Source organism: Melospiza georgiana, chromosome 5 (assembly GCF_028018845.1).
Source record: "Melospiza georgiana isolate bMelGeo1 chromosome 5, bMelGeo1.pri, whole genome shotgun sequence".
Taxonomy (NCBI): domain Eukaryota; kingdom Metazoa; phylum Chordata; class Aves; order Passeriformes; family Passerellidae; genus Melospiza; species Melospiza georgiana.
Window position 1 is genome coordinate 60,781,908 of NC_080434.1, and position 144,179 is coordinate 60,926,086.

At 37.5% G+C, this 144,179-nt stretch overlaps 1 protein-coding gene across 6 annotated transcripts; it reads right to left on the reverse strand.

Moving 5' to 3' along the window:
• Positions 1–313: 313 nt before the first annotated feature.
• On the reverse strand, positions 314–80,646 carry LCORL (ligand dependent nuclear receptor corepressor like). Of its 6 annotated transcripts, none has more exons than XM_058023749.1 (8): positions 80,455–80,646; positions 56,838–56,903; positions 50,014–50,093; positions 49,673–49,802; positions 40,379–40,633; positions 31,475–31,565; positions 1,621–1,760; positions 314–1,196 (listed from the first exon to the last, which is right to left on the reverse strand). In XM_058023749.1, the coding sequence occupies exons 1-8, from the start codon at positions 80,600–80,602 to the stop codon at positions 1,156–1,158; spliced, it is 951 nt and encodes a 316-aa protein (XP_057879732.1). In that variant the 5' UTR covers positions 80,603–80,646; the 3' UTR covers positions 314–1,155. The 6 variants fall into 6 exon arrangements, with proteins under 6 accessions (XP_057879732.1, XP_057879731.1, XP_057879728.1 ...); XM_058023745.1 differs by lacking the exon at positions 314–1,196 and adding an exon at positions 17,433–22,309 and having other exon boundaries at positions 1,666–1,760; XM_058023747.1 differs by lacking the exons at positions 314–1,196; positions 1,621–1,760 and adding exons at positions 22,199–22,309; positions 29,233–30,064.
• Between the last annotated feature and the right edge of the window lie 63,533 nt (positions 80,647–144,179).

A 144,179-nucleotide genomic window follows, 5' to 3' on the forward strand; every position in this document is an offset into this window, starting at 1 on the left:
ATAATAATTAATAATAATAATAATAATTTGTTAACAAAAACCAGGCTTCTGCTTGGAGCTGAGGGAGAGCTGTCCAAAGCAGCGGGGTGCTGGTGTTTATGGGTGTTTGGAATCAGAACCTCCGTGTGGCGTCTCCTCGCCCGGGCACACAAACACAGCTCCTGTGTCCTGCCTGACCCTTGTGCCTGGGGGCTCCACTGAAGGCAGCTTCAGTTCCTCTCCCCTGCAAAGTGCAATTCTTCTTTTGGCTTTCTTGCCCCACTGAGTCCACGTGCATGTAACAGTTGAGATACATAAAGACCTGCTAAACAGCTCAAAACATGATGAATGTTTATTGTTTAAATCACATTCTTTTAATCATGTCCAATGCTTCAGTGACTCAATACTCTTTTGGGATCTTGTGCCACCAGAATTCATAACAATCTCTTTATTTCAGTGACTGGATTGCACCTGCAAACCAACAAACCTCTGTAAAGAGGAAATATGCAGCTTCATTTTTGTAAGGTGAATCCTTAAAACCTTTGTTTTATAAAATACAGTGTCTTCCAAGGAAATTTCCTTCTGGGAAATTAGTTTTTGTCAAGTAAAGGACAGACAACTCATCATGAATTAAGAAACCTCTACTCTAGCTACTGAATGTATGACTCCAGAAAAAGAGAAGTATATTATATGGTTTTATTCTAACACTTTTTTTATAGCTGTATCAATAATAAAGTTTTGATGAACAAAGTACATGAACCTTGCTAAGATCATTTAAGCATGGAATGTCTACAATGTAGTCAGCTACAACCATTTACTACTTCTTTGAGTAGAGATAAAATTTCGATTTTACATTGAATTTCCAAAGTACACGGAAAAAATGAAATAGGAAGAGCATTTACATCCATTTTAATTGGTGGCAGGCATAAATTCATAAAAACAAACGGGGAAGAAAGACCATTTAGCAGAAACCTCAAAAAGTGCAGTTACAGATTTGTTGAATGACAATCTTTCACGAGATTCTCCAGCAGGCTTGGTCTTTCTTTTAGACATTAGGGTCATTAAACACTGTCACACAGAAGTTCTCAAGGTCAGTGAAGATGAAAGCATACTGCAGAAACAAACTGGTGCTTCCATACATTTCATCCATTGGTGAAGGAGATCTCCTCAGGTCATTTAGCTTTGTACTGCTTTGCTTCGAGGTAGTCGGTCTCCACCTGTTACAGATTTGTTTGAATTATTACCATAAACCTTTACATGGTGACCTATGCCACAAATTACATAATATATTAACTTTCGTGCACAAAAATAAAATTGGGAAACCAGAGTTAAATTTAAAGAACATAGAAAAATCACAATACTATTAAAGGGGAACATCCGATTCTGATATAAATTTGAACTGCAAGAATTTCATGATGGTCAGATGTGAAACTTCATATTTAGAAAAGAAAAGTACATCAAACTGAATAATGCTAATAGTATATAAAGCCAAATCACACAAGATCATTTCAAGATCAATGTAATAAATGCTTATTATTTAGCAGAAAAAAAAAATCAGGAACAATGTACAAAATAATAGTGCAAGAACAGCTGCAATCTATTTGTTCTCATCAGTTTTGAGATTTTGGTTAAAAACTTTACAGCTGGCGAGAGATGCTGCTGAAAAACTCAGATTCCACTCAGTGGGCTGATTAAGGCACATCTTTATGGACTTCAAATGTTCATTTTCTGTGTTCATGTCTATTGAATTCTGCGGCTCCGAGACTTTCACTTGTAGCGTGCTGTGAGAAAAGAAGGGGTGGTAGGAGAGGGAAAAAAATAAGAAAAAGTTTAGTACACTTTCCTCTTGCCCTGCAAACAAGCTGATAAGAGGCAAGATGAGGCGCTGGCAGATCCTGTGTTCTGCTGGATTTTTGTTGTTGCTTTAGTGCACGATGTTCCAGAAACACCGAGATTAGAACCCTGCTGTGCTGTGCTGTGCTGTGCTGTGCTGTGCTGTGCTGTGCTGTGCTGTGCTGTGCAGCAGACTGGGCTGGGCTGTGTGGGGAGGCCTGAGCCCTTCCATTGGCAGTGTCAGTGCCAGGGCAGTCTCCTGCTCGTGCTGCTCCTTTGCAGGAGGTGCAGGAACAGCTGCTCTTGCTCCAATCATCTCCAGCTGACTGCTGTAAAGGCACAGAGCAGGAACTGGGCAAGAGTTTGGGGCTTGTTTTTATTGCTGACTGTAAATTTAGTGCAGCCATGGAAGGACTCATATAGATGGTATTTTGTTTTAAATTTAGGGGAAGAAGTAACACAGGAAGGGAAAGAAACCCAGTCCTTTGTGGGGGTCACTAAGCAGACTAGGACAGAAGTGTGGATTGAATTATCAAACAGTTTGGGTTGGAAGACACCTTTCAAGGTCATCTGCTCCAACCCCCCTGCAATGACAGGGACATCTTCAACTAGATCAGGTTGCTCAGAGCCCCATCCAGCCTGATCCTGAATGTTTCCAGGGATAGACATACAGCATCTATCTGGACAACCTGTTTCAGTGTTTCACCATCCTCATCATCAAAAATGTCTTCCTTAATATATAAAGCACTCAGAAGTGATTTAAGATATAAAACATACTCAGAAACAATTTCAATCCTCATGTCAAACCTCTTCATCCCCTTTATTTTACTGCCTACCTCCTGCAGTGATTTGTCACTCTGTGTGTGATACAGTGTTTCTCACCATCCTTTTCAAAGTTTTTGACAACTTCTAGAATGACAAAGTTGAAAATATTTCTGAGGTACTAAAAATAATGTTCTAAGTCTTGTAATTAAGGGTAGGAGGTAATCACCATGCTAAAACCTATCTGAACACAGTTTCCATCCAAGGGGTATTTAAGCAGCAGAAACAGCTTTTACTTGCATTGCAGGCAAAGGGGTTCATTACAGAACTCATTCTGAAGGATGGAATGCGCTGCAGTGTAGTGCTTACATGCACAGAGTGGCTCAGGCCAGTCAGTCAGTGTAGAACTACAGCCTAAAACACTGGCTTGTGCTACTGAAATACCAATGACTGACTTTGATTAAAACATTTCCTATGTCACAGCAAAAGGGAAAGACCTTAGACAACAGCTAGAATGACAATTCACTGTTGTTTGTCACAGATATCAGACACGGTTTTAATATTTCATATTTTAATATCTGCACCCCTCAAGGCTGTGTGCCTTGCTGACATGGCAGCAAAACAGAAATTTCACATTTCCTAACACTTGTTCCCAACTCTCCAACTAGTGCGCTGCCCCCATGCTCTGCATGTCCTTGTGTCATTATTCAGCCTCTGTCTTTTGTCTTATTTTGCCTTGTGCCCTTTTCCTCTGGTTGCTCTGATCTTTTCCTTCCTGCAGGAAAAGGAGTGCAGGTGTAGATGATGGACAGGACTTCAGTCAGCAAGGTTACTTTCTTGAGTTTACAACCTCTTCAGACTTGGATCTTTGCCCTCAGGAAGCGAAAGGCTTTTCTTATGACATGGGATTAAGTGCAGATGGAAGATGGTGTTAAGGATTCAGTTAGCAGCTTTCCTCACCCCTACTGACTTTGTGCTTTTCAGGCAGGGCCATGTAGCAAAACAGAACTTCTAACTTCCCAACAGCTAAATGAAGGATAGGGCAGGAATGTTTTGGTTTGGTTTTTTTTTTTTTTTTAAGAGTTGGGGTGGTTTGGGTTTTTTTGTTTTTTTTTTTTTTTTTTTTTTTTTTTTTTTTTTGTTTTTTTTTTTTTTTGGTGGTGCAGGTATATACCTACAAAATACTTTAAATCCCAGCATTTCTACTGTCATTAAAGCAGTGTAGACAGATAAACTGTGTTGAATGCTGGGCAAGGGCCAGACAGAAAAAGCCAAAGGTTTTTTGTTCATTGTATGACCTGGCACCTTCCGTCTGTAGATCAACTGGGAATTGCACCAAGCTGCCAAGGGCCATTTTCCAAACTACACTGCTGGTGCTAGCAGTGTATCCTAGATTTGGTGCCATCATTCCTTCTCATTTGCTTGGACTATAAATGAAAATGCTGAGTGCTAGTATAGCACCAAACAGCCCTTTCCAAGGACTCTGCTCTGTCAGGAACTGTCCAACTCTTCATATTTTAGGTTTGTACAGGTTTCTGTACAAAGTGCAATGGGCAGGACTGAAGTTGCAAAGCTAGAACTGGAGTATGTGTTGATAATTTTCAAGTGGTGATCTATTTACCTCTCACAGAACTCTAGGAAACTCAATACTTTGCTTTTTAAATAAATGCATAAAAACAGGAATAGAAAAATGTTAATTTTTTCCCCAGTTCCTCAGTATGGGTAACATCAACACAAAAAGTGAAAGTACTTTAGAAAATTTTACTTTAATAAAAAGTAAGTGGAAAATAATATGGTTAGAGATCTGCTTTAATATATTTGTTAACCAAGAAGAACCTAGTCTTTCATCTTGCTTTTCATTCCTTTACTTGTAGTGATTTCTTTTCCAGCTGTTGATGTAACAAGGTAAAAAAACTGTGTATTTAAATATTTTTAAATCAGAGAATGTAATTAAAGGGACAAAGTCAAGCCCCAGAAGCCATGGGGCCTATTTCAGGAGAGCCTGGAAGAGTATCCCCACTTTACAGCCCCTGGAGCTCTGCACTACCAGCACTCACTCCAGCAAGGAGATGGAGTTTCCTTTAATTCCCTAAACACCAGGCATATACTGACCTTACACAACGGTCTCTAAAAAGGTCAGAATTCCCAGTTCTGATGCCATGTGTTTACCATGCCTGCAATCATCATCAGTTTTGTTTTTATTCACCTGGGACTCAGTTAATCAGTTTCCATGCATGTGATTTGTGGAAGTCAGCTACAGGTGTTTCTGTGACATGGAACATCACAAACTCCAGCCATGGCACATCCAATAGCTCTCTTTTCACTGGGGAATTTGAAGACAGGACAACAGTGCGGAAATCCCAGTGAAAAAAGTGAAAACCATCTTTATTTTTTTCACAATTTGTACAACAAATTAGTGAGATATCCTGAAAACTCACCATTTTTTCTTCATCTTAAATTAAGCTACCCTTTCCTAGCCCTTTTCTCTAAATAGTCTTGAAGTGCTGGTAACATATTTACTGCTTAATTGAAAAGATTTTATATTTCACCATGTATAATACCTGATACATATAATTCTTGTCTCTTCTTAGAAAGTAAACAGAAAAAAAAGGCACATGGAAATGTGACTATACTTTTTGATCTGAAACAAGGGCAATCTGAAAAAATGCCTTGAGGAGGCAAATTCAGCAGCCCCTCAGCAGGTGCTCTGCCATGGTTGAGTGCAAGGGGCCTGCTCAGTCTCAGAGGCTGGAGCTTCCCCAGAGCCACGTGAAGCCCAGGGGTGGCACTGAGGCCATGGCACAGCACACTGAGCACGGTGACAGGAGCAGGACACGCTGCTGGCTCCTGGGAACGGCCTCCCCTGCTCCAGGCTGCCTTTGGAAGCTGCTGCACGCCAAACCAGCAGGGCTGGAACAGTCAGCGAGGGCTTCAGGGTGCTTTTATGTGTGCTGGAACTCCCAGCTCCCCCACCACCATTACTGAATTTACCATCTTGGAACAGTGCTGCAGAAGGGGTGGATTGCCTGTGTTGTTCTAACAAATTACCCCTGCGTGACTCTGACTCAGCAGCCACATCAGAGTCACACCGACGGACTCTCAGGTGCACTCTGGTCTCCTTGGCTAAGCAGAGAACCCTGTGTATGGTTAAGTTTCCAGACCTGCTGGAAGGATCCCTAAAGGGATCATCTCTCCCCACAAAAATCTCCTCCTATCATTAAATAAAAAGGAATAAATAGAAAGGTTTGAATTCAACCCTCTACTAAAGTAAGCAGTGAGAGGCCTCCCCATGCTCCTAAGCGCTAAAGAAAAACTTGTTCTTTTCCACACTTCCTGTTAAAACTGCCTCAATACAACTTTTTTTTTTTTTTTTTTAATTCAAATTTCTTTCTTTAGTTTTACCCAAATCATCATTATACTGTTATAAATACTGTTTTTTAATGGCAGGATGGGAGAGCAACACCAGAAAATTTGAGGCTGCCAAGTACAAAAGGAAAATAATATTCTTTCAACTGCTTATTTTCTCTGCAGTTTGGAGCCACATTCTTCTGGAAAAACAGGATATTTGACACCTGTTGTTGTTGTATGAAAATGATAAAAAATATCTGGCTAGCTCAACTCCATATATTTGCTGAGTTAATCTGTCACAACATGTTGAAAAAAAAGTAGAAAAAAGAAAAAGTAGGAATGGGTAAAAATATCTCTTATCTGTTAGGTCAGTCCTCAGCATTTCCCAGAGACTGCCATCAATGCTGTGTGCTTGTGTGCTGTAAAACAGCTATGAAAGCATCACTGCAGGGCTGTGTTTCTCTAAGTCTTTTGCAACACCTACAGATAAAAACATCTCCTTCCCCACTATTTAGGAGCAAGGTCAAACTGGCTCTTACCCTCCTGTCTGACAGAAATTCTGCAAAGTGCACTTGTTAAACACTGCCAGCAGAGATTGCAGACTGGCAGCTTGGAAAGCATAAGAGCATCTGTGACACACAGCACTGACTCGGGGCTTTTACAGAAAGGTTTCAAAAACACTGAGTCGAAACAGTAAAACTTCAGCAGAATTAAAAAAAAATGTTCTCTGTACAAACCCTGCTCAAACAATTTCTCAAAAAAGGAACTGGTGGAATACACTAGATTAAAATCTACAATGAATGCAGCAGCCTCAATATGACTTCCAGCAGAGACTGATTTGGTAATGTAATATATATTGAAAAGACAGCAAATCAAGCATGCACAGTCTGACTGATTGTGTCTAAAATTTAAACTCATTTTTTCCACAATGCCAAAACCCAGCAGCAAAGAAATCTACAAAGAAAATTTTAATGTCTCATTTACCAACAGGACTCTCATTGCAGTATGAAATAACATATTTCAGATGAGAGGATGGAATCTCATTTGGGAATCAGAGAGAGAAAAAAATGCGCTGGAAATCAATCAAAGCAAGATGGGGAGATAAGCAATATTCAGAGAGTCTTAAAAGTCAGATATAAGGGCTGAGTGCTAAGACAAACAAAACAGCACAGAACACCAAGACATGAGGTGAACTGAAAGGAGACAAAAGAACAGAGTGAGAAGTCAGAACCAGCCATAATCCCAGACTGAAATTATAGTGGAAAATTTATCTTGCTCTTCAGACTAACTCAGAGTTGAGTCTTGGTTTGAGAAGGAAAAAAACGAAAAAAAAAAAAGGAAACATGAGTGAAATACATACAAAATATATGTGAAAGACAGCAAGAAGAGGCAAGTAGGATTTTGTGAGCACTCTTGGCCTGTCAGTGAAAGAGCATCACTAACTGGTAGCTTTTTTCTGAATTTCTATATTGAGATACCAACACACTGTTCAAGCTTTAACTTTCACAGAGCAAAATTACACAGCAGCACCGATCATTGGTACTTCATCTTCAAAGACCAAGCACAACAGTAGCACTGAACAGCAGGTGGTTACATTTTCAGGTAAACATTTGGCAAGTGGAATGGATGGCAACAGTTTGAGAGTGCAGGTAGAGAAATAACACAACTTGCTCCCAAAAACCAGTCAGCCTCAGAAAATTACACACATCAGATCATAGACAACACAAAAGGTTTAAATTGCAATTTCATTCAAGAATTCAGGAACTAAAGCTCTTTTTAGAAATAAATTAATCAGGCTTGCACAGCCATGGAAGTACAGAGCTCCATTCTAATGGCTCCCCAAAATACAAGGTAGACTTGAATATATGTTGTCTAAATAGCAACAACATTCCTTTCCCAATTATTTAAAGCAGCCTGACTGAGAAGGTTTTGTAGAACAGTGATCTTTTTGACAGGAACCACCATGTTTTGTGGTGTTACAGACTCTAGCAGTCCACAGAAGACAAGAACAAGGAAGTAGAATATTAATGTAAGCTGTCATGAAGAACTCATTAAATTTTAGGGTGTAATTTACTAGTGATGATAGTACATAACCAGTTAAAGAGAAAAAAAATAATCCTATGATCTCAAACTGTTCATAGCATACTGTCTTAAAAGATCTTGGTACCAAAAAGCAGCTAAGATTCTAACAGTTGAAAGGCAGCATTATTAATGCGATGATGAACATAATGAACTCTTAGCTTCTAAGCACCACCCCAAAACAAGCCTCCTTCTGATCACCAATCCCCTGAAAGAAAACTAATTTCTAGTTATGACTAGAAGCTAGCAGCATGTAAATAAATAAAACCCCTCAACACCTGTTGTGAAGATGAGCACTGTTGTATTTGACTTACAAATATACTATAACAAAAGAAAAGCTTTTATTTTTTTCTATCTGATCCTAATTAAGAAAGGTTTGGAAGGAGGCTGGGGGTTCAGAACAGTGTGTGCTGCTGGTTCAGGCTGCTCTGAGGAAGCACAATGTCCCCATCTCAGTGCTGGGATGAATGCAGCTGTGGAAGTCCTGCCACTTGAGCTCAAACCTTTAATCCATAACAGTTTTTTACATTATAAATGCAATTATGTTATGGAGAGAGATCATCTCAGAAACATGATGAGACAGTCCCTGGGTGGTTTAAAACCCACCAGACTTCTGAATTCAGGAAGGTCAAACAGCAATTTGCAAATAAGTAATTTCCTTTTCTGAGATTTCTACTACTTAAATGTAATTTAAAACCAGCTGTAAGTAGTAAACTGATAAATAGGAAATGTCAGCAACAAATACGATACACAAGAGAATTTATTCAAGCACACATCACAAGAACTTTAAACTAGAAAGACAGGTAACAACAACAACCAAATTTAAAGAACTGATACCTCAAGTATAGCTCTTAAATATTTACTTGTGGTGTAAATATATTTCTTACATTTTAAAAAGAAATTCTTATTATTGAATGTTTTGAAAATTATGCTAATTGCCCCAATAAAAACACTAAGCCTAACTTTAAGTAGTTTTTTTCCCCCTAAAATTTACCCTGCATTCAAAATGAAAGACTTTACACATAGGCAAAAGAGCACAATTCAACTGAGAATAAGAATTTATTTTTCAAGAAAAATATTTTAAGTCATTCTTACAGCTTTTAGACAAGATTTTTTCTGGTAGGTTTCCATTTCATGTACAGGGAAATAATCCATTGTTTGGAGCAAGATTTCAATAGTTTGAAATAAGACAGCTTTGAGGGCAGGCCTGGGTCAGTAAAATATCAGGTATAATCTCTGAGTATATGTGAAATTCACACCTTAGGTAACAGGAACCTGTGACAAGATCCATCTGAAAAGACTGACTTCCCTGAACATCTTAATTTTCATGTATGCATGCAGTTTAATATGAAATGTGAAAGCCACATTATTCTAATTCCTAGCAGAATCATAACTTAGAAATATTCTACCCTGAGCTACAAAATGAAAACAAAGAGTAAGACCTGCTTGGAAAAACCTGATTGTATCACATTACTCACTGATGGCTTGACAGTTGATATAAAACATCCCAAACCAAGCAGAAATTCAGACTTATGCTTTTAAAAGTTTTTTAAGTCCTAAGTTAATTTTAAGGCCATTTCTACTGGTATACATGAAGTAAGAAAAGTAGGTCTAAAGTTGATTTAACTGAAGGAAGAGCTGCAATCAAGTTAAGATACCTGCCCCACTTACAGATAAACCATGATGAAAGAGAGAAGCAGATTCTTCTTATGGATGCCCAGAAGTGACAGAAAGAAGCAAGGGCAGTGAGTGGGGGATGGAGAGTGAAAGAAAGTGTGAAACTCCTGCCTAAATTTAATTTGTGGTAAGGAACCAATACAGCTGAAAGCAGACATAAGTCAGGTGAATTTCTGCTGTTGAAATGACAAATCAAACAGTAAAACCTGGACAGACTGAAATCAAAGAATAGAATACAGAAAAGGGCACATTGCCTCCATAAATCATGAAGTTTCTCACTAAAGGTTTACAACCTCTTGACACAGCAAGAGATAACATTATCTGTGCTCCAAAGAAATGGAAGAATAATCTAAACAGCCTTTACTGATGACTAGAACATGAGAAGAATCAGCATAAAAAAATGGTCCCCTTTCAGTTTTGAAAAAATGCAAAGAAACAAAAATTGCTTGACCTGTCCCACAAGGACAGAACGTGAAACTTGCCATGAATAGGGCAGCAGAAATGAATTTGTCTAGAGTTATAAAGCATCCAGAGCTGATGGCCCAAAAGCATGGAGATAGGAAGATGAAATTATTTAAATATCTTGATCTTGGAAAAGACATATCTCTACACTGTAGGAAAAAATTAAATTACCTGGTCTTCAATATGAAAAAACGGATTAAAAATCTGGTATGGCTTTTTACAAAAGAATTTCTGTATCTAGGTTTGAAGAAATCTATGACAAAAACTGACTGATATTTTGTTCATGGTATTAAAAATCTCTTGGCAGGTGTATGGACCAGACAGAATGGACCAGCCAAAGTACACAATGAGAAACATGCAGTAAAAAATCAAAACAGGAATAAAACTGGGCTGCACTCATCTTCTGGAGAAAATCCTTTGGCACTCACAAACACACAGCTTGGCATAAAATGAAAGCTGATGCATGATCTGAGGATCAGTTTGGTGCTAAAGGAGAGGAAAGCATGAAAGCAGTATGCAGAGAAATGTGGAATACCCAGAGTGCAATGGCCTGGCTGTGGCTCAGACACGGGTCTGAATGAACAAGAGGAGCAACAGCAAAGTTGTGCCATGAACAGCAGCTCAGCAGGACAGGACAGGCACTGCTGGGACAAAGGCACAGGCAGCCATCCTGGAGCACAGAGGAAGCACAGGTCAATGCTGTACTGCAACACCACAAACAAGTGGCGTGAGACACAGAAAGGAGCAGTTCAGCCAACACAGGAAGAGACAGCCAATGGCAAAGGTGCAATTTTCTCTACAGGACCAGAGCTGATGTGCAATGATTTGACATCTCAATTGAGCTCATCACACTCCTTGAAAAAGTATGTACATCTTCCTACAAAAAGGTACAAAATTGCAGGGAAAACATAGACAATCTGATTTATTAAGTGAGTAATTAATAAAAAAAGTTCATGAAGAATCATACACTGAGAATGAAATATAAAGTGAGCATTTAGATGAGAAAACAAGTCAGTTTGCTGAAAGCTGGCAATCCAACAATGGGAAAAAAGAAATAACAGATGAAGGAGATACGGTTTTCAAGATGCATGCATTTCATATCTCATGCATTGAAAGGAGACAATGGAGGAAGATGTGTCTCAAGAACAGCATTATTTTATAAAGTTACAATGCAACCAATCAAAACATTGAGTCCTCACCTGGTTAGGACTGTGGCATATGTATTAATTATTACTCAGTGACAATAATTTCAATCTTCTATTTGACTAGCGGTGAAATAAGATTTACTTTTCTAGCTTTTTATAAAGCTCTACTAAAAAAAACCCTTGTGAGCAACAGAGGAAAACATTCTAAATAACTTCCCAATTGGCATCTAAATCAAGGTTCTACTTGCAGATTTTCAAAGAAGTGATTTTCTCTTAAAGTCATACCTTAGAAAGGTTCACAGGTAGCACATATCCCTATATAAATATATTCAGGCACAGGTCTATATATCACACATTTCTATATAATTGTATTTGGTAAAACCCATAATTCTGATTTCCAAATGTTTTCCTCTGATTTCTTTCAAAATACCTAACAATAAAAATCCTTAAATAACTATGAAGTAAACATGGCTAATGAGGACTCCATAAACTTTTTTTTTTATTGAGATCACACACCCAGAAGCACCATCACATTTGAGATGACACTGAGTACAGGAAGCAGGACACTGCCCCAAGTGCCACCAAGGGCAAACCCACCAAGCTGAAATGCTGTAGTGGGGTGTGCACAGCAATATTGGCAAAATGCTGATCTTAAAATATTAGACTTCTTGTAGACAGCAATTTCCTTTCAGATACATCCATCTAATTACTTGCTGATCATTGTAAAAATATCTGTCTTAATTAGAACCTGAAGGTTGCCAAGAGCTTTCAGAAACGCACAGCATTCTCAGTGACACCCAAGATTCAAGGACATTTTACAGAACCTTTCTTTTCCATGCTGACCACAGGAAATATTGGAGAAACAAAGCCTTTTGATAAGGAAATACTGTCCTTAAAATATGGCAAAATTACTATTTCTATTAAATTAATATCCAGTTACCAAATAACAAAAACATTTCTATTAGTCTCAAAGGTTGTTGAAACAATATCTTTAAGGCACAGCTATTTTAGCAAAATTCAATGACACTGCAAGCAAAAGAATGAACAGTGAATAAAAGTGGCATCATATTTGGCTTACAAGTCTGAAAATTATTTCAAACCATCAAGGGTCTGACTAAAACTATCCTTTTAGAAGTGAAAGATGAATTAGAAAGGGAAAATCTACCCAAGAATACATGCAAACAACAACCCAGTCATGTCACACCATTTAAAATTTCCTCCCTTGACTCTGGAACCAGAATCTGCACTTTTTGAATGTAATTAACTGAAGATTCCATGTAAGACACTTTCCAAAGATGTGGTGAAAATAGAAAAGCAGCACTAGCTTTAGCATATCAACAATAGAGAAATGCCAAGAGGCACAGTACAGAGGTTTCTATGAATTACAGCATCTCTCTTGAACTATTTTCAACACCAAAATATGGAATTGTCTCAGCAAAATTAATGTGCTCTGGTCATGGTCAGACTACATGAATACTTAATTTACAGGTTACCTCTTCACAGGCTCTGTTAATTGACTTCCCTCCTTTTCTATCTAACAGCAACAGAAGCTCTGCTTTAAGGCCATGAACTCTCAACAGAAGAGAGGATTTTAAAAAGGATATGTACTTGTCAGATTTTCAAAAGCACTGTGCAGGCCTTGGAAAAATGCTATTTTCTCTTCTAGTAAAAGGCTTTCAAAGGAAGACAGAAGATTGTCTATATTTATTTAGTATTACAAGTTCCCTAAAGAAAGCTGAAAAATCTAGCCATTTCCTCAGGACCAAGGACAAATAGGAAAATATGACTATGAGTTTCTCAGTTTTTGAAGAGGTAAAATTAAAAACAGACAGCAAAGCCATACTGAATAAAATGATGAAAAAATCACCCCAGCTTAGGTATAAAACTGGGTATATAAATTCTACACAAAGGCCTAATGATCTAAACTACAGAACAATAAGCTACAGAAAACTACATATCGTAGCAGGTAAAGAAATTTGAAGACCCCAGAGCTAAGTTCTTTAAAAAAGTCCATTATTCAAAGAAACAAGAATAAAAATCCTTAGCTCAGAACCCTCAAAAGAAGATGAGTAAAAGCATACTCTAAGACAATATGCAAATCAAAAATAAAACTGAACAGCACCCAAAACCTACACATCCCACATTGGATCACCTGATGTGAGAAAAAGAAAAGGAAAGAAGAATATGTAATTTGGCAAGTAGAATCCCAGAGTGTGAAACAAAATGGAGCATTAGAATGTGGCATGGGAGTTGCTGCTGTTCCATCATGGGGAATGAGGCAGAGACCATTAAGTTCATTAAATGAGTAAGGATTTACTACACATGTACAGTCATCTACATATCAAGTTACCTTTCTGCTTTTACACTTGTGCATTAAAACCGGCCCACTTACTGTGAACAGTCATGCAATTCATATTCTTCTTATATTTCTATTAGTGCTCTTACTTTGGTTTATGTCTGCCTGTGAAAAGGTAACTTCTTGTCTGAACAGCTACAGGCATGAAAATTTCTATCTGCTTACTCTGCATCACAGGTAAAATTTATTTTAGAGCAAGTAACCCTCTGATGAAAAGATTTTGTGAAAAGAGCCTTCTTAAAATCAACACATTTAATGACTTTTACTTAATGTCTCCTCTGCACTTTTCCTAACCCAATATTTTAAATTTGTCACTGATTAGGGGTGTAGAATGTGGTCCTTGATGAAAGCTGACCAGCCTGCTAAAACCAATCTTGTCTGCCACCAGGTCATTCACAGTAGAAGGGAAGTGATCCCCATTTGTAGCTTTATTATTACTGGATTGCACTACCATGACACAAATAAGCAACAATACTGGAATATTAAATCCATTCTAACACAGATGTGTAAAAAAGAATTCACAAAAATTTCCCTTCCATTTTTTTGCAAACTTATAGTAATGGAAGTTAAGTTTAAGAAAATGCTTGTCTGTGATGTTAACACAGATGTTATTCTATGTGCAGAATGAAGAGACCAATTAGACTCACAACACCAAAGTTTTCATAGCTATGATTCTTCACTCTTGCAGCCAACTTTGAAATTACCACAAAAAATTAGCAAATTCTCTTTTCAAGAACTGCACAAACTTGATTTCATTAAGGTAAAATATAAAAACCACATCCAAACTTAATACAAAATTAAAATTGAAAAGTCATATTCTCTCCTGAAAAATCCAATAGATCTGTTCTAAAACTCCACACCACTTGAAGAAAAGTGAAAATATAAAGGTGAAAATTTTATTAAAAGTTCATGTTAGATGAAAATATCCTAACTTTGAGTGATAGAAATCTATTTTGAAAATGCAAACTGCCACCCTGATATGAAGGCCAAGAGCACAGATCTGTGATGTCAGCTCTCCCTGCTACCATAGAAGATTCACAGTCTCTTTTCCATCTGTATGAAGTCCACACCCTTTGAAGCAGATTTTTAAAACATTTAGTACATTGTAAGATTGTAAAATGGAGTATTTTACATATCCCAGTTTTATTGTTGGATTAATAGTTTTTTTGTATTTTAGCTTGGCTTTCTTGACACCTTTTGCCCAAGTCCAAAGCATGTTAATGTGACCTTCAATGTTACAAGTGAAGTACTCTTGTGAAAAGAAAACAAGTGCTTTCCTAAAAACGAGCTTATGTAATTTTCTTTGTACAATGGAGAATAATAGCATTTCAGTGTTGCTAAAGAAATTAAAATTGCCAGAAGATGGATTTATAGTAAAAGGGAACTGCCCCTCAACACATCAAATGCATTGTGGAAGCAACAGTTCAGAAGTATAAAGAAACATCAAATGGACCCATGTGTCTACCAGCCACCTTATCTTGAATACAACAGGCAATGAGAAAAAGCAATTAACTCTTTTCTGTTGCTGCAATGAGTGCATGGCTAGCTCTGGTTGTTGGACACTACCTTGAGCTGTAAGAATTCAATTGTTTATTCCTGCTTGCACATGCTAATAAAAAAACCAAGAGTACATAAAAAGTTTGGTAACAACATTCTGCCCACCTGCCGCAATGGTTCACAATAAAACAGCACCACATCTCTCTCTTTAAGAACATTTGGTAAGACCCCATGTTTAAGAAAAACTTCAAATACTGACCATAAATGTGTCTATAGCAACATTTCAAGCATGACAACAGAACAATGATATAGTTTATGATACCACATAAACAAAAATACAATCCAAAGAACACATGAACGAAACATGATGTTTTCATGTGCATTTAACTCCCAGATGCAGGAATGACATTTGAAGTCACATGCATGCCCAGCTAGAAATCATGTTGCTTCTTTTTAGGGAGTAGCTATGTTAGACTAAAAATATTTGTATGATTTCCTTGGCTGGTGCAGAAAGTACACAATGTTGAGTCAACACAGCAAAACAAGACATCCTTCCAATATCAGACAATCCTCTGACAGTGCAATAGTACCCCTAAGAAAGATCTGGGGTTACAAGTGTGGAGACAATTCCAGAATCATCATTCTTTGTCTTTTAACATTTCCTTTTTCAATTAATTTCCTATCATAGTTTTTCTGAAGACAATGACTGATATGAGAAACCATGAGTAAAAGGGAAAACAACAAAAACTGTAAATGAAGTAATGTAAAATATCAAAATAGTTATCAGATTTCCTGAAAATCCAAAACTAAAGGATGAAAGTTATCAGGTAGATAAAATTGAGTCCCAATTAAAACTAACATGAGACCGGATCACAGTAATAGGTCTTGCATTACCATAGAAACAAAACATTTACAGATAAATATAATTGGAATGTAACATTTTCTCAACAAGTTACAAGTATGAGAGAGCTCTTTCTTCATTTGCAATATAGAAATGGGTATATTCTATCCTTTCCTAGTTTGTCTTTTTTCTTTTTTTAACAGCAATTTTGTGTCAAAGTTTGAACTTCTTAAAAACAAGTTATTTATGTTGAGCTTGGCTGCAGATCAATGAATCAAAATACAAAAGAGCAATCCATAGATAAAAAAATGCTGTATATTGGAAAAAGCAGGGTTATACTGAATGAGCTTAATATGAAGAATTCTATATATCACATGAAGTACAAAAGAAATAAAGCATACAAGAGCCATTATATTGTTTATATTACAACTTAAATTAACCTTTCCCTTTATTATCAGAGATCCTTTTCTAAGACATAGAATACAAAAGAGGACCTAAAGTTTTTACCTGATATTTTGAATAAGGTTTTGATATTTGGCCAATATCAGATTAGCTAATACAATATTGTTTCTACAAAGGTAGCAACTTAAATCACATTGCAGGAGTTGTGCGAGGATTTCACACCTTAGCAATTTTGTTGAAATGAGTTAAGACTTCTGTTTAAGGATATCTCTTCACCCAACAGAAGAAATAATTACAAAACAGATGTGCCCTCTTTCTAAGTAATATAATGGCCTTTTTGAGATCACAGTTGTATTACAATGTATTTATAAATACCTATCTTTAAAAAATGATTTAATTTCACACTAGCCTAAAAGATTCCAAGCCAAAGTATTAAGCAGAGTAACTGTATATTGTTCTTGTGAAAAATAATTTTGCATTTTAAATTGTTGTATAAGGATTCAATGTGCAAACCCCTTAGAGTCGGCAGATTTCACTTGGCATGGGAAGGATATTAAAATGGGTCTCTGACTAAATAATTTTCAGAAGTACAAAATACTATCTTTTGCTGTAAAATTACAAAAATATGACTGATTTGTAACAGTAATCATCCAATGACAATTTTTTAAAACCAGCTATATGCTAATGCATTGAATTTATGCTTTATTTTATAGCTTATTCCTCCTCACACTATGAGAAACTACACAATGCAATGAAATTCTGTTCCTTTTGAAGTCAATAGCCAGTTGTGACTGACTACAGAATGCCAGAACTTCTTGTCTGTCTAAACTATATTGGTTAGCTTATCAGAGCTGAAAGAATGGTGCAAAACGTTATAAACATTTTAAAATTGCACTTTCTGAATTATTCTGATGTTATGCAATGTTTGATTTCATGACTTGTCTGAAATTAAAATGAGTAACATGCAATAAACAAAAAAGTGCTTAGTTGTTTGACTTCTCCAATTCTTTAGGATTTCAATTTTAAGATGAAGTGGGGAACAAGAACTTACCTACTTGGTACTTTGGGTAATAAGGTGCCATTTGTCCACTACTGCATGATTGTCTCTTATGCCTTTTTCTTAAATTTGTATCAGTGGTCTCCCATTGTGGACTTTTCCTTTTGTTTATTCTAGTAAGACCTTCAGAACTACCAGCAGGATTATCGTCCTGGTTTACACCACCACTTAATTTTCTGCTGTGAAACTGGCCATCCAGCTTTTCAATCACTTTAGAAGAATTAGATTCTTTAGATGTTTCCACTTCATTTTCTTCTTTCTTTAATGTATTTCGTTTAGTAGAATGGGACCTTAAAAGAGGATGTCTTTTTTCTTCCATAAAGGCCTGAGTGCTTTTACTGTCGACAGCTTCAGGAGAATAAATGACATTATTTAAATTAAATGAATTGTGCTGCTCAATATGGTTGATTTTTCTCAGAAATATCCTACAGTCTTTAAAGGTTTTGGCTTTCCAAGTATTTTGAAACAGTTTATCTTGGCTTTGTTCTTTTCTAACATTTTGCTGGCAATGAATTGTTCCATTTGCCTCTGAATGTGACTTAAGTATATTTGCTAAACCAGGATGTGGGTTAAAGTCAGACGATCCCATCATTTGTTCAACAAATGCATCTCTGGTTTCATTTTCAGTTGGCAAGAGGCTATTCTGAGACTCTACCAAAGTCTGAGTGGGCTGGATTTCTACTGTATTTTTCTCCTGCAGCTTGGGTGTTTCATCATTGGTTTCCCCACTTGTACTCTTAAACAATTGGCTTTGGCAAAATAACTGCAGATTTTTCTTTTTTGATTTCCAGCCTCCAGGAGCCTGATTATAGAGCTTTTTTGTTTGTCCCCACCTATCACGCTGCAACTTCTTAAATTCATTTCTTTTTAATCTGGCTAAAGTGAAATTACTTTTCATGCTTAAGACTGGAGACCTCACCATGTTATGTAACATTTGCAATTTCCCTGCTGGTTTTGAAGGAGAGGATAGTGCAAACTTTTTAAAGTGCTTTCTGAAAGGGCAAGTGCTAGGATCAGATTGTTTTGTTTCCATCTTTATCTCTTTAGTACTAACTACCTCTAAGGGATTGCGAGCATTTGCCTTTCTCACAAGAGAGAGAGACTGTGTTTCTGTAGTTTGCATAAACCAGGTGCAGAGTTCATTCATATTACACTTTTTCTGGAACAGCATTTTTATAGGTGATGTTTCAAGTCCTACAAGGCAGGAGTCTAAAGGGTCTGACATTTCAGTATTATAGTCTTGTTCAATGGGATCCCTTTTATCACATACACATTTGTCAAACTCACTTCCCCCCACTCTCAACCAGGTATTAGTCATCTGTTCAAATCTATGGTTTAGTTCTTCCAACAAGGTGTCACTTGAAGTGGAAGTAGGCCACCACCTGAGAGAGGGATTTGACGAAAAAATGGGATCTGATGATACCTCATTAATGGGCCCGAATCCACCATCCTTAAGATCCTTTTTAGCATTTCCTGGATTTCTCTGTTCTGAGGTATCTCTGTATGCTGTGCACTGATTGGATTGTGTAAGTTTTTCCTTTCGCTCTTTAGCTTTTTTCAAATGGAGTTTGTAAGATTTATGTAGTAAGGCACTTCTACAAGTAAATGGACTAGAAGATGCTAATGAATGCAAAAAATGCAGTGAAGGTTTTCTGTCTCTAGCAGAGTGTCTCGATGGAATTTCACGTTTTCTTGACACTGTTGTAGTAACACTGTGTGACCCATCCTCTCTAGAATCTTTCTGCATGTTCTTTACTTGACCCATATTATTGCACAGTTGATTTTTTCTTTCCTGTGGTATGTTTTTTTCTAACACATTCTGCTGTTGTAAAGGAGGCAAACCATTGCTGATGCTCACTTTTCTTTCCTGAGGTGAAAGTCTGCTGACAGTCACTGATATGCCGGAAATTTTTACTTTTGCTGGCCTGCCAGGTTTTCGAACAGTGGTTAATGGTTTCTTAATCTGCCGTATAACATTGCTGCAAGGATGTGCTGATGCCAGATTGCCCTTGATAGGCCTGACATAGTCATAACCAGAGACCTCCTTTTCAGCAGAAGGATTCTGGAAGGCTTTTACTGTTTCAGTCAAAGCATTTCCAGTTTCTGCATTGTGCCTTGCTTTGTTGGGATCATTGGCAAAATTAGAATCAATATGTTGTGTGGGCAGAATGCTGATGAGATTTAGATTACCTTCAGAAACGTGTCTCTTAGTTCTTCTTGATCTTCCAAAAACAACTGTTACAGTAATATTTTTGTTGCTGTTAACTTCTTCCATTGCTGCTGCATCAGACTTGATGCTTTTACCACCACAGCTAAGTTCAGGTCTAGGTTTTGTGCTTCCACTCATGTCTACTTTTGGTTTAGGAGGCCGTCCAATGGGTCTCTTAACCTGCTTAACCACCTGAGGACCTATTTTCTTTGGTCTACCAGGTTTTCTTTTGAAAACTAATTCACTGCTACTGCTTGATTTCTCCACAACTTCATCATTTTTTTTTGAGTCATTTATGTTGATTTGACCAACTGGACAAGAGCTTGTAGCAGCTTCTGCAAAAATGCAGCTTGACCTCTCCTTAGTATCATTTTCACTGCAATCACAACCCTTGACACACACTGCATGGGAAAGGTCACCTGTGGCCTGTATATCTAACAAAGCGTTTGTGTGCCCCTGAAACAAACAAAGATCTGTGCTTCCCTTAGAAGATGCAGCTGCAGATGTTAACGTGTATTTGACTCCTTCATGACTGTTAACTTCTGAGACAAACATAAGCTTAATAGGACTAGAGTAGTTTAAGGGAGATGGGATCTCCCCAGCTTCAGAAGTGACATGCAAGTCCCCATTACTGGAAGTTGAACTGCTTGAATTAAAGGTCAGAGATTTCAAAAGGCTGTCATTAATTTCTTGATCTAGAACAGTTTCTTGTGTGTTGGATGCAACACAAATTGCTTTGATTTTACTGCTGCTTGGCACCTGTGAATGTGGAAGGAAGGTTTGTCCTGTGCATCCCATTTCGCTCAGAGTGAAAGGTAAGCCCCTTCTAGTAGCTGGGTTTATAACCTGTTCATAAGCATTATCTTTTAATTTTTGGCTTATTTTGTAACTATCCAACAATGAGTTGCTAGTCTTTCTGGATAAGCTTATTGTATCTTCTAAACGCTCCACAACAACTTGCAGATTTGTGTCTCTCACAATTTTGCTTATATTTATGTCACTGCATCTTTCAGCATGAAGATTTTTATTTATTCTCATTTTTTCCAAACTTTTCAACGACTTTTTTGTACTGGATGACTTTCTAAACATGATATTGTTTGTTACATACACAGAGTACCACCCAGGAGGCACAATGTTACGTTTAGTTCTACCCAAGATTTCATTATTCTCATCCTTCAGAGGAATCGGACCAGTCTCTTTTAAGGTTGCACAATCTCCTTGTGCATTTGGGAGTTTTGCCTGGCTGGCTGCAATAGCACTGTTTTCTGAAAGAACTAAAAAGCTGGAGCTGGTCTGAAAATTAGTAAGAGGTAGATTGAAAGACTCTGTTTGGTGTGCTGGAAAGCACATTGGTTTGGTTTGGCAGTTCACACATGGGTTACTTCCAAGGTGTTGCAAAGTCTCATCCTCTATGACAGTAAAAGTGTGTCTTTTATTTGGATGCATTTTATCAATTTTTTTTGTAGATTTTTTTGCATTTCTCTCAGAAATTGACTTTTTTCGTACAAGAGTTTCATCAAGGCTTGCAAGCTCCCTCTTGATTTGCAAGGTCTGTCGTCGAATGACTGGTGAGTCAGGAGAATTATACGTTGCAAATAAAGTTTCCTGACGCTTGCGAAATCTTGTCTGAATAATTTTATTTTCCACTTGTTTATCATGTTGGCGAAGTAATTCCATAAAGCTGTAATCGCTTGCCTTAGCATTATGCAAAAGAGAAGTTATGAAGTCTCCTAACTTGACATCATTTTCTGGTGCCCTGTCACTGCTAGAAAGTTTTACAAGATTTGTGGCTAGATCTGTAGTGTCTATTGATTTCAACTTCTCATTAATGCGGTCCATTAAATCTTGAAAAATGGCAGAATGTTCACCTTTCTCAGAGTTCATACAACCATCATTGCTTTCTTGGTCTGCTGATCCCAGCGCTCCATCTGAATAATCAATCTCTTTTCCTTTACAGGTTTTACCTTCATACTCAAACTCTCCCTTGCTTCCTTCAGCTGGCAAGAGGGATGGAGGCTGGTTGATGGATATTTCAAGCTTGTTGTTGTCTAAAGTTGGAAAGTCCATAACCATTCCTTCCGACAATTCAAATTCTTCACTGTGTACAGGTGATAGTGGAGGTGGCGATGGACTGCGGGATCGGTTTGAATTTTTAATGCTGCTTAAGAGGTCACAGTCCTTAGCTGAATATGTACATGCTGCTGCTTTCACAGAATGCCTGTTATAATTTTGCAACTGGTCAGCACAATAGTTAGGAGAACTACATGCTTTGTTCACCATTGTCTTAATACATCCAATTGCTACAGCTTGGCATGACAAAGAATGGAAATCTTTAATACAAACAGACAGAGGTGGTAAACAAGTGTTTGGCCTTTGATTTTGTAAACAGCACCTTTTTGTCAGCATGTGTCCATTGCAACTGCAAAATGGAACGTGAACATCCTCTTCAGTAAGGGAACTGGGAGTTTCAGAGTGGACCAAATGTGTTTGCTTGCAAGTGCAAGCTATAGGAACATTTTCATCCTGTAATAGGAATTTTAACATAGCCAAAGTCTGTTGCCAGTGATATGAACAAAAAGACTCCAAAACTTTGTTTAATGTTGATTTTCCTTTTTCCAAATTAGCTGTTTCCTCTGAATTTGCATCAGCTGTTGAGCTTGAACTGAAAATGAAAACAAATCAAAACAAAATATAAATTACAGTAAAACACCACATCTAATGTTTGTTATAATGGTTAAACTCAACCCTACAAACCTGACATTTACAAAACAGTTCTGGTCTATTTGCAGTATTCAATCATACTTGCAAGTCACTAGCAATGATGTGCATCTTATCAGTGACAGCACTAAACTACCATTAAGGAAAATAATCATGAGAAAAAATAAAGGCAAAAAGAATAATTTGCAATACAGCTTCTTGAACCTAACTACAATTACAACAATGTCAACTTTCTGGTATTTCCAACTATTTTAACTCTTAATGAAAGAAAATCTCACCAAGAACCTGGCAAGCTTGATATTACTCTCATTTCACTAACTGGGGCACAGAGAAGGTAAATGAGTGAGGTTCAAGGTTGTGGCAGAGGAAAGAATGGATCCATCTCTCCTGAATCCCACTCTTTGATATTTAAATACTCAAGTGTACTGAGTGCTCTTCAGGATACACTTTAAAATATTTCTAAAGACATTTTTATTTGTATATTTAAAGAACACTTAACAAGCTAACAGAAAATGGAAAAAATAGCCTAGTGCTCTTTGCAGGTAAAATATTCCCTTTCAGTTTAAAAAAAAATTGCAATGGTGCACCACAAGCTCTTCATTGCAATATATTAAACACACACGTGTGTGCACACACACAGATTCCTTAAACAGAAAAAGAGATAATCACCACTGAAATAACTAATTTCCAAGATAAAAGCTAATATTCTTTAAATATCCTTAAAACAGGGTAGGCCTATATTGAAGGATTGCTGAGCAGTTGTTCTCAAATGTATTAACTAAAAAAAAAAAACAACTTAGAAATACTACTTTAACTATTTAATCAATTTCTTATAAATTATTAAAACTAATGTCACTACTTACCTAATCAATCATTTATACTGAAAAGCTGAAAATTTTCCATGGTAGAAATTAATACAGGTATTTCTTCAATTAAATACAAAATCCTTATGCTGGATAGCAACTATCAAGAGATAGTTAACACCTAATTCAAATGTTTTACTGAAACCAATTGCATGAGCAGAAAATGTTGGAAGAATTCTGTTTTAGAAAAGTATGTATAGTTTAAACATATCACCAAACTCTGAACATGACACTAACTTTTTTCCCTGTTATTATCCCCTGTAATTTTTTTGTATTTAAGCCTGTACTTCAAAAAATTTTCATGCTGAATTTTTAAAACTGTACTGATCAATGAACAAACATATTTAAAATTTAATGTGCTATATTTAAATAGTTACCTATTCATTAATTGAGTCATACCCAAAATTATAAGCATCAATAATAACTTCTAGCTTTGAGTTTCTTACTGGATGCAAACTTGTATTTTTATTGTCCTAGACATACTTTAAAGCTTAGAGCTTAAAACCAGCCAACTGTGCATAATAATTTTTCATATTTTTTCCTTCTCCTGTAATATTCCATAAGAAATGGTATACATTCAAAATCAGGCATCTAGATGATACTGACTCATAAAGGTGTAAGATAATCGTGATGGTATTAGTTGAAGTTGAGATAATATTTAATCTGAAATGATTAAGTCTTAAAAAGAAAAAAACCAAAACCTCTTTGCACTTGCAATCTAAAATAAAACCCACATTATTAAAGGGAATGTCAGTGTCAGGATTTGACTCTTTTTGAAATGCCACTACACTGAGAAAAGTCTGTTACTCCAACAAATTCAGGAGTCACAAGGTATCAAAATCACTGCACTTGTAAGAAGAAAGCTCATTCTAATAGTACAATTAAGGATAAAAGGTAATTGCCCTCCCCACCACCATGATTTTAATTAATGTTTTGAAAGGCCAGACTAAAAAAAAAAATTCAACATGCCACTAGGCCTCCATTTTCCATATTCTGTTTGTAAACCAGAGTAAATTTGTTAAGCACTAATTTGCTAAAAAGATAGCTATAGCAGAATCTCTTTTTAGACTGATTTTTTAAACTAGCACCTTTCTATCTGTCCAGACTTGCAAGGTGTGTCTATAGCTTCACTGGAGAGCTTGAACAATAGAGGACCTGTATCCATAACTGCTATTTAAAGTCTGTTCACTGGTGGAAGAAACTTCTGGAGCCTTACAACCTTCTCAGAAGGAGTGACCAAATCATCCACAGGCCTCAAAACTTTTGAATTTGCTATGTGGAGATGAATTTTTGTATAAAGCAATATTTTGATTATCACAGGGATTCTTCTAAAACAATTTCTTTCCTGATTACCTACCCTTGTGTGACACCAATAATCTGCTTTCGCCTAACATGAGTTAGTTTCTAAAGCTGACAGACAACAGACAACTTTCATCTATTCTATTGTGATCGATCTTCTGAGTTCCTACAGACACATGGAGCCCTCACTCAGCCACCACTTGGGAGCAGAGCTTACTACACAAACAAATTCAAGCATTAAAGCAACATATTTTCCTTGAAGCGTCTCCCTGTAGAGATATCAATATATTTAACTATACTAATTTTGAGTAGCTTTTCCATACAAATATTATAATTATACTTCGGTTTCCTGTAATACCTTCCTATATCTCTTTAAATTTTTGTTGTCACACTGTAGTTCAGCCTATCCTCAGGATAAAAGGCTTAAGCAATCATTTCATAGAAGGAAGACCTATCACTTTGACAAACTGCACACTTCCTCCAAACCATACACAGAAAGGTGGCAGGAGAGAGTGGGCAGGAAACTGAGGGGTTGAGAGGTGAGAGGATCAATATGCTGCTACCCTGGCACCTTCTGTATCGCTCAGGACCAAGGTTGAGCATGGAATGATGCTTCCCTTCTGGCAGATAGGGGCACTTAATAACATGGAGTGGGGATGGACTAGAGTCCAAAAACGGCACAAAGGCAACAATGTGATAAGGTTAATTCCCAGACTTTCAGTGTATTAAGTTACATATAAAGAAGTAAAACTTGGCCTCCTCCACATCTAAAAACTATCAGGGAAAAGCTCTATGAGAGGATTCCCAAAAGAGAACCTTCCCTTGTTGTCTCAGCCAGAGAGAAGATAGAGCACTCTAGCAAGATCTGTACAGACCAGCAACAGCAACAAAACTGGAACAGAACATAGTTTCAAGTACTCATACAAACAGAATGGAACTACTATAGAAATACAAATCTGTCTTACAGAAATGTTTGTTTTCTGACTTTATTAAGTAAATAAGTATCTCAAAAAACCCATATACTATTTGTAATTTTTAGCTGCTAACTAAGGGGGGTGTTAGAACAATAATTTTCTGATTTTGTTCTCATTAGTAATTAATCAATTCAGAGAAAAGAAAACATCCTTCATTAAAGCTACTTTCTGATAAAATTCTCATAGCAAATTAGTCATTATAAGCTTAATTTGTACAGTTCTTGGTCTTATGCCACTGCTAATCAACTTGTGCCTCAAGAATAAGTCAAATAAGTCAGTGTACAGGTTTTTGTTTCTTTCTTTTTTTTTACTGAATGAGCAAATCAATCACACATCAGTGTTGTAAATTTATGTGCAAAAGCATTGAAGTGCTTTACTACAAATTACAACGTAGAAACACGTTAACTAAACAATTAAATTCATACAATCAGATTTAGGAATATAACAACACAAAGAAGAAACAGAATTACAGTACATTTACAACACAAGACAAATACATGGAATTCATTAGAAAATATTGTAATAAATAATTCATGAATTATAGTGCAATTGATTTATGCATAAATATAACTAATTGCCTAAAAATCAGTTGTTAACAAAAATCTGTCAAAAATCAAGGCAGCCACAGAGTTTTACTAAATTACTGCGACAATGGAAATACTGCAATTAAAAAACAAATACAAGTATTTGTACTGTAAACAACTAAAAAAATCAGTCTCACTAAAGTTAATATACAATTTAATATAAAATTGTCATTAGCTACCAGAAATGGTTTAAACAACTTTACTGAGCAGTAGTTCTAAAAACAGAGGCACTGTTTTTTAATATAAAATACTTGAGAAACATTCAAATAAGTAGAAAGCATGTAGGGCTTGCTTTCGCCTTCATTTAAAATTCTGCTGAAACAGGAATTTTCAGAAATTGTCAATTACTAAGTAGTGACTGGTAACTGAATTTATAAAACAGTTCAAAATGTATAATTTAAATGACATTAATGAAATACATAGGGGTTGGGGGAGGAGAATTTACACATTTCCCTGCCTTTCCTTAGTTGTGTAATTAAAATGTTAGCCTAATAATTAGAAACAAATAATTCTGTTCTTTAAACACTTACAGGTTGAGTATCATCTATAAACTATCAAAAAATATTTTAATTACTATTTCTGACCAAAAAATAAATACAAGTACTAAAACATTGAAAATTAATTATAATATTACATACAAAACTACTGAGTACTGTTAAGTCAATAGTAAAATGATCCCTGATTTTATGAATCCTGTTAAATTTTTGGTCAGGTCATCTTTTAAATGATATAAAAAGAGTGCTGTCACTTGCCTTCAATATAAAGTTCTGACTCAAATTTCTACAATGTCTGAGGAGTAGAAAACATCAGTATGGTACAAATATTAGGCAATGTATTGAAGCCCCAGATTTTTGCAAGTAAAACTGTATAAAGACAGATGTTGAAACTTTTAATGCAGTTTGTTTAGCTGCATTTTTCACTGGGGATTTATTCACAAATCAATCCTTCTGGCCCTCACAAAATATGGCTTAATTCTTTTAAAATGAAAGATGACCCTGACATCTGCTGTTCTGCAAACTCCTTACCAGGTACAGTTCTGCTAAAAATCATAGAATCACAGATTAAGCTGAGTTGGAAGGGACCCACCAGGATCACCGAGTCCAACTCCTGACCCTGCACAGGACACCCCAAGAATCATCATGTGCCTGAGAGATTCATTCTGTAATATGCAAGTAAACCTTAATGACTGAAGAAGATTCAGTATAAATCTGAGAGACCAAGGAACTGAGATAGTGGTTGTGCAGTTTCAGAGGATTATTCTGTTCTAAAGTGGATGTTGCCATTTTTTAGTAGTGTTAATAGATGCGGGTTGGATTTTGCCACCAGTATTGCAGTATGCTCTCCACTGAATTTAATGGCAAGTCTATATAGAAATGAAATTACCTGATGGGGCCCATATGTATCTAAAGTCCTATTTAATTTCTACAATTAACCCATACACATGGAAATTTAAGTGGGGGAAAAAGCATGTGCATGTACACCATGTGCATAAAAGTTGGAGTCTTTTTTTACGCCAAATTAGATACATAGAGAAAAAATTACATGTTGAGAGGAAAAGGGCATTGATGTTCAGTAGTGAATATATGAAGCAAGCCCCCATTCATACGTAGACATATAATTTTCATATTACATAAAAAAATTAAGTGTGATAAAAAGTCCAATGTGAATACTTTGAAATTCATGTAAAAACTGCAATATGAAGGTAATTGGTCTCCCTTAAATTCTATTAAAAGTTACGTATTTAAAATGAACTGTCTAACTTCTAACTACCAAATTTATAAAGAATTTATATTATTGAAAGTTCAAAACAGCTTCACTGTTTCATATTTGTATTTCTATCAAGACCCTGAACTGCAAATTTGGTTATTAGCAAGATGATAATGTAACTTGGTATTCATTTTGATAAACTGAAAATGTTTTGAAATGTCACAGCAGCAAATACATTACAGTTACAGTGAGGTTTTTCAATAGGAGTGTGACACAATCCTTAAATAAATTTTAAGTAGTCATAACATCAACTAACCAGCACGTTTAAACAAAAAAACAAACAAATCCAAACCATTCTCAAGCTCATTCTGTGCACAGTATGAACATGCTCTAAGTTGCATTCCAACTTTCTTTTTAAACCTTACAAGTTACCTTAATTGTCAAACTAAAAAGGTAAATTATGTTAAAGTTTAAATTATTTTATGCTCTTAGTATTCCATCTTATTTCATATTTAATAATTCTATAACTACAGTAATTTCTCAGATTTCATAATTGTACACTTTGTAAACACCAATTTCTTTCTAAACCAACAACAAAATTTTCTTAAAATGATAAAAAAATGCAGTTTATGCCTGCTAAACACACATTTTTGTAATGAAATGTTTTTCTTACTTGTATTGGATATTTAAATAACGAACTTTTTTTCTTTCACAGAATGTACTATATCCTACTAATACTTCACAAATTCACTTCCTTGTGAGGAACTATCTTTTTTTTTTTTTAAATCCCTTGCTGTGTATAATCTGAGTTACTTACAATTTATTGCAAGTATTCTGTGAACTATAAAAGTCTGCTAACCCTTGGTTGTGTATTTCCATAATAAGATGGATAATTGAATGGGTAAAGTGGTTCTCCACCAATTAAAAATTATGCTTCACATGACAAATACTTGTTTTCCCAAAACATCTTTATGCTAGTGACTACTAAATAAAACCTGAATCTTTTCACCTATTTATACATGGATTATATTAAATACACACTATCAGAATTAAGTGAGCAACTCTATAATTCTGTCCACAGTGAAAACCCTGAATATAACTATTTTTCAAAAGGCATGTATGTGGTTTTTGAACTGTATAATTTCATGTCTTCTGTCAGAGTGAGCATATGTATTTCTCACATAGTGTGTGTATCCAGACATACATACACACACACAAAACAATTTGCTAACAATTATTCTACACAGGCTTGCTACTATTTTTGCAGCTGCCAGTCCCTGAATCTGTCATATTAAATAAGCCAGTATCTGGTAAACGGAGTTTCTTCTTCGGTGGAGTCTTCAATGTTCCAGATCTTTCTTTTACTTTATATTCTAAAGTGCTGTGAGGTACCCCATAAATTCCTTGTGCTTTGGAAACACTCATTTTCCCACTCATTACCATTGCAATTGCTTCTTCCATTATTTCATGGTCATACTGCCGATAGCGGCCACGTTTTTTCCTTGGTTGCTTATTATCTTTACGATCCAAACTATCTTCTGTATTTTCTGAGGTTCCATCTACTGTCCCATTCTTAGCATTAAGACACAAAGGAGAGAGGTCCCCATGCAGAAAGTAGGAGTCAACACTTGAGTGAGTTACAGGTCCAGAACATTCAATTTTGTTCTGTTTAGGGAGGATATTTTTCAATTTTTGAAGAGCTGATCCTTCTAAGACTGAGGAGGTTTTAGAAACGTGGTACATAACATCCAGAAGACCAGCAGTATCAGACTGTGGTTTGGACACAGAACTTATTCTTAGCTGAGGAATTTTTAATTGTACAGTGGGACTTGAAGTTTCATATTGTAGATTTTCACTTTTTTCTTTAAACTGAGTGACCATTCTCTGTAGAGTTAACTGGTGGAGGTAACTGGAAGCTGTTGGGAATTTTAATTCTGAGGTTTCAAGTAGACTGAGTTTACTTTTTTCTGTGCGCTCTGCTTGAGCTCTTGCCCACAAGGCTACTTTTTGTAGGACTGCACAAGTTTCTTTACTGTCTTTAAATGAATAACTATCATTGAAATCTCGAGTTTTATTTTTAAAAGGTGCAGGCTTTCCTGCTGGTAAGGCTTCTAAGTGGAGAAGTAAAGTTTTTTGAGGTATGCCATAAAGTATGCCTGCTTTATTTATGTCCAGTGCTCCAGACTGAATGTCTTTCAAAGCTTTTGAGAGCAAACCATCTGCAAACTCAGCACTTCTTTCCACATAGTCCTCTCTGTTTCTGTGTAGTCTCCTGGATGGATGGAATGAAACGATGGTAAACTGATGTATGAGAGACTCTCACACAGCTATGGAAGGGAAGGGTCCACTCCTTTATTATACTCCTTGCTTCGGTAACATCACTGCTTCTGATACTTTTTAGCCTTTGAGATGTGGTAGTTAAATGATTATCCTAGCAAAATGTTACAGTTCTGGTAGGACAGTGTGTCAAAAATCATACCGTGGCTTCTACAGCAGCCCTTCCAAGAACTTTATATCCTAGCTCAGTATTTGGTAATAGTCTCATGGTCTTGCTATATCCCCTTGTTCACATGCTTGCAGAGCAACACTGTTATAATTTTAATTATACAATTAACGTTCTGTTAAATACCCAAATCCTGAAGGAGTTTTTGTTAGTAGAAACGTGACGTTACCGCTAAACAAGTAATAAAAGAGTCAACCCCCTTATAGAAAATTTGAGCAAAAAGTACATAACTACACACAAACATCCCAGACTTACACAAAACTAGGCTTTCTACAACAAGAAGATAAAGTGCTGTAGTTAACAATCAAGTCCATTTTTCGCAAAATAAGGCAAAATTTTAAAAACTTCTACTCACTATTTACAGCTCACTATTACAAAGCCATCCATTTTCAAACTTTTTCATATCAGCAAATTAATAAAATGCACTTTTACATCATTCAACAAATGCTGCTACTGTAGTCCTATTTGTAATAAGTTATTTGTAAGACGTACAGGTGACAAAAAGGGTCCTGCTATGGCTAGTGGATGGGAGGATGCCAAGATCATAAAATCCAACAAAACAAAGCAATTCACTACTTTTGTGGTAGCTTTCAGCAGATGCAATAATCTTTTCCTTGCTGAATAAAGAAATTTAACCATTTGCCACCACACACCATAGTCAGAACCATGATGCAAATATAAGTATGACGATTAAGAGCTCTCTCTCACACGCTTGCTCTCTCTCTCTATTAATGAATATTATAGGTAATAGTCATTTAACTTGTTCATGTTAGTTGAAGAAGATTTTGCATCTAATTATTAACATGGTCATTTTTGTCAAGAATTGAAATTCCCTAAATAAATTCTAAAAGAATTATTTGCATTTTCTTCTACTAGTCTCTTACTTCTACTGTGTTATGTAATCAATTTTCATGTAATTTTTAGTAACATGAACTAAAGTTTGGTGATTGTTCTGATAACTTTTCTTTAAACAGAAAAAAAAGGAAAAAAGACAAATGAAACATATGATATATACATAGACACACACTTATGAGTGACAAAAATTCTTTTGAAAGCAAAATAGGAACCACATGTGTGTGCCAGTATATACAGGTATGTTATGAACATAAAACCTGGCCAAAGAAGAGAAACCTGGATTGTCTTTTTGATAAGCCAAAGAGAGTCCTAAACATTGCTTACCCAGACACTGAGTTTTCAGAACACAAGGGATCATATTTTGGTTCTTCCAACCTTGCGCTTTTCTTTGTAGAGAGATCTAGCACTCCATCCCCTGCAAAGAACGAGTAGTGGTGATAACAGTGGCTTTAAGGAAGACTCAGATTTTGTCAGAAAATGTAGTTTCACCTATGGCACAATTTTCAAGCAGCTACTTTAGCCTGTAAAATTTCTGACACCTTATTCCATTAACAGTATCAGCCATCACTAAATGATTTTGTGTATTTGATTTGTCACCAAACTTTAGAAATTTGAGAAAAAATAAAAAGTAAACCCATTCAGAAATAATAAAATTTAAAAGAATCTGTATTAACCAAACATGACTGCTTTCCTAGAAAGCACATGTGTCTATATTGCACATTTTACTTCAAGGCAACCAAAACAATGCACTTGATATCACAATTATTATTTATATTTACTTACTGCAAACAAACACACAACTCTGATGCTGAAGTTCAACTTGACATAAATCCTATGCTTACAGGATAATTCAAGCTAATAAGGATCTCAGGAGGCCCCCAGACCAACCTCCTGCTCCGAGCAGGGTCAGCAATGACACCAGACCAGGTTACTGGATGAGCAGGTACCAGTAACTGGATAACTTCCCAGTATCCAGTAACTTCCCCGTGACTGGGAAAAGAGCTTGAGCCCAATACAGAGTTCTAACACTTTAACTATACATACTCCTCCTGCTACCTCCACATATATGCAATAATATTAGAAATTAGAAAAAAGAAAAACCTAAAGTGGGGTGGGAGTCTGCTCTGTCAAGTCACTAGTAAATGTTAAAATTCAAGATTTATACTTGGCTGTTAAATCTATGAAGTATTGAAATAGAAAAACATACTTTTAAAAAAATCAGTACTTAAAAACATTAACAGTTAAAATACTCCTTTTAATTAAAAAAAATCAATGACATTTAAATTATAGTTAAATCCCCTAAATATATATTTAATTTCATACCTTTCTTCCTTGGTTCTCTGTTTCAAACTTGGGCTGTTTTGTGTGCCTGAGCTCTGCGAATTCAATTTTGAGTTTCAACATGTAGCTCAACATTCAACTCTATAATCAGCTTTATACTACCCCTTATTGCATTTGCAGTGTCATTTCCATGTTTCAGTACCTATTATTTCAGTACCTATTTCTATTATTTCAGCATCTATTATTTCTAAAATATCAATCAATTTCACATACTTTCCCACAGTCTCAGAAGCATACAATGGTTGAAGCATCCAAATGCCAACAGTGAAACAAGAAGTCAAGAAAATGATTTGGGTAGCTCTCCTTTATACCAGTAAAGCAAAGAAATAGATTTCTGTATAATAATCAAATCCAGATTTTTGTTTTTGGACTGCTTTTTGACTGTTCTTCCACAGCTCTTTTGTACTATTTGAAGGAGGTCAAAGAGAGAAAAGGTAACATCATAACTCAGCAATAGGGGACGAATATATATAAGTATGCCCCTTGTCAAGGGTGCTTCTTTTCACCTGAATACATTCCTTTCAAAATCTTAAAGTCAGAGAAAGGACTAATGCTAATCAGCCTTCCTGATGCACTGATATTGCAGAAGAAAAAGCCAATTAAGAACGCTACAGACAAATTCTACATGGACATTTTGGCCTACCCAGGAATATCCAAGCTGAACCCAAAGTCCCTGAGTCCTGTGGAACAGATTTCACCTGCTGTGCTCTGTCAGTCGCACAAAGTAAATCTCCCTCTTAAGTGCTTGTGCGCTCTCCCTTTCTCCATCTTCAATTGGCACTCATAGGCATCACAGAAAAGTTTAGAAGACATCACTGGGAAAAAAACTACTACAAAGCTGACAACATATCAAGCAATAGAAAGCTAATTGTCTCTCCACCAATCTACCAAAAAAAAAAACAAAACCCAAAAACCCACCAAAAACCAAAAACCTAGGCAAAGTCAGCAGCTAGCAAGATTTTTTAGTAAAAGAAAGAGCCCCAACAAATCAACAAAATCCAAAGGCTCTTGTAAGATTTCATAATGAAAATAATTTTTGTTCTCAATCTTTCAGAACTGGCTTTGACAACACCAGGCTAGCAATCAGTTGAAAAATTACTAAAAGAACACAGTAGTGAAAATTCAGCTTCCTGAATAAAAAAATTAGATATATTTTCAGCCTCTAAAGGATGCGCAGAACTGATGGAATTTGAGGTTCAAGACATTTGGTTCTTCCAACACAGCAAATTCAAATTCATTAAGTACGTAACACCTCCCTGAAAACAATGCTTTATGGGAAGATGATACCCAGTAAAGAGAATCATAGAAGAAATTTTATATACATGCAAAATACCAGATAGAGTCACTGGACCACAGATTTTTTTTTTTTGTTGTTTTTTAGTAATTTCAGTTGAACTTTTAAAAAAAGCAAACCAATCAATCAAAAAAAAAAAAAAAAAAAACCTCACTAAAAAAACCCCACCAAATCCAACAATAAACAACCCTCACAAAAACCCACCTCAAACTGGTAGGAAAATGAGAGCATTTGCTGTAAAGCTCTAAGACATAGCGAAATCCCATGTAATAAAATGAATGCATACACACAGTTGAGATGCTCACTTTGGAACATCAGGTACAAAAAGTTTGCAAAGAGGCATCCTACAGGTGGACTATGAATCTTGTAAGGTTGTTACTTGCAAGATAGGGATAGTCTTCTCTAAACTGAGCCAGAACTTTCTATTATTTCTTACAAATCCATCAAAACAGGTATTACAGCAAGAATTCTGGACAGGAACTGAATTGTATCAGGAACAGAAAAACCACTCTGTAAGGTGGTTTTAATAAAAGCTATGAAATTACTTCCACTCTTCAGGTGAAGCCATGACTACTAAGAAATGATTCTTCATTAAAAAAAGTATAAAACATTGGATAATACAGAAAAATACATTAGATGTTTTTCAGGTTTGCTACTCATGGTCTTCTAATGCAGCTATTTCTATGCAAATTGAATTATTCTTATCTTCAAAGGAATGGCTCAACCTCCGGCCTTTGATTCTCAGGACAAGATCATCAGGTGCACCAATACCAAGATGAAACTAAGTGTGATCAAAGTTCATTTCCAAAATAATCAGGACCACAATCCCTTGAAACTCCTCCAGACTAGTGATTTCAGGGAAGGAGGGAGGGGAAGGGGAAGCAACAGAAACCAGGTCAGCCTTGAGTTCCCACAACTGGTATTTGATTTCTCAACTGATGTTTTTTCTGGGTTTCAGGAAATCTCTTAGTAGCTATTATGAACTGTCTTAGTAGATCAGATAACCCACACTACTCAGTCCTCAGCATCCAAGGCAGGGGAGCACTCCACTCCTACTCTGGAAGAGCACATCAGCCTGGCTACTACCTGCGGCTCTTTGCTCCCCTAGCAGCTGCTGTTGTTGGCTTAGGGATCTCAGGGATTTATCCCTGCCTACTCTAGCTTTAGTTTCTGGCCTTGTTTCTGTTAGCTGTGAAATCTAAGGCCCTTTGTGAACCCAGTGACCCATGACCTCCTGTCACAGCAGTTCCCATGTTTAAGAACAGTTGAGCAAAACCTGCCCATTACCTGTCTCTTCCTCTAAGAATTTTCAGAGAGTTTTACCTAGTTTTAATACAGTGAGATTTAGTAAATAACAACTCTCCCTTTACCTTATCCATCCACAGGACAATGGGTTTTGTAGCAACAAGACAACATTCTTGTTTTCAGTACTTTTCCTGATGGTGCCTTGCCTTTTGATGGCTATTTTCTGTGCTTCTGAACACAGAGTTTTCAGGAAACTGTCAATAGGAACACCAAAGCCTTTTATTAATTCTTAACTACCACTTTGAGTAGCCCTTTTTGACTTGAAGTGCTATTTAGTAACATAAAAGAATGCCAGATGAAAAGTATATGGCCATACCTAGGGCGATCAGGGCCCAGTCCTGGCAGTATCTGTGAGGACAAGCCCAGGGGCTGCCCTGTGCTGGACACCAATAGCCAGCTCCCAGATCTGCTGCAGCACACAGCTGAGTCCAGCAGCCACTTGGGCAGAAACTCTGGAGAGCTATATTTAAGAAAGGGGGAAAAGTGCCAGATGGACACAAAAAATGGGAATAAAAAGAATAAGAAAATATCAGAGGTAAGTCCAGCAGCAGGTACAGACTGTGGACAGCCCACACCCAATCCCCTTGAACTACAGGGATGGAGGTGGTGGTCGTGGTCACAAGTGGACCTGGAGCAAAGCTGAGCCTGGCAAAAGAGGGAGGAAAGGCAGTGTTTTAATGACTGTTTTTGTTTCTACTGCCTGAATTAGTAATGAAAAAATATATTTTAAGAAATATTCAAATTATTTTCCCCAAAGTCTGTTTAGCACATGATGGCAACTGGTAGCAAGCAGTAACCATATCCTTAACTCATAAGCTCTCCCTTCTGCACTTCCCATTTTCTCCCCTGTCTATCGTGAGAGAAGTAAGCAAGCAAGCATCTGACAAGGAGCTTGGCTGTCACCATAGCAGCCAGCAAAGAAAAACACCTACTCCCCTCAAAAATGTAGCTTTTCAGGGGGACTTTCTCATGCAAAAGTATTAAACTGTTTCTTGAATATATTTACAGCTCATACAATTTTTCTTGGGAACATAGCATGTGTATCTTCAAAATGCATAGTATTTTCACCAATACATATAGTTAAACCAGGATATTAAGAAAAAGAAGTTAATTTTCAGTAAAGTTTGGAATTCTTTAAATACACTGCCAACTTTCTTTTGATGTCTTCCAGTCTATGATGGCTCAATGAAACAAGGGAATTATGAAAGTTTTCTTGCATGTTTTGGCTACATTTACATATTATCAGTGTGTGGTTCTGGATATCTCGGTTCCAGAAAATCCAGAAACAAGAAAAAGCTTGTGCAGCTAAACCTTCAGATTATATATTGGTACTGATTCTACTTCTGACTCTTAAAGTCACTTTGCTTAGAAGCTTGAGAACTATCAACCAAGTGAAAGAAGCCTCTTTATCAAACTTTGCTGTTGCTAGGAATATTTCTGAAAGAGCTTAGCCCTGTGACTGCACAAGGAAATAAGTTGCTGCAGGATATTCCAACACTGTTTCTTACCATTTCATTCTGCAAGGATGCTGCTTCTTCATTAGCTTAGTTTAGAGGAAAAGCGATATTGCAGAAGCACACAGCAACACCTCACTTTTGCTAGATGCAGTGCATGGAAAATAGATTTTGTTTCACTTTACAGAGTACTCATTATCAAGGCCTGGACAGTAAGTTACATGGATTAGAAAACAGAGCAAGATACAGGTATTTTTGGAGACAGTTGCTGTTAATTGACTGACAGTGAAATGATTGCTCATTACCAGCAAGATACACAGGAATGAAAGCACCCTGCTAAATTACCACACTTCCACCTGCAGAGCAAAGTAGAGGATGCTCTGGGACTCCATTACCAGTTAGGGGTCAGCTGGACATACCTGGATGCCAGTGCTTAAACTCATACTCAGTACCAAATGCTGCAGTTCCAGAGGTGCAATGGGTTCACCTTGGCCAGTAGTTAGACCCCAACTCAGCCCCTCTACCACTCCCCATCCTCAGTGGGGGGCAGGAAGAAATAAGATGAAGATCATCAAGATAAAAACAGGGAAAACACTTGTCAATTACCATTACAGGCAAAACAGACTTGAGGAAAATGAATTTATTGCAATTTGAAATAGATTTGGATAATGAGAAAAAGATAAAAATTAAAGCACTTCCCCACTCCTACCTCTTCTCAGGCTCTCAACTTTATTCCCAATCCCTCTATTTTCCCCCATCCCCAGATGGCATAGGCAAGATTGAAAATGAGGGCTCAAGTCAGTACAATTCTTCTTTACAGCTCCTTCTCCACAGGCCATAGACCCTTCAGGAAACACCCAGATGCTTCAATGTAGGGTGTTCCACAAGCTACTACATGAATAAGTATTTACTCCAGAGGCTGCACTGGAACACATGTTCTACCATGGTCCTTTCCATGCGCTCCATGGAAATATCTACTCTGGTGCCTGGAGCACCTCCCTTCCCCTTTCCCTCACCTCATTGCTCCCAGTGCTGTTTCTGACCCCTCCTTCTGCCTGTCCAGCACTTTTGCACTTTCTTAACCAGCAGCACAATGAGCCCAGCTCCTGTGCCCCCCTTCAGCCTGGCATGGGTCTGTGGCAGAGCTGCCTGAGCCTCGCACAGGGAACCCACACAAGCTTCTCACAGGTGCCACCCTACAGCCCTCCCCAGCTACAAAACTCCTGCCACGTAAGCCCAAAATATCAGGGCTATCAGGTGTGGAAGTGCCAGACCTAAGGATATTTTGGCTTCAGAGATGGCCTCCAGAGCAAAGTAGGAAGCTTTCTTCAATGCAGAACTTCAGTGGCAGAATCTGCTTTCAGTTCTGACCTAGTACTTAGCTTGGATCTGCTCACTGCTTCTACTAATGTGGAAAATGAAGCTTACTCCTGCCTCTCAAGCCCAAGAATCACTCTCATAGTAAAGGAGTAAGATTGTCTATTTAACTAGTTAGATCATTCATTTCAAAGATGACTATTGTAAATACAAACGATGCAGAAAGTGAACCCAAACAATTTATACTTGAATTATTATCTGCTTAACAGGGTTTGAATTAAAGATTTCAACTCTGAGGATCCATCAAAGCAATCTGAACTTCCTCCTGCTACTGCCACTTTATTTGGAAATTTTAACAGGAATTACAAATAGCAAAAACCAAGGAAAGTTGCATGACATCTAAAAATATTATTAAGAATGGAACTATGGTACAGCTTTTAGAAGTCTCCATACCAAAGAAGTACACTATGTTAGAGAATTTACATTTCAAAAAATAATCCAATTAAAAAACCTTCATAATTCCCTACCATAAGCACATGACACTTTATTATAACCAAGCTGTCTTCAGGAAAAGCATAGAACCGAGAGATGAGTGCAATAATATACAGTCCTTGACAAAAGCTGATTGAAATAACTCATTAATCTTTACATTTAGAACACAATGCAAATAAAAAGAGCAGGCTGACATTTTAAATCTTGAACTTATTTGCTTGTGTTGCCATCACTACAATAAAAAGGTAAAATAGCTAAAAATTAACATATTCATGGAAAACAGAAAGCACAATACAACTTCCCTGGTAGGTAAGATGTTTAAGCCACCTTTCTCCAACTACAGTCTTATTCCACTATTATTTCTCAATTCAGCATCTCTGAATTTCATCTCTGAACAGCAAGATCATCTAAAGAGCACTCTAGCAAACACGGCAGTCAAAGTCCTGAGACTCTGCAGTGTCTTACATAGTTCAATGTGTAACTTGTACACTGTGTGTGCTGAGCAACTATTTCAGATTTAGGTGTTTCACCCAAGGTGCACACTTCTAAACTTGCTATTTAGCCTTACTACAAGAAAAAATCCAAAGACATAAAAAGATTATTTAAATAACTCCATTTCTCTGTATTTTCGATTTTTCTTAGAGAAAGGACCAGTGGATTACAAGATAAGGGTGGCAGCACAATTTTCCTCCTGTCCCTGCCCTGCCCACCTCCTGCCTTCCCTTTCATTCCTCGAAGATTTATTTGGGCTCAGCAATGACCAGAACCTGCCTTTGGGGACTTTGCTCCTTCATGAACATTTAAGACTAGTTATAAATAATCAGCTGCTGAAGTAAGCAACATGCTATAGTCCTGATATCAGGAAAGTATTTTTTATTGCTCTTGCAAAAGAAATGTGCTTCAACCTGGCCAATTATAAACCTTTAAAATCTGTAATTCATCTGTAGAAAAATTATATCCAACCACAATAGGTATTTTCTCAGGATTTAAACCACTAAGGATTTACTAAAACCTGGCATGAACTGGTTTCCACTGACCATACAGAATAAAAGCAAGAATTCCAGTATTTCTTAATTTTTTTCTGTCAAAGAGAAAAGATGCTTGAAATTTAACCTAGAATAGGTATATTTGTCATGAGGAATCTATCAGAGCTCCCTGCCCCCAAGGATCTCCAATTAAAGACTGAATCATTAGGTACATAGATACCAAATGTACTAATGCGCATTAAAATAAACAAACAAACAAAAAACCCAAACAAACTTAGTTCTGGCTTCTTTCAACTTTTTTAGTATGGTACCATACTTTTTAGTATGGTACATACAGGTCAACATTTCCCTTTGGTCTGCAATATTACAGGATAAACACAGACCCTGATATCTGTAAAAGACAAAATCTGCTTTTGCCACTGCTTTCAGTTGCGCAAGACAGTCACAACCCTTCCTGAAAACTGCTGCTAATCCAAATCTAGTTGAAAGTCCAAATCACTCTTGTGATTATACTGTTATCAGTTTTGGATAGCAATATTCCTTGAGGCAAAGAAATTATTTCCTTTTTGTAAGTGATAGTGAGACAGACTATTTTTCTAGCTTTACTTCAGTTAAGAAAGCTGCACTGATCTGTAATGATTAAGGAAATTTTCTCCCAGATCAATCTTCTCTTCCCATCATTCTAACCAGACCGTATTTAAAGAATCAAAGTGTTCAAGAGCTGAGAGAGACTGAGTGACATTTGCTCCATGAAATCCCAGCATCTTTTTCTCTTTTCTCAGACAGCCATTTCTTCAACAAAATTTTGAACCACTGTCACCTGTGACAGCACAGGTGAGAGGACTTAAATTCAGTATTCCAAAACTGAAAAATTCCAATGCCACTTGTTTAACACGGGCAATTGGAAATCAGAATGCTTATCCGCTAACACACAATATGAAAAATATTTTTATTTGACATGGACATTTACTTTTCAAGGGAATAAGACACCATAAAATAAATGACAGCAAAACACAGATCATCAGATATAGAAATTTACCTTGCTGAGTATTCTGTTCTTGAGTTCGATTCACAGTGAGGTCTAGAGGGCTATCCTGTTCTTCCTGAAGGGAGTTTTCCGTTTGGTTCATTTGGATACTTTTACACATCAGACTTGGTTCAAATGATGAACCATTTCTGTTCTCTTGAATTTTGCTACTTTTTGAAATGTACTCAATCGCAAACTGACGGATCATTTTTTTCATTAATTCCTGAGCAACTAGGGGAATGTTAGGATCACAGTTCTGAGGAAGATCTAGAAATAAAAAACAGAGGCATCAGATATATTAAGAACCAAAATTATCTACTTTTCTTATAATAAATACTTCACATAAGCACACAAATGTTAAACAAGTACATGTGTAATAAACATATTAATTCAGATCTCTATCAGTTTTTTTTAATGAGCATTCCTAACTGGAAGTCACTTGAAAGAACATTTAGCATAGATCATTAATTCTTACCTTACTCCTCTATCATAGCATGCAAGTAAGAGTATGTGGGGTTGCATTACTTAGGGGACTCAGAGTCTGTACTAATGGCAAATGAGTTGAATTTTCATTTCCAGACTGCTCATTTTCAGTTTTGAAAATAAAGTATTTTGAATACAAACCATGGAAGTAAAATAAAATATGGATTAACACAGAAAGAAGTTACTTTCAAAGAACAACAACAAAAATAATTTTAGAGTGTAGTTGTAAAGACTAGTTCTCTTCATAACATAGAACAGTTAGACTTTTGAGGAACTGGTCTTAAAAAAAAAAAAAAAAGGCAAAAAGATTGTGTTCCACTCTTGAGATTATAATCCTCATAGTAGGTTCTGGATTGAAATGTCAGAACTGATATGATGCTACTTGAAATGTCCCATACAATTTGTAGTAATACAAGCAATTGAATACAAACATCATAAAGTTTAAAGCTTTTATTGTAAAATCTTACGAGATTTTAAGGACATTTTCAAAGTGCGAGAAATAAAACACTTGGAAGAAAAGCTTTATTTCCCATTCTAAACTAACTATATTCTACTTCTGCTTGTGTATGTAACATTTCAATGGAAAAAAGTATCTCATTTTAGAAACAAAACAAAAAAAAAAGGATCAAATGTGATATATATTACTTTATTTTAATGCTACCTATCAGCTAGAAAAAAGTTAAACCTCTTACTAAAAAGCACAGCTGAAACCACAACTATGAATCACCAAAAAGAATCCTAACAGAAGCAACAGAAAAAATGTAACTTAGCATAAATAATGTAATTAAGAAAGTTAAAGTAAGCTGTGCTACTGCACTGATGACTGCAACACACCATTTCACAGGACAAGTACAACTGGCCATACTCGGAGATCTGTGTTTTCCCTTAAACTGGCAGCAGTAGTACTTACTTCATTACCTCACTCCTCCCTTCAACTCTACACGTCTCCACACAAATATCCTTTTCAATATACTAACCACTGCCCATAGTTCATAGGTAATGAGTGAAACAGTTTTCAATCAAGAAGGGAGAGGGATTTAAAGCAAGTGTGAAAGCAATGAACAAGAATTAGCTTTTAGGTGAGCCTGATTGCCTGGAGGAAATACCAAAGGACATGGCTCCGTAGTTACTGGGATAATAAAGTTAATCTGAAACAAACAAAATAGATGATAAACTGAAGGGTTTTTCATGGAAGTGAAGAAACTGGAAGGGCTGGGTTGGGTAGATGTTTGCATGCAAAGGGTACATGGGGTACATGTCCTAATAGGAAGTTTGGAGGATCACACAGCATACTTGCTCAAGTACTTTATGCCAATGAAGCTTTATCCATCAACTATCAAGAGAGTGACTGCCAACACTGATCAAGGAATGCTGCTCAGGTTTAGGATGAATGCATGGAAGATTTTTTTGCTTGCTTGTTTCAGGTTTATTTAAAACATATTCCATTTTGAGAAATCATTTTCACCAACAGAGCACTGCAAGGAATTACAAACCTGCACCTATGAGATCTCTGTCTATAGCACACGAGAAGGCAACTGACTCACTGCTCAGCTGCTTCCTGTCAAGACCTTTTGGCCAGCCTCTCCACAGTGCTTGATGAGGTACAGAGAAGCTCCAGCATTTTTAAAACATCTTGGCTTCAAGAGAACTTACCCGAGGCATGACAAACCAAATCTGCTTATGGTTAAAGCTCTAGCTTCCAACAATCTTTCAACCAGATCTCTACCAAAATACCTAAAATTGACAGGTGTTTCTTGAAGAGAGATATGAGGTAAAATTCTAAATGATGGAGGATACCTACAAAGATCTTTCCCCACCATGTAACCTCCAGGCAAAGCAATATAAACAGAGCATACCTATTCCTGATTCCTAAATAATGAACTATATTTATATAGTTTTTTTAATATATAAAAATAATGTTCAACTGGAGTTTACCATCCTAGAGACACACTTAGAAGTAAAGAAAAAAAATTCAACAACAGATACTGGAACAGTAAGACAATAGATGTACAGTACTGATGCACATGCAAAATACAAGAAAAGAATACAGAAAGTTAAGAGATGAAATTAAATAATTGAATTATCTAGGAACAAAATTGTTTGCATGACAGGGAAATGGTAGTTCCAGACAATGAAATCTACTGATCAACAGCTTAAGCTTGAAAATGCAAAAAATTTGACTGCCTATAATCAGAAACTCATAGAAAATGAATTGTACAAAATATTATCAAGACTGAGCAGGGTCTGGAATGACCCTACTTATACGGAGCAATTAGTTTGTTGCATGCACACAAGAAAAACTTCTTGGATAACTTCTGGGTAACAGGTGATCATCAGTGCAAATGGGAGATTTTACATCCTGGTGTGATCTGTGCCTTTCAGGAGCAAAAGACCAGCAAGTACAGGGGACCTTCCATCAGCAGGAAAACACAACAGCCTGGAACAGATTTCTCCTTATTAATCATCATCCTCTGCATCAATTATTACAAAACTGCAAGACAAAACTAATTCAGAGCTGTCAAGTTTTTACTGCCTTTCTATTCACTTTAGACTCTTTGCACTGGTAACAGTCAAGCATGTATTGCTTTCAGACACTTGCAGGAGAAGTCAGCTTTTCCCTTAGGAGCAAAGTCATCTTTCACCTAGTCAGAATAATAAAGGATTTGTTTTTTTGTTCTTATAATAATTTCTTTAGAATTAGTATAATTTTTTGCAATGATTTCCAAAAACTCCCTATGAAGAATAAATGCAGCAGAATTTCTTATATATTCAACTGCTGCAGCTATTGGTAGTTCACAGATTTTAAGTTATTTTACTCTAAAAAAGTAACATGATGAGGGGGTGATGTGTGTCTATCTAAGAGCATATACTCTGAAAGGTGTGCTCCTGGGTTGGGGTTGCATTTGAAGTCCTCTTGCTGCTAAATGCATATTCAATCAAAAGGGTTTGAAAAGACTCAGGTAGACGAATCTGCCAAAAATGCAAATAGTGCTGCTATCACATTGACTGCTCTGTATTGCAAATCATTAACCTGTAAATCATGGTGGAAGTACCTTGGGAAGTCTCTAGTAAAACTGCTTATTCAAAGTAGTCATCTTTGAGGTCAAAGTGAATTCCTCTGGATTTTACCTAGTTAGGTAAGGAATACTTCCATGGATGGGAGACTCTACAACCTCTGGGTGGCATGTTCTACTGCTTGCCTGTCCTCATTTTTCCTTACATTAAAAAAAACTTTTCATTTCAACTTGTTTACAGTCTGTCATTATCCTGCTATGCACCACTGTAAAGACTTTGACCCTGTCTTAAAATTAGAATATCCTGAGATGAAAGGGACCCACAAGGATCATCAAAGTCCAGCTCCTGGCCCCACACAGGACATCTCCGAGAGTCATACCACGTGCCTGAGATTATTGTCCAAATGCTTCTTGAACTCTGTCAGGCTTGGTGCTGTGACCACTTCCCTGGGGAGCCTGTTCCAGTGCCCAACCACCCTCTGGTGAAGAATGTTTTCCTAATGTCCAAGCTGAACTTTCTCTGGCACAGCTTTGGGACTGAGGTTGACCTCAGGTCTTGTCACTGGTCACCAGGGAGAAGAGATCAGTGCTTGCCCCCTCCACTTCCTCTCAAGAGAAAGTTGTAAGTGCAATGAGGTCTCCCCTCAGTCTCCTCCAGGCTGAAAAAGGCAAGTGACTTTCAGCCACTCCCTGTATGGCTTCCCCTTAAAACCCCTCACCATCTTTGCTGCCCTCCTTTGGACACTCTCTAATGTTTGATGTCTTTCTTATACTGTGGCACCCCAAACTGCCCCAGCACTGGAGGTGAGGCTGTCCCAGCCCAGAGCAGAGCAGGACAATCCCTTCCCTTGCCCAGCTGGCCATGCTGTACCTGATGCCCCAGGACAGGGCTGGCCCTCCTGGCTGCCAGGGCACTGCTGGCTCATGTTCAACTTTCCACCAACCAGGACCCCCAAGTCCCTTTCTGCAGTGCTGCTCTCCAGCTTCTCATTGGCCAGCCTGTTCCCCACAACATGGGAAAGTACTTCACCCATCCTGTGATTCATAGTAGTAATTTTCCATTACACATGAGAAATTTGTAATTAGTCATATAAAATTTTAAAACCCAATGAAACATATTTTGGGCAAGAAAGGTGTTAGAACTCTGAACTTACTATCACTGCCAAATATTTCTTAATTGTTATCAGCAGATGGCACCAGATATACTTGGTATGACCTGAATAGGTTTTTTTTCAAAGATGTTTTATTACGAGTTGTGACTATAGGAAAAATTTGCAAAGTTTTAAATTTGCATGCCTACATCTGTTTAAAACTCTGTTTTTGACAGTCGTTATAAAATACAAGGCAGCTGTATTTAGTCCATGTATAACCTATAATTTGAATCCAGTAGAACAGTCTCTAAAGGTCTGCAGATCTGATGTTATTAGGATAAAAGAGGACTGAATTTGTGTGATGGAATCTGATATTTTCTGCTTTTGATTGTGAAGGTAACAGTCTGAATACAAGAGAAAAGAGTAATTATGTAATATAATTATGACTAATTGCAATGATTTATTTTAATTCAAAGATCATATTTAGGATTAATAATTCCTCAGTTTACGTGCTGCACGAGCTTGTAACTATTCAAACCTATACTGTTAACTATTCTGCACATTAACATTATGTGTGATCACTAGACTGCAATGCCTATGGTGACAGATTTGTCCGTCAGGACAACGAACAATGAGTTAAAAGCTCCCAAAATAGTGTTGAACAACAGTATTCCATTAATCAAAAACCAGTATATTTTCACTACAAGCTCAACCTTATAACGGAATTTGTCTTCTGACACAATGCCAAAAGGCAGTGAAAAGCAGCAGGGAAACACAATCCCCCTTGTACCTGCAATCCAGTTGTGTGAGGAGAAGGACTAAGAACACACCATTGCTTCTCAGTGTGCTTCATGAATTCACTCCATAAATTCACCCTTTTCACAAAAAGGCCACATTTTATTTTAACAACCCCACCTCAACAGCCACCCAACTGTCCCAGTGAAGTTCTTAGTTCTACTTGCAAAATTGCTCAGGTTACAACAGGAATACAATTATTTATTCTGAGGCATGTATCATGATTAGTTCAGCTAACTTGACCAACCAACAAAGAGAAGGAGTAAGTTAACTCTTCTGTTCTCATAAACATTTCACCTTTTTTCTTCCTCTTCTCAGGCTGCAATGTTCACTATTCTATATCCAGTCATATTTCTATGAATCTTAGTAAATGTAGTAGAAATTACCAAGAAAAGTAGAATCAGTGAAGAAAGTAACAATGCCAGGTAGGTGGTCAACACAAAAAGTATCTCCTTAAGAAAGGAGTGCAAACCCCACTAAACATTCTTTCCTGATGAAATTTAAGAGGGACAGCAAAGCTGTCTGTCACAGAAGTTTATTGCACAAACTTTGTCAGTGATTACAGAAAATCATCCAGATTTTGAAAGGACAAATTAGATTTCTTAAGATTAATAATGAAAAGAAACTGCAGCTGGTTTTGGATGAAGTAGTGTGGGCAACTCAAAACTACACCTCAGAAGGTAACACTTTTTTTTAGTCTGAGATAATGTGTGCATGGTTACATTGTCATAGGTTTGCTAAATTAAATATACATTGTACAAGATGCATAACCAGCTTGTGACAGTTGCACAACCCAAAGGAAACTACTAAAAGAACAGAAGAACTCAAAGTTAAATTCAGGTATATGGTATGGTATAACAAAGCCATATTTGTGAAAGGAAATATTTTAGAACATAACAAGGATATCTAGAAATAGTAAAGAGCTTTAAAAAGCTTACAGGAAAATTACTTTGGGATGGGAAACATGGCATTGAAGATACTTGACACAGCAGCCCAGAGAATCTGAAAAGATTCAAGTAATCGCCAACATTCCCTCTATAATTTTGTGCCTAAATTCCTTAACTTCTACACGAGCTTCTCATGTCTCAGTTGTCTCTTGGTGGATCATCTCTCCTGAAGATAGAACCTGGTTCACAACTCTTTCTTTGGTTTTGTTTAAAGAGGTCACATTAATATTGCATGGAAAAATGAGCTTCCAAGAACACACAATGGTATTACAAGAAATACAGAAAATTAAGTCCATGAACAAAATGTCTGATCAAGCTTTTAAACAACTGTGATTCTATGATATAACAACGATCACATGTCACACTGTATAATACTCATATCAAAAAGACCTATATGTATTTTTAAAGCATACTGTGTTTTTCCCTTAACAAAACAGAACAGCTGAACTTCAGCATTGTGGAAGTGGAAAAGCACCCATCTAAGTTTACTCTGCTTACACCACCAAAAGGATAGAGAGATGCCATACTTGGGAAGAAAGCATTTGGGTTTCAGACATATTGTTTAATGGCAACAATCAGTGTTTGATAACAAGAACTTTGGATTTGCTGACGTGTCTGCTGAGCACAGGACTTTCCTACAGACAACTGACTACAAAACTGGTCTCTCACTAATACATAGTGAAGTTGGGTTCCTAATGGGAAGACCTTAGCTTTTTACAGCATTTCAAGAGTTTGCCCATTTTGGCAGGAGTTTATCATCTTTTGTCCTAGATTCTACAAATAGGCATGTTTTGACATCTTCTGAACAAGCTTCCTGATACAAAAAAAAAAAAAAAACAAATGAAAAAACCCCCAAAAAACAAACCCTCTCCCCCCCCCAAAAAAAAACCCAAAAACCAACCAAACGCAAACCCACAATCAAATCCCCTCAAACTAGTCTGCAAATTAAAAAAGCCATATATAAACTTCTTCAAAATAAAAGATTAATGGGACCAAGAAATGAACTCTCTAATTTGCTCAATGGTCTTTAGAGGCCTAAATTAGCTACAATAGCAAGAGAGTAGATCATCTTGAGAAGTTTGCAATCCTAACAAGTGTTACTCCATTTTAAAGACAGCCAGCCAAGAACTCTACAATTTTCTAACAACAAAAGAACATCTGGTTTGGGACCAGGTATAAGAACTATTCCTTAGCTAACCATTCCTTAGCTAAACAATTACTGGAATTTTTTTTTATTCCTTTCTTCATAAGTTGATACTTGAACTCAAAAACCTATAAAAATTCAGAAAGCAGACTTGGGACTTTCTTAGTAAAACTCTTCATCTTTGTCCTAAAATCCAAACCAGTTACTTGAATACCTCATAAATTGGTTTCACATGCCCTTTACTATTTTTTTCCTTTTCACTTCCTGTAATTTGAACAACTTTAAAGACTTTGCTAAAACCTGAACTGAAGCAATATTCTTAGTGAATTCTTACCCAAGAATACAGAAGTACTTCAGAGAATCACAAAAACAACTGGAAGTTTCATTTTTCAATAGACAAAACCTCTTTAACCTAGCATTACTGATCTGGCAGATCAAACCGAAAGAAAACGCTGAAAGCCAAATGTTCTTTGTGAGAAGCTTCACTTAGAAGTCGTTCACACCACTAAGGTGAGGTCATGCCAAGTTTCACTTCTCCCATGATAGAAGTTCCTCTCAAGGAGTATCAAAAGAGATCATCTGCAGCAGGAGCATAAAGCAGGCAAACACTAAATAACATTGTACACATCAAGACCAAGAAGAGATCTGACAAAGTAGAAATTTGAAGGAATTAAAATATCTGCCTAGGTAGATGCCACAGAACTGGGCCTGTGATGAAAATACAATAAGACTTTAAGAAGTAATGAGGTGCCAACTTCATTGGACATTTTATTTCAAATGGAAAATAGCTGGTTTGAAAGAAAGCCAAGAGTCCAAAGGATGCACTCAAAATGCTGTTGCACTCTATTTCAGTTCTTTAAAATGCAAAAAAGTAAAACATAGACTGAGTAGACAAGTCTGTACAGAAGAAGATTTTACATACCCCAGGTTCAAGGGCATAATAATCTCTCCTGCTACAGCATTTTAAAAGGGAGAAAACTATCTTTGCTTTTTTTCTCCCACTTATGAAGAAGAGACAGTGTCTGACTCTAACTCTGTCAAAAGCAAGAGAGAGCTGTCACCCTAGCCATACTCTGCTATTCTGACACACACATACTAAACTCAAGAAAAATATATTAAAAATGTAGTTACTGCATTCACAGTAACTTGATTCACATTTCTTCATTCACAAGAACTTAAGGAAGAAAATTACTATTTCTGCTTTTGTGGACAGTGAGTAAACCAAGTAACATTCATGAAATAAGCTGATTTATCATTCACTCATGTACTGCTCTAACTTGATGATAGAGGAAAGAATAAGAACAGTCAAAGAATTAATGACCTACTAAATACTGCATTTTGAGAAGAAGTTTTAACCTCCAATTTGGATGTATTTGAAGTTTGCATGCAAGAAGATCCCAAATTCCATTTTGCAATCTGCAAAGCGCATTCTGTTGCCTAAAATGTGTTTCCCATTGAAAACCAGAAGTGAGAATTTAGGAACAGAAAATGTTTAAATGCTTCGGATTCCAGAGAATGACACCTGAGGTTGGCATGAAAACAAAGTAGCAGCTCATGGTAAAAAGAAAAATCCAATACAACTTATGAACAGGGATTCAAAAGAATGACACATACTGCAAGAGGACGAAGAGGAATGGCAAGTAGGAAGGGTTGCACTTCATTTGATGATTCAAGTGAGAAAAAGATGAAGGAAAACCAAAGGAATAAAAAAGAGAAACAGCAGAAACATCTGTTTCAGTAGATTAAAAAAAAATTACTGAGGAAACAAAATTAACCCTGAATAATTTGATTCTTCCAGATTTTTCATAATACAAAAGACATGCTTTTATTACCTTTCTTTCGAAAGAGTGCATTTAGATAGTTTTCTGCTTGGCATTCAATCTTATCAGTGTTGGACTGGCCCTGAGATGACAGTTCCTCTGTAGGCGTTGACTGTGAAGAACCGAAAACTGATGCACGATCCTGGAAAACATAGCAAGATCATAACATCTTTCAGAAGTTAGTCTGCTGGTAGTAAAATATACAATTAAATTACTGAGCTTTGAATGGAATAGAACCACTAAAATCAAACTACCTTGAGTCAAAATGTGGAATTAACTTATTTGCAAAATTCAATTCTCTGAACTGAAAATTAGTGTTGGGGAGTAATATTTAATATAATGCTCATACTTACACTGGCTGTTTCTTTGTGTAAATTACAAAAGGAACATTTCTCATCCATAGACCAGTCAGTTAGCTCTTCTGGCTCACAGTCTTAAAGGAAGAAAAGAAAGCTAGATGTTTTAAACAAGCAAAAATGGATTTTGAGAACAACACACACTTCCTAAAATTCTCTTAAATAAATTCCATTACTAATATGATATATATTTATTGGTACAGTGCATTCAGTCATATTCAATACTTCAGATATTTTCAAATTCTTATCTGGCTTTTACAGCTCAATTTAATAATAGCAGAGAGTGCTTTCCTTAGAAGAAAAGGTAAACTTGTGTCATTCAGCTAAATATCTGTCATAATTACTAGAGGCATCTGAATACTGCAAAGAAAGCTCTGAATTGCAGGCATCATTCTTTTTAACTCAAGTCTGCAAACTTGTGGCAAACTAAGCTAAGAATTAGGATACAGACTCCTTACCATGTGAGCTACATGCATTATTCTTACAGTATTTTAATTGATTTCATATAATCACTACAGGTAAATCCAAGCCTTATACTCGCTTGTAGCACTTGATTCATCTAGAAATGTACCTTTATATGCTTTATCAGAAAAGGTACTCTGGTCTAGAGGGAATGCAGGACTTAAACTTACACTGCCTATATCAAGTCCCATCTTCTACTGAATGGAGACACATAATCTACCTTCTTTAAATTAAGCTCCATTTCAAAAATTAAGAGTTTTCAGCGAATACCCTTCTCTTCACAAACACCAGTTACTTTAAAAACTTTTCCCAAATCAACTGTGCTAGTAGTTAAAATAAAGCTTCTAATTTCTTGTTTAAAATTGCATATGGCAACTTATTCCAGTTTGCTTCTGTGGCAATTTTATTCTTGTACCCATGAACAATAACTAGGTATTTAGCACCTTGATGCATTTACAGAGACCTTCATTACCCCCTTAACACTTCATTTTGTGGCTAATTTAGTCCACCTGCTCTTCCTCACGAGATTCAACTCCATCTCTTCTGCACAAGTCTCAGCTGAACACCTGTTTCCTGAACACGGGGAGCAAGATCTCAAGATGATGTCTTTTACCTATACACCAGACTTCCTTACACTGCAGGCAGTACTTTTCCTACAGTATCCTAGCTATGCAGCAGCCTTTATTATAGCTGCAGTGTTTTGGCAGGTGAATCTAAATATGACTAACTACAACACCAAGGTCTTCTCCATCCTGTTCATGTGCTTACAACCTAAAGAACTTTTTCACTCCCATTATTAGTTACCAGGTATGTTTCCTCCTTTTCTCCATACCACTAAATTACAGTCAGTTCTGTTTAGGGAGGTTCTTGAGATTATCTGCTTTCAATAGCACATGATGGTAGCCTGATCTTGGCTGGCTGCCAATCTCCCAATCCACTGATGCTCTCAATCCACTGCCCCTCTTCAATAGGGCAGGGGTGAGGAAATAAGAGGGTAGGGGAGAAAATCAGGGGGAGAAACTTGAGGGTCAAGATGAAGACAGGGAGATCACTTACCAATTACTGTAACAGGGAAGTCAGACTCAACTTGGAGAGAAACAATTTCATTTATAGCCAATAAAAACAGATTTGCATAATAAGAAAGGGAAAACACTAAACCACCTTACCACCCCTTCTTCCCAGGCTTCAGCTTCACTCCTTCATTCCTGACTCTTCTACCTCCTCCCCCACCCCAAAGAGTGCATGGAGGAAGGGAAACAGGCTACTCTCAGTTCATAACAGTTCCTCTCTGCCACTTCCCTCTCTTTTTTCCCTGCTTCCAGCTTGGGGTCTCTCCCATGGGCTACAGGCCTTCACAAACTGCTCCAGTGTGCTTCCCACAACTGCAGCTCTTCATGAACTGCTCTAATACATGTCTTTTCCACAGGGCACAGCCCTTCAGGAACAGACCATTCCACAGACCCACAGCTCCTGCCAGAAAAGCTGCTCCTGCATGGGCTCCTCTCTAGAGCTGCAGTTCCTGCCAGAGGCCTGCTCCAGCATGGCATCTCCACAGGCTGTAGCTTCCTTCAGGGCATCTCCACCTGCTCCAGTGGGTCCTCCAAGGGCTGCACTGTGGATATCTGTTCCAACACGGTCCTCTGTGGCCTGCAGGTTCTACAGGCTTCACCATGCTCTTCTCCGAGGGCTGCAGGGGAATCTCTGCTCCAGTAACTGGAGCAACTCTCCCCTCTTCCTTCTCTGACCTTGCTGTCTGCAGGGTTGTTTCCCACTGCCCACTGTCCTCCACCCTCTTCCCACAACTGCTGACCTCTTACTTCTTCTCAAAGATATTATTAAAAAGGCAAAATAAGAATAAAATTACTCTGAAAAATAAAGGTTCTTCAATTGAGCACAAACATAATGTAAGTAACTCCTTATTATTACTTAAATCCAGTTTGCTCAGCTCTAAAATATTGATTTAAAACAGAATTCTGTATTGTATTATATGCTTTCAGGGATGCAAAAGAGCAATTTTTACAGATTGGACAGCTGATGTTTAAAAACAGACATGGTATTTTTTTTGGCTGGACAGTACCAAGAGATAATGAGTCATTTTTGCTGAATTAATCTACCTGTCCCAGCCCATTAGAGCTATTCCTTTAGGATGTCCACAGCACAAAAACAACACTATTCCCTCACAACAAGTTAATTGTTGTTCTTGCAACCATGAAAACTCTATTTATGAACCTTGAGATTCTACACCTAACTCTAGGACAGGCTTTATACTTTCAGAGAAGTTCTTCTGCCTTGGAATCCTGAATTTCCACTGGTAAAAGTCAAACTAGAGAGCAATCCTTGTGTGTTGCCAAAAAAAAGATCAAACCTTGATACACATCAGCTCTACATAACACTAAACCCTTTATTTAAAGCAATATAAATCATGTACAAGACTTATTAAGTCTGCCAGTGAGCTAAGCAGAAGTGATATCAGGTATATACAAGATATATCAAATGTCAGACAGTCTCAGGTCACCCCCACAGGAAACATCCTGATATCAGTATGAAGTTGTTAACTACAGATAGGCAGCCATACTTGCAGAAAAATCAGAGGCACAGACAGCACTTTAAGCTGAACAAACTTTCCTCCAGCTGCACTGAATTTAGGATGAGGATCATCTTCCCTCCCCATTTTATCATGCTTGGGGTCACATGATGAAAGATTTGCAGACAACCTGTAATGCTTGCTAGCTCATGAGAAAAGTTGCTAAAACTGTGAAAACAGCATTTTAATACTAATCACAGTACAGATCACTACTTGAAACCAAACCTGTTTAGCACAAAGGTTTTAAACTTATTTCCATTTATTAAGAATAAATTGGTGAACTTTGACAAAAAATAATTTTTTTTCATTTCTTAATAGGCTCACATTTGTGTTTCCCCAAACCACTTTTCCCAAGAAGTAATGCAAAATTAAGTAAATTAATTCAGACATCTGTGGTACTAAATAGATTCCATGTTTGTATCTTAAAATATGAAATAATTGTCTAGTAAATCTAAATACAAAATAAAATTTAAAAATTCATCAAAATAAAAATTAAGAATTCATCTCTTACTTACCAGTATTTTCTGATTATAATAGTGTCCCAAAAGATTTTCCAGCTATTTGTGACAATTTTGAACATATCACTGCCTTCCTTTTTATACAGCACTAATGCTTCCTAATAAGTACATTAAAACAGTTGAAATATTTATCAAATCCTTCATATTTTTAATTTCATAAAACCTCCAATTCTATTAGATTTGTGTTTCAAATAAAAGTTTTCACTACTAGAAATAGTCCAAAAGAACATAAGGAAAAATAAAAGCTTTTGTCCTGTATAAAGATGATTTTTTCCTGGCAGAGAAAGAGCATTGGGAGCTGCTTTTTTCCAACAAGACAAAGCTTTTCCTCACTGGTTAAGAGAACAGAACTCCAGCACAAAATCCCTCCCAAAAGAAAGTACACACATACCACCTGATTAGAGGAGCAGCTTTTTAACAGTTTAGCTAATTATCCATAAGTAGAATATAAAGAACAACAATTTATATGAGAATTTACTTAGCTGAAAATGGGTGTGAGGAAAGGATTAGAAAGCCCTAAAGATTCAATGACAGTCTCAGTTCAGAGCTTGAACCAAGGTCAGATGCCAAGAAACAGAACTTGACCCCTCTGCAAGCAGAAGCTGCAGAACCCAAGCAGTCAGGAAAACAAACTGGTGCTGAATAACAGTGACAAGAACCACTTTAGCAATTACAGAGTAAATCCTACATACAAAAGAATTTCAAGACACAAAAAAATGTTTAAAAGGTATTTTCCTGGAAAAGTGTAGTAGTCTAGTAAAAGTGAAGTGTACCTTCTATCATTTAGATTTGCCATTGCAATTTATTATTCACTCAAGTAACTTAATACAATACAATATTTTAATCTATAAATCAAACACTATTTCAAGAAAGAACTAAGGAGGAAATATATCAATCATGTTAAATTTTATGCACATTATTGATCTCTTTCATGTCACAATAGATAAAGCCAACAACACAAGAGAATAAAATGCTATTGTATCTAAGCAGAATACATTTCAGCCAATTCTCACACATTTCTGCACAAGAAAGCTACATAATGTCTTGAGATATGTTTGAGGAAACACACTCTTGCTGCAAATGAGCCATAATATTGCATATTGACAGTATTAGTTCAGTGGTTATGATGAGGAAAATAAACAGCCTAAAAGATGCAGTAATTCAGTCACATTGCTTAGAGTGTGAAAACCTGAGTTCTAATTCCACCAGCCATATTTTTTAAGTAAGGCAAATTATTTACTTTGTACCTTGGTTTCATTACCTGTGAAATGAAATGTGACACTTAGGACAGTGGAAAATTTTGTACAAATTTTACTTGAGAGTTCTGTATTAATCTTTAAAACAAAATTCAGACTTCAAATCAGAAATAGCCCTGCATACTATACTAATGATAGAGCTGACTTCTACTGTACCAATATAAACTATTTCACATGGCATTACTGAATTTACAGATATTATATCGATAAAAATGAACCAAAAATAAGAGTAAGGTAAGGTGGGAATCCCAACCTACCAGCAGTTCTGCAGCAGTTGGCTCCAGAACTAAAATCAATTTTACAGATGCCTCAGACATGGAAATAGGCATTAATTGTTGAAGAACTCTTGCACATTACTGACAAAAATTTTCAGAAATTGAAAAAAAATAGCTCTGAGATGTTGCATTTTAGATAAACACAAATTTAATTTTCAAGACAAAGTCAAAAGGGCATCAAATAGCAAAGATATGCAAGCAATGGAAATATTAGATTTTAAATAGGTAAGAAATCTTCAACAGCATGAGGCAAATAACTTAAAACTTTACCCCTAAGCTCAAATACCTGCAACACATGAACTCTAAAGGAGCAATAGAAACTTTATGGCGTAGGGCATCATGCCCTTTAACTTAGCTTAGACTTTGGCCACTACCTCATTAGCTCAGTACTTTCTGCCTTCTTACCCAAAAGAAAAAAAAAAGAAAAGAAAAAAATGAAAAAAAAAAAAATAGAAAAAAGTAAACCCTTTCATGCAAAAAATAAAGCATTAACTACTAATCAGTGTAAAGCTCAATTCATACAACGTACTGGAATTAAAACTCAAAAAAACCAAAAGAGATACTGCACACATAACAATATCCTGTTTCCTTTGCAAATGTGCTTATCACAGCAGTTGAAAATACTAGTCATGAAAACAAGCTTTAATCCAACTGTACATATTTCTTAAGTGTTTTTATGTCTTATTAGCTGCATGTCTAGCTTGAGAAAGGAAAAAATATTCTGAAAGCATCAAAGTAGTATTCCAAGTTCCTCCCCTTCCCCCTGAAAATACTGTGTTATGCATATGATACAGGCCAAGGAACTTGCACATTATGAAGGGGACAAAACCATAACCAAGTTAAAGCAATTGTTCTAAAAGTATTCTAAGCAGTACATGCCAGTCTGCCTCATGTGCTAGCACTAAATAAGTGATATGCTTTACAAATGACACTATCAGAAAATGAATTATGAAGAAATGAGATGGAACATTTTTACAGTTTCATAGCAGAAGTAACATTTCTTTAAGTCATTAAATGAACTTGGCAAAACAATTCTTTCAATACTTTAAAGCAAATTTTTGATTTGTAGCCCCCTTGTTGTGAAAGATGAATCATTCCACACTTAACTAAGGACTCATATGTTACTGACAGCTATTCCAGCAAACCCAAACATTGGGAATAATGCTGGGCTTTACAAGGCTGATGGGAAAGGTGTCTATATACATGTACGCTTGAACGTACTGGGACTTCACATATATATATATATACACACATAAAGTACTATAAAAACTAAAAGTTTGGTGTACATATAATAAAGATGTAAAAAAACATTATTATATAAAAAGCATCAACTTTCTTGACAACTACAAGACCCAACTAGCATCCATTACCTTCCTTTTACCAATTAATGTCAATGGGAAGCTGATCAGCTTGTCTGCCCTTTCTAATGGATATTCAGAAACAAAGTAGGAGATGCAGTATTCCAGAAGAGTAAGTCTTTTTCATGAGAGCTTTGCAGAAAAGCTTAGCTAATCCAAATTCCCCTGTATGGGAACAAACCTATGTATCACTCTCCCTAGTGCTTTGCTTAGGCACAGTATTGACAAGAAAATTAATAAATGAACATTGGAAAGAAAAGCACTAGAAGATTTCCTTTTTCAAATTCAAGATATATACTTGAAACTACTTTTAGCTAAAAGAAAAAACAGTAAGTTAAAGTCATTGCACTAAATGCTGGCTCATTTACCTTCAAATAAACTGAGGTCTCTTCGTAGCCTTGGTCCATAAAGCCCTTCTAAAATACTTTCAAAACCTGGAGACAAAAGAAACATTTAAAATGGTAAATCAAAAGTTTCTTAAAAGAAAGCAAATTCTAGAAAACTGGCAACAAGTATTCTCAAATTATAAGAGCAATTCCAAAAATTGTTACATTTATCAAACAAATATTTACTCCTTCCACTATAGTACTACTCAATAGCATTAGAAGATAAAAATAAGACAAGGCAACTGCCATCTGCCCACAATCAGCCTATTAAGCCATGCCCCAACAACCTCATTAGACTTAAAATAACTACCACAGAATCCTAAAGGTGCTAGGATTAGCCTCACAGCCCTAAGCAAGTGAAGGAGTTTCTCTCTTAGCCTGAGAATCAGTGTCATGGACAGAGAGAGGAAAAAATGAAAAGAAGAAAAAATGAAAAGAAAAAAAAATGAAAAATTTACAGATCAGAAACTTCTCATGATCTCCTGAAACTACATAATCTGAGCAGGCTAATATTACAACAAATAGAAAAAAAGCAATCTTCTTTTGCTTCTGATACCATGACAGTGCTCTCTAGTCCTCTGTATCCGCACAAAAACGTTTTAAAATGGAGGATTAGATAAATCCAATTATTTTACAGATTTACCAGCTAGTCTGTTTAGGTATTTGGTAAAAATTAAATACTTCAGTAAGGGTGATGAGACAGAGCAAATCACATGATTGATAAATAAATGATGTTTGAAACCCCAAACCCACAAAAAAGCACATGACAACTGATGAAATATGGTGACAATTTAGAGCATCAATATAAAAGAAGTTTTGTTCAATGCAGAAGCAGTTTCCAAGTGCCCCCCTTTCTCCTTCCAAATAATAAGCTTATTTGAAAATAAGAGGATAATTCAAAGCAGCATTTGAAGGTTCTCATTCTTTATACTAAAGGCCTGCCCGTAGCTATTTTGCTAGACCAGAACTTTGCAAGACTATTTTATCATCATACTACATAAAAGACACCAAAATCTTCAGGAAACAACTTCTTTCAACAAAGAACATTCAGAATCGCAAAATTTGTTCGTCATGTGATGTCTTTTAAGACAACACAACATCCTGTTCCCTCCCCAAAAGTTATATTTACTTTTTGGTTTAGATTGTATGTACACTAGTATAAGGAAGAATAAATATGTACCATATTTGAAGCAGACAAGGGAAGCTATCTTAACACATAGGAGCTGTACGGTTTGACAAGTCAGATTCTGTTAAAATTTCCATTGCAAAGTAATTTTAATATATGGACTATACTGTGAAACAATTACAACCTCTACAAATCTGATATTTGAGCTATAAATGGATTTATATATTGAACTATATGGATTTCATTTTCCACTTTTCTTTGTATTACATATAATACCACAAGACAACACAAATTAAATGACAAAACCACTGTCCTCTAACATATACATATACACACATCTTTTGAACAGCCTACAAGAACTAGAAAGCAAAAAGCCCAAAGCCCAGGCACACACTAAAATTTACCTTAAAGCATCATCCAGCAACTCTTAGATTCAATGTAATATAAATTCACATCCTATCAGCACGGCACAAGTTCCCTGTTCTTCTGGCTTCAAAGGGTTATGGACAACAGAGCAAAGAGAGATGAAGGCTGAAGCTAAGAGCAATCCTCCAAACACAAGAGAGTGGAAATACAAACCACACCACGAGCATTGCCATTCATGTTACACACTGTAAGCCATTTTAGGTCAGCAGCTAGTTCCATTCTGCCAAGTTACTGTCCCTGGGTAAAGAAATGAATGAAGCAGCACTTGGAGACAACCCTGCCTATTTCAAAAGGGCAAACGGCAACTCCTATTTTTCAGGACTTATCAGTCAAACAACAGGAAGCTCATTTACCATCCCAGTCAGCACCCAAAACCTCCTTGGTCTTTGGATCCCTACCACCCTTCCCACCCTGTGGAGGGTGGCACTTGTTTCTGCCTTTACTTTTGTCCTTTCCTGCCTGCCCTACTGCCTGCTCCTGCCTATGGAAAACCACGAGTGCAGAAACCCAGCTCTGTAAACAGCAGCTAGGCACAGAAAAATGCAAACCTCAAACAGATTTCCATACAGCTTGTATTAAAGATAGCAATTAGCACACTGTGGGAGTTGTTGGGTTTTTTTCTTTTCTTACTCTGAGGAAAAGATACACCAGCCTGCTTCTTTGCTAATTCACCAAACTTAATTCCATCCTACCCATCCAAAGGGCTCTTCTCTTCCTGAAGTATTACAGAACTTCTCCAAGGAACCCCCACAGACTTACTCTGCCCAATCACTTGCTTCCTCACCTCTGGACACTGGATGCCATCTTTTAAAAGAACACTTGTACAATCTAAGACCATCAAGAGAATATTTTTCCAGACCTTAGGCTAAAATTTTCCCAGAAAGCACCTGTGGTGCTTCCATGCTCCACAAAGCTCTATTACCTTTCAGCAGAATTGATACAATTTTAGTTTAACCTAAACAAGAAGATGTATCTTAGTTTCCAGTACTGACAAATGAATGCTGGCAAACGCCAACAAATGAATGCTGACGAATGAATACTGAGGAATGAACCTTTTCCTAAAATGTAACCATCTGGACACAAGCAGTTCAATAAATCTTTGTTTTCCTTCTTGAGTCAGTATGCTTAAGCAAACAGTAGTAGCAGCTTTGGAACTCTCCAGAACCTGAAGAGCCTACATAAACCAGTCAGAAATACACTTTGCTTATACTTTTTATGATTCACTAATGGAAAAACTTTGCTTCAAAAAAGTTTGACAGAATTTGCTGTCTCATGGTGTTTGATTGCCTATTTGATTCCAAACCTGATCTTTCAAAATTGTTACTTGAGATCTGACACTTTCTAGCTCCAAACTGAAAAGCAATACTTGGCTCTAGCAACTTGCAGTACCCCAAACCATCAAACTCCCTCTTTCTCTAATAAATTTATTGTATCTTCATGTAGAAAGAATCACCTTTCTTTATTGTCTGACACCTTTTAAAATCCAAGATAGGTTCCTCCAACATAAGTCTTCATAAGCAGAAATTTGTGATAGAGCAAGTCTCTTAGCCCACTTATAAGCTTTTACAGTTTGTATTTCTGAATAAAGCTGTGAACAGGTTTTTTTCCCTCCCACCTTTCCCCCACCACGGATACTGCTTTCCTCACTCGGGGCTGGGATGGGATGGGAGGAGGGAGGCTGAAGCTGTGACCTCCAGCAACAGGAAGTGGGCTCTCTTTTCCATCGGTCCCTATTCAAGTACTAAAAGGCAAACAGCCCAGGAACAAGTTCTGTCAGGTCTGCCACAGGGATCACAGCAAAGGCCACCAAAAGGAAGCAACAGGGGACAGTAACTGCAGCTCCCATGGGGCTTCTGCCCAGCTGCTGGACTGGCTGCCACAGAATTCAGCTCTTACCTCTGCTCCAAACCCAGAACGTTACAGAGAACTCTTATGGCTTATCTGGCTGCTGAAAATATCATCTGTTACCCATCTACCTGGCCACCATGATACTGCCAGGAGTGACCTCCAGCAGCCAGAGCTAACTACAGGAGCACAGGGGCAATGCTGAACAACACCAGGTGTCAATGGAATAAAGAACAGAGCCCAGGTGTTGATCCAAGGTGAAGGCTTTCATAGGGCAAACAAACATCCTGTGGGATCAACAGGTGACTACATGGCTGCAGGCAGGACTTCAGCTCTTATGACACTAGGATCCTTTAAGGAACAGAGTGCTGATCTATTTGATAATGCAAATCAGCACTGCCACAGCCTGCAGCTGTGGGAGCAATGGATAGCAATGCACTAAGCCTGGAGAAAATCATGAGGTGAAGATTTACAGAAATTTTAAGGCAAAGTTGGTCTAGGTTAATTCTAGACAGATATAGTAATTGAACAGTTATACAACACAAATTGAGGTTGGACAGGTTTAGCTATACATTGGCTATTGTTATTTCAAAAGCTATTTATCTCCATAATTTCTAAGAAAAAACTTTAGTTACTTTAGCCTCAGAGTTGAATTCAACAGCCATCTCCTCCTTCCCTCCCACATCTTCAAAGTGAATGGAGACTGCAAGTATGTTTTCAAAAAATTTGAATGACTCAGACTATGTGTTAGAAAAATAGCCAAAAAAAGAATAAATATCATGTAATAAATGGAAGCTGACATTTGACTACCACCTTGAAATGAACCACTTGGTGGGTCTGAAGATAGGAGTAGTACTTACTCTACACTTGGGAAAGGGAACAGAAATATATGCAGGTTATATTAAAATGTATATGCAGGTTGTATTAAAAAGTTATTGAGAGGTTTGGTGCACTCCACATCACATGAATTTCTTGATTCCCCTAACCTTGTATAAGGCCATATTACCTCCTAAATTTGTATGTTCTTTTCAAATGAAAGTCCCTTTCATAAAAGCAGATATATTTCCTTTCCCCTTTGTCTTTTGGTTTCTTTACTAGTTTTACTTCTTTTGTTTCTTTTTTCTCTTCCCCTTTCCATGTTTCTGTTTAAGAAGCAATCCAATTCTAGAGCTTTAGCTACAAGGCTTTTTTCAAAGCCTATATTTGGGACACTTTACTAAAATGTAATAATTTTTAGTTAAAATTTTAACAAAACATTTTTGTTTGTTCTTTTACTCAGCACTAGAACACAATAATACTAAATCTCAAGAGGTGCCAACCAAAACTTGTACAAACTATAATAGTGACACTAATGACCTCACAGTCAGCCACCTAAAAAAACCTTTTGCTTATACTTGCTCTCCCCTCCTCTGATCTGCCGCAGCTTTTCCAGTTTAGGAAAGTGTAAGCTTTTTATCAGTTCATCTGCTTAAAGATAAAAGCACAAATACTTCTAAACAAATTCACTTCTGGTCTGATATTTTTCTAAGCCATACAAGAAACAGCAGATTAATGCTCCTTACAGAGACAGAAAATATTTAAATGAAGGAGGGAGATGCTTATCAAGATTGCTCATCTGATTCATAGTTACTGCTGTACTTTCCATCTGATGTGAAAGGTTACCCCTTAGATGAGATCCTATTGTCCTCTCTAAGTTGCTCTGTGTGTTAAGGGATTTGGAAGATTTTGGGTGCATGCAAATGAAGTTCTGCTTCCTCCCTTCTTTTCCAGCATATCATCAGCAAGGCACAGGGTGAGCCTGCTGCACACTGCTTTGAAGGACAGGGCACGCATGTGTATTTTTACTCCAATGAAATGAGACTTTCAGCTTTAAGCACTATGGCCTCTGGAGGCCCTGTAGGAAAAGAAAGAACCTTGAGGCTCTGTAAAACACAATTTTGTTAACCCACCCAAGAAAGTCAGCAGCAGTGTATGTTGAAATCTTCCCAACTTCTGTGTGCCTAAAAGTTTACTTCCATCACCCTTCATTTTGTGGCTTACTACACCAAGAATCACATTTGAATTATGGTAGTTCAAGTTGTTTTACTGAAGTCCAAAACACTTGTTATTTAACTTCTCACATAAAATTAGGCCTCACCCCTCTTAAGTAACAAACATCAGTGAGGAAGATTCATGTATTCTCCTTATTTACTGAATTTAATATTCTCAGCAGAGAAAACAAAAGTTGAAGAAAAAAAATTGCACATTTTAAGCAGTGTGGAGTTTAGCCCATTAATTTTGCTTTTAAATCAAAACTAATGTGAAAGTAGGTTCAGAACTGCTGATTTCAATTCTTAAAAGTTGCAGAATTTAATAAATGATCTTTAAAATGTAATTAGGAAAATCCAAAGAATAAGATTACATTTAATGAGATTGAGCACTGTATTGCCACACACAGCATTACGATTAAACTACCTTCTTTTATTTTTTAGTGTGGGAACAGCTACTGTCATTACCCAGTTGTTAAAGGCACCTGGTAACAACTCATGAGTTCAGTTTCTGCATTTGCCTCTAAACACTTGAGTTCTACTCCCATTCTGAAGTCATACAACCTATATTTTGAGATGGTATTTCTTGATCTATGAGGACTATTACATAATTTGTATGAGGAATCCCAGAATCTAAAGTCACATTGGAAGAAATTATGGACAAGTAAGGACTGAAAGACAGATCCTGCACACTGGTTTGTGTCCCAACCAACAAGCCAACCTCCTCTATTACCTGCCCCCTCCACCCCACACACACTTGAATTTCAGTAGCAGCAGCTTCATGCCAAGGTATAACATACAAACAAAGTTCTGAGCTAAAACTCACTGACATGACTGACATTACCACAAGAAAAATAAATTTATTTCCCCCCACTGTCCTTGTAACTTTGCCCTGTTTCATGCACCTGAAAACAGCATGCAATTCAAAACAATAGTACATCTAAATAAAAAACTTCACTTCTTCTTCTCCCCATTCTGTACATTTTCATGACTGCACTATTTAGCTCGGCCCAGTACAGGAGTACACATGGGGGAAGTTTTGTGGTTTGCCTTACAAATACAGCTACCTTGGATTAAAACAATCATACCACAGACAGAATTCAGCTTGATTGCTTTTGTCAAGTATTAGAACTGCCTTTAATTTTTTTCTTTTTAAATGTACCAAGGCAGACAAAGCACCAGTTGCATCTTCCCTGAAAGAAAATCTTTCACTTGCCAAATTCTCTCTCAATAGTGCTTCAATATTTACTGATAAATATTATTTATCATTAATTCAGGTGCAAGAGTAGGAAGCAGTATTTTGTTTTGGCTTAGTTAAAAAAGTCATCTGCCTTTCTTACAAGTTATCCTTTTCACAGGAAAGGGGCTTGGAGCTCATGTTGAGTCATCTTTTAGCTTCTAATCATGTTAACTTACAGCTTTCTGAAGTACACATTGTATTTTCCAGGTGCAGCTTGCACTCTGGTGCCCACCATTATTTGCCACTACAGAAGGGAATGGGTTTACCTGAAAAATGGTTATCTTCTCCAAACTCTTGCACCTTTTTTGTCTCCAACTGACAGGAAAATAAAATTAATTACATCAGAAACTCAAATCCTTCAAGAGTATGTGTCTACTACTCAGCCATCACCAAGTTCCTTTGATATATCAGACTACTCTCAATCATGTAGAAAATATTTTATGAGCTTTCTGTAGCTTGAATTCAAAATTTTGAAAAAATCCATAAATTAATTACATCCATTTTTAAATTATATCTAGTTATCTTTACCCCACCATTAGGATATAAGCAGAAATTCCCTTACAACTTGTTAAAGGAGAATACTCTGTAAAGAAGAGAGTTATTTTAATATTTCATAGAAGAGGAGCAGAGTGTTTAACAGAGAAATTTAAATTAAGCATTAACATCTGTGTCTGCTTCTTTTGCCTCTCCCTTCCTTCCACAGGGCAGCAGCTGTCCTTTTTGCCCACTGTTCCCCCCTAACCATAGAAGGATTAATAATCTTAGTCTTGCTTATATATTGACATAAATCTCAAAGTCACATGGTTTTTATTGTTGATTATGGCTTGTTTTAGTTTGGTTTTACTTATATATTAGTTTTTAAATTTACTACTACAACAATCTGGAAAGGATTGACTATTGTATGAAACAACTGAAGCATTGAAATAAAAAAAGAGGAAAAAACCTCCAAAAATACAAACACACAAACCAGTAATCAAACACTCAATCACCTTTTTGCCATTTATACAAACGGCAAGAAAAAACAAAAAAAAAAGTAACTTGCTAGACAAAATATTCAAGACAGAAAGCATGACAACAGAAGCAAAAATGATTATACCTCTATTCAAACATTAGGACATATTCTGCATAGGAATGGAGCAGGGTGGGGGCTTCTGTTGAATGTGCTGTCTAGCTTGAATCCATTTCTTGCTTACAGCACTAAAAAAGTTCTCTTATAATAGAAAGTCCTAACATTTAACTTAAAACACTCATTTTCTTTACCATATTGATTCAGTTCCCTGAGCAAACAGGAACCAACATACCAGAGATTCCAAAATGAAAGGGAGGAAATCCTCTATTTAGACTCCAATACAAATTCCAAACCATAGCTAAAATGATGCTTTTCCTTCTGTGCAGATCCTGACTCTAAGAACTAATGCAGCTGAGGACACTGCTGCTGCCAGCAAGACAGGGGGACCAAAGCTTGAAATGAGCCCACACAACCACATCAGTTCTAACTGCTCACTTTTCACTTAGCATAAAAATCCTTGCTTTCAACTCTCTGTGCTGGGCTTTATTGTGGGGATGGAGGCAGTGATGAAATATAGTTTCAGAAAAATATTACATACATCAAAAGAACTTGCTGTAACATGAAGCAGTTACAAACATTAAGTTGAATACAAAGAAGGAGACTGACATTGGCCATACCTCAGAAGCAGAACAAAAAGAGGAAATGTCCTGCCTCCCCCCAATTGTTCACAATTTTAAAGAAAAGGGTGGCAGCCAACTGGGGTGGGAGGGGGAAGTTTTTGTAGGTTAAATAAAGACTGCAATTAGCATCAACTTAGAGTTCAGATATTTATAAATCACAGCAAGAAAAACGAGGCTCAATAAAAAGAGAAGCAGTAATCTTCTACGCCAATGTGTCCTTGCAGACTTGTAAACAGGAGAGCCCAACATGACACCTTGTACTATACCTTCAGGCATTGCCAAGGTTAAAAGTAGATTTAATTTCTAATGTAGCAGCCAGATATTCTGAGAGAATTGTGTTATTTATAATTTAAAAGGCATGAGGAAGACACTTCAGAAGTGACTATGCTGCTCTGTGGATAGGGAGAGAAAAATGCCTCCAAATGACAGTTACTAAAACTTCATTTCTGTTCTCTCTAAAAACTCTCTTGGAACAGTAATCTAATTCCAGCTGCTGCACTGGGACATTTAAATACAGAATTGGTGTGAATATTGGTGTTCAGCCTGAAGCTTATCCTGCCTTTCTCTTTCCAAGACCCTACATCTGAGCTACCTAGATACCAACTGCTACCCAGAACAGTACTGGCAATAATTTCATCAGTTCACAGCTTGTATCCTTAATGAAGAAAATTCAGAGGGAGGAAGAGACTGTAAAAGATTACATCCAGCTTGGAAAAATGCTCACCACTTCCTCGTTTGGTATCAATTTAAGTGTTTTACAACATGAGGAGAACAATGCCCAAGAGTAAGACATAGAAACAACTGTCACTTTCAGAAAATCCTGTGCCTAAAGCATGTGTCTGTTTCTTAATAATCATTTTAAGATTTACAAGAGGACTAAAAAGTTTGGCTATTTTCCCTAACAAGTTTAGAATTGTTGGAGAAACTCTCTTCTTCTCCTTGAAGGCCTAGTCAGATGTTCACTAAACCACAGAAAAAAGTCAAGTGCACAGCGAGTCTGTAACAATGAATAGGTCACAATGTTCTTTTACTGCTATGCAGTACCACACATCCAAGCAGCATCTGAGAGAAGGTCTAGGAGGCAACTAACAAATAAACAGGTCTTGCACACTTCCTGGATTGTAAGAATCAAAGAACATTCAGCTTTCCACTAAGAAAACCTATTAGAAAAAAAACAAGTTATCAGAAAACCCCAGTACACTGAGCCAAAAAAAAAAAAAAAAAAAAAAAAATCCGACCAACCCCAACCCCCCCCCCCCAACCAACCAACCAAAAAAAAAAAACCAAAAAAAACCAAAAAAAAAACCACCCAAAAATCAGACCATTCCTAGCCTGATAGGCTTTTGAGAAACTGAAGCTTAGGATTCTGTGTTACATCATGTGTCTACTGCAAGCTAATGAAGTTACAAGCCTTCAGAGCATTCCAGGAAACTGCTGCTTGACACTAAGTCTTACAAGGAAGAGGAATTTCAAAGGAGATTGTTTCAAGGGAATTTTCAGGTTTCTTTTCAATTATTAATTTCTGTGTCACTCAAATAAACTATTTCCCACAAATAGCTTTGAAATTATCAACTGGAAAAGTCATTCATCTCTCCCAACAAATTAATGTTCCTCCTATTCAGAAACTATTTGTTATTGAGAAACTATTTCCCAGTTTCTATTATTTAGAACGTTTGAAATTGACTGAAATCCAGCAACTAGATTGCACTGAAATCAGTTGACACTTTTCTAACCTGCTGAAGCTCCAGAAGGAACAGCTCTTGTATCAAGCTACCAAGCTGTAACACAGTGAGTGAACTATCAACTCTGTAAATCTCAGTGTTGAATTCTCCAAAATATATATTTTCAAACATATCATTAACACAAATGCTGAAACCAGATCATTAAAAAACATTCTAGTAATCCTAGAAGTACCACAATGTTAGCATGAAATGAGTAAAACATACCTTTTAAATAATGGTTAATTTCTTAAATTTGTCTTAAATTCACTTTCCTGCGTTTTATAACACTTACGCCATGTAGTTTCACCTTTAATTTACAGCCCAGTTTTACAAATACCTAGTTTAAAAAAATAAACCAGCAATTCCCCCAAGCCCCTCTAATAGTCATCATTTTTAAATCCAGGCAGAATCTGGCTTTGCAAATTATGACAAAATTTAGAGCCAGCAACATGTTAACAAGAAAGCAACTTCTAGCTATTGAAAAACTGCACTTCAAATAAAAATTTTCAACTATGCTTACTTTCTCTAAAAAATATGTTCTGGTGCTCAAGCCTTAAAATGCAAGTGCCTGAGATGCTCCTGTGAGACTGAAAGAACTTAGCTAAACTGATTTCAAACCAGTTCTTAAACATGCTGAGTGAATAGAAGAAAAGATGTCGCTGCTCAAGGCACGTAGGCACTGCATCCCAGCTTACAGTGATGGACAGCCAGCCTGGAATCTGCATCATTCAACGCAACATCTGCTGAACTGGCAGAACATGCTGAAATGAATAGACAAAAGTTTTCAGTTGTTGAACTTTTGATTAAGAAGGCTGAATAATTTCATTTCCCCCTGGAGATCAGAAAAGCAGAAATACAGAAATAAAGACTTTGAAGACAAATTTTAGCTTCACATTGGGCATTTTCATCACATCAAAGGTGTCACGTGTAAGAAGAGAACAGGGAAAAGTCTCTAGAATTTGCTTTTAGTATTCAACACAAATCAAAGGTTAAGCAGGTGTGACTGGGGTTTGGTTTTTTTGGTTCTTATTTTTTGGTCTGGCTTTTTTTTTCTTAAAGTAGTTAGGATGCATCTGTAAAACCTTTTTATAAACTTCCTCCCGATCACTAAATGGCACAAGATAAAGGAGAAAATGGTAAGCTTCAAAGTGTGGGACTTGAACCCATCTGCACTGAAATTCAAACACATACTAGATATGAGAATTTACTGGGAGGTTTTTGAAATGGTTTTGTATTAAATTTCTGATTAGATTCTATAAAATTCACATTAACAACTGTCCAGCCTGAGTTAGGGAGCAGGGAGAACACCACAAAGGAAAACCAGATACATTTTCAAGTACCTAGTGGCAAGATTCTGAATACTTGAATCAGGCTGGGAACAGACAAGAGCTCTTACACAAGGCAGATGGGTTTAAACAGCAGCTATCCTGTCTTAGAAACACTCTGCTCCTTCTCTATTCCAGCACTGTCTTTTCCTTAGCAAAAGCAAATATTCATTATTTCCATACACAGTAATTCTTACTACTAAAATTGTTAGTCTGCTTTAAAAACAAAGAGATACCTCTTCACTGTATACTGTGCAAAAAAAGGAAAAAAAGTGGATGTTCCTATTTTATTCCTTAAAAAAACAACTCAGCACAAATTCTGCACTAAGATCAAGCTGAAAAAAAAAAAAAAAGGATTCAAATCAGTTGGTTTGGGGTTTACTTCTTGTTCTCCATAAGAACCATAAATTATAAGATAAATGGAAAAGGCAGAATCTTTAGCAGAGTCCATTATTCCACTCACAGTTTACTGAGTTTCTTTGACCAAGACAGCCATAACCCATTGCTTCCCACAAGTCTCAAGCAAGACAAAACAAGAAACTTCAGTACTGTGAGCTGATCTGTAAGTAGAGCACTTTTCCCTCCTAATGAGACAATTTGGAAAAACTGCAATCATTTAGGGAAGCCAAGTGAACTGCTAGGTTAAGAATACATTAATATGATTTCTTGAATGAAAGGTGTGATCAGAGTCTGCATTTCCAGCAAGAGGGAAACTTGTGCAGGAAACAGATCAATCTCAGTACCAGCATTCAGGAAAACTTACTATAAAGTTACTTATCTGATACCAAATTTCTTAAATCAGTCTCATAGGTCAAGATCACTCATATCACTCACAAAGTGCAAACCAGCATTTATTGCTTATCAGAAAGGTTGAGAATGAAAGAGGAGAAAATGCCTGATTGCCACTTGAGATGCTGAACGCATAAAGCTGTCGAGTATCCAGTTTGCAACTGCCCTGAATGCCTCTTAACCAGGTCAGTTAAAGGCAGGTGGAGAAGTGCAGCACCACACAGAGCAAAGCAGAGCTACCAGCTCTTCAAACACAGCACCCAAATCACTACCAAGTAACTGCTCTCACAAACAACAGCACAAGAGGCTGTTTTGGCTCCTTGTGGTTTGTGATGCTGGTGGCTGAATGAGGCAGACAAGGTGAATGACTCGATTCCTCAGTCTGAAAAGATGGCAGGATCTTCTCAGACAACATGAAGGAGTGGGAAATTACCTCAAGTTACACCAAGTAGCAGCTGTTAAACTACTACTGTATGTGACAGCCTGTTGTAAAGGCCTTATAAAGCCAGGTCTGGACCAACAAAACTCCTTCCTGAACCACTGGTCAAGTATTGTTAGTCACCAATTAAGAGACACATGCAGCAAGGAATATCACAGACTTCAACAACCTAAATTCATCATGCAAGTTTCCTCAGGTCATACTACAGTGTGTTTCTCTCACAGCTTTTTCTCCTGCAGTGTAACTGCAGAAAGCATTGACCCCTTAAATAAGAAATCCATCATACATTAAATTATCAGTTCACTCTTTGAAGGTTTGTGGGACAAGGAGCTCTTGCCAGAGGTGACAACAGTCATTTAGACAGGACTGATCTACAGACGAACACTTGCTCAAAACCTTTGCTATTTTAAGCCTTACTAAGCAGTTTATCTCTAACAGGAATTCTCCAGTGAAACCCTGATGTTTTGTGGAGAAGCTCTAGCTCTAAGAAAAAGCTCTGTTCTGTGCAAGTGACAAAGTGAGGTACAAAGGACACAGGGCTCACCTACCATGGCTGCTGAGGGCTGTGCACAAAGCTGATCCAGGGTCAGTACTGAAGTGCAGTTTTTCACATCAGTGACAAGCTCAGAGCCCTCTGGGCAATTCCAACGTTTCAGGATAAGAACTGACACCACAAGTTCCAAATGGACCATTTCCTTAATAAATTCTATTTCACTAGGGCAGCACCCATGTTCTGGAGTCAGTAGACTTCAGAAAGGATGCAGATGAGAAATAAAGGTACTTTCCAATATATCCCAACCAGTCTGATGGTCTTGTTGAAGAAATTCTTTCTGAGAAGGTATAACATCTGGCATTTCAAAAGGGAGGCCAGTATGAGTTCAAGGGAAAGTTTGTTGCTGGTTTTAAAAAAGCAGTAAGGAATTAATGCAAACTGCAGTAAGGCACCTAAGAAAAACAAGAAAGGCCAAAAACCAAGAGCCACCTCCCATTCCTGAGGTCCTTAGAGAGCTGGGAGAGCTTGGTGACATGGAAGAGGAGTGCATGTTTTTGGACACCACTAGAGCAGACTGGTACTAAGTGCTTATGGCACATACATCAGTTAGAGTTAGGACAGATGTGTTGCCATGGTTTAACCAATTTCAACATCCCTGGCATCTCAACACAAAACTTTGTCATGCCTGCAAGGCATTGTGCATGTAAAATAGGCACAGAACTGACAAAAAATGGGGAAGACAAGAACAAGTAATGCTGAAGGAGATGGTTTAGCCTCAAGAAGACAATTTCCTTTAGAGTAAGTTGTACCTAAATACATTTAATCAACAATTAAAAGCAGCAAGTACATCAGAAGTTCTGACTCATTGCATCAGCAGAGAGTATGATGCAAGCCTCAAAGATAAACAAATGACATTTCATTGCACATCTAATTAATTAAATGATGTGCAGGAACATACCTGCAATGAAGCAAAGAACCCAACAGGAGCTGCACAGTTGAAGTTCCTCTGACCAAAGGATCTCACTTCCTGATAGATCACAGGACAGCTATACCTGAACAAGATTTAGGCATCAGCAGAAAGAGGTGTGGCAGGACTTCAATCAGGACAGCTTTGAAACTCTCTAAATATCACAGGAAGATCTCTGAGCTCAAAAGCCACAACAGAGAGGAACACACAACAGGGGGCAAAATTCCCAAGTCAATAGGGATCATAGAACAGGCTTGGAAGGGACCTTAAAGCTCCTCTAGTTCCAGCTCCCTGCTGTGGGTAGGGACACCTTTCAAAATGGCAGAAGTGACTTTATAAACCTTATTTCCCCAACAGCCATTGTACTGTACCACTTTCAAGTTTGTTTTAGTCAAATAGTACTCCTGAAAGTTGAAGGATGGAAGAAGGACAGAAATGGTCCAGGAAGAATAAGAAAATTGAAGGAGCATGTACCAGAATCACAGGTAACTCCACAATCACTGCATTATTTAACTGATAGCACAGTAAACTTTTGAAACAGCTTGTCACAGCAAGCACTCAAGCCCATACACAGAACAGTCTAAGGCAGCAGTAAAACTCAGATTAGATTTTATTTTTCTTCCCCCATCAATGGCTAACACCAGAATGACCTAGATCTGAACTAAGGTCACAAAACAGTAGCCATTTGCTAATCCTCCCCCATTTTCAAATTAGGGGGCTTAACAGCCACCCTAAGTGAAGTCAGATCTTCCCATTCAGCTGGGCCTTGCTGTGGCACACTCTGTCCCGTGAGCCAAACTGCCAGCTGTGATCATAAGGAGGCTCCTTTAAAGCAGTCCTCTACACTCTACATTATATATGGCAGCAATACTAATTCATTATCAATCTAAAGATGTCCAGCAGTTTTACAGCAGTAGCATTTTAACCTGGCATTACTAACTGGTGTAGAGCTTTTCAAATTGAAAAGAAAACTTTAAAATAAGATACACAAAGCTTTTTGACAATAGTTATGAAAAAGAGGAGCATATTCAACCCTAGATCAATTACACTTCCCTCTGACCTATTACTGGATCATCAGACTAGAAATGCACTAAAGCTAGTTTATAAAGCTAAATATTCCATAAAATTCCATGGAAGTGGAATTATGACAGTGAGAACTATTACTCACATGTACAACTAACTAGCCTTTAATTAAGATGATTTGAAGAAGCTGGGAACCATGGAAGTAGTAAGACAAATACTTTAAATCTGAAAATTAAGCATTTTTAAAGTAAATTAGCAACATTTTACAATAAAACACACTGAAAACCAGTAATTTTTCCCCCTGAACAGCACTTTGAACATGAGTAATCAATCCCCAGATGCCACAAAAGCTAGGATGTCTCATAATTGGATACCAAGAGTCTAGTAAGTTATAGAAAAAGTGAAAGCAAGGAACAGACTTAATGAGGTCAAAAATTCAGTGAGCTTTCATTTACCAACAAAAAAACCCCAAGAATTAAAACAGGAAAAAAAATTACATCTAGTGACATTTACCCAAAAATTGACCCAACTCACACTCCTGCAATACAACACTTGCTGCTATGGAGATACAAGCCTGGGTGGATGCTGAGAACCAAACACAAAGCAGTAACTGAGATGCTAGAAGGATTTTGCCAATAGGATGTTTATCTAAGAAGGGGTTAATCCAGCTTCTCAAGATACTACAGAGGAACCTGGACTGTGCCAGAAGAGGAAACCAGAAAAACGCCTGACACGTGGCTCTTTGATCTGCAGAGTGACACGCTGCTGGCCACGCCCCTTAAAAAGGAATTCAGCCTCCACAGCTCAGTGCATTTCTGCAGATTCAGAGTTCTCTGCTCTTTGCAATGCACCTTCTGTGCCCTCACATGCTCAAACAGATAAGCCACTACCATCCATCTTCCCTACTCTTCCTTCAATTCTTCCTGGCTTCCTTATGCCTGTAGTAAGTGGAAGGATAAAGTGGTAGATTAGCAGTGGAAAAAGAAGAAATGTATCACATAACTTTATATCCCCAAACAAGGTTGTGTTTGATTTTGATTTTGTTTGGTTTTGTGCTCTGTGGATTTTTTCCTAATGTATGATAGCCACATGTAGAATGTAATCTTACTTTTCAGAAGTTTGATACTATACAGGTGCACCACAGTAATTCAGTTCTGTTCCAACCTCTATTAATGTTCCAACTTATCTTATCAAAGTTCCCACCAAGCACATTGAAGTGAGCAAAGTTCAAGAATAACATAAAAGACAGTAGTTCTAACTGGGACAAAGAATTTTAAGTTAGTAAAGTCTATAAAGCTCTGCCTGACCTCTACACAAACACACTGAACTCTAAAGGTTAGAACAACAACTTACTTTGAAGCCCTGATACTTGAGTCATAGTCAAGAAAAAGGGATCCATTGTAAGCATCTACTCAAAACACCCATATAATGTAGCTGAAAAACAAAACAGGCAAGGGTGGAAAAGAGGCACTAATTTTTCCCATTTTAGCTGTAGGCAGCACAAGCCCCAGCTGTCTGAGGGTAGCTGGAACAGAGCTCCCCAGCAGCACACCCGGATCTGGTAACTGATCAGCACAACACATGCCTGCTATTACTTCCCTCACACAGCAAGGCAGTTCAGGAGACCCAGCTAACAGAAAACCAACCCAGAGCAACAACAACAACAACAACATTTACAGCAGGCTTCCAGACTAACTTAAAACAGAAGGGCAGTTCACTGTTACACCAGACAACTTCTACTACAAAGGGAGAACAACTGGAAAGATCCTATTGTTAGTGGTACTGTATTCTCTCTCATCAACAGTCTTGTTGGTTAGGAACACTTTCCAGCCTACTTACACTCTCTTCTAACACCCAAAAATGTTGATAAAATAAACAGTAGCTAAAAATCAGAAGCCTTGTTCTCCCCATTAAAGCTATTTACACTTAACTCAGGGGAAAAAAAACAGGTACACTGTAAACCTGATTGGTAAACTGATCCAAGTTAAACTAGATCTGACCTTTTCCTCCCTCTTCTTCCTCCTGCCACGTTTCTCCTCCTGTTTTCTAGGTTAGTGTTAAGCTAGATTAGTTTTACAGTCTAGTTTGTTGAACTGTTTAATTAATGAATGGTCATACCAGTCAACATAAATCATGAAGGTAGGTACAGTGAGTTCAGAAAGAAAAACAACAATACTGTGTCATGCATCAACCAAAAAAAATCCCCTGAAAGTTACCAACCTCAAGCATTAGAGTGCACAGTTACTAAATGCCAAACCAAGGGAAGAACTGAGAGGGAGCTGCAGTGACTTTATTTGCACTCCATGGTTTTGGTTTACACAAGCTCCAGCTTAGGAAATTCTCAGTGCCTATAAAGTAGAAAATCAGAGTTTAAATTTCTCAGCTCTCTATCAGCACATATAAAGTAAACAGCTACCATATAAGAACATACAATAAGAAAGTTCAAGCTATGCCTAGAAACACTGACAAAGATTACAGTAGTTCCTGGAACACTTAAAAATTGAACTGCTTCCACATACCAGTATCTAGACATAGGGAGCACCAAAAACAATCACAGGTTTTATCACACTACTGCAGATATGTGTATCTGCTTGCATGCCCAGCAACACATTTCTGTTCCATGTGCAAAGAATTCAAACCAAGCACTGCATGCATGCCACACAATCCATGGATTAGTCTATGTAGCAGGAACAGTTTCATCTTTCATAAAAATTATGCTCCACAGATCCTTCCAATTGCAGGTTCTCAAGGGATCAGTGAACTAGTACTGCATCTACAGCTGAACACACAGAACTCCTTCCCTCTGTCTTTTCAACTACATCTCTGGGTATCATTAATCTAACTTGTCTTGTACTGTTTTCACCACATAGACATTTCTCTCAAGAGTCAATCATAAGATAACCCTTCAAAAACATTTGACAGCAACGGGCAGTTACTTCTTTCTAAGAGAAAAGCTGATGAGTTGAAACGGATTGTGACAAGATACAGAAAAGAAGCTGATTTAACACTGCATATTTGAAACAAAGGTAGTCCAACACAAAACAAACCCCATGTGTTTTCTCTTACTTCAGTCTAAAGACAGTTAATTCAATACATGCACTGCAGCAACTTCCAATGGCCTACATACACACACTGACCATTTCTTCCTCTTTTGCCAACCTGTTTTGTTCAGGGGAAATTGAGATGGTACGTTCAGGACTGTGTTCCATTCCTATCAGCTACACCAATCCAGTGGCTCCTTTTTGTTATTACCCATTCTGCTTCTGTTGCAAAGGCCCATCCCTCTCCTTGTGTTAGCAGCAGGAGCTATCAATTTTTTTTTTTCTTTTGCAAATCCCCCCAACTCTGCAGCAGCCAGTTGACCAGATACTGAGTTAAAACAGATCAGACAGGGGTCCAATGAGTGCTGATGCAAGCATCCAAGAGGCATGAACATGTAGTCAGAACTGCAATTACTCCATTCTAGTAACAGTTCCATGGGAACTGCTGACAATGCAAAATGGCACTTTATTGCATTCCTAAACTGTGGTGCACAATAAGTGCTCAATGCTAGTGCCCACTTACACACCTGACTCTGTAATGCTAGTCTGAGCTGTTCCCTTAGAGGATCCCATCTTCCCTCACAGCATCAAAACTGCCTGTGAACCTGTGCTGTGATTGAGATCTAGATTTAATTCCTGTTCTTCTTCTGACATTTGCAGTAACAGTGAGATTACTTCCTTGATCTGCTTCACGCTGGAATCACACCAAGGGTTTCACATCACAGCTCAAAGCACAACAGATCCACAGGAACACCTTACCCCAGTAATACTGCCCATCACATTGGGTGATGGCACTGTGGCCACAGCAGCCTTGGGGGCTGTTTAAAGGGGCTGGAGTGCCAAGGAAGCAAAAGAGTTCAAAGCAGGGATCATACTGCAGTCACTCTTGCATGCCATCTGTTAGTGGCCTGACAGGTGACAGAGCACTGAGCCACCATAACTATCATTAACAGATACACAAGAACATTACAGATGTTAGTACAATAACTGGTTCTCTCACTACTACAATGGCAACCACAGAAAATCACCTAAAACCATGGCAGTATTACAAATAAAAACTGCCACTATCCTGCTGCAAAGTACTTACACCCACATGGAAAGAGAGAACACTGCTGCATATTGTGGGAATAAAGACATGAGGTATTTAATGCAGGAGTGGTGCAAGTGTGGGGACACCAGCAAATGAAGCAGATAGAAATCTTTTGTTTGGGGGGAATTCCTCTCCCTGGAAAGTACACTTTTGAGACAGCTTGTTCAAAAATGGTAAACTGGAGCAGAAGTTCAAATACTAAAACAAAATAAAAATTGAAAGTCTAGATCTATAAAAACAGAATTAGATGCATTAATGTATCCTAGTTTTGAAGGAAAAAAGGCTGGATAAATTTAACAAGAGTAAAAGAGTATTTGTATGCTAGATATCACAGGCATACAAAAATGGATTTTCACTTTGATCAAATTTCAGTTTTCATAAGAAAGCAATACCAAGGCTATTTCCTGTCAAATGCATGCCCTTGAGCTGCAGAAGAGGAACAGTAAAACTTCTGCCCTTCCCCCAAACAGCAATGTATTTTTTTTTTAGAAAAAGTAGCAATAATATTTTAATCTTTCACTGAAAATGAAAAGTTTTACTTAGACACTCTTGTATTTTCACAACACACTGCAGGGTCCTAGCAAGATTCCAACATCCATGGCTGGAATTACTGGCACTTTCCATTAAAAAGCCCCATATTACTGCTCCAAGCTCACCCACAGGCTACTGTGGTAACACAGCAAAAAGCCCAACCCTGTGCCTGAACCGTTCCTGCATCCCAGCCATCACCTGGTCTCTCCTCTGTGCCTAACCATGACAGTAATGGCAACTCAAAGGACTTGTCAGCACTCTAGCTATGAAGTTCAAGTGAAATGGGGCAGTGGGATCAATTACTGCTTGAACAAACCTGCAGAAATCCTGGTTTTTAAGGCTAATCACAAAGCTAGGCTTACAGGCCATACTGCCAAAGCCTCCCAGTCCAATGGAATAGACTTAATCAATTCACATGACAAAGTTCTAATCAAGGAGCACCAGAGAGCACTTTTTAATCCTTGTGATATTCACCTCTATAAAATACCTTGCAATTTAACCACCACTGAACTCAGTTACTGGCCAACTCTTTACAGGTACTTCAACCCTGAGCTTTCTGGCACTTTTCTAGAAATACACCATTTACAATGAGGGCATTTTGTGTTGGTTATGCCACAAAGACTGTACCTAAGCCAAAACACACCAGTGAGCACTGCTGACAAGAATAAGCAATACTTGTTAGCACACACTATCCAGCTGTAAGGACACAACAGAACTGACATCTCCAGGTGCTTTTTAAGAACATCTAGTCTTGAACTCTGATCGAGTCATGCAAGAGTTAGGAACACCCAATAAGCACAAGTCTAAGCATCTTAGGAATGTCAGTGCTCAACATAACACACAAAGATTTCCAGCTGAACAGACATTTTGTACTGAACACCTATTTCAAATTTCCCTTAATATATTGCAGTCACTTACCATGTGGAGTCTTTTGTACCTTCAAGTATGTTTAGATACCAAACAAACAAATTTTCAGTAATGTCAGTGAAATTTTATCAATGATTTGCTTTTCAAATTCTTTAAGTATGTGAACATTTTGACATGAGGCTTTAAATCACATTCTGGGGGTCACAAATTAACACATCAGGCTGGCAAACCCCAAGCTTTTACACATATGCATGGGCTTTAGAGCTAAATCTGCCCAATCTCCCAGGCTTTGATCAATGAACAGTTCAGCAACTGAGCCCTGCAAGCAGAAGTTCCTAACTACCCCTAGCCCTCCACTGAATATTATTTCAGTCTCACTGTAGTAAACAAGAACAGTGCTCACTGTCAGCCTCAACCACTGTCTTGGACTTATCTCTGGCTCACTTCCATGGAGAAAGTAAATGAGGAATCCTTGACAGCTAAATGATGTTGCTGTTCAGTTAATTATACTACAGAAATGCCAATATCAAATTGAGTATCAATACAGTAAATGACACAAGACATCAAAATAAAGTTGTTCATCCAAAAAGTTCAAGAACTGGGGGACTACTGCCTTACCATATTGTTTTTCTCATTTTACTATAAACATACAATCCTTGAGAAGAGTGCCAAATCCAAACTCCCTCCTCCACCATGCTGCCATTTCAGCCATCAAGACCTTCCAGGTAACACTAACTTTGTTAGACTCTTTAAATCCTTAGGAATATTTTGGCAAGTGAGAACCATGAACCATTTTGACTTTAGAAGTTATTTTTAGCTATTGTAGAAGGTTATTTTACAGAATTTAATGCAACAGAATTTCAAAGGAGTAAAGGGGAGCAAAAACCCCACACAAAAACCCCCAGCCCAAACCTGTTAAGCATACTCTACCTCCATTACCCTGACTACTCACTTTCTTGCCACTTTGTTTACACTCTCTCTGATAAGGGCTGCTCAATAGGCCTGCCAGGTAACAGTTCTTAACTGAGATAGCTCTTGACTAACTATTAAACCATAACCTATGTCCTTTCTCCTTAGCAGTTGCTACTAATCTCAGGGCTCCCTTCTTTTAACTGAATTTCTCATCATGAACATACAAAGAAATCATATACTTAACTTTTTTTAATTCCAATTAAGACAAAGCTGAATGTGAAGCACAACCATAGTGCACTCAGTGTAAAATGTAAGTAACTATATGACAGCTCTGCACTTTGCAATTCTCAGAGAAAGGCCAACCCAAAAGGCAACTCTGAAAGAAGTTCCCTAAATCCAGGAGATCTGCCCTGTAGAGGACTCAACTTCTTGTCTTTCTTTACACTTCTCAGTGTGGGTTGTGCAGCGCAACTGTTTCTCAAACACGTCTGACAGTATACATTACCACCAGGAGACTCCGGCAGTCATCCACTGTCAAGCAGACTTCTGGATTTCAGTTTAAATTTCTAAGTGAAATGCCATTAAATAACAGAGAGCCACAGAAAGTGCCACTTGTGAGAGATATCCGTCCTCGGATTTATCACAGCATCTATGCAAATGAACTGGCTCTCCTCTATATTCTAATTAAACTGCATTCTTTCTATTAGAAGCGTAATATAGAGTAGTAGTGTTTAGAAAACACTATACTATACTTGGAGGAATAAAAAGCCACTGCAAGCATACAGAGAAATGTTCACATATATACAGGTGTTATAACAGGTGTTTATAAGTGCTCTTGGGGCAACACAGCAAGATCAAGAAGCTTGCGTGTAACAGGCAATTATCAGGTTACTGAAAAACGTAAAAAACCCACGGACAGTGGATTAGTCCTAATTGCCGGTAAATACAGGTATGCCAGCTCGTTAGGAATTCACTGCTTACTCTGCTCCTGTCTCAAGCGCCCGCAGAAACCCTGAGTGAAGCGCTGCTCACCCTCCCAGCCACACTGGATGTGTTTCCCCGCTCAGCCATCGGGGAGGATCGGCACCGACTCTAACGCTCTACTTGAAGATCAAGGATTCTATTTCCCCACGAAGGGAAGCGACTGTTGAAACAATACAAACAGGCAGCTCCCGGCCTCAGCCTTCACACCCCACCTCCACAAACAAATAAACAAAAAAAAACCCCAAGCGAGGCGCCCGCCGCCCCGAGGCGGCACACGTGCCGAGCGCCAGCGCTCCCAGGGCCGGGGCCGGGAGGGGAGGCTGCGCTTGCCCGGGCGGAGCGCGGCGGGAGCAGCGCCGGTCCCGGGGCTCCTCCGGGCGGGAACGCCGCCGGTGCCCGCGCGCCCCCGCCAACCGGACACGCGCGCGGGAGTCACGTGACCCGGGAAACCTCCCGGCACGAGAGCCACCGGGGCAGCCCCGGGGGCGGGAGGGGGGAGAGCTGCCGTCGCCATGACAACTTCCAGGGGGAGGGAAAACTTCAAATCCCAACCGTCAGTGCAGGAGCGGCTCCCTCTTAAAGGCGCACGCACACACAGACACACACACACTCACAGAGGCGGGCTCCCTTCCCCCCTCCGCCCCCCAGGCACTGGCGATGGAGGAGGAGAGGAGGGGGGCAGCCACCGGCGCTCACCGCGCGAACGACGAGGAGCCGAGACAAAAGGACCCGAGCCGAGAAAGGCTCTCGGTCGGCGATGACGGGAGGGAGCCAGCGGCCCCAGGCAAAGCCGTAACACCCACCCTCTGGTGCCCGGAGGCGGCTTAGGACCTTCGCTCTCCCTTACAGACCCCGTCCCCGCTCCCACCCTCCAGGAAAGCCGCTGGAGCTGCTCCTCCATCCCCGCTCCCCCCCCTCCGCCCACTCGACAGATCTGGGCTCGGAGAGCCTCGCCCGCCCCGCTGCCCGCTCCCCTCACAGACCCCGCTCGCCGCCCCGTCCCCCGCCCCTCGGTGCCCCCCGCTGCAGCCGGGACACGCCGCCGCCGCCGCCCCCTCTCTTACCCACACAGTGCATGAGCCGGTGCCGCCAGGAGTCGAGTTCTCGGCGGACTCCCCTTCGCTCCGCCGTGCAGCGGGGGCTCCGGCACTGGGAGGCGGCGGCAGGAGGAGCGGGAGCCGCGGCGGCCATTCCTTCTGTTCCCTTTTCCATCTGCCTCTGACCTCACGCCCGCTCATTTACATACGAGCGCGCGCTCCCCCGGCTCCTCTCCCTCCCCCCCACCCCCCTTTGCCTCGTCGAGCGCGCGCCCGCGCACCCCCTTCTCCCCCTCAGCATCCGGCGCGGGGAGCGCGCGCGCCGCCTGGCGGGGTGACTGACGCGCGTCCCCGCTCTCCACTGTTCCCCCGCCCCGCCGCCCTTTCTGCCTAGGGCCCGGTTCTCCCCCACAGACCGCGGGCCGGGCCGAGAACCGGGTCGAGAACCGAAAACCCTTCCCTGCCCGCCACTGTCCCGCTGCCCATCGATTTCCCCCGGCCTACAGCTCCCGCAGGGCAGCGCGCCACCTGCTCCGGCCCGGCCAGGGCAGGCGGCAGCAAGGCACATCGGGAGCTGTAGTTCGTGAGGGAGGGGAGCGGCACCGCCCCCGAGGTTTCTCCCCGGGTGGGCAGCGCAGCCGGCCCTGCCAGCGGCCCCACAGCCCCGCGCCTCACAGTGCCGGGCTCAGAACACCTCAAAAACCGGCGCGGTTCTCGCCTTCATCCCACGGTCTGTCCTGGGCGCTGCTTGGAGCGGGGCTCCTGGCTCAGGTGCCTCTTCCAGCCCCTCGCCCACACCTGCCCCGAGGCTGCTGCCAGCTCGCCCCGGCCCTGGCAGCACCACACGGACGCGGCTGTCGCACAGCGCTGTGCCTTACGAGCCAGCTCGCCAGAGTCACTCCGTAGGGAGATTTTCAAAGTTCTCTGAACTGCTGCCCGGTTCAGCAGTCTGTTTTCAACGGCTTTGCTTTCAGTCCAGTTTTTATGGGGCTGTTAGTGTCATGTAGAGCCGGACAGGCAGGTTTGCTCCCTGGCGTCGCACAGCGTTATCTCCCACCACCCCTTTGGAAAAGACTACCGTGAAAACTAGGAACCAAATCGGTTCAGTGTCTGGGAGCACGCCTGAGAAGGCTTACTATCAACCTACAAACTGAAGTCAGATTAAGGTAACTGCAAGAAAGTTAACACACAAATGTCAGATTGGATTACTTGGAGCGCTTGACAGCCCCTTGGACCGGCGGTTGCGCTGCTCTGCGCAGTCACCCCCGTGTTGTGCCTCCAGCACAAGACACACTTCCCTCCGCACCCGTCCAATGTGACAGTCGCTACCCTTGTCTTGCAAGAGAGCAATTAGCAGTCCTTAATTCCCTAGACAGAAGAATCAAGATCTGCAGTTTTCTCAGATCCTGGTTCTTCTTTGAGAGCCTCCTCCTCCCCCATGTTCTCCTTCTCATACCAGGCTTTGTAAGCAGTGTCACTTCAGCAAGAAATTACATTTTCTGTGCCTATTTGGAGGTTGTAATAGAAAACAGGATTTAATAAGGTCATAGAAAAGACAAGGCACCATTGCTTCTCCCCTTACTCCCCTATATGGGTTGAAGGTGCAAGGCTGGAAAGAACCAAATCACTCTATCTATACCAAATTTTCTTTTTGTTCTCGAGTATGAGGAGAGTTAACAGCAGCAATACTGTGTTGAAACTGCAGAAGAGCTTCAAGTTTGAACAATAAAGAGGAAATTATTCCCCACATTCATCCCTATACAGATCTGTGCAGACTATAAGAAGAAACGCTATGGAGGAGTGAAGCCCTGACCACCTTTTAGTGAAGCATATCAGGAGAATGGCAAGACTGGAAATGCAGGCAGCCTGTTGCTTCCTCTAACTTTTCATCATGGCAACCAGCAATAAATAAGCAGCAACTTATGAGTCTCCTTCTTCACCTCAGATCTATTGCAAGTACCTCGGTTCTCATACTGGCCTTCCAAACAGCAGCAAAATTTTTCAATCCTACCTCAAAGAAATGGCAAAAGCCAAGGTAACTCAGAGAAGACAAAACCCACACAAAGTAAAATGTAACCTTATTTGGATAACGCAAAAGTTTCAAACTAATAGTATCCTTCCTGGTTTTTTTTGTTTTTTGTTTTTTTTTGGGTTTTTTTTTTTTTTGCCATAAGACTGGTTAAAAACAAATCTTTCATGAATTGGCTTCTACTGCAAACCTGATGGATATTTTCTTCTGAGCTTCATAAAGATGTTCTTTTTTTGTGGTGAAGGACACATTCAGGGGTTGTTTGTAGAGATCCCTGAAGTTCTATTCTGCTACTGCTGGGACAAACAAAACTTTAGGAACAGATTGCAGATCACATAATTTTTTTTGTAAAGAAATTTCATAAAAATAAACTTTGTCACTTCTGTAAAGCAGGTAATTGAGCTTAGGGAATTCAACACAGAAGAATTTTAAATGAATGGTGTTTAACTGAACCCCTGAGTTTACGTGATGTGAATCAGTGTCATAGGGACACAAATGTTCCACATCTGAAGAGTTTTATTTTGCAGTTTCTATGATTAAATAATGAATATGGAAGGAATTACACCCCCCTCTCATTTTGTGAAATGAACATTATTTTTCTTGCAGTTTCAAGGTTTCTCCTGCTTGAGAGACTTCTCCAGGCGTGAAAGGAAAAAGTAACAAAACTGAAAACCTTGGTGGGCAGATTTCAGAGAGGACAAGAAAAGGACAAATAAAGCATTTCCCACTGAATTTTTGTAGTTATCTAGGTTTTGAACTCTTACTCTTTCTGAAAATACTGCCTAGAAATCAGATATGCTACAGAGACCAGCTTTGGACCACTCCCTCCCTTGGAGATGTTTAATTTTTCCAAACAAAACTGAACCAGGTAAGCCAAGGATCCTGCTTCATCAAACCTTCAGGGATGGGTTTTTTACATTAGGAGTACTGGTTTTTCTTATCTATGAAAATTACTTTCCAGCCAAGAGATTACTTCTTATGTGGATTTGTACTTGATTTTATAGAAATATTTCCAGTTTTCTGAACAAGGGTTGGATTAAAACTCCAAGGCTGATTGAGGGCAGAAGCTGAAGCAGTGAGGGGTAGTTTCAATTTAGTTAATTTTAGCTGCCTGTCCTAGCTAATTTTTATGGGATCAGAGTGCCAGTTACTTAGAAATTACTCTGGAGACAAAATCCAGTACAATTTTTTTGAAGATGCAAGAATTACTACTGCTGTTCTTCCTGTTTCATCTCATGTTAATTTGGGGGTAAAGAGAAATTAAAACACTCAAAGATGCTTACAGTTTGATACCACAACCCCATTAAAATCTAACATTTTGAATTAATTTTTTTAACATATTGGGGAGATTTAACTGTCTTATTGAAACATTGCAAAATTGTTCATCACCAAAAACTCTTTCTAATTAGTCCCCAAAGGTGAAATTTACTCCTTACAGAAAACTTTGCATGGCTCTTTGTCACATAAGTGCTGCTTTATGGAAACTGGGGGCAATGATGCAGTGTAATTAAAAGAACCTAACTTGGACAGTCAAAACCTTGTAGCAAGCCTTCTGCAGATGCAATCAGTGGTGAGCTCCTCTCTCACGTGAATGCAATTAGTAAACCTTGAAATTGTCAGTGTCTTGGTAAAACAAGGGGTGAAATGATGAATTGTGTGATAGGTTTATGAATTAATATTGCAGATAATCATTGATACTTGAAAGATATGCCACAACAGAAAAAAGAAGGGTGGAAATAATGACACTAGAGGATATTTCACCATAAACACTGACATGATCATTGTTTTTCCTTCAGCAGAGGCAGCTCTACCAGCAGCTGTAGAGCAGTACAGCAAGGATGCTGTGAGAGAGGGGCCAGCCCATTATTTATCACTTCCATGTCTGTGGTGGCAAGCAGAACAGCCCAAATAAAAAGATTGTCCCTAATCTAGTAGTTTAGACTTGGAATTTTCATGACAACCTCAATCAGTGTGAAGATACACAAAAATATGTTCATAATCCAGATCTTGCTGATATTTGGGTTAGGGGCCCTGTGAGTCTTGAAAGTTAAACTCTGAACATTTCTTTGCATTGTCATAAATTCTAAATGAAAATGAAGGGAAAGGAAGGGAAAATGAAATAACAAACTCTAATAGGAACAATTGGAAAAGTTTCCATTTCACACACAAGTGGAAGAATGAGATTTTTAACAGAGCTGAAGAGTCAGGCAACTTCAGGTCTCCTCATTGATTTTTGGATCACCAGGAAGAAGTATGATTTGTAAGCATTTCAGGTTTATATCTTTTGTATCTCTATGCTCATATAAAATTCAAAATAGTTTACAAATGGTGACAGGTGGATAGACTATAATTTAATATCAAATATCTTAAATATGATGAAAGAAATTATCTGTTTACACCTGAAAATTCAGGGTATGTAGAATGTTGTGAGTGGGAAGGGATCCTTGTGGCTCATTGAGTCCAGCTCCTGGCCCTGCACAGGAAAACCCCCCCAATCACATCACATGTTTGGTATATCTCAGGATATACATTTAGTGTTCAAAGACTGTGTATTTCAGTAGAATATACAATTAACAATACTGCTGTCTCCTCATTACAGGGTCTGTGTTTGTGATTCTCACTGGCATCAGATGATTCCAGTGCCTGCATTTCTGTTGCTGTTATTGACCTAGTTCTAAGTACATGAAACATGAATATTCAGGCAGATGACCATTTTAAAAAAATCTTTGTCCTTTGGATAGGAAGGTAAAAAATGGGAATATGATTCTTGTGGTCCAGCAGTAGTCCTCTTAAGTCTGTGAGCATCTAACGAGGTATATGGTTTAGGGCAACCAAAAAACAAAGTTTGTATCTGAGCGGATGTGCTCTTATCACATCATCTAATTAGCTCAGTGAAAAGCAGGCAGGCTTTCAAGAACACCAATATTCTTCATGTCCTGTTTACTTATATCAGCTATTTTAGTTAAATAGAGATGTCACTTCCATATATCAAACTTGCCTTTTTTGTAGCAAGCAAACATTATAATGAAACTCTACAGTAAATGTTTATAAAATAGATGCACTTGGTTTTATGTGGGTAACTAAAACATGGATAGAGCTCTCCATTATGTACCATTTTAGAATATACAGTGAAGTTTTCATAGGTTATTTTCAGGTCTTTATTGTTATTGTTTAGAGACTAAGGATCTGGAGGTACAGGGGCCATGGTCTCATCACATGCATGTTCTGCTACCCAAGAGAATGCATGTATGGAGGCTGCATTGTATTTAGACAAACTCTTAGAACTAGAAAAACAATCACACAACTTTTATGGTGAGCTGAGCACACTTGATCATAATAAAATCAGGTTACTTTATGGAACTGTTCCTCAAAGTGGTCAGCAAGGTCAAAAATAAGGGACTTTAAACAATGCAGGCTTGTAAGGTGAAATAAAATATTAATATGCAACTATATGAAAGATTCCATGATGTTATATTACACAAAACAAGTAGAAGAGAAACTTTTGTTTGGTACTATTTTAAAACATTTATTATTCTCAGAGGGTTCTTCTGAGGATGATATATTTTGTTTCAGTACCAGTCTGGCAGAAAAGGTGTGTTAGTGAAAGCAGTCAGCCTGAAATGCCATAAAATAACAAATTACTGTAGATTGGGCTGCTGTTTTAATGTGTCATTATTTGGCCATTAAAATGAAATTTGGAGAGAAGGTAAAATCCGATATATACTCCTAAGTGATGTCTCCATAGCACTATCTATCAAATATGGCTGGTTTTCCTTCCATTTAAACATTATCCCATGTTCCTCACAGCCCAGTAATGTCACTCACTCTCTCTAAAGTTTCCCTTGTGGCCAAGTAATTTAAGTATGCCATCACCAGAGCAACTCTGCAGCTGAAAATATACTGCTATTAAATCCAGAGAGAATAGATCACTAATTGCAGCTTAATATTAGAGATGGACATGAAATACTGAGCCAGCCATCAGAGAATGCCCTGGTAATCCAAACTTGTGTTATAATTGAAAAGACAAAGGGCTGTTTATGTCTTCATGAATGACTTGTACAATTACAGTAGCTAAGAACTTGCTAAAGCTAAGTAAGACAAGGACTGCTACTTCTGTTGCAGACTACAGCTCAATCATTATTTAAGCTAAGAAAGAAGTTTTTTCCCCAAAACCTTCTTTGTATGGAATGTCACACGGGGTAGGTTTCCCTGTATGAAAGTTGAACCAACAGAGCATGTGAAAAGATACAGCAGATGTGGAGCATCACAGGAGGTGGTTCCTTCCCCCTGAAGGATTGCAATATAAATGAGGGATTGCATGAGCAACACCCAGTTCTCAGGCTGCCTGCTCCACGAGAGCCATTGCCCAGGAAGCAGAGCATAGGGTGTCACCTCTAGGTCTCTACCATCTCCCCAGGAGTGTGAGTCACTGATGAGGAAGGTGTATGCATGTTTTTGATCTTTTTTGATCTTATGTTGGCCATGCACCTATTCAGCTATTTGATTTTGCTTTTCTCTTTTGCACTTCACAGTGACCCTGCATACAGCATATGTTGTTCTATCCAACATGGCAATTGGCTATACCATCCACAGCTACTCTGGAAAGCACATCTGTGCTCTGACCAGAGCAGAGAAAATGAGGAAGTAGGTTTATCAAAAGATAGAAACTTAAACAGTGGTAGAAATTGTTGGGAAACTGGGAAAATGGTCACCCTTTTGATCACCTGGAAAGATATTTCCTCTTAGTTACAGAGGTAATCAGCCAAGAAATAACATGCAGAAATTCATGTTTTGGAGTCCTTTGCACATCTTTCCAGCTCAGTTTCCAGAATAGGCTGCAATTTTATAACCAACCTAACCAGCATCCCCCCCGAGTGGTAGTCACTTGGGTAAGGCAGTTTATTTCCTGTAATATCACTTGCAAAATTATCACCTCTTGAAGTAGAACTATTAATGGATTGATTTAGAACAATTATTTTTATTACATCTTTAGGCTTCATCCTATCAATTTTATGTATAGCCTTTCTTTCCGCTGAATTGTGTGTGGTTTAAGCTATATTCTGAATCCCTCACTGATCTCCCCTTTTCCTCTTTTCCTACCAATTCTCTGTCTTCATTTTCAGGCTAAACTCATTGAATTGAAAAAAAAGAAAAGAAGGAATACTGTGTATGGAATTCACTCTCCTTTTAGCAAAACAGGGGGAGTAACATGACTTCTCAAATCCAAAATAAGGTGAAAAAAAAAGTTATTACTGTAATGCAACTCTTTCAGTAGCTAGATCAGTTTTGTGGGGTTTAGTTTGCTGTGACCTTAAATTTCTTCACATAACTGCATTCTTGAAATATTTGGATTTTTATCTTCTGGTTCTCAATAAGTATCTTTTCATGTGGTTATAGTCAATCTCAGTAGTGCTGCAGAGGTACTGAAAATAACATTTCTATTTTGTAAAGGCAGTTAATTCAACATTATCAAGATGGTCTCTTATTTTCCCTTTTTTCATACTGAGATTTTAAAATCAAACATGGAATTTTTTTTTTCATTCATGTTATTTCTCAATCAGTTTTTCATTATTATTTTCTTCCATTTACCATTTTCACATTAATTTTAAAGACTGTTTTTATATTAGGCTAATTCAAACAAAATAACAGAACAAGTATAGATTCATATTAAGTATTCCTTTTTAGGACTACATTAAGTAATCCCCTCAGCTAATAAAAAAATGAAGTCATGGTAGGCTGAATATGACAAACTGAATAGCTTGTTGGATTCCTGCTGAGAAAAGTAGACAGCAGAGATGATCTACTGCAGATCATCATGAGAAAAAGTGTGATATTTCTGTTGTTCTTTCCCCTAATTTGATCATCCTTGAAAAAACCTTTTCATTTCAAGTATTCATGGATTGAGATGCAAAGAGAAGTAATCCTTTCCTTCTCTGTCTTAGGCAAGGCAACTTCCTCATAAAACCCATACATTTTGAGGGTTTCTTCCTTTTCCTCCCCTGGTTTAAAATATGTTTAATTTCCCACCATTTGCCATGAAGGATGTTTTCCCAGCTAGATATCTATATTCCCTGGCAATTCCTCCCCACAGTGCCGAGCAAGTTGGTGAGAAGCTGGTGTGCAGCACTTCAAAGCAATGCTGGGATCCCTCTCCTTCAATGATGGGCCCAGTGCCACAGCAATTCAGATCTCTTCCTTCTCCATCCCTTCTCTCAAGTCTATTGCATTCCATTTTGCATTTTTTTTCTTGCCTGTCTGCTTAGGGTTGAATCAAGGTATATTTTCAACCTTTTCTGCACTGAAATGTATTAAGTTTCTTTCAAAGGAAAGCCAAGAGGCCCCTGTCTTCTAATCCTAGTCTTGGGCTTAAAGAAACAATAGAATTTGTAATGCTAGTGTTAGACCTGACAATGTTTTGTTCTTTAAGGTAGAAACTCTGTCTTAACTGTAGAACTTTACTGTTAAAAATTAAAATTGCCCACTTAAATATTACACAAATATTTTTACATGCCAAGGCTGTACCATCACTTCATCAGATTTGGCTGACAAGGTTTCATAGTGAGTAATTTTCATGCCCTTTAATAAGCCCTTCCCATTTAGATTATTTCTCATATTCTTAGGCTTTTATGCATTCTCACAGTCAGCTTTTTCTCAGCATTCATCAGTCAGGTGTTGCTGCCTTACTATGGATTCTAGTGAGATACTCCATCAGACTGGAGAGTCAAAGGAAATGCTCGGAACGTCTTAAGCCATGGCATTTGTTGCTGATAATTTAAGTGGGCTCTAGTCTTTCACTATTGTATCTACAGGTCTGTGAAAGTGGAAGAAAATTAACAGAAAACTAATTGTAGAAATTGCATAAGCTTTTAAAATCCAAAGCAATTTTGAATTCTGTGCCCAGTGAAAGGATAACAGTAACAAGTTTCCTACCTCTGTGCAGTTACAAAATGTTTCTTAAATTTAACCAAACATGCCAATTCTCATCTTGCTGTTTCTTATCTCTGCAGAGCTAAATACAATCACAGAATTCTGAGGCTTTTTTTCCCTAGGCCAACACTTCCTGGTTATTTTCAGCTTCACAAAGCATTTGGTTAGAACAGCCATACTTTGTCTTGTTAAAGATATCTAAGAGGACTGTGATTAATGTTTAAAGAGCTCCATGTGTACCCAATTATGAAACCAATTAATTTAGTCAAAGACTAGCTTAACTGCCATCTGTGGCCTGATTGTTTCTTAAATTTGAGTGCTTCTGATCAAAGTTGTCATAAACAGTCTTACACAGCATGTTACAAATCAATGTTGTCCAAGGATATCTCGATAGGAAGAGAGTTCATCATTAAGTGTTCAATATTTTTATACAACTTCTATCACCCTTCTTTTCAGCATATATTTTTTGGGATACATTTTATTTGTTTCACTAGAACTGAAACCTTGTAGCTTGCTAATAAAATAAACCATGTAGCTTGCTAATAAAATGCTGCTGTTACTTATGTAATAGGTAATACAAGAATCATATCCAGGATGAGATGATAAATATACACACAGTAGAGGACAAAAGCCAAGGGGAAGGCATGAAAAAAAGCAAGCTGGAGAAACAAATGAAGCAGAAACTTGTACTCAGATTGGCCCTCATGATAAGACCTTGCATGGATATACAGCTGGTCACAAACAGGCCATGCACCTATTCAGCTATTTGATTTTGCTTTTCTCTTTTGCACTTCACAGTGACCCTGCATACAGCATATGATGTTCAGCTGTTCTATCCAACATGGCAATTGGCTATACCATCCACAGCTAGTATTTACTCTGGAAAGCACATCTGTGCTCTGACCAGAGCAGAGAAAATGAGGAAGTAGGTTTATCAAAAGATAGAAACTTAAACAGTGGTGAAAATTGTTGGGAAACTGGGAAAATGGTCACCCTTTTGATCACCTGGAAAGATATTTCCTCTTAGTTACAGAGGTAATCAGCCAAGCAATAGCATGCCATGGACTAAATCCTTCAGAAGCACTATGTTTCCTTAAAATGCCAGTTTGTAACATAGAAAACAACAAAAACACCTTAAAGGTGAAGAAACAGTTCAATTCCATGCAGAATTCAGATCACCTGCAGCAGATAAGCAGATATTCCTCTTTCAGAAGCAAAACAACAAAAATGTATACATGCACACACAAATATCACTATTACACATACAAAATCCAGTAGCAATTCTTTGCCATGCAAGCAAAGCTCAGGATGAAAGCTGAAGTCAAAAGAAAGGAATGTTGAAACATACTCTTGCATATTTTTTTCCTTCACATTCTTTCTTATAAATATGAAAAAAATTAGGCATGGATGAGTGGGGCCTTACCAGTGCAGCAAAAGTTTGCAAAAAAAGGGTCATTATGACAGTTTTTCCTACTGCCTACTGAGAAGAAATGCAGTTTCTTTGTATAAGCAATAGGCAAAAGTAGCCAGAGAAAGAGGTTGTAAGGGAATCCTTTTGGAACAAGGTGTACAAATCTCTAAGGACCATAAGAAGTTTCATTTGAGAGAGCTTTCTTTTAATTTTGGTATAACTTGCTTAAGAAATGATGACTTATAAACCTTCTTTCCTCAAAATATTAAGTGATCTGGTCCTCTTGTATCTTTCACTGAGGAGGAGTGGGGCTCCTGGAGTTTATGGAAAGGTTGTTTGAAGATTTGCTCACTTGCCTCTAATGCTCTTATCTCCAGCACATACTGTGGGTTTTTAGGCAATATCAGAAGATTTATTATTAAAAAACAACTCAACAAGCAACAAAACAATGAAGCAAACCCAAAACAGAATACCTTCCCCTCCCCGTAATATGCTAACTTCAAAAGAATCAGAGAAATCAGAGAAAATATATTCAAAAATTACCCAGTACAAGAGCTGAGAAATACAAAACACAAGCTCCTCACTCCCTAAATTAGGGCTCGTGGTTATTTCACCCCAGCCAGCAACCAATGACAAAAACATCTCTACATTATCAACTCTATGTTCAGAACAAATCCAAAACATAGCCCCATACCAGCCATTGGAAAAAAATTACCCCAGATGAAACCAACATAGCTATAATCAATATCTGTTTCCTTTTCTTTCCTTTCTTCTAAAAGAGATGCATTTCAGATTAGAAAATAGAGCACAAAGCCTATTTTTATCTAACCTGATTACCCGAGCTGAGAGCTGGAACCAGGCCTGCTATGATAGTCAATGGAACTTTTTGTACACAGCTTACTCTGTGGTATTCTTTGTTAATAAATCAATGGCTGGCTACGGAGAGAACAGCTCTGGGTGTTGCACTCTGCTCAGGTGAAGTCCATAGGCAGAAGGGGGAAATTCCCCTGGGAGCAGTTAACCATATTCACTTGGGAGAAAGTGTTGGTGTGAAATAATAGGGTTATTGTAATGAAGTGATTTCTTTACTACTTGATGTGGACAACTCCTGCCTTTTTAGGAGGGTGAGAAAGCATCTGAGGAAGAGAGCACAGTGAATTTCTACAGGAAACAAATTTGTAAAAGAGTTAGGGTTAAGTTGCAGTAACATTAGTACTCAAATATTTAAGTCATAGAGGAAATAGAATTTTTCTTTGTTGAGGCATTTGTACAGACTGTATTTAGTTTGGGGAATTTCTGAGTTAGAAAAATTAACTTTAACGAAGGTTTCAGCCCCTAGGGGCTTAGCAGGTAGGGGACAGATTAGTTCTCAGACTATTTTTTAAATATGTCTCAATATTTCTGAATATACACTTGTTGCAGATATAGTTTGTTGTTCATTTTAGGGGTTATAGATCTGTCATATTTTGGGGTGACTTTAAGAAAAAGAGAAACTGAGCTAATGGCTGAATTGGGGTGGGGTTTTTTTGTATAACTTAAGCCTTGGTCCTGCCAGAATATTTATGTGGACAAGTCCTTGCTGTCTTCCAATAATTCCATCGTAAATTACTTGACTGCAGGTAAAAAAATTTTTGTGTTCTTATTTCATTACTCAGCTCTATATCTGCAAAATAATTGGGTTTTTTTGGTCATCCTTTAACCATTTTTGTCACTTTTTCCACGGGAAGCATTTAGTAAAGCTTTGTTTAAACTGTGCAAGACTGAGGCTGTGTGTGGTATCTTTTTTTTCTGGAGAAAGGTGTCATAGCAAACTTGCAATTTCCCTTTGCATAGGGATAGCTGTCTCCCCTGAAATGAAATGCAGTGAGTACTTAACAACCTGAACAACAATTTTTAGGGAGCAAAGATCAAACTGTGCATTAATAGGTGCCCTTGCTGATGCTGAAATTGTTGTAACTACATCTGTCCCAAGTCTGGTGTGAGCACAGCAAACTACATTTGTGGAAACCTGGCAGGTTTTCAGAACAATTAACAATGTTATTTCCACTTATGATATTTTGGGGAATGTTTAGTAAACACAAAGGTGTGGAAATGTTTTTGTATGAATTCAGTGAACATAGAATATTGCATCCATGCTGAATGATCAGTTTCAGAAATAAATATCCCGTTGTTTATAATGAGCACTAGGATGATACTAATTCTAGCTCATGTTTTCTTATTTATTATGATTTTAAAATATGCTTTAATAATATCAACTGTATGTATTTACAGTTCTTTGAAAATCAACATTTTAATTAAACTGCACTGAAATTATGTCCTTGTAAATATTTACTCAGAAAGCTTCTCACTGGGGTGAGGGACAGGAAACATATACACTGCACAATTATGGTTGGAATTACTGCAAACCTAACAACCGTATCTGTTTAGCAATAGAGGTAAGAAATGGTACAAATTGTTATAATATGAAGGAAACAAAAAGCAAAGGGAAATGAAATGTTTTTGTATAAATAGGCTATTGCTAAGAAACATATCAATCTCAAGTTACAAAAATCAAACAGATTTCTAAATTAAGTTCCAACTGGTGTGACAGCACTGAAAAAAGCTAACAAAATTAGCAGGAATCGAATTTACTCAGCTTCATTTCACTTCCTTTAACATGAATAGTTTCTTTCCCTGTTTCTGTGTAGAATTATAAAATGGAGTCTACGTAAAGATATAGTTATCAGTTATACCAATGTATGGCTCTAATTCAGGAAAGCACTTAAGCAGGTGATTAACTTCAAGCATCCACTTACCCACTTTCCTAATTATGACCTTAAGTGCATACCAAAAGTTCTTTCCTGCCCTGGTTTCGTGCTAGGCCCACTGACCGCAGAGAGCGCAGCGCTGTCTGAGCCAGTGCTCAGGCCCGTGCTCAGGGGCTGGACGTGGTCTGTGAGCACAGCTGCCTGGCACTGGGCTGAGCTCACTGACTGCCTGCCAGGGCTCACACTGCCTTGCTAAAGCCTGATGGCTTATGCAGCTTGCAGTATATGTGCTTCCTTCTCTTTGTCTCCTCTATTTTCCCAATATACTGCTATTCCTTTTGGAGGGAGAGTACTACTACACCTCAAAATCAGAGGAATTGTACAGTGGCTCAAATAAAGGGCTTATGAAGCATAAAGTATGATCCCAAAAGACCTTCATTAGTAGCTGTTTGCTACTTCCTTTGCTTCTTTTCCTTTTAATGTGTATATGTGTCCAGATACCTGGTTTTGTGCATGTCTTGCTTGGAGTTTTCCCATCTTCTGCCTTAGTCTGGCAGCAATCTGGGAACCATTTCTCTACCAAATCCTCTAATCAGCTTCATCTGGGAGGTAGTCTCAGAGCATACCTAATACTTACTAGAGGATTAGGCCCTGCAGAGAATGCAGTTGTAATGTTTCCTAAATCACTTTCTGTAATGGCAGCTACAACAACCTGCAGACTGATTGAGTATTCCTGCTTTTAATAGAAATGTTTCAATCAATAAGTTAAAGTTGGGTTCTCCCTTTCCAATTCAATTTATGACAAATTCCTTTCTGCATGGTTTCACAATGTCAGTAGTATGGAGAGAGGGCACATTCTCATCACACAGAGGTTCATGGTTACAGATATTTCTTGAGGGAGAGAGGTTTAAATCCCTGCAGTTGGAACCAAGAGTGGAGTCTGGATCACCTTGTTGAGTTTATTTAAGAGGTGAAGATGCATTGTCAAGAAGGATTTGTCAGAGATAACCTGGAAGCTTAAGTCTCAAGGCTGGCTTATCATAGGTATTTTGGGAAACCCATGGAGTTAGAAGGTGAACCATTGGCAGTGGAGCGCTTGGTGTTCCACAAAATTATTATATACCTCATAAGAAGAGAGAAACTTCCTGCCATCTCTTTCATTCACCATAGTTTTTATAATTGCTCTTAAAAATCTTGGGTATAAATGGTTTGTATTTTTAAACATCAAAACTCCTATACCATTGTTCTCAACAGAAGTGCTCTCTATGTTCGTTTCAGCAAGAGAATTTCCTCATTGAACCTGTAGAGTTTTGAACTGGTGATTATATCTTATGTTCATTTATATTTTTATTTTATTATTTTATTTTTTTGTGTTATTTATATTTTTTTGAGGTTTGCTTTGGACTTGCAGTAATCTGTCCCCTGGCCTAGATGTCTGGCCAGGAGTGGACACTATTACACATGCTTCTGGTACATATTTTATACCTTATTTTTATCAGAAAAGAATGCAGATTTTGGACTCTAAACCAGTTCCATGATGTGAAGTGTAACATAGTAGGTGGCAGTGAGTGGGAAACATGCTTGAGAACAGTAATCTTTGAACTAAAATGCTCATGTAATATAATATTCCTTCAGTAAAGATAGCGATCCAATTTATTAATAGCAGTTACCTTGCTGATGGTGTTGAAATATGAGCTTTATTTTACTCAGGACTTTGATCTTTGACCCTTTGAAGAACTCTGTTGAGTAAATACATGACAGTAACTCCATACTATCTCAGAGCAAGTAATGAATTCAATGGCTAGAGCTATGAGGTTTTTTGTTAAATGGGTGCTTATTTTCTAACAAAGTGAGGAGATGGTCTTTTAGCATCTTTCAACATATAAACACAGACATATTTATTGGATATTCCTGCAATAAAAAAAATCCCATTAAACTTTTAGAAAATCTTTTCTAAGTCTTGTATCTGGAATGAAGCAGCACTTTTGCTCTGCTGGCCATGCTGCTTTTGATGCAGCTCAGGATGCTGTTGGCTTTCTGGGCTGTGAGTGGACATTGCTGGGTCATGTTGAGCTTCTCATCAGCCAACATCCCCAAGTCTTCCTCCTCAGGCTGTTCTCAATCTGTTCTCCTGCCAGCCTGTGCTTGTTCTGGGGGTTGCCCTGACTTTGAACTTGGTCTCATTGAATTTCATGGTCTTGTAACATATTGAAAAGTGGTTCAATATAAGACTAAAATAACACTAGTGGTGATCTGCTCCTGGCTATAAATGCAAATACAGTTTTTTTGGGCCTAATTTTAACCATATTATTATTAATCTCTAATTACTTGGTTCCATATCTTTGCAAATTTCACTTAAGTTAACAGGATATTTGCTCAGATACCCTGTTGGTGCGAACCCTATGACTTTTAAACCCCCCATCTGCTATTTGGAATTGTAATTAACTCATTGAAATTGTTTTAAAGACATATAAAAAGTGAAGATGTGATATGAACAGAAAAAGACTCAAGCCTGCATAGAAACCTGATGTGTGGACAGTGAGTCAGCATAAATGCCAGTTAGGTTATTGAAGATTTGATCATCCAATTGTGATTGTTTCAGTGAATTATATTGTAGGAAGTACACTAGGGGATACTCAAGTCAATATGAATCTTCAGAAAAATATGAAGTAAATAAGTACTCACCTAAGTGATAACTCAGAAGAAACAGGCAATTGTGTACATACAAGTAACATCCTTGCTGCAAATTTGTCCCCTGGTTGTATCTCCACTATCTCTCTCTGCAGGTTCTCACTAAAGTTATAATGAACATTAATTTTGCACACACTGTGCTCTGTAATATTGCCATCTTCATCACTTATAGCAGATAATTGACTTGATTTAGAGGATTTTTTTTCTGTATTCTGCCTAAGAAAGAGAAAGAATTTCACTTCCTATATTGTTGCTATCAAATTGATGCCAATGTAGTACAGTGCTGTTTACAGTTGCTTCCTCACTTCTAGTTTCTGTTCTGGTTCTCTACCAATTACTGTCTTTGCACACAAACTATAAAGTCTTTCCATGCATCTTGCATGGACCTTGGTTACTCAGTAGCCCAATATATTTTTAGTTAAAACATACATACTTACATTCAAAACTTGTGGGACATTACTTCAGTGTTACAGAAATGCATTTCTTTTAAAACTGTATCAGGAGAATACAGGCAATCTTTCAAAATTTAAATTATTAATGTCATACACTAGCTAAATTTGCCATTAAGATAAAAAGAAATAATTGTTTTGTCCTTAAAATGTGAGAATATGAATTGAGGATTTCATTTGAGTTTTTGGGGAATCACAGGTAAGTATAAATGAAACCTTAGGTATACATTAAAACACTGACTTGTGCAATTTGTGTCTCTAGAGCCATTCTCTCATCTATGTAGTTTAAGGGGCAGGTTATGCCTGGTTTTCCAGTGGGGCTGTAGCACAATTCAGTACAGTGCTGTGCAGAAGGCAGCATGTGAGAGTTTGGGGAGCAGGTGCAATCTGGAGATAGCCAGTGTGCAGTAACCCCCTCCCTCAGTCTCCCAAGTCCCCTTTCTATCCCTGGTGAGATTACACATTTTTGTAGCAGCGTTGGTAGAGACAGAGGGGCTGGACTGAAGGGCTGTGTCGAGCTCACAACCTCTCCTATGCTGTCCTGGCACATACCAGGACACACCATTCCAAACTGTTTGCAAAAACAAGACTGAAAAAACCAAGACAGGGTAATGGCTGTTGGTTTTTTTAATGTATCTTAAGGATCCTCGTGCATTGTTAGAAACTAATTCGCAACATTTTATTGTACATATGTCATTCTCATTGTTTAACCCATTAAATAATTAATGTTTGCAGAAATGAAGTCTAATCTGAAAGTCAAAGCATTTTATGTTCTGTCATGAACTATTTTGTGGCAAGTAAAAGAATTTTTAAGGATGTACAGTATTTCACAGCTATTATGAAAAAAGAATCAGAAGAAATGATTTATTTTGTTCTTTAAAATACTTGTGATATTATGCTGTGAAAATTCACCAAAAACTAAGCTTTGTAGATAGGATTTCTTATGTAATATTCTTTGAAAGCTACTTTAAGAAAAGAAAAATAAAATACAAATTAAGGTGATATTTTGAGCTCCACAGTTGCTCATTATATGGTAATAACATTTTAAAGTTTTAAAGATGAAAACTGACATATGATATAAACTGTTAAGCATTTTAATTTTATCTGCATTTTTTGTGTCAAAAATAATTTTAATATTAAAGGACAACTGTAGACTCCTAATGACTTGAATACAGTTTGACTGTTTTCATGAAGTGCTCTGTGGGATGTCAGAATATTTAATTCAGGATGTTAAAAACATCCCAAAATGTCACAATAATTATATCACAGCAGGCAATTAAAACACTGGAAAATGCCAACTGACTAAGTGTGTTCTCTGTTATTTAGGAAGCTAATGAGTGAGTGACACATAAGGCAGAAAATACAAATTATAGCCACAAAAACCAATATACATTATAATTGATTTTAATATAAATGTGTATTAAAATAAAGCAACCTGTGTTAACAAAACCAGAAGGAAATATTTATTTAAAGCTGGTATTTCAGCTATAAGCTCTATAACTCCCCAGGCATTAGAAACTGTTTTTGTTTCCCCTTCATTATTTAGTTAATTAGTTATATATTTATGTTATGACACTGTAATATGGGCTTGTTCATGAAGCCCTTCCGAACTACAGTGGCTCCATTCACTGCACTGCAATAGTCTCTGCCAAATTCTCCATGTGCTTTTAAATTGGTCTAAGGGCAGCTAGGGGAGATCTGTGTGTGTGGGGTGGGTGGAAAATACAACTCCCTTCACAGCAGGTCAGAGAAACTCTCAAATCTGTATGCACTGGGGGAAGTTAGAGCACAAGTAAGGATGCTGGTTCCCAGACAGAAAGAAATGGAGGTTGGGAGGTCTTCTAGCAGAGTTCCTGCATTTGAAGGCAATGGGTTAATTGAAGCGGCAATTCAATAAGAGAGATGACTTTGATTTAATTTGTACAGGGATTTAATCCATAATTATTAAAGCAACATCCTATGCTAGCAGACACTATGGAAATAAACTCATCCTATTCAACTTACAGGAAAGAAGTACTGAAAAAAGCATAACTATTCAAAGACAAAGGAAAAGGAGGGATTTAATAAAGATGACAATAGGCAATTATGCTCATTAGTTAATGATGCTCAAATAACTATTATTATAAGCAGCTGTATTGCTTAAATAACAGAAAAATACATGAATTGCCAGGCAGAAAAAGATATTGTGAGAGATAACTGAGGAATCACTGTCATTGCTCCTATGGAAGGCTACAGTAGGCAACAGTCTGCCCATTTTTAGGGTTTTCCCATGACCTGGGAATCCAACAGCAGTCAGCAGAGTTGTAGCTATTTTTTCTTGCCCCTTCCCTTGAGCAGAACTGAACATTCATCAAATTCCAAGGTGAATTATATATGGCAATGATCTGCTTAAAAAAACCTAAAAAAATCCCCCTAAAACTAAAAAACCGAAACCCCTAACTGTAATTTTCATGGATGTGAGATCTGTTTGCTGCACCATGTGTTTTCCTGAGTGCTAGTGCTAGCACCAGAGAGGGGAGAGGAAAGAGGAAAGGGGAAGACAAGCTCAACCCCCTGAGCAGTAGTGTGGATTTATACTGAAATAAACTAATTGGAGAATCATGACATAAAGCATTGTGTTATACTCATAATTGCAACAGTTCAGACAGAATGAATTATTGCTGCATTGACTTGAGCACTGGAAAGTCAGCATTTAGCACTCTTTTAAAATTACTACTCTCCAGTTCCTTCCCGACATTTTTTGACATGAAATAATCCTCAGATTTCTGTAACAGAGCTGAGTGCACTGAATGCCTCAAAGGCATCTAGGAAAAAGAGGAAGAGTTACTCTGAGTAGAGTGGGGTTTTCTTGGGTTTTTTTAGTGGGTTTTTTTTGGTGGTTTTTTGTTTGTTTGGTTTGGTTTGGTTTTTTTAAGATCTCATTGCTTGAATTTAAAACTTAAGCTGTATTTTGCACTTCTTTGGGTTTTCTTTACATGTCCAGAGTTTTATCTGTGGTTCTGGATGGTCCATTTGTTGCTGAGTTTCTTTTCTGTATCTGGCATCATGTGGTGGACAGTAATTACTCAGCCCTTACAATGCTTGTATTTTGTGTTGAGATGTGTTATCTTGTTTCTGGCTCTATTTTCATGTTATTCTTTGGTCAGGTTGTTGAAGCTGATATCTGGTTTATTACACAGCCTTTGAACACTACTTATTGCTAGTAGATCTTCAAAAGGAAGAATTTTGGGTCAACTGACTAGTAACTGAGTGTTAACCTGTGTTACTGCTTCTGGGGAAAAAAGCTGCAAAAGCTCCTCTACTCTTCTGTGTAGTTTTGAGTCATACTGAAGGGAAGACATTGAAATCTTTCCTCATTTGGTTGCTGTTGAATAACTGTGCATCTCATACTCATCTGAAGGGTGATTCCTGTTCTCAGAGAAGTCCAGCTTAGTGCCATGAGGGAGACCCTGATATCCTGGGGATCTAAAATCTGAGTACTTGAGGAATAAGAAACTATGTTCTTCCATGGCTTGACACACTTTCAGTTCACTTTGCAATGATGCCAGAAGCTCCTTTCAAACAGGTCTATTTTTTTCTCCTTTGCTATGACAGGATGAACATTGCAGCGTACCTGTAAACAAGAGAGTTAGAGAAAACAATTTAATAAGTAGAAATTACCAAACTGTGATTTCCTTGAAAAAGACAATCTAGACAAAGATTACACTCATTTCTAGGGAACTTTTTTCAGTCACATAGCTGACCTTTGAAGGTTCATAATTCCTTTCAGTAGAGATCTATAGAATTTTGTATCAAATATTCCATTACATTCATATAAAAAGCATGTTTCATTTTAAAATACAAAATAAGTTCTAAAACACTTTTCAGAAGACCATTGAAGCAATATCGCAGTATATGAAAAATTTCTGTTGTTTAAAAAGGTCCTCTGACAATATTTTTAGTCCATATAAGATAGAAGGCAAAATATTACAAGTAAATAAGTAAATAAATATCATAAATTTCTGAGCTTGAACCATGTAGATTTACATGACAAATTTCTTTCTCTTATCCTGGGGGAGGAAATTTTTTCCATTTCTTACAAAAGTATGGCTTCAAAGGTTTAAAAAAAAGGATGGAAGCAGAAAACAATAAAATAATCATTGTTTCTGAATAAAAGCAAAAACAAAATCCTCTTTGGTTTAAAAAATACTATGAAAGACTACTTTTTCAAAGGTGAAATTTCTTTTATATGTGTTTCATATTCTTCTCTATTTGAACCAGCTTTTCTAAAAGCACCGTGTTGCAGGCTGCTATTCTGCAAATCCATATGAACAACTGTGCTCACAGTAACTAACCCCCTTTCAGTATGAGCTGGTTACTCAACATAGATAAAATTACAGTCATTAGGCTATGTAATATTTTATTAACATCCCACATACATTTACCTCATAGTTCAGGTTAAAAAAAAAAAGCAAATATCACATTAGATTTACTAGGTGCCTTGGGAAGTTTCACTGTCTAAATGATTGGTACATTACTATCTCTTTAGGTATATTAATCTTCTATGGTATAAAGAAATAGTTTTTAAAAGCATTAAAACATTTTTAGTAAAGTGTTCACTTCCTGGCAATTATTTTACTGTTACCCAAAAGTATTTCCAGGTACTATATTTTCTGACAAAATGTCTATTACAGAGAAAATCTACAGCAATGTTATGCGCAAAGAATGGCTCCAGCTCTTGAAAGAAATACTCTTCATTAGCAGCCCTGAAACTGAAAGTTGCAGTGAAATCACTTGCCTGTTCTCTGTTCCTGTTCTCTGTGTGGCCAGAACACTGCAGAATACAGCATCTGTCTTTTAAAGTTATTGATTAAACACAAAAATCATATGTCTGGCTCTGTCATTTTTTGAAGAATTACTATTTTCAAATTGTGAAATTGTGAAGCCTAGCATATTTAGTCTAGCTGAAGGTGTAGTGGAACATACAGCCTTAACCATGGAGCTGCACAACCTCTGTATTTTTACCTTATTTTTCATCATCTGGAATTGGCAGAAAATTCATCATCATCATAGTGTTTTCCAAATGGAAAAAAATAATTTCATTGAAATTAGTAATTTTTTCTTCTACTGATTTATTCACATTTTTGAGGTGATTTTGTTCACTTGTTTGGAATTTTTTTTTTCCCTAGGGGATTTTAAAAGCAATATAACAAATGAGAGAATGGCATTTTGGAAACATTTTTAATTTCCAATATTAATGGCTTTCTGAAAGGGAAATTTGAAGGCAAGAACAAACAAGTAAAAATTAAATTCAGTGAAATTATAAAAATGAAAATACAGATGCTGTTATTTCATGGTGGTGAGGAGCACACAGCTCTCCTAGAAAACAGCATAAGAGAGTAAAGTTTTGGACTGTTGATTGAAACTTGCCCTGTATGTTTCTGTGATCATAACTGAAACCACAAAACCCAGTTAGCTCTTTAAGGCTGAAAAAAATCAATGCATTCTTTAAAACAGGATTACAGCAGTGTATACACAACATGGGACTGGGAAGACAGCTGCTTGTTCTTGGGGAGACTCGACACTCCTGCCACTTTAATATCTCTTTCAGTTTTCAATGATGAATGAACTGTTCATCTCAAAAAGGCACTTAATCGTAGTGGAAAACACAAAAAGGCATGATGGTTGCCTTTAGGAACTGTAGACATGGATCAGTGTGGATGGTGGCCTGTTTTACAGTTGAGCCAAGATTAGACAATGCAGATCCTCAGAATCAAGGACTTGTTACTGGTGTCAGGTATCTCTCTTTGAACCTTCCTAAAATCTCAACTTTACCTATCCAGTCTCTTTCATGCAGCTTTTACCACCAGTTTATTAACATTTAATTAGGAGTGAGCAAATAATTACTAGTTCATTTTGGGAGCTATACTGAAAAATTTGAGGGGGAGAAGGAACCACAGGGATGGTACTAGTGGAAACAAGCTTTCAACCTATCAGTGTCTTAATTCTCTCTTCCTCATCTCACAGAACATGCTGATGTGCTATTACTCCAGTCCTCTCCCCCCTGTTTTTCTTCTGACTCCTAAATCACTTCCATGTTTGGCTGGGCACGTAGCAGCTCATGCAGAGGCTGGCTTAGTCCATATATACACTGCCTGCAAAACAGGAAACTGCTGGAGTTACACAGTCTTGCTTTAAATGGGGACATGAAATTTAGTCTGCTTTCTTCAAACAGCTCTCAATTAGCAGACACATTTGTAGAAACTAATATCTTTAAGTTAGTATTTTAATGTAGTCATGGGATGAAAAGCTATCAGAAGATCTGGAGTACAGATGTCAATTGACAGTACTGTTACCTAAACCTAATTTACTCAGAAAATCAGAGTAAAATTAATGTGGGAGGACTCAGGATAGAAATTGGGACATATGAAAAGTTTCTTAGGGAGAAAGAGCAAAATTCAATTAGCTTGAAAAGCATTCTTTTATGTTGTTCAGGCCAAGTGAAGTAGTTGAATTGAAACAAAAAGTATGATTTCTGGGTTTATAAGATGGTTTCACATCCTATAATTGTTTATGTTTTAAAGCAGATACATAGTTCTCAAACAAAAATAACAATAATTCTTGTAGCAAATGTCTGAAGTACTCAGTTTGCCCTCTAATTTCTGATGTTTCTTTTTTTTTTTTTTTTTAACAGATCTACTATTATTCAATTTCCTTGTTTAACTTCTTGTAGAATTTAGATTTGAAATATAAGTGGTATAATCATTTCAGGCATGGCATTATTCTGGCACAGATCATGTACATGAACTCTTTTTGGTGATTTCTGAGACATATTATATTTGTGGTAATAACGTCTTTTGACTTCATCCTAATACGAATAATTGTCTGCTTATTTTGGGAGTAGCTCTCTGAAAACTTCCACTCTCTTGCTTGTAATGATTTGTCTTGATCTGTCCTCTTAACCCAACCTGCCTCTTCTGTTCTTCCACTGCTCATCTGTCTGTTGGCAGAGACAGAGATATGAAAGGCAAGAAGATCGAATTAGCCATGGCCATGGAAAGTAGGTCAGAAAGCAGTGATAGATTTCTAGTGTTTTTTGGTCTGAAAGTTATCCAACTGTAAAAACCTTTCAATATTAGGTTTTGGGCTAATTAATTTTTTAGTCAAAAATCAACCCCCTAGTTTAATTGCTGATTCTTTCACATTTTGATGTTCATTTGTTTCATTTTACTAGGAGAAATCATCAAAGATGTACATAAACAGGGGAAAATACATATAGCTGGGATTTCCCCTCCTGTGCACCAGTGACGTTATTCCTGGTGATTGTTGTGAGTTCGTTACCTGTTAAACCAAATCCCTTCTTGTCTCTTCTCCTTAAGTGATTTTAAATATAAAAGAGTAATATTTTTCCTGTTTCTGAACTCCTATTACAACGGATGATTATACAAAATTGAAAGGCACTCATTTAATGTGGAAAGGTGAAGATATTAATCTAGCCTTGAGTGGTTTCAATAACCCTTTTCTTTCTTAATGTCCTCTCTTTTGCACTGAAAGACTTCGGCCATGTTCGACAGCCCCTTGCTTATGCATGATCTTTCAGCAGGGAATTAGCTGTTGCTTAGGAAAACAGCACAAATAAATATCTCTCACAGTTGGAAGATGAGTAGCACACAGGGAATAATCATTAGAAAAAATTCAGCATCAAGTTAATAACTGCTAGAAGCAATATAACAATAATCCATAACTTCTGGTTATTTGAAGGGACTGGCGTCCCAGACTTGCCAACAAATCTATTTAGGACTGGGTATCTACAACTTTATCCAAGCAGTGAAATAAATTCCATGATTTTCAGTGTTAGAAGAAGTAGCTCAGGTTTGCTGTGCTGAATTACCAGTTCAGGCTTGATTTGTTTCCACTGTCACAAGCGATATTTCCTTGGCACTGCAAACTGTAAAACGGGTAAATTGCTGTCATTAAGTAATTGTACTCCCTTGGTGACCAAGGCAGCCAGTTTCTAACGTGCTCCAGTCCTGTGCCCACTCCCAGCTCTGTGTGACCTGCCCTGCCAGGTTCAGCAGTGGGAGATTTGTCTGCTAGAATTTGAAAAAACCATCACTTGCTTTGCTCAGAATAAATAAACAATCATTGATCTGCCCTGGATTCAAAAGGAGAGTGCACACACACGGCAATTTCTGTCTCTTTCAAGCTGCCTTTTGAGACAGTGTATGCTTGTGAGATATTTTAAAGTGACAGAGCAGCAAAAAAGTGGAAAGGATCCTGAGTGGTTCCTGGCCGATTTGTGTTCTATTCCTGAGCCTGTGTACTCATTATCCAGGGAAGCAAGGCACAAGGGATCTCTGCTGGGCACCTGCTTGGACTGTCAGATTGCTAGCAGAATTTTGGGTGCTGTCTTTTACAGTGATTGAAAAGTTACATTATGTATTTATTTCTTTATTTTTGATTTTTGAAAGAGATTAAATGATTCCCTGTTGAAACAGTTTATGTTCAAAGAGTATTTTTAGTGTGGTTAGAGCAGATAGTCATGTACTTTGTGTTGGGGCACTCACTACAAGCGCTCTGAAGCACACCAAATCTTTCCGAAATGCTGAAAAAAAAAATTAAATCAAAATGCAAAAATAGCAATGTAGGAGTAACTGCAGTCTTTAATCCACCTGTTGTTGTGGAATGTACAGAAATATTCCTCACATTTACAATCTTAAATGTAGCTTTGAGAAAAAGCAATAGTCTCTGCTGATGGGCGGGCTTTGTTGGGCTGGCTCTGTGTGACTGAGTGCCCTTTGCTTATGGCACTCACTCTGCAGCCATTATTAATATTTACAGAAGGCGGCACCTATGCCTTTCAGACTTTATAGGAGGCAAAGTCTTTGTCTCAAATTTATGAGTTACCTCAGAGGAATTCACCAGTACCACACGTAATCTAACAGTGTAACTAAAAAATCCTGTTTCCGCTTTTTTCCAGCTTTGTTAATTTGTAGCACTAGGTAGCACTTTTGTATTTTTCGCTGGTGAAATGATAGTATTTTATCAATGTAATGAACAACAGAATGTATATACTGGAATTAACATGGTGGATCAAACCCACTTTGGATCAAACCCAAACAAAGCCAGACTTTGCTAATAGCCTGTGACAGGTAGCATAGACTGAAGAACACAGTTCCAAAAACTCTAACAAGCAGCTGCAGTAATTTTTTTCTTCCATACATTAAATGCCATCCTAACTTTTTATACACAGGAAGTGGTTTGACTCAAAAGTTTAGTTTTTTGCCTGGATCTTTCAGTCAAATGCCTTGGAGTATCTTTAATTGATATATGTCAGAAGCACTATCCCTCAATATCTAATCCTCTTTTGGATTTTGTTAATTTGTACCTGCTATTGTAATAAGCTCCATGGAAATGTTTGGAAGCATCCTGTCAGTTTTGGTTTTGTTATTTTTCTGATCAAGAAACTCCCTTTAAATTTTGTGACTTTTTATTTCCTCTTGGGGCAGGGTTGGTGAGGAGAGAAAGATAAAAGCACTTAGCCTGTAAAGCTGAAGCTCTTTGTGAAAGAGAGAAACCATGGTTCATTATTGCAGAGGAAGATAGTATGTGACAGTTAGAAATCTGCTTGCCTGCTCTGACCCAAGGAATCCCCACAAATTCTGCAGTACCGTTTGCTGTTTATGTTCTGCCTTACTAGATCATCCCGTGCTCTCTGTTGTGAAATGCAAGGCTTCAAAATAGATTAAAAAGATTATCTCTAAAAATGCTTGTTTTGATTACATGACTGATGACTGTCTAACTGGGAGGTTTATTGCAAATGCTTTAAAAGTTTTGGGAGAGACTGGAATCCTAGTAGTTTGAAATAATAATCCACAAGTTTCCAGTTATGCTCTTTTACAAGACAGTATGTTTAGAACAGCATGACTTAGCAGTGAATCTTTCCAGATCTGACCTAAAATATTTTAAAACTGTTTTTTCTGATACCTAAAAAAAAAAGGGTAGGATAAAGAAGTAATTTGCATATATTTATATACGTATATGAAGTCGTCAAAAGCCTCACACAGATAAAGAATTGTGAATAAACTAGGTGAATGACAAACAGGCTCCAAATCTGAAAATGTTATAAGGTATGTTTTTCCAACAGATAGCATAAAAATTTGTGCCTCTGTGTGTTGATGAGAAAGGGTGAGGAAGGAGAGGAATAAAGATTTTATTGTCACTTCTAAGAATGAGTTGCATAACTTCTTTGTGAGGAACACACTCTTCCCAGAATCATGGTCATAAAACCTTTTATTATTACTTGTCCTGTACCTATTTGATGGTCTTTTCATGCCACTCTCTTTAATTGCATGGAATACAAAAAGGTGGATGCAAAATAGGATGATGTAACTGTTCTACATGTTATACAAGTTAATAGTTATGCATTAGTTATAGAAGCTCTACATTAACAGCTTTATACAATTCATTGCTGGACCCTGATTTGGCTTTCAGGAAAAGTCAATCTCAAATCATCCTACAATGTATTCCTTCAGAAGAGCAACTGACAACTTGTCAGCTTAGCTGAAGAGCTAAGAAAACTCAAACCAACTTTGGCCAATACTTTTCAAAGGAACTTGAATGGGCAAGGAAGTCCCCATCTGCCCTGTCCTGCAGGGCTGGTCTTTGGAAAGGGAGTTTGGGGCTTCCCAAAAATCAAAAAAGACTTGGTTGATTTCAAACTGGGTTCCTGAAAATAAAGTACAGTCAACCAGCTCTGGAACTTGATTTTTTTTTTCTGAATATTCTCTTAGTTTTCTAAGCTTCCAGTATTTGTTCTGTTTGTTCTACCTATTGCCTTTTAGTCAGGATGAAAAAGATGTTTGTTCCATGAAGTGTCAAAGCTGTTATTTTGCATTAGTGCATTCCACATCTCTGAGGAAAAGGATTTATCAGTATTCCAAATATCTATCAATATTTTGACTTTGAATTGCCATATGTTTAAGGTGTTGATTGTTAGTTTAGAGAAAATATAGATTATAAGGTATCAGATGTTCATACTGGATTTCCAAGTACTCTTCCCTGCTCTGAACACAGTTCTGGAGAAAACATTGTGCTTCAGAAGGCTGTGAGGATATTTAACATAAGCATGAACTTGGAATTACTATAATAGCTTTTCTGTTTCAATGTTTACAGAGTAACAAAAGTTCTCTGAGAGGTCATTGACTATTCAAGGTGTTGTGAAGTCTTACTACAGGCAACTGGAAGCCAAGAAGTGAGGTGTTTATTATGGAATGCAGTAGTGACAACTTTTCTTCTATCCTCTTTTTCTATGAAAAAAACAACAGCCAGACTTTTCCACCTGGGCCAAACTTTTTAGAAATGAAGCATAGAACTGGTACTGAGCTAGGTCTGCAAGGCTGAAAAGATGTGATTTGGCAATATCTGTGCAGGGTGAGAGTTTCAGTGAAAATGCCCCACACAGGGAACATCTCAGCTAAATCAAGATGATGTGAGTTACTGAACTAGGGACTCAACCCTTTTATGAGTTTGAAACACTTTAGGTGTCAGATTAAGGGTATGAAAGGAATGATTCCTTTCCTACAGTGAACAGTGAGAAGAAATGCCCTTAAATATTGTGTTAGTGCTCTGTTGGAGTTTAGCATGTTGGATTCACAGATGTTGTCTTCTGTTGCTGCCACTCTGGGGCTCTCTGGAGGGTTGTTCTGCTGAATTTATCACACAGTGTTCAGTTTTCAGTGACCATCGAGAAAACTGTCTTTTCTTGTGCAGAGTGGTCTGTACATATGTATTTATTTTTGTGCCTGGCTTAAAGTGTTTACATGCACACAGGTTATGAGCAAAAGTCTTACCCCAAACATTGGAAAGCATGTTTCCCTTAACCTGCTTTCAGAACACCCCATTTGCTTGAAATAGGTAAAAAGAAAGCTATAATTCTAATTCTATTTGAGAAGATGTTACCTTTAAGGACCAAATAGAGGCAGGCTAGGAATTTAGGCAATGGCTTATGTGTTTTCATAATGTGCTGATTACCATGAAGTAACATTTTCTGTGAGTAGTTGGCCATACATTATTCTTCTTAAGAACCTTTACAGGTATACAGACTAATTCTACCATCTAAAATTTAGACAAGTGCTATCCAATGTCTAAATATACATTTAGTAACTAGAAATAGAAATTAAACATCTACATAAAGCAGTACACCACTTTTGAACATAAAAATGAGTGCCATTAGCAGATGGAATTTGCATAGAATCTTTTAAATATAGAACTGCTTTTGCTGTGCTCAGAAACTGGCAATATATCATGGTGAAACAGAATCAGGCTACATTTAGTACTCCATGGCAGGTGTAAAACAAAATTTTTACATGAAAGAGAAGGGGCATTTTCTTGATGCCATAACCTGAAATTTTTGGCTTTTTTCAGAAGTGAAATGCTTGCAAGTTTGTTTTTTGCCTAGTAATCTTCCTTCACAAGCAGAGAAAGCCTGGGGTGGTGCAGAGCTCAAGTTTTGCCTACAAGTTTTAACTATGCTGTTACTAAAGATAGTTCAAAAGTTCTACATTACCAAAAGCATTAAATGGCCCTTGTAAGTATAATAGAGGAAAGAAAGTGAATTAAAAAAATTATAACTTTAAAAAAAATGTAGGCTAGCATGACTTAAATGTATAATTCAGTAGGTGAATACTGTGGAAAAAATCGATTTAATAAAAAAAGACTAGGTATGGAATAATTTTTCTTTACTGGGGACAAAATCCTATCTTGTAGCAGAATTGAGTGGAATGTGCTGGTTCCTTCTAGACACTGGACTTGGTGGGCTTAGTCTGAACAGTAAGGAATTCCTTATTTTAGGGCTGGATCAAGGTGCTGTTAAGAATTCAGACTGAAGTTTTATCTAATAAGGGGCAGGGAAAGGTGTTCAGGTGTATGACACTGGCACTAGGGTAGGCAGAGCTGCAGATAACTGGTCTGCATTTTGGTTCATAAACACACAAGGTGTGGACAAGTCATGCATTCAGAAATATGCTTGCAGCTATGACACTGTGAAATCCTTATTTAGATTACTTGAATGGTCTCATGTCATGGCATCAGTTTGAGAGCTAAGGCCTTACAAAATCCTTTTGTAATGAAAATTTGCAACTTGTGGCAAAATTGGCTGTGAGATTGTCAGCAATTAAGCCCCTGTGCAAGCAGTGTGTTGTGATTTGTATGTTAGTGGTGGGTTGCACTATTGAATCTGACAGGGTTTTTCATGTTTTTCAGATAGTCTTGAATAGGATTCTTCAATTGAGAGGGAAAACTCTGCTAGCCTGAGAAGTAGTGCCTCTTAATTTCTTTGGGAACTAGTGGCCATTTGCAATGTACAGGTTTGAGCACTCTATTCATTGTGAAAACTGTGAAAAATAAAGGCTCCAACCCCCCCAAACATGCAATATAGAATATTAAAGTTTTTCTTATAGAAATTCCATGTGTTTGATGAAGGATGGGTGAGTACCCTGACCTGCAAGGTGCTACAGGGCTCATGGGCTCTCCCAGAGGGTACCTCTCACTGTCCTAGTGTCTGCCTTGAATCCTAACTTTCATAGGAACCAGATTTGCTCCACCTTACCCAGCCACAAAGACTGACTGAAGCAGCTCCTGGTTCACCCCCTGGATTTCTTAATTAAGGCTGTATAGCCACTGAAAAGCCCTGAGAGCTCTGCTGCTTAATCATCACCAGCATCAGTTTCTGCTGTCCAGCAGGTCAAATCAAGCTTACACCTCTCTTTCATAGATGTCTAATCAGTTCCTTAAACAAAACCCTGTAGGCTATCATTTTCACCATGTGCCTTTAAAATGGTTAATTAATTTATTGACATGCAAAACATGTACACAAAATGTAGTCATTAGCAGCACCACATGTTCAGTACAAGCTATATATGTTTAAAGCTATTTCTGGCATTGTTCAGGCTGCATCCACACAGTGCCACAAGCAGACTTTCACTTGTCCTTCAACAGGCTATGGACATCTTTCCTGTCAGTCCACAGTAGCATAGCTGTGATAATTAGACTTTGAATTTTTCATATCTTCATATCATTGTGTTTATGACCTTTACCCTGTGTCACTTGAGTATTGATCTGGTCAACATGACTCTTTTTCTGCATTGGAGTAGGTTGGTGGAGAGAGGGACGTTTTGTTATGTTACAGTGCTCAGCATAGTCTTCATTCTGGGGCCACCAGAACTCTACTCCCAAAGTGTTTCAAAGCATCTGAAACTGGCAGCAGAATTTAACACTCCCACTTTGTATCCAGTTGGCATTATCAATCTGTTTCAGTATGTGCCTGAGTGCTGTTTAAAGATCTGTAGTAATCAACAAATTTCTATCATTAGAGAGCTGAGACTCAGGCATTTAATTACAAAATAGTAGCACGAACACACAATTTAAACAGGAATCACACAGAAATAAGAACAGGGTCTCTGATCCCTTTCCTAGAATATGCCCACTATTATGATTTACTTTAAAAATTGATTATTTGTTAAGCTATGGATTCTTTAAATTATAATACCAGTTAGTGTCATGTATTCACTGTGAGCAATTAAAAGTTTAGAGTGGCATAACATGACCAGAAATAAACAGTAGAAATAAATAAAAATGCAGTTTTGCACAAAAAATTAGTCAGTCCTGCACTGCAAGTCACACAACACCTCACTTCTGTGAATTCAGCATTTCTCTGCTTGTACATCACAGTGAAAATCAGGGTCCTAATGACAACTAATTATTATTGTATGTGCTAAGATTAAATTATAGACAGCTTCCATTTTCTACTTGACTGTCACTGCACATGGGAATAGAGATGCATTTAATAATTCAAGCATCAATTTTTGAAAAATGCATGCCCTGCTCCTTTTTTTTTTCTATTATCACAAAAAGAGCTCAGGTCACAAAATGATCTGCAGTTAAAAAAGAAAAAAATGTTAAAGTAGGAAAAAATCAAAGACAATGCACATGGCTGAATAAGGATGGCTCTAATAAGGTACCTGGGATAAGGGTAATTTATGATATACATATGGGAGGAAAAAGGAGATGAAAATAGAAAAAATATAATACAATGAATTACAGCATTTAAAGACAGTCCTGATTACTAAAATATCTTACAAACCTGATGATATTCAGGACATGGGAATGAACTCTGCAGGGATTTTAAAAGGCAGTATTTTTAAGAAAGATACATTTACTGGTCCAACCACAGTATGATAGAAAGAAGAGAGCTGTTAGGTGCATATCTTTTCTATGCACCTATAGACTATCAACACCTTTCTCTGTTTCAAAGCATTATTACCCAAAAGAGTTGACTCTTTTCCATCCATTTTGCATCTTTTTTTGTCAAAATATTCCAGAAAGCAAATGATCTGACTTTTTGAGGAGCTATATATTTGTCTGAAAATCAAGTGCTACTAGTAACTTTCAATCCACAGTTGGATTTAATTTGGATCAGCTTCTATCACAGGAATATAAAAAATATACAAATCTTCACAAATCATAGAATCATGGACTATCCTGAGTTGGAAGGGACCACAAGGATCATCGAAGTCCAACTCAACCCTGCACAGGATTGCTCCAAGGATCACACCATGCTCATTGTTCAAATACTTCTTGAGCTTTTGTCAGGATTGCTGCTGTGATCACGTCCCTGGGGTGCCTGTTCCAGCCATCCTCTGGGTGAAGAACGCTTTCCTGACTTAAACCTCCCCTGACTCAGCTCTGTGCCATTCCCTTTAGAGAGCAGAGATCACTGTCTGCCCCTCCTCTTCCCCTCATGAGGAAGTTGCAGGCTCCAATGAGGTCTCCCCTCAGTCTCCTCCTCCATGCTTGAGAGCATGTTGTAATTATCTCCAAAGGTAAAACAAGAGGCTTTCCTTGTGACAGTCAATGTTCTTTCATATTTTAATTTAGTCATGTTTCTGTACCAAATACTCTGTTGGGTTTGCTTGACTAAGTGCCTCTGTGAGGAGGACACAGCCCATCCCATCTGCCTCCACCAGGCTCAAAGCAGAGAAGAGCTGAGTCTCTTAGCCAGGGATAGGGAGCCTCTAGATAAACATATTTAAGAAGGATGGGACGGTTGTTTAAATTTTTGTCTTTGTTTCTCTAACCAAGTCTATTTTAATTGATATTAAAATAAATTAATTTTTCCCAAGTCAAGTCTTTTTTGCCCATGTTGCAAACTGTTAAACAATGTCCCTGTCTTACTGCTAGACCAGGAACACTACTTATTTTCACCCCCTGGACTGTTGAAAAGGAGTGACAGAGCTGCTGGGAGGGAATTTGGTCTAGGGCCAAGGGTAATCCACTACAAAAACATTTATTTTCCTGAAGATAAGTGCACTGAAATTCAATTTTCCAGAAACTAGAATAAAAGTGTACATAAAATTCCTAGTTTTCTGATTTTCTACATTTTTGCCTTTTAGTAAGAGAAATCCATCATAAGGCACTTTGTTACTGTATTTTATGTTTTTTTCTAGAGTGGGAGCTCAGAAAGAGCTGAGCAAACATGTCTTCACATTGAGTCATCCAGCTCTTAAAAATGTTTTCATCCTAGTCCTGTTTTTTTTTTTTTTCTATTTGCTGCACTGCAGAATTCAGTATCTATGTATAAACAGAATATTTGATCTACCTTTTTTATTTACAATCTATCATTATTTTATTAACATCCTATTTTTCAAAGAACCTAAGTAGGAACAACAGAAAAAAACCCCCAAAACCCCAAAAGACAAAACTGTGTTCTGAGGATTGCAAACACCTGCAAGATGGCACAGCTATTTCCTGAGGAGCAATTAGCCACTATCCATGACTCAGTATGGCCAGTGCAAGATACCTTCCTCGCTTCTTAATTGCTGAAAGTCTTTAAAAGGCTTTCCCCTTGCACCTTTTTCGTTATTCTAACCACTACTAAATGTGATCACCTGAAATGAATGTGTGGCTCCTCAGCAGCCCTTTGGCATGGGTGCGTGGCCGATGCAGCGCTGGGCGCAGGCTCCGTCCCTGCCTGCCGCAGGGAGGAGGGAGGCACGGCCAGCCTGCAGCCCTCTCTCCAACCCCTAAAGCTTGGCTGCTTTCCCAGAGCACCCTCCATTCACTCCTGAGCTCTGAATGGTTTTCAATTAATGTAACAAGACTAATTAACTGTATAAGAGTAGGGGTTTTCATAGCGTTACTGACAATGCATCTATTTAATAGTACCTTAGAATTTCAGTGCTTCTCATTCTAAAAGAGAAGAACACAAAGCCAGTGGGTTATTGGGGGTCAAAATAAGGAACATTAATTTCTTTCTTTGTCTCTGAACCTGAACAAAGTTACTAGAATAAAGTAGTCTAATCAAAATGAGACACATTTTTAACTGGTTCTCCAACAATCTCACCAGGCAGACTCTGCTGAAAGTGGTGTCATATAGCCTTGCTGTATTCCATAGCTGAGGATTATCCCTGTACTTGTACCTAGCACTCAAAAATAACTGCTAAAAGTAGCCATCACGTATAAAAACCCACTATCCCCTAAGCTCTTTTTCCTTGCAATGAAGTATCTTTGTGATCAAGTTTCAATACCAGGCAGTGTTAATGAAAAGTTTCCTGTATCATTTTACCTAAACTGTTTTAGAGTAGCACCCTGTATGTTCAGAGATCGTTTAAGCCTCTGTCACTCAAGCCTTAAGTTGAAGTTGTCACCCAGTGTGCCAGATAAAGTCTCTCTTTATTGGGGGTTCACATTACTTGTAGCACTTGTGGCAAAGAAAATGAAGTGTGATCTGGATTATATGAACTATTAAGTCTATCAGATGGAAACAATATGATAACAATATATGGCATTGTAATGAGTTTGTGACCCAATTCATGACTTCCTGCTATCTTATTTATGCATGCTGCTGGGTTAGGAAAGACTTATTTTTATTATGACAGCTGGTTGGTAACAGGTGATTTTTTCAGTGATTTTTTTGTCTATAATAAGAATGCTCATTTTTTTCATATGAAACTTGAATGCAGTAGTAGAAGAAGGAGTGAGGATGAAAGAAAATAGTAACAGTTATTTGTTTCCTCAAATTGAATATTAAACATCAACATCTGGAAGAGACCCAGTGTACCAAGAAGAAAATTTATTAATGTGGAATAATATGTATCTTTCTAAAAATATTCATCTTAACTGTAGCATTAATATGTTATACTACTCTTTTATGGTGAAAGAATTCTACTTAACACATGAGCATTTTCAGTCTGCAAACCAAGAATGATACCCAAATTATAAGGATCCCCTACAGTCCAGACTTTTTTAATTGTGAAGAGGGATCTGGACACACACAAGCCATAGTCCTTCCTGTAGTTTATTTGCTTTGGGTTTTGGTTTTTTTTTCAGTTGAGCTGAATCTTAAATCTTGTGGTCAGCAGCTAAGAAGTAAAGTGTGGTAATGGTATTTTCAATTGTTTCTTTGGTATTATGCAGTCTCCTCTTGACAGTTTTCTACTTTTCAAAAACAGCATTAGAAGTCACTAGGGAGTCTCTTCAGCCTCTTAGAGGAGAGAGATGTCTTTGACTCTAATATAAAGCCAGGGCTATTCAAGATGTGATCTGAAGTTTATGAAATTAAATAGAAAGATTTCCTCTGATTTTACTGAGGTTTGAGTCAGACCTTTAAGTGGTGCTCTGTAATACCGTGTGGTTTTAGTGGTATTTATATGAAGGAAAAGGCCCTGAATGTTTCTTGATGGGAATTATAGGTACAAAACAGGCACAAAACATTACTGTTCTGGTTCTCCTCTTTGTGCTGAAGTAAATATTTTGCAAGATCCAAGGCAATGAAATGCTGAACAAATGTAGGATGAGAGATGGTTTAAGGACAATAAACTGACCAGTATCTACCAAAGGGCATGATAATCAATAATCAATCAAAGTCAATCAATAAATCACCTCTGAAGTGTAGCAAATAGCTTATTAGAAGCCACCTACTGAAACTGTTTATCTGATTAAAGATGTATATGTAATGTATTGTATATAGAACAAGGGTGTTAGTGATGCTTCTTTCACATACAATATATAAAAATTTCAATTTCCTTTCAAAGAAACTCACAGGGAAAAATCTAAACCATTCATTGCTGACCTAAGTAATTATTTTTTATTTTTGTTTCAGAAAATCAGACAAATATCAACAAATGTATTTTGCAATCTGTTACTATAAGTTAAAAAGCATTGGCACAGGAGCCAACAATTAGAAAAGTACTAACAGCAGCTTTGCCATAAGTGCCTTCAAAAACACAGCAAGCCATCAACAGCACAAGGGAATGACAGTTAAAGGACAAGAATGGAAAAGATGAACAAAAAAATGGGATAAATATTTATCCTCTTTTCTTCTTAAAACCATTCATTTTCCCATATCACTCTTGTCTATGTACTTGTTTTCTATCTTTCTCCCATTTGTATGTAAAAGGAGCTGTACCTTTTTTTTTTTTTTTTCATATAAAAAGGAAATCCTCCCAGCTCTGGCTTCAAATTTTGCTAGATTTCCCAAATGAAAAATCCTATAATTACCAAATTTTTTTTTAGGATATTTGCTATACTTAATACCAATGCTATAGTTACTACTATCTTTCCTGCCTGCCTTACTGCCTCCCTTTTTATACCCTCAGTCACTTACATTTTAAGGTTTCAAATACTATATAAATATTTAGAAAAGTATTAAATTTGTGAAACAGCGTGTGCTTCCTTGCATGAACCACAGACTTTCTCTAGATCTCTCAGTAATGTGCATTTAGGCAGTTTTCCAGTCATTACACACTTCACAGAATCTTGGAATTACAGCAGAGCAGAAGTTGGAAAGGACTTCTTGAGATCTAATGCAACTCCCTTCCCCAGATCAGGCTGAGTTTTGAATATCTCCAAGGATGGAAACTCTGCAGTCTCTTTGGGCAACCTCTTCCACTGTACAACCACCCTCACAGTAAAAATGTGTTTTCGTATATTCATTATTTATCCTAAGACCTACCTTACTTCAGTGTCTGCACAGTTCCAAACACAGGAGGGCTCTGACAGATGTACAATAATAAAGATCACTGAAGCTACTAGTAAAGAGTAGTCTTCTATAAACATAAATAAATTTCTATATTTAAATAGAAATTTAAACTCTCAAGTATTTAGGTGTCATATCAAATATTTCAGACTAAGAAAAAAGGTAAGATCAAGCCATTAGCTCATAAACCACTTAATTTTTGTATTTAGTGTCTATTGCATGAGGGGTGGAGGAAATGCTTTGCAAAATATTACTGGTTATATTCTTATTAAAGTATTTCCATTATAATTACACAAAGATACTGTCTGACCGATAAGTCTTACTGGCCTTGTTTTTGTTTGCTAAAATTATGCCTCAAATGGGTAACTGCTTTCTTGGTAACTGCCATGCAACAAAACTCTAGACAGGAAGCATCCTTGCAAGTGACAGTTCATAATTCCAGATTCCTATCCCAGGAACAGTAACTGCATGTCTTCTGTTCAAATTCCAAGTTTCCCTGAAGATCCCTCTGACTTGAGAACAAACTCATCCTTTCCTCACATCATGATTTAAATCATACCCAGTCATAGTTATTTCACTTGATTTCCAGTGAGACTTTTTTGCTTTAAGTTTTGGAGTTTTTTGTTGGTTGAGGAGAAAATTTGGATTTTTTTCACTCAAATCAAATTTGATAGGTTTGTACTCCATTTTAGACCCACTCACACTCTTGCTTACTGACACAAACACATGAATGCTCTCAAAAGGGTGGGTTACTAAGGAAACTAGAAACTATGGTAACCTAGACTAGAAACACTCTTATTTTTCCAAGGAGATGGGAAGGAAAATTCAGGCAATGCACACTGCAGTTACACTGAAGGTCCTGATCTTTCCTTTTCTCTTCAGCTGCTGCAGACCTTCTGTTTCTCATATTTCCCTTCTAGTAAGAGTACCAAACCAGAATTTTGACTTAGATAAAAGGAGAGAAAATCACTACAGTAATGTAGATGGGTATAAATAAGGGTAAATGGATTTAGTCAGTACATTACTACACAAAGCTGGTAATGTTTTTCCTTTTACCATTAGGTCAAAAATCCCTCTTAACTTCAATCATTCTTCTATTATTAACACAGCAGCTTGGCCAGCAGTGCACCACATTGCCTGCCTTTGCTCTGAGGAGTAAGGTGTTGTGTTAGCAATACTCTTCACAGAACCTCTTGTCAAAGCTGTCACTCTGCAGATGCTTATATTCACTTTTAGTTCTGCTGTCATAAATAGTCTCATTGGAGTAAGAGCTACTGAGGGCTAGCAAATGCCTTATGATTGCTTAGTAATGGTGCTTCATTAGAAGTGAAAGGATCTCAGAAGCTCATTGAACTGGTCTGGAGATTTTTCATTTGTGCCTTTTAGAAACAATCCTTTCTACGGCTGAACTAAGCAACAAAACATTCTCTAATTGTAGGGCACGCAACAAAATTTAGAAATGGATAATGGAAAAATAACAGATGTCATAATAAAGAGATTAATCTTGACTGTGTTCATTTCTTTAAAATTTTGAGAAAAATAAGTGCTGTTTATACTGCAGGATAAGTCTATTTATTTAGAAACAGGGGAGTGCAAGTTGCCTAGGCTGAATATATTTGTCTGTCTTAGCTAATGATCTGATTCAGCAAGCTGACAGGATGTTGAACAGCACAAACTCAAATAGGTTTACTGAAACAAGTGATATTATTCCCATGAAGTCATTTGAATCAGGGTTACAGGACTTGACCAGAATTGAACTCTGTGTTAGCAAAAAGTATAAATTCCGTCAGAAAAAATTTGCTACAATGTTCAACAAAAATGCTTAGTGTATTGGTGCAAGACATTGCTAGCCACGAGTATTTTTCTAAGTGAAGCATCCAGAGAAGAATGTGGCTTTCTTATTTAAACAAAACCAGCAAGTAGATTTGTAAATGCTAATGCTCTTTATATATTTATAAAGAATGTGTGTCTATACCATACATCATGAAACAGACTAATTCTGTTTTTGATATATTTTTGTTACTGTGTAGATGTGTTCATCAATAGCAAACTGATTAATATCATATGCAGAATGGTTGCTGAAAAACATCTTCTGAGCAGAACTGTGGCATTTTGTGCATGTAAGCTAGAAAGACAACAGATGATGTGAAATCCCTCCCATTTAGCTTATCCACTTCAGAGGTAGCCAGGATTTTGTTGCTATGAGAGAGGGAGGAAGCCAACCTGTGCTGTCTGAACAGCACACAGAGCTTTTTAGTCACACAGGCAGAAACATGTGAGCTAGGGGAAAAAAATCTGATATTAATAGTTTAAAGGAGTTAATTAAATGGAGGAGTCACATCATAAAATGGCACGAAGTCCTCTTTGCTATCTGCATGAGTTATGACCTAATGCTGGTAGTACACGTATTGTTAGATTAGCAAATATTTACAAAGTAAAGTATGATTTAGGGGATGTGAAATTCTTAAATTAAATATTAAAAACATACCTGAAATTTTCCTGCTATCATTTCCTAATTAATATTTTAATAGAAAGGTTGACTGTATTAGATGTGAAACTATCTTTCATAATCACAATTTAGATTGATGTTATTTTTCCTTTGACAAATACTTTGTTTTCAGAAAAGAAAAAAAAAAGTTAATGTAAATAGTGGTTAGGACAAATGATTTTATGCTAGATCTAGTTGTATTCTGTATGATTTCCTAATGTGGACCATTTGAATCTACAGGATCACCCCATTTGCATTTGCAGGTTAAAGCTCTTATTTATGCAACTCTGAGGCACAGATTACAAAGACATTGCTTGGTCTTTGGGCTGGAAGCACTACAGAAACCCCACAGAAACACCACAAAGCCCATGGGTCTTAATGGAAGCAACATTAAAGGCAGAGAGCAGAAAGTGGAGAAAGAAAATGAAAAGGAAGGGCAATTCTCTCCTTCAGAATCCAAATAGACCAAAGAAGGAAGGAGGTCTCTTTTGAGAGCACCAGAGAGGTAGAAAATCTCCTTTGCCATGCAGCAAATCTGAGAGGGTGAGATATGAGGAATGGAAGCACAAAGGGAAATAAAGTGCCCTTTCCCTACCTGTTCATAAACCTGCAGAGAAAATTGTGGGAAAGTGCTAATGGTCTGCTTGGTGACTTGTCAGGCTGGACTTATCTGTCCTCTTCCCTGGAAGTGGAAGGGAAGAAACAAGATACAGATACAGATAGATACAGATACAGATACAGATATAGATTACAGATACAGATACAGATACAGATACAAACACAGATACAGATACAGATACAGATAGATACAGATAGATACACAGATACAGATACAGATACAGATACAGATACAGATACAGATACAGATACAGATAGATACAGATACAGATAGATACACAGATACAGATACAGATACAGACACAGATACAGATAGATACAGATAGATACAGACACCTGGGCTTCCTTCTTTATTGAGCCCCTGCACTGTTACCCTCTATGTCTTCTGCACAGCATGACAAGACCTGCAAGTGTGGCCTCAGGTTTTTTACTGATTGTGACCAAAGTTAACTGGACCTCCTGGTTCTGACACTCTCAGTGTTTGTCCTACTGTGCTTTTGCTCTGTCACATATAGTAGTTGTATTTCTCAGGGCAATTTGTTAGAGTAGCTAATAAGAAAAACAGAGGGATCATAACTTTCTGCTGGAGGCTCCCTTTTGTTGCCTTGTGAGAACTCTAAACTTTCATGAGCAGTGGAGAATGATTGCTTGTAGGGACACATTATATCCTTGAAAAGAAAGGCATTGCTCTTCTGATCTAATCCAGCCTATTATAATGGCATTATCTCATTTTCACAAGAATTCTGGCTCTATGAGCAGAAATAAATCCATGCCAAGAACCACCTGAAAATATTTGATTTCTTGTTTTGACCGTATCAGTCCAGTTTAATTCCATGTTCTTTATGTCTGATTGATTTATATCAATATTTAAACTAGGTCTATTCCTCAACTAATTGACTTTATTTAGGCAGCCCCAGCCCCTTGCAGTTTTTCAATGCATGGATTTCATCTTCTAAATTTAGCTATTTGATTTTCAATATGAAACTCCAAACTAAGGGAAATAAAAACTGTTGTTGAGGATGTTGACACGTTTTCTATTTCTAGCATACAGAAAATTTTGTCTCTTTTCTGACAAAAAGTGGGACAATTAAAAATTCAAACAGTTTATGGCTGTAAAAAGGAATTTTGATAACAATTGATATTCATATGTCCAAACACATTTTTCATTTTAAATTCTCTATTGCTTCTGGCTACAGCTACAGACCGTGATGATTCTACTGGCTAGTCAACTGTCAATAACTCAAATTTCTACACCATCTAAAATTTTTGCCTATTTTCAGGCAGATGAATTCTTCTTAACATGCCTACTATACAGAATAAAGCTTATCTGTTGAATTGGATTATCTCTTGAATATCTGCTGCTAGTGATCTAGTCATCTGTGAAATTCATTCTAGGAACACACATTCTTCATCTGAGCCCAGGAATCCATCTCTGCTGGGTCAAGTCTGTGTCTGTTCCTTTAAGCAGAAAATATGCAAGTCAAAGTTTTTAGCAGATCTGCTTGCCAAAGAATTCCATTTAATCAACTAGTGTGACTTTCTGTGTGTCAAAGGCTGTTGTGTCACATACTTATCTCCCCCATAATCCAAATACTTCCGTTAGTGAAAATCATTCCAAATGTCAGGAGACTAAACAGTGGCATGTTGGTTGTCCTGGCTGATCTGTTGCAAACAGCAGAAGTTTACACTTTCCAAATCTAGTGATAGAGATATAATCCTTTGAGCTGAATACTTCATTCATACTTGGTAAGAAAGGGGGCTGTAAAGCTGATTGACCTGTCCTGTTGACCTCTCTAGGTAAACTTCTCTGTTTAAGTATTAAAAAAAAAAAAATAAAAATCTCTCCTTCTGAATGCATCTCAGCTCTGTGTTGCTGAATAAAGGAAGGGATTTTTTCCTAATGTAATTAAGGGACTCACTGAATCCCTGAAGCATGAGTTTTGATAAATTAAATACTACATGAATGCCAGAACAACATTACTGCTGCCCAGTCCTTTTAAAACTTGTCTGTGAGGATTTACCGGGGCTAAAGTGCTCCCAAGCCCTCATTCAGGTCCCTCTCCCTCCTGATTGTTCTCACCACAAGTCCATGCACAGTGCTTTGGGGGGCAGTCTGTACTGCAAACCCCTGCTCCCACATTCCTGAAAATGGGAGGGATTGTCCAGCTGGGCATGGGAGCCCTTCTGTGCCCAGGGGCTGACTGACAGCCTGCAGTCCCTGATTCAGCCTTTAGCTTGCTCATGTCTGACATTAGAAGGGTACCCTAGTCCTTAGAATAACCCTAGGCTATTCCAGTGAGCTTTCCAGCTAGTTACCGTGGGGATCTTGGATATAAGATGTTCAGCTTTAACTGCAATCATTAATTTTAGCAAAATCTCCTTCACATCTTTCTTTGTCAACAGATGGTAAATTTTACTGCACCCTTTAACATCATATGGGATGTAACATCTCCTTCTGCTCCCTTATAAATACAGAAATAAATAGTGATAGTTTTGGCAAATACGCATCACTACTTGTAACTTTAATATATGTATTTAGCAACAAACATAGTAATGGACTTTGCTTTTTTGCTCTTTTGGCCATTGTCAACTCTGGATTACTCTGGAAAAATATAGCTAGGAAGCTCTAGGCTAGTGTAAAAATCTCAGTGTTGTGAATATTGTGAATATGGCTGACAAGGAAAATTTTTTTGTAGTTACTAGGAACATACTTTGGGCTCTATAAGTCTTGTTGAACCCCAAAGGTCAACACTGGCTTTTCCAGGTACATTGGATGTCTTTTGATCACATCCCTGGGTAACTTGGATTCTGGGCTTAAACCTGCTCACATTCTGCCATTCACATGCTGCTGTGTCCATCTAAAGCTCTCCTGGAACTGGGGAGCTTCAAAGTGCAGTCCTGAGGCACTGAGATTATTCTCCAGGAGCAAATTAAGGCTGCTGAATTTACAGCCTTTGTCTTTGTATCACATGAAAGAAGTTGAATTGTTTCTGGATGAGTTTTCCTGGGATTAGTGCATCTCTGTTTTGTTGTTTCTGAGATTAGGCCAGCAAGCAAGCAACAAAGTTCTGCATCAATAACAACAACAATTCACAATCTGTGTAAATGTCTGTTGACTGTGGGCTTAAATAAGTAGTTCTATGAGGAGGGGAACTATAGAAGTCTGGTTGGTTTAGCATTTGTATCTCGCAGTTAATTGACATTTTAACCTTATTTTCCCAAACCACAGCATGGATCTCACCCTTCTTTGACATCAAATGACATAAGTAGAATTTGTATAATAATTATTATAATGTGAAGTACAGGAGTTTATAATTGTTGGTAATTCTCAGTATGAAGTCAGCCTTTTTGACAGCTGCAATCTTTATTATGCTTACTAGGATCTATAATCTGAGAAGGCTGAGAAAATGTCCAGAAAATACGACAACAAAACTAATTTTTATTGTTACCAACATCCTCATAGCAATAGAGTTTGGAATGGGAATGATTAAAAGAGTTTGCAGATGGAGGAAAGCACAGCATAATTAGGCTTAGATTTTGTTTCCCTGATTGCCTGGTGTGAGAGGAGAAGACGTCATTTATTTATAAATCTAAATAACTAATTGAAATAAAATAAGTCTGCAAGAGCAGAGAAGCATTAGAACAAGACCTTTCAGTTTAATTGTGTGTTACACTTGCCAAAGTCACGCTGTTCCTTTGAGATCTAATTGATAGCTGGAATCAAGCAGGTGAAAACAAACACATGTGGGGCCTTCACCATACCTTCTATTAGATCATTCAGTTTTTATTAAACATGTAGGAAGAAAACTGGGTACAATGTCCAATTTTATTAAAAGAAAAATAATAATTGACTTTCCATGAGATTATAATTTTTGGCATAGACCAACAGGTGAAGAAAGAATAAAAAGTCTATACTGTCCTGCAAGTGATGAACAAGCTCTTACCTCAGTATGAGCTCTCAGAAAGATGCCTTAAAAATAGAAACAAGAAATAAAATGATAATGAACACCAGTATATTCTAGTTTTGTATAAGATTTTTTAATAGAGTGTCTGAGTCTCCTTACATTTGTTGTAAATCAGTTTCACAGCCTGTGGAGTGACACCAAACTTTTTCTTGCTTTTCTCTGGCTAAGAAGGAACATAATTCTTGTGAGTTACTATTCTGCACAAATTTTGTTACCTAAGTTGTATTTAAAATTTAAGAAAAATAACCATTGGATAGATGCAAGCTGTATTAAAATGTATTTTAAAATATGGAACAACTTCCTCCACTCCACTGATGTAAGGAAGGGGAATTACCCAGCTAAAGCCATATTTACCTCTTTTCTCAGTACAGATATTTTCCCCTTTAAAATTGCTTCAGCACTCCATAGAAGTAAATTCTCCCTCCATTAAGGAACAGAAATCATTAGAGCTGAGGTCAAAACCTGCCAAAGTCCATGCTTTTGAGAAGGATGTGGGACAGTGTGGGATGATGTGGCATTTTTAGTCCATCAACATGATGAATTTTAATTTTTCCTTGGAAAACAATGTGAAATATTTACAAGCCCTTGTCAAATTTTAGAGACTGGAACTGAATGTCTTAATAATGCTCCTTTACAGTTTTTAATACAATATTTAAAAAAAAAATAAGCATAACCCATTTTCAGGCACCTGAAAAAAATAAAACCCCTGTTACTGATCAGTGCCTCCAAGAAAACAATCTCATTGCTGTGCGAACTATTTTACATCCTTTATTCTGATGCTGAATTTAGTCATCCATGTCAGAAAGCTGTGGTATCATAACAGAACTTTCAGTAATAGACACTGAGAATGTCTGCTGAGTTCAGCACACATCCTCTTTTCCCCTGCCTTCCACTTGAATTACTGTTTAAATTCACGTAAGCCATTCCATGTAAGCACAAATACAGGCACAAAAGGGAATCTATTAAAGACCATTTAATAAAAATGGAAACCATCTGACTATAAAGTGTGTAGAGGAAAAACTGTAGTTACATGTTAAAGCAAATGTAAGAGAATGTGTGGAGCAAGACACTCTAAGCACTGATAGAGGTTTTAAAATCAAATGCAATAGCATGAATTCACCATGGAACAACAATATTTGTACATTATTATAGTGGATAAACCTGACTGAATTTTAATAATTTGGATTCTTTAAGAAAAGAATTATTAAAAAATAAGGTTTTTGATTAAGTCTAGAGAATTATCAGAAAATCTTCATTTATGATTCTGCATCAGGTAAGAGAATGATTTTCTTAGAAGCTTGCCCTTTATCAGTGATGCAATGGAGATGATGGAAATCGAGAAACAGTCTGTGAAATCCAAGAAGAGAAAAGGAGAGAGAGAAAATGAGTTTCAATCTAGAGCATAGAAAATTGTTAATAAAATAAGAATTGAAGAAAAGCCATACCTGCCAGTAAAAAGGCTAATAGAAATTTAGTTTTTTAAAATTACAGTGGGAACAAAGGAGATTCTACTAATGGGATAGGCCATTATGAAATTGGAGGTAGCTGAAATGAAGATAATGTCACAGGAAATGTTCAACAGATATTCCTATCCTGTTTGGAAAGGCTGATGTGTGAGTGTTACATAAGAACAAAGAAGAACTTCCTAGCCTGCTCATAGAAAAAGAGCTGATACCACTGCTGATGTCAGTAACTGGAGTAGAGAGTTTGAATAGAGCTGGCTAAGGTGTCTGGTCTGCTATTGCTGAACTTGTTAAACATTTGAATACTAAGCAAGTTCCATAGAGTTGAGAACCAAACCCACGTGTACCAGTAATTCCAAAGGGCAAAAGAGGTTCCAGTTATCCTGAAAACAAAAAGAAGTGAAATAATGTGCAAAGTGCTATCTGATAAAACAATAAAAAATAAGAATACAATTTATCAGCACTGATATGACTTAAAGGAAATAGATAATTTCAAAGAGGCCTGACAGATAACAGGTCCTTGCTAATACTGCATCATCCTCACATGGTGGGTTTCCTAGGGAGGTACTGCTCAGATTCTTATTAGGGTCAATGTTTTTTCAGCATTGCATCAATGATGTGAGGAAGCAAATATGAAATCTGAGATGGTAAATTGTGCAGATGGAAAGGTAAATAATCCTGAAGGTTTGATAGTCATTTAGAGAAATCTGGATTGCTTGATTAGCTGGAACTCTGCAAGGAATGCTCCTATTCAGGTGTACTGCTTGGAATAGTGTTCATCAGTGAACTGAGACTTCAGGCAGGACTTCAGGAGACTTCAGCCTCTAAATGGTGAATTTAGGTGACAGTTTCAGTCTTGTGTCTTTTGCTGTGTGTTTTGACCCTAACACAGTCTACATTTACATATTTGTAAGTTTAGCCCAATAACTTTTGTCCTTTTCATAGACGTTCTGATCTTTTGGCCATGCTTTTCTTTCACTTCTGTGCATGTAAATACTTCTTGTAAGGATCCTAGGAATATCTGTATGATGAAATGTACATGCATGCACACACACACACACCTGTGTGTCTCTTCAAATTTTCAGCATGTTGACTATGGAATGTGGTGGGAACAGCAGTGCAAGGGTCACCCAAAAGGTGAATTGAACATACATAGGTCTACATGGTATTTTTGAAGTGTGCCTATGAGCTTATATGCAATGTATTTCTTACATTAGGAAAAATGACCTTACTCTTCTTTCAGAAAATATCCCAGATTTGCATATTTTATATTCAATATAAACATGGCATTATTTATTCTTTGCTTCTCAAAGTGATGAACCTCTTTTGATACTCATCCTTTCCCTTGGAATAAGGTGAAAAATTGGTCTCCATTAGCTATATTCTATAATCTGATGAGAAAAATATCCACCTAGAAAGCCATCTCAAACTGTTCCTCAGTTGTTTTATCTTCCTTTTCCTTCCTTGTTCATTCCAATATATACTAATATACACTTTCCCCTGAGAACTGCTGCAAATTCCATCTTCAATTTATTTTCTTTCAGATTAAGTTCACATTTTTGGTAACTTGGACTGTATTTTTACTACCCTAAATGATATCATCAATATAAATTTTAAACCATGAGGCTTTATTTTTTATTTTTTTAATGATACAATTGCTTTTGGCACTACACTGCCAAGACAGTGATTGAGAACTAACACATTTTGGGACAAGGCTCTGAGTTTGCTGTTGCAGTTCTGTGCCTTGTGCCTATGAAGTGATCTTTGTGCCAAGGGGTTTTCTTCTCTTTGCCTTTTCTGCCTTACATATTCTTTCAAGAATTGGATCATGATTTGGTTTGTATTGTTTGGAAGAAGTAGCTTTAGTGCAGCTGTTGAAGACTCATTTGAAGGGTCTGTTTGCTTCCATGTTCATTGCTTGCAGGAAATTGTGTTCTCCATAACACAAGGATACAATCTAGTTTTCATAAACTTTATTTTGGTTTAGATGACTTTGATTGGCAAGTTCTAATTACTATTTTAGGATAACTCATTCCACAGATTTTAATTCCCAGATCACAATTCTTTTTTTTTTTCTTTTGCTTTAGCAGAAGCTCAATCTCTCACAATTGCAATATTAGATTTTCACGTTTACATAAACAATAAAAAAATACTTCCCTTATTCTTTGAACTGCTACATAAAACAAAAAAAAAATTTATTTTATTTTTAATTTCATAGTGCAGATCTTCTCACATTTCAAAATCACAGCTTCATAGTTTTGCTCATCTGCCTTCATTAAATGAAATCTGTTAAAAACAAGTATATTAGAAAATTGCTCATCAAATTACAGCTGCTCCCTATTATTCCTGTTAGCTGGTCATTGTCTAATAGTTTGAGAATTTTTTGGAAAAGCACTATGTTAGTTTAAGACACTCTCAGAAGGTAATTGAGGTTATTTCCTTAGAATTCTGTAGCAGTAAATGTGAACTACAAAAAGTTTGACCTTTATATTTATAAATATCAAATATGTGCAAATACAGGCAAATTAAAAAAAAACATCAGTGGACAATTCAAATATTGAAAGATGAATGACTCAATTTTTTCCAAATGTTGAATATTAGGAGAAAATTAGCATGAGATCCATGCTCATAAAGATAAACTCTTTATCAGGTTACAGAAAACAATGTTTGCATTGATTTATGATAAACACAGAATCTCAGTTTTAACTGAAAAGCAATCTGTGTTTTTCAAAACTGGTTTTTTTTTCAACTGTCTCAGTAGATGTAACAGAAGACACATCCTTGCTTCACTTCAATGGACTGCATCCTCCATATTGGCCATTTGTAGCATTTCCATGTTAGAAGATACTGTGGCAGAAACTGGCACTGAGGCATTGTGCAGGTCTTGAGAGAAAAATAGATGTTATAGGCTGGGGCAGAGTAGGGCAGGGTAGTGTTGGGCTCTGAGTGGTTTGCCTTCTTGCTGCAAGGGATTCTCAGCTGCAGGCAGGCTGGTTAGTGAGGGTATGGATCTCTGAAGGATTCCCCACGTGGCCCTAAAGCCTTGATAGTTTCCAGTGAGGGAGAACAACCATGAAATAATAGCATTGGTACAGCAGGGTGGCTTTTAGCTTCTGTGATGTTTTAGACGACTGAAAAGTGAGACATTACTCTGCTGCAGATTGTATATACAATCACTATTATTAATTGTTCAGAGTCTATGGAGATTCAGTGCAGATGAACTTGTGTGTTCCACCTTGAAATACTGCCAAATTCATCTCTGAGTTCACAGTAATTGTAATGTTGCCCAAGGCTCATATGGGAATGTGAGCTGTGTGTCAGGCTGTCTAATTAGTGGTCTTATCACTTCAGTAAGTCTTTATGTGAGTGATGTTCCACAAAATATGAGGTGGAGGTAAAGATTTGAAAGAATCCATGAATATCAGAGAAAAGACTGACCTGATCCTGCATTGAAGATGTGGATAAAATTCAAAGAGTTCCTGTTGAGGACGTTGTCTGATACATTTTACAAAACAGTAGCTGCAGAATTCAGGGGATGAAGGATATTACCTCATCTTTTTTTATGACCCTGAGATGGAAAGTTAGAAAATATTCATTTACTCTCTGCCAATTACAAAAAAAAAAAAAAAAAAATTTACAATTTCAGATTCTTAAGATGGAGACAAACCTGTTTTTCAGCTCCAAACACTCAGTCTTGGTTTGTGATACAACTGCAAACATGTGCCTGTAACCCCTCACCACATGGACTTCAGACAATTAGGAAAATCATTGCTCAAAGAATTATTCAGAGCTCTGCATCTCTGGGGTTTAAACTAATCCGAATTAATTGTGTAAAGTCGGGGAAGGTGGAAAAAAACAATCTCTGATGTGTATTTTTGTTAGGAGGAGTTCAAAACCTACTGAACATTAGTTAACTTGTGGAGTTATCAGTGGAAAAAAAATCTCAAAATAGGTGGCCATAGGTCAAAATGGGCATGATGATGAGAGACCAGCGCACAACTGCCTCTTGATGAATGGTAAAGGTGATGATTTCTTTGGATCTGTAATGTAGTAATGACTAATTTCATTAAAAAACTGTATTTGTGGTAAAAATGAGTAGGCAAAGGTGTGAAGAGATATGTATTTTCTGTAAAAGACAAGTAGGAGGAGAAAAAGAAAAAGAAATTATACAGAGCTTAACAGAAAAGGTGAGAGAAGGTAATTAGACAGTGGTGTTTTCTGAGGTTAGTAAGTTTGTTCAAAGTTTTTATAATAGTTAGAAGAAAATTCCCATGAAGTAATTTTCCACCTGAAACAGGACAGTTGGTTGTTTTAATTTGTTGCCATGTATTCATGTCTACAGAAATAATGGCTTTTGTGAATACTTGACTAAGGAAAATGTGGCTGTTTCAGGATGCTTTGGAAATCAGGTTTGTGTTAAGGACTTTCAAGGTATTGACTTTAAAGGATTTGACTTAAAAAAAAAAAGAAAAAATGTATTAGATGTTTTTACAGTTGCATTTTAAGGAACATTTAATACCAAATTATTGAGTGTCTATATTATCAGACATACTTTCTTTATCAAAAGTCATTTACAAGTGAAGGTTTCTGAAACTACATAGATATTGCTGTCATTTCACTTAGGGTGGATTTCTCTATCCTCAAGAATTACTCATGTTTATGCAGAGGATTTTTCCCTTTAAAGGCATTATAATTTTTATGCCATATGCTTACACTTATTTTTCCCTTATATATTTTGCCTTACAATTGAGCCAAACATGAAACCTGCAGTAACAAATTCCACATGTTTCTGTCACAGGTAATTCTCTTAAGGATGACATGAATTATTTGCAAAGATATTTCATAGGTAGGAAGCAATTTCCATCATCAAGGAATCTCGTCATACTCTTTATACTAGAAACTTTACATGGTGATACAAATCTTTGGGAATACACCAAACCAAATATCTTGCCTGACATTGATAACATTTGCTCTAGTCATGCATGTATACCTTTTGCTAGTTTTTGATCAGCACTGTAAATAATGCATATACACCTTTTGCTAGTTTTGATCAGCATTCTAGCACATTTCCTACATTCCCAAACAAACTGCAAAGCATGAAGTTCACACAAATTTGGGTTAAGGGGTCAAAAAAGATGAAACTTCTCTAGGGGGTTGTTCTCTGTAGGATGTGGCAGGAGCTTTCTCTGTGTAGAGGTAGCACAAACTTTTTTCATTTGATGGATAGAAGAGATTGTGTGCCCTGGAAGAAGTGCTACATCACCAAAGGCTTGTCTGGAGTGTCAGCACATTTTCCCTGATACTTGCACATTCTGTACAAAAACCTTACCAAGTTATCCTGCACGGGACAGCATACTATCAGTTCCCATCTATATTTAGGGAAGATGTTACAAAACGAAAAAGAATCAGAAATGAATTGTTAAAATGCATTTTGACCAGTAGTTTTCTATTTTGCCAAGAATTAGGTGAAATAGCTACATATGTAGCAGGTAAATATGCTTCACATGTGTATGCATGTTATATATGTATATATAATGTGGATACATAGATATATATACACAGCACATTTATGTGTGTATATATACATATACATGTTACATTTATATGTATGCTATTTTAAATAGATTTTTTTTCATTTCCAGAAGACTCAAAATCTGAAAAAACTGAGTACATAATTTAATAGAGTTCAGCATATACAAAATCCACTAGGTCTTGAATTCCAAGGCTGAGTTTTAATTGTTTAAGTAGATAAATTTTTTCTTGCTTTCTTTTCATTAATCCACCAGATTAGTGATTGGTTTGCCATGATCAACTAAAGATTTATAGATCAGTGCTTAAATGAGTGCTACAGGCTTTTATCATGCAACACACAAATTCTCAGTAGATTATGTAGCTCTCACTAAAGTAAATTAACCATAGTTTATATTCATACTCAAAGAAAAGCTTTCTTTGAAGTCTGTAATTATTATTATGTTTGAGGTTAAGCAGTTATTTATATAAATTACTGGATAAGGGCTGACCTGCTCAACATTTTGGAGAATCAAATTTGAATGTCCTGGATCAACTCCTACTGATTCAATTTCCATGGCTGTGAAATCTGTTCCTGTGGACTGCAGGAAAAAGCAACAAAAGAAGGAGCAGCTGTGATAATAGTAATGAAGATCTCTTTCATTGATGAATGCTTTAGCCCTAAAACTGAGTTCTGTACGAGGAGCCACCTCTTCCACAAAAGTAAGACTTGTGAGAAGGTACAAGACAAAAGAGAAAGTGCACAGAAATATAGGTCTGGAAACAAGAAATATAGGTCTGGAAACAGTCTCCTGCATCATCAGATCTAATGATTTGTAATACTCAGCAATCGCACCAATTTTGAAGGTTCCACGGTATCATCTGTCCCACACGCTATTTAAACATCTCATGAAATATTTCTGCATTCCATTAAAAACATAAGCTCTGTAATAAAAGTCTTAGCTAAAATTTTCCCCTGGAAGACATCAAAAGACAGTGTAGCCATTGTCAATGCACTATCAGGATGTTTATTAAATAACCTTTCCAGATCATTCCAGGAAAAAACATGTCATATGAACAAATATCCTAGTGACTCTTGACTCTCTGATACATGAAAACTCTTTCTCAGTACTACTTCTAGTGACCTTTCTAAGATGAATAGTAACTGTAAATACTGCATTTATTATTTTAGATTAACTTCACAAAGTGGATTCAAGGCAGCTTGCAGTTTCACACATTGCACTGATGGATGTATTTTTATCTCTGTGAGCCTGTTGTTTTGCACCATGTAATACTTATCCTTACTTGGCACTTTCATTAGCATGTTCACAAGACAAAGACATAAATCACCAGAAGGCTGGGGTCCACTGAGGTCCTCACACAGGTGGTATGAGTACCAGTCAATTGTACTTCTAAGTCTAGGGATGTTGCATTTACTTCAGCAAGCTGCATCCTTTCAGAAAGAACTAGCAGATCAATTGTTTCCAGAGCTGTGGATCAGCAAGGCTCAGCATCTGTGTTAAAAAAAAAATAGTTATTGCAATCTCTGTTGACTGAAGAATACTTGAAAAATAAAAAATAGTATTCTTTATAATTGCTTTTGTTAAGTAGTCATACAAAGAAACTGGAGAGCTTTACATGGTGAAGGCAGAACAATGAGAGTCAGGGAAAGCTGAACTGTTCTCAGCACTGCAGCACAATGGAATTTCCCAGAGTGTTTTGGTAGTCCTTCACCAGGCCAAGGAGTCAGAACTACCAGATTTTTCTCTGAAGTAAGGATTTTCATTTAGAGTAGGAACAATTTTTTTGGTGCAAATTTTGGAGTATGAAATGTGTTTTATTCAAGTAAGGAATGCAATATGGAAATCTCAAAGAATCTTCACAATCAAAAATGAGGAAAATAGTCAGCTCAAGTCAATTGAGATGCTTTATTTAATATCTTCTAATATTTTGTCTCTATTTGGCTGTGGTTTTTGTTAAACATTTTGTTTTGTTATTATCTAAACTTATTTTTAGTTCAGAAAAAGTAATTTTAAAATTTCAAAGCGTCCTGATGAAATGTTTTGGTATTTTCTGAACTAATTTTACAGGTTTTCCAAGGTCAGTTCTTTCCTGATTCAAATGAATGGGCATTTTATGATTAAGTATATATAACTGAAAGATTACAATTACTAATTTAAAAGTTTCTTTTTACAACAAGGCCAAACCTACAACTTTTTGATACATGTATTGCTTGTATTCTTGTATCTGTTAATAAAGCAGAATATTTTTGTCAGTTGAATTTTGAGACCTTCTAATCAATGTATTTTGTTTCTTGGAAAGCTTCCTTTTGTTTTCATGTTTCTAGTAGGATTTAGTATAGGTTTTCTATGTTTTCTGCAGACCACTAATGCAGCCACTGGCTACCAATTTAGTGTCTGAAGTGTTTTCACTATAGAATAAAAGAAGTATATAAGAAAAAATCCTTGAAACTGCTTAGGCAGTGGGCTGTTATTGAAGTGTTTCAGAGCCACTGTTGCTGATACTTGTGTTTTTTTATTCTTAGGAAGGAGTCACAGCTTAGTAGCAGAAAGATTGAGGGTAAGTTATTCCATCACTTAAATGCTTTAGGCATTCCAGCAGCTAAATGGTTCCCACTACTGCTCTGGCATCCTAAAGCAGTTCTGCTATGACTCACAGAGTTACTAACGAGATTATCTGGGTGCTTTGCTCATGAGCCACTGTCCCTGCAAGTCCCTGGCAGTTCCTGCCCTGCAGGACCCAGCCCGAAGTGTCCAGGGTGGTGTCAGCTGAGACAGGGCAGCTGGGGACAGCACAAATGGGAGCCAACACCCACAGCTCAGTGCCTGCAGGTTTACCTTCCTCGGCCTGAGAACAGATTTTGGCTCAGATTCTCCAGGATAATATATTAGGGTGAGAGATGAAGGCAGAGCAAAAGTGAAAGGCCAGCAGCACTTGCAGAGCATTAAGAGTTAGGCCTGCACATTCATGTTGTGGGTGGGAAGATGTGATCAGAAGAGAGGGAGGAAATGGCAATGAAGTACAGCAGGAACTGTAAGGTTGCTCTCCTTTTTTTATTCTCAGTTAATACAGAGAGTTAATATAGCAAAGCGAAGGAATTTATTTTAAGTTCAGATTTAAGAGAGTTGTGATGGTCTCTTACTATACCAAAGTTCTTAGTAAAATATGAGAAAATGCTTCAGTTTTGAAACTCAATGAATCCTTCTGGTGAAGAAAGTCCTATTTGAGTAAAAGAAATACAGCTTGAAATAGTGCAAATATTATCATCCCTAAATGCAATTTTTAACGCTAAAATCAGCTAACAGATCTTGGTGGGATTTTTCAGGCAGTGTACCAAAGGACAAGTTGTGGTAACAATCATATCATGCCCTCAAACTGAGGCTGTATCTCAAAGAGTTCCAGTATCACTAGGTGACATGGTGCTGAACATCCTTGTCCTTTGCTATATCAGCTGCAGAATCAGCATTATATTGCAACTGTTAAAAATGGAATAGGATGAAAATGTCCTGTGTAAGCAGGACCCTTAAGTTACAGTGTAAATAAAGAGCTTTTATTACTACTTTACTGTACTGTCACACATAATGGAAAAACTGTTACAATATCCACATTTAGCTCACTTTTCTAAAATAATTTTGAAATATCATGTGAGACATGTTAACAATTCTGCTTTTGGCTTTGCTCTGGAATGAAAGAGTATATAAAAAAATGACCAAGAAATTATAATTCCTTTGTCCATTTCTTAAGCAATATTCTGTCAGATTTTCCTGTCCTGCCCATAAAGACTTAAAGAATAAACACATTCATAAGGCTGAGTCTTTCATATTCACACTTTACTAACTTCTACATTAAAAAAAGTAGCTTCCTCCTTCTTTGTGAATATTTAATAACAAACACTACACAGCAGTTAAATTTTAGATTGTGAAGAAATAAATTGTGCATGGAAAATATTTTAGAGGTCATTTAATGAAAGAGTATTAAGGAACTAACTATGAACTCAAATGAATTTATGTTTTTTCCCTCTAAATGCTAATGAAATGGTTTGGGAAATATTTATGTAATTTTTGGAGCATACAAAAATATTTTAAGTTGGTTTCATACACTGAGCAATGGAAATTCATTAATAGCAGTGAGATCACCTCCAAACAAAATTGAACGAGACTTATTTTAATCTATGATAACATATAATAAAATCCATAAAAATGAATATAAAGGCTTGGTTTTTAAAAGTAAGTGGTAAATCTTAGTGACCCAATTTCTAATGACATCAAAAAAGCCCATCATCAAGAAGTACTTGCTTTACAAAATCAGAATAAATATTTCATCCCATTAAAATCTGTTCAAGACCATAGGAATCACAGCATTAACACCATAATCAACAATCTGGCTCAGGAATTTTTCCCTTTTCTTTTTCTCACACTCTTTAAGCTCCAGCTGTCTTTACTTTTCCTCCTCTTCCCAAAGGGGAGAACCATAGCTGCTCATTCCTTCTTATATGTGAAGACCCTCATGCTGCTCCACCATCTCTCAGCAGCCTTTTTGTCTTTTATGTCTTCTGCTCCCAGTCTCAAAATAGGACCGGTCTAACTCTTCTAATGCTGCTCTCAGTACTGAGATAACTCAACAGACAACATTTTTTTTTACCTCTCAGCTCAAGATTTCCTTCCCCCCCTATTTTTTTTTGTGTCCACGTTTGATGTTCCGGTTCTGTACTTGTGGTGTTTGTTTAGGCCCCTCTGAATAGATGCAAATAGCTGGTTATGGTGCTCCTGATTCAAAAGCAGGACAGCAGCACAAAAGCAGTTCATTTGCCTGTATACATCATTACTGGCATCCCCCATCAGTCATGCTTTAGCATAGAGAGGTGGTATCTTAATGTATTCTAGGAGTTTCTGCTCCTCAAGCAGCTATTCAGGCTCCCTCTATGATCTTTATTTTAGGGAGCTGTCAGGGTGTTTTACATGTATGTTGAGTTTAGCTGTGGCTCTGTGGATGTCCCACCTGATAGACACTTTCCCATGTTCCATTACAGCAGGGAAGAAGAATCTATAAGAGATCATATGTGGTGAACTTCCTCCTCAGCCAGGGAGCAGAGCAGGTATAACCCATGTAGACTTCCAGACTGTAACAACAAAGAAATGAGCTACTGCAGTACTCAAAGTTTTGATGTTAAAGCAATTGATCCCTGCCAGGATTTCAGTGTCTTATTCCTCTTCCTAGGGCCAACCTCCTCTGCAGTACTCAGATCAGGCACTGATGCCTTAGGCACTGCCTGATCACTCTCATCACTTCCCCTGGAGTTTGCCAAATTGCCCACATTGTCTGTGTTCATACTGGAAGTCATGTCCAGTCACTTTGAAGTCCTTGGGTACAGTTTGACTCCCCTGATGTGCTGTGGTGACCCTTTTTTCTCTATCAGCACAACTGTTCTGTGTCTGCACAAGCAGTCAATGTGCTGCTGCTTCACCTTCCACCCCCATCCCCCCCAGCTTCCACAAAGCACCCTGCAGATCTGTAGGCAGTGAGTTCTCCAAGTCAGAATCAGTGGTGAGTGTTCTGAGGCTGAACCCTGTGAGGGACTCACAAGCAGGAGGAGGAAAGTTAAGAAGGAAGGTACCTGCAGCTTAGTCAGGCTGTCTGCCAGTGTTAATATGCAAAAGCAGGACTTAAACTGAAAGGTCCAAGGGCTGCCACTTTTCTTGTTCCAGGGTGTTATCCTTGCTCGAAACAAGACCTAAAAGTAAATTTAACCCTTTTTCACAGGAGTCTGTACTCCAGATAACTGCAGATATTCAGGAGTAAGCCTTCTCTGGGTGTGTGTGAACACAAAGGAGCTTTTGTGTGACTCCTCTACATCACATCACCTTTGAGGCTCTGTTCTGCCCTTTCACTCAGTGTCATGACTGAAGTCTTCCCAGCTTCAGCCTGATAATTCATAAGGCTTTTAGGGTTTCCATGTCCTCTTTGGGATCATCTGCCAATAAGAGCAGATCTATCAAAGCTTAGCAAAGCTTTGGGGTTGAGCTAGGCTAAACTCAAGTGAGAGTGTGAGCACCCTTCAAAACTATAGCATTCTTAAACTGCGTCTATCTTTAACAGCCCCTCATCAACACTGAGATGACTCCAAGAAAAGCAAGGGAGGATTTCAAAAGTGTTCTTGTAGCTCTAACATTTAATGAGACTGATCCAGTGATTTTTTGAGAGGGATCAACAGATGCTGTGAGATGGATGTGACAGGGCCTGCAGAATTCAGGAGATATGGTATGAGGGTAGGTGCTGGGTGTAAGGCAGGCTCCTGGTCAGAGGCACATCTGCTTTCCTAAGTGCCTACAATGGTGAGCTGTGAATGAGTTAGTCATCAGGTATTTTTCTTGAACCTGAGAGACACCAAAGGCCTATAATCTGGTAGGGTGTGTGTTTGTGGGTGTGTGTATGTGTGTCTGTTGCCAGGTTTGCCACTTCCAAGTATGGACACAAGAAAATTAACATCCCTGAGTAAGGCTTTTCCTTCAGCCTACTATAATCAACAGAAATGATGGGAAACTTGAATTCACTTATTGGACCAGAGGGAAGGAAAGGTATAGCTCTCTACTCCTGAGCATAACGTGGCCCAGCATGGATCTTCAGGTTTAGGACTAGTTTGACTCTCTGAAGAAGTTGATGTGGCCTCAAAAAGAAGAATAATAAGGAAGATGAAGAGCAAGAACAGTGAATGACTACTCTGACTCCTTCATATAGCTTATACCTGCAACTGTTTCCAGTCGTCTGCCTGCAAGCTGCAATTGGCCGTGAGAACTGGGCTTTAAGGCTCTGCTCTTTAAGGCTTTGCTATTCTGGTTTAAAACTTAACAATATATAATTCCATTTATTGATTAATTTAGTTAATTAATAAATCTATTTTAATCTTACAATGTATTTAATAAGTATTGTATTATTTCTTAGCTCTATGCCTTAATCATAAACTGTAGCCTTCATAAGGACTGCCCCAAAATTTTGGTTTAAATCTCCATTTTGCATACATATTTTCAGAATTAGGAAGGTGGGAATTCATAAGGCGGGAATAATTTTAAGTTTATTTGAAAAAATATAATTGTACATAACTAATTTTAAATTAATTTTATAGGGCACTTTTGAGTGTTATGTTGTCTCCCTTTTAAAATGTTTATCTTGAAAGAAAATCACAGTATTCTCTTGAAGGTGTTTTTGGGTTTTATTTTTGTTATTTTGCTTTTTTGTGATTGACATGTACAACATTAGAAGTATCTTAGCAGTTTTATTAACTGGGATCCCTGTCAGCATATGCCCCTATATTGAGATATTGAGTGTTTAGCTTCAGAACATCTATAATTTCTGCTTTCAATAATTAAATAACTTCATTTCATTCTTTTCTTTTTGGTTTCTTTTGAAAAAAAAAGGAATTGTTGTAATGGTCCAAGCTCAGAGTGATAGAGACCAGAGGACATTATTTTCCTCCTCTGGATAACTTTTTGACAGCCTTTCTGGTTTTTCCAGATTGTTCAATATATCATTTTCCTCACATGAGAGAAAGCAGTTATTAAGTTTTACTTGCCAATGGTGCAGAAAATGACACAAATGTTTTGCTTACTGAGCATTCTTAAAATTCTTCCCAAGCATTAGGCATCCATAAAAACAACATATTACTTTTGATAACACCAAGAGTTAACTTTTTTTCTCATTAAAATGCATCTATTTCAGCTATAAGTAATTTAGAACAGTATCTTTAGTAAAATAGATGAGAGATACTATTGATCAGAGAGTCACATGCCTTAAGCATTCTGGTGACAATAGGAGCCTAAGCTTGTTGCAGATTCTTGTTGGCAAGCTCATTTTTAAAAAGTCATTATTACAAATTGCTTCAACTAGTCAGATCATACAAAATCTACTTGTACTGTAATATTCCAGATGCTTGATTACTGTTCTTTAGTGTAGTGAGTTGCCAATTTCTTCCTCCTGAGAATGTGTGACAGATTGCAGTACAATCTGTTGATGGTCTTGATTGTAGCTAAAGTACATCATTGTCACCCATGCTAAAAAGCTGGTACATTTACTGTAAATATATAATTTTAGGAAATGTATGATAGTGTTTTGTGTTCCAGCAATTGCAAATGCTATATGACAATATACTTGATCTGGTAAGGAGGAAAATCAGAGGCAGAGGAAATCAAAGCAGATAATTAGAGCAGCAAAATGTAGTGGGTACACTAATTCTATGAACAATATAGCTTGAATTGTCTTTGGTGTGCGTGCTGGTGTTTGGGTGTTTGGGGAAAAGGACAGAAAAAGAAAGAGGAACTTGTTTCAGTCCTACTCTCCATTTTCTGCTCTGAAAAGATTGGCACAACAGCCATCCCAGCACTAGGCTGTGAATGCTAAATGTTACAGCTGACTCAATTACTGGCAATAAATCAGGAAATATGGAAAAGAGGGAATCCTCTTTTCCCTTGTGGAAAAAGATCAGGGATAGAAAGAAGTTTTAAAATTTTTATTTTATTTTATTTTTTATTCTGCTGACATCATAAGTTCTTTGTGCATCTTCCTCTCTCAACTTCCTTTTCCAGCATAGCCAGTCTTCTTTGAAGTTCACTAAGCTTTCACTAAGGTTCCAGCTCAGGGAAGCATTTAAATGTTAGGCACATTCCCACTCAGCAAATGACCAAGGTACTGAAAACACAGATGGCCTGGCCTGGTTCTCTCACCCTCTCACAACTATGTGTGTTGTTGTTTCTTCTACAAGCACTTACGTCATGAGGCTGGAGACCTAGAGCTGTCCCAGCTTTGGATACTGCCACTACATCACACCCTGGTAGCTCATATCTTAGCAGAGGTTTCACATCAAAAGGGACTGGCTCTGAAAGCAGCAGTCCCTCTCCCCTGCCTGTCTTTGGCCCCTTCCCCTTGACTGGAAATTGCTGTCACACTGCTGCAGGGTCAGTTGGCTTCAGCTCACACACCAGAACGCTGCCCTGCAAAATTATGTCTTATTTTTGTTGGCTCCATCACATGCCAAGATCCAAGAGAATTTTTGGGAACATACCCCTGCAGACAGGCAGATGTTTTGGGAGTGGGACTGCTTACTCCAGGATTGCCAGTTCATATAGGCTCCACAGAACTGCAAAACAAAACTGTGCCATCAGATAGGGAGATAGTGGTACTTCCTCTTGCACACTGTTCTTCTGTGTTCATGGATACAACATGACCCAAAATCATGAGAGGCTGACATAGCAAGTGAAGCCCTTCAGTGGGAACAAGATCAACCTTTAGGTAAGCATGTTGCTCATGTCTATCCTCCCTTGTGCTGAATAATACAACCTACTGGGAAGCCAAGCATTTCCATGCTGTGAAACAAGTAAAACCAGTAATTGAAAGGTAGCAAAATTGGTAGGTTACTGTATTGGCAAATATTATTTACATGATATTTTCAGGAAGACTAGGAGTGCTTTTAGTTTTGGGAGGTTGGGTAAGTTTCCTGGCTAGAATTCTAGAATACTACATAGTTAAATTGGTGATATAAAATATTGCCTCTATTTCAGCAAATAGCTGTTTATTTACTACCAGCAAATATTCAAATATATCAATAAATTCACTGGCTTTCTCCTTTTTGAACAGGACCTGAAAATGAAAAAGCCCTATCTGTGGACTGGTACCACAGATAGCAGTACCAAGATAAAGTATTTGCTGCATATGAAAATTGGAAAAATTATAGATGGATATAGATAGATATAGATAGATATAGATATGATTTACTTTTCCTGGTACCAGATGGTGTTGAAAGGAGTTCAAAGAGGTCCTTATAGGATAATGTGGAGATCAAGAAACAGATTTATGTCTAAAGATAAGTAGTGCTCAGTAGCACAGATTCTTGCTTTGGGGTAGTATATTGATGATAGTTTAAATACTATTTAGTTAATATTCTGTGATGCCCAATACTCATGGATACAGGCCTGTTGATATCAAAATTTTAGCTTAACGGCCTTTGTCTATGTTTTTAGTTTTATAACAGGTATTTGCTCTGAGTTCCTCACAAGATGAGCTAGTGATAGTGTTTTTAAGACTGCACAGGATAAAAAGAGAAAGCTGAGGTACAGTAAAACCATTTTCTTCATTGTATCCATAAGAGGGTATCTCTAATACTCCAAGAAATTAGTGGAATGACTTTCCCTTGGATTCTTTTCAAAGCTTGGTCTGTTCTAACATCATGCTTAGAACCAGCTGGCTTCTATGCATGCATTTCTTTCAGACTGTGGGGAGTTTGGAGGCCCTTGCTGATTTTTGTGGGAAGCAGCCCCTCTTTTGGCTGCATCTGCTCATGGGGTTTTCCTGTAAGAGAGCTCAGACAACTCATTAATATATTTCTCTCTAGAAGATAATGTCAGAATGCAAAAATTTTAAAATGATCTGAACCTCCATGGGAAGACTTTGAGGAATTCTCCCAGCTGGATGCTGTTGAGCTGGGCCCACCCATTTTTGGTTCCTTTTTCTGTAGGTTGCTGGCCTGCAATAGATGATCTCTGTGGCAATGTGGAATTGAGCCATGGCAAAATGGCTCAATGGCTGCTTAGAAGTGAGATGAACCCTGAGAATTACAGTGGCAAAGCTCCCACAATGATGATAAAATGTAATGCTGAGTAAAGGGTGTCTGCAGTTACCCTTTATGTGGTCATGTAACATCACTTACAAAACTGGAAAGATTGCTTCTCTTGGATGAAACATTCATTTAAAACCCCTGCATAGAAATATCTTGGCTCTGTTATGATTTTTTCATTATTTTCAAGTAAGGAAAAAAAATTAAAATGTCAGATTTTCTATATGTGCATATTCATGTGTATGAAGAATTTTCTGTAATATAAACCATATTTTACTGTGTGTTAACGTTTGCCATATTCTCTTATACCAAGTATACCAAGTACATTCTTTTGTCCTACAACAAATAGATGTTTTCCTTTAAAGGTTAAGAAATGAGAGCCATGGTAGTAGGTCACTGAGTAATATACACCTGCTCTCACTTGTTTAAATTACATTTTCTCTGTACACTGTGGCTCAGCAGTATCAGGAGACTATTGTTCCCTGGGCTAATGCAATCTTTCCATGTGAAAAGCTCTTGATCTGTTTCTTTTCTGCACTCCAGTTGCTTGCACCAGTGTTTCATCTGTTTGGTGTTAAAATGCACAGAAAGCAAATGCACACATTTTCAGTGCTGAGGTGTCCTTCCTCTAGAATCTTTAGCTTAGTTTATTTTCATTAAGCAAAGCTTTCCCTGTCAGCAGTATGCATGCCCTCATGTCCTTCACCTGAGAGAGAGTAAGAAATTAAGAAAGGGACATGGTCTATGCAGATTCAAAAGCAAAAATGTTAGAAACCCTTTCAAACAAAGATAATGAGATTTACTTAGTGCATGTAAGCACATACAAAACTGATACATCTTTATTATTCACATTGTTACACAGATGCATCACAAACATTCACTCATTTCACTTGCAACATGACAGCTTTTTATAAGGGTGTTTAAAATCAATAAGAATAGACGTGGTGCTGTTTGATGCTAAAACCTTTCTTCTGCTATTAGTACCAATGAAAGTCCGTGCTGCTAGTTAGCTAACAAAATTACTTCAATTTCTTTTTTATTCTTGAGCTTTTATGAGGTTTTTATGGATGTTCATTTCAAAATGCACATCCGCATAATATATTGATTTTTTTTTTCCCAGAAAAAACAATAGCTGGTCTGGTCTTTTTAACCCAAACTGGTATGATGTGGGATCCAACATTTCTGAAAATCAGATTCACATCAATTATTACACTTTAACTTGTAGTATGACATTCTGAAATCTGGATTGCCTCTTAGGTCTCACACAGATAAACTCAAAGATTATTTTATGACTATTAAAAATAAACATATTGTTAAAATAAATGCTCTATTAAAAGCAGATTTTGTCATATTTAAATTATTTTTCCCAGTAAAACTCTACCAATCTCTCCCCATCAGAGATGATTAAAAAATTTAAAAATACAGAGGTGATGGTCTACCACAACACCTCTGCTATGCACATACACAAACTATTGAATTAACAGGTTACCAATATAATAGAGTACTGTAAATCAAAATGTTGGAAAATTTCAGTTACTTGCCACAAGAAAGGTACTGTATTAGTCAGAACAAAAAGAATGCAAGAAGGTACCAAAAGTAAATTTCATAACTTACTGATCATGCACTAAAAAATTAAATATTTTTGTATCAAATTATAAGCTTTTATATTAATAATTTAATGAAACAAAAATGGAGCTTATAGGAACACAATTTTAATACAATAATAGGTCTGGGTTGCCATATATCTCTTTTTATTCCAGATTCTTGTTAATGATTAATATAAATACTTTGAAGTACTGCCACATGTAGTATTTAATTATCAGTAATTTGTAATTTATTATCTTTGCAAAGATACTCTGTATTGGTATTATAGTTACTTGTTTTTAATTAAAATTAATGCAAAATGCGGCATATGTAAAAACTTTAGCATTACATAAAGATGATTATGTATATAAAAAGCTAAATTTCTCCTTACTGTGTGAGATAAAAGGGCCTTTAACAGTAGGAATGTTATCAGCCACTTGTGACCAACTGTCTTCTCCTCAATAATTAAAGCAGCAAGTAAATGTACCCAAATTTAGCCTTTTTAACCTTTGCATTTTTGCAGACTCTGTACTGACTGTAGACACTACTGAAAGATACTGGCAATATGCCAGGGACATTTCTCTCAGTCTTAAATAAATACATAGAATTGTAATCAACATATTGTGTGAAGATCCTGCTGAGCTATATTTATTTTCATAATAAGCATTTTTAAGCATTTGAAATAGAAATCAAAATTATAAATCATTTTTATAAAGGATCAAAACCAACTGAAACAGTCCAGCATTTGCCTTTGAAGGTTTGCTTTTGTAAACAACTATGGTCCAAATGAGCTTTCAAGATAAAGTTATTAATTCTTTCAGTCTGCTGAATCTTCATGGGGTTTTGAATCAGTGGTGTAGTGACTAATGGTTCCAATTGCCTGAACTATTTCACTGTCTCTTTTACACTAGGAGACAGCCTTTGCAGCACCAGTCCCTGGGGAATGGGCACGAACTGAGTTTTAGGCTTATTCTCTGAAGACAATTCAGACTTATTTATGCCTGGGTGGGGCTCCCATTTACAATTGCTCTGGAGCCAAGTGATATACTGGGCTGCAAGGAGGTTTGTAGGATTAAGGCTACTGTCGTGGTTATATGTCTTCATTTTCAAAACATGTCCTGTTTGTATCAGTTTTGAAAGGCTGGTGAATATGCAGAACAACTTGAAATGAGACTGACTGACCAGCTGGCCTAAAAGATTTATCACCAGGAGGTTCATTATCATCTCCATTTCAGTT

Excerpts from the sequence above, each read along its gene's own strand:
- LCORL (XM_058023745.1), bottom strand. The coding sequence starts at position 80,602 with ATGGAAAAGGGAACAGAAGGAATGGCCGCCGCGGCTCCCGCTCCTCCT. Across the intron at positions 50,094-56,837 it reads AGACCTCAGTTTATTTGAAG|ACTGTGAGCCAGAAGAGCTA; the intron begins GTAAATGAGCCA and ends TCTTCCTTTAAG. Across the intron at positions 31,566-40,378 it reads AGAACAGAATACTCAGCAAG|GGGATGGAGTGCTAGATCTC; the intron begins GTAAATTTCTAT and ends CGTTCTTTGCAG.